General features: G+C 37.4%; 13 protein-coding genes, 1 long non-coding RNA gene, 1 other non-coding gene and 3 pseudogenes across 18 annotated transcripts in view; 4 read left to right on the top strand and 14 right to left on the bottom strand.

Annotated features, from left to right (window-relative positions):
• Positions 1-1,005: 1,005 nt before the first annotated feature.
• On the bottom strand, positions 1,006-8,996 carry LOC136282308 (uncharacterized). Its single transcript, XM_066169814.1, has 7 exons — positions 8,875-8,996; positions 7,477-7,754; positions 7,151-7,265; positions 4,884-5,009; positions 4,388-4,421; positions 1,695-1,821; positions 1,006-1,610 (listed from the first exon to the last, which is right to left on the bottom strand). The coding sequence occupies exons 1-7, from the start codon at positions 8,945-8,947 to the stop codon at positions 1,092-1,094; spliced, it is 1,272 nt and encodes a 423-aa protein (XP_066025911.1). The 5' UTR covers positions 8,948-8,996; the 3' UTR covers positions 1,006-1,091.
• Positions 8,997-13,932: 4,936 nt separating this feature from the next.
• On the bottom strand, positions 13,933-19,883 carry LOC136282310 (uncharacterized; annotated as a pseudogene).
• Positions 19,884-21,183: 1,300 nt separating this feature from the next.
• LOC136282562 (uncharacterized) lies at positions 21,184-25,112 on the bottom strand (annotated as a pseudogene).
• A 3,226-nt stretch (positions 25,113-28,338) lies between these two features.
• On the bottom strand, positions 28,339-35,237 carry LOC131785773 (uncharacterized). The gene is made up of 9 exons (XM_066169801.1): positions 35,135-35,237; positions 33,724-34,001; positions 33,409-33,523; positions 33,018-33,140; positions 32,754-32,876; positions 32,261-32,386; positions 31,719-31,752; positions 29,035-29,161; positions 28,339-28,950 (listed from the first exon to the last, which is right to left on the bottom strand). Exons 1-9 carry the CDS (start codon positions 35,205-35,207, stop codon positions 28,432-28,434), a joined length of 1,518 nt encoding a protein of 505 aa, XP_066025898.1. The 5' UTR covers positions 35,208-35,237; the 3' UTR covers positions 28,339-28,431.
• Positions 35,238-40,369: 5,132 nt separating this feature from the next.
• Positions 40,370-41,774, bottom strand: LOC131768307 (uncharacterized skeletal organic matrix protein 5-like). Its single transcript, XM_066169827.1, has 4 exons — positions 41,411-41,774; positions 41,270-41,312; positions 41,006-41,132; positions 40,370-40,921 (listed from the first exon to the last, which is right to left on the bottom strand). The coding sequence occupies exons 1-4, from the start codon at positions 41,709-41,711 to the stop codon at positions 40,403-40,405; spliced, it is 990 nt and encodes a 329-aa protein (XP_066025924.1). The 5' UTR covers positions 41,712-41,774; the 3' UTR covers positions 40,370-40,402.
• A 3,417-nt stretch (positions 41,775-45,191) lies between these two features.
• Positions 45,192-46,568, bottom strand: LOC131768306 (uncharacterized skeletal organic matrix protein 5-like; annotated as a pseudogene).
• Positions 46,569-47,342: 774 nt separating this feature from the next.
• LOC131785723 (uncharacterized) lies at positions 47,343-52,621 on the bottom strand. The gene is made up of 4 exons (XM_059102660.2): positions 50,932-52,621; positions 49,539-49,564; positions 49,226-49,363; positions 47,343-48,453 (listed from the first exon to the last, which is right to left on the bottom strand). The coding sequence occupies exons 1-4, from the start codon at positions 52,082-52,084 to the stop codon at positions 48,391-48,393; spliced, it is 1,380 nt and encodes a 459-aa protein (XP_058958643.2). The 5' UTR covers positions 52,085-52,621; the 3' UTR covers positions 47,343-48,390.
• Positions 52,622-52,761: 140 nt separating this feature from the next.
• On the bottom strand, positions 52,762-60,052 carry LOC131768313 (probable inactive tRNA-specific adenosine deaminase-like protein 3). Its single transcript, XM_059084043.2, has 8 exons — positions 59,973-60,052; positions 59,821-59,892; positions 59,690-59,744; positions 59,487-59,560; positions 58,844-59,048; positions 54,741-54,849; positions 53,754-54,157; positions 52,762-53,166 (listed from the first exon to the last, which is right to left on the bottom strand). Exons 1-8 carry the CDS (start codon positions 60,043-60,045, stop codon positions 52,980-52,982), a joined length of 1,179 nt encoding a protein of 392 aa, XP_058940026.2. The 5' UTR covers positions 60,046-60,052; the 3' UTR covers positions 52,762-52,979.
• On the bottom strand, positions 59,183-59,254 carry Trnae-uuc (transfer RNA glutamic acid (anticodon UUC)). Its single transcript has one exon. It is a non-coding gene; the product is annotated as a tRNA-Glu (tRNA).
• Positions 60,053-60,090: 38 nt separating the features above from the next.
• On the top strand, positions 60,091-74,501 carry LOC131768303 (uncharacterized). Its single transcript, XM_066170227.1, has 15 exons — positions 60,091-60,311; positions 61,316-61,495; positions 62,326-62,488; positions 63,210-63,350; positions 63,833-63,900; positions 64,054-64,125; positions 64,736-64,850; positions 66,176-66,224; positions 66,509-66,746; positions 67,006-67,191; positions 67,807-67,969; positions 68,677-68,817; positions 68,901-68,968; positions 69,639-69,710; positions 70,652-74,501. The coding sequence occupies exons 1-15, from the start codon at positions 60,103-60,105 to the stop codon at positions 70,776-70,778; spliced, it is 1,992 nt and encodes a 663-aa protein (XP_066026324.1). The 5' UTR covers positions 60,091-60,102; the 3' UTR covers positions 70,779-74,501.
• Positions 74,502-75,431: 930 nt separating this feature from the next.
• Positions 75,432-79,588, bottom strand: LOC131768323 (mitochondrial amidoxime reducing component 2). Its single transcript, XM_059084054.2, has 7 exons — positions 79,308-79,588; positions 77,911-78,090; positions 77,615-77,777; positions 76,623-76,763; positions 76,242-76,312; positions 76,013-76,084; positions 75,432-75,771 (listed from the first exon to the last, which is right to left on the bottom strand). The coding sequence occupies exons 1-7, from the start codon at positions 79,514-79,516 to the stop codon at positions 75,645-75,647; spliced, it is 963 nt and encodes a 320-aa protein (XP_058940037.2). The 5' UTR covers positions 79,517-79,588; the 3' UTR covers positions 75,432-75,644.
• LOC136282337 (uncharacterized) lies at positions 76,740-79,328 on the top strand. The gene is made up of 3 exons (XR_010718218.1): positions 76,740-77,239; positions 77,826-77,852; positions 78,962-79,328. It is a non-coding gene; the product is annotated as an uncharacterized lncRNA (long non-coding RNA).
• A 940-nt stretch (positions 79,589-80,528) lies between the features above and the next one.
• Positions 80,529-85,701, top strand: LOC131768324 (mitochondrial amidoxime reducing component 2). Its single transcript, XM_059084055.2, has 7 exons — positions 80,529-80,785; positions 81,194-81,364; positions 81,634-81,796; positions 82,867-83,007; positions 83,707-83,774; positions 84,275-84,346; positions 84,870-85,701. Exons 1-7 carry the CDS (start codon positions 80,565-80,567, stop codon positions 84,988-84,990), a joined length of 957 nt encoding a protein of 318 aa, XP_058940038.1. The 5' UTR covers positions 80,529-80,564; the 3' UTR covers positions 84,991-85,701.
• Positions 85,702-86,099: 398 nt separating this feature from the next.
• On the bottom strand, positions 86,100-89,204 carry LOC131768321 (transmembrane emp24 domain-containing protein 10). Its single transcript, XM_059084053.2, has 5 exons — positions 88,909-89,204; positions 88,629-88,740; positions 87,984-88,060; positions 87,153-87,279; positions 86,100-86,664 (listed from the first exon to the last, which is right to left on the bottom strand). Exons 1-5 carry the CDS (start codon positions 89,095-89,097, stop codon positions 86,543-86,545), a joined length of 627 nt encoding a protein of 208 aa, XP_058940036.1. The 5' UTR covers positions 89,098-89,204; the 3' UTR covers positions 86,100-86,542.
• A 112-nt stretch (positions 89,205-89,316) lies between these two features.
• On the top strand, positions 89,317-95,943 carry LOC131768304 (V-type proton ATPase subunit D-like). The gene is made up of 10 exons (XM_059084036.2): positions 89,317-89,437; positions 89,525-89,642; positions 89,741-89,820; positions 90,981-91,048; positions 91,846-91,890; positions 92,200-92,303; positions 92,734-92,800; positions 92,918-92,996; positions 93,375-93,454; positions 94,007-95,943. The coding sequence occupies exons 1-10, from the start codon at positions 89,391-89,393 to the stop codon at positions 94,060-94,062; spliced, it is 744 nt and encodes a 247-aa protein (XP_058940019.1). The 5' UTR covers positions 89,317-89,390; the 3' UTR covers positions 94,063-95,943.
• A 128-nt stretch (positions 95,944-96,071) lies between these two features.
• On the bottom strand, positions 96,072-99,495 carry LOC131768305 (arpin-like). 2 transcript variants are annotated; one of them, XR_009338976.2, is made up of 6 exons: positions 99,335-99,495; positions 99,128-99,209; positions 98,866-99,001; positions 98,248-98,466; positions 97,318-97,581; positions 96,072-96,449 (listed from the first exon to the last, which is right to left on the bottom strand). XR_009338976.2 is itself a non-coding variant. In XM_059084038.2 (6 exons), the coding sequence occupies exons 1-6, from the start codon at positions 99,442-99,444 to the stop codon at positions 96,441-96,443; spliced, it is 714 nt and encodes a 237-aa protein (XP_058940021.2). In that variant the 5' UTR covers positions 99,445-99,495; the 3' UTR covers positions 96,072-96,440. The 2 variants fall into 2 exon arrangements, 1 of the variants encoding a protein (XP_058940021.2); XM_059084038.2 differs by having other exon boundaries at positions 97,318-97,475.
• Positions 99,496-100,675: 1,180 nt separating this feature from the next.
• On the bottom strand, positions 100,676-113,207 carry LOC131768314 (tumor necrosis factor receptor superfamily member 16). 3 transcript variants are annotated; one of them, XM_059084047.2, is made up of 6 exons: positions 113,082-113,207; positions 106,166-106,477; positions 104,754-105,015; positions 103,681-103,875; positions 103,204-103,305; positions 100,676-102,895 (listed from the first exon to the last, which is right to left on the bottom strand). In XM_059084047.2, exons 1-6 carry the CDS (start codon positions 113,139-113,141, stop codon positions 102,627-102,629), a joined length of 1,200 nt encoding a protein of 399 aa, XP_058940030.2. In that variant the 5' UTR covers positions 113,142-113,207; the 3' UTR covers positions 100,676-102,626. The 3 variants fall into 3 exon arrangements, with proteins under 3 accessions (XP_058940030.2, XP_058940027.2, XP_058940028.2); XM_059084044.2 differs by lacking the exon at positions 113,082-113,207 and adding an exon at positions 109,267-109,476; XM_059084045.2 differs by lacking the exon at positions 113,082-113,207 and adding an exon at positions 109,267-109,476 and having other exon boundaries at positions 103,204-103,302.
• A 3,888-nt stretch (positions 113,208-117,095) lies between these two features.
• Positions 117,096-121,896, bottom strand: part of LOC131768317 (fibronectin) — a 7,021-nt gene continuing 2,220 nt past the window's right edge. Inside the window, exons 3-8 of the mRNA XM_059084050.2 lie at positions 121,647-121,727; positions 120,345-120,791; positions 120,071-120,241; positions 118,885-119,016; positions 117,989-118,120; positions 117,096-117,509 (exon numbers count right to left, since the gene is read on the bottom strand). Of these exons, the coding sequence (XP_058940033.2) occupies positions 117,385-117,509; positions 117,989-118,120; positions 118,885-119,016; positions 120,071-120,241; positions 120,345-120,791; positions 121,647-121,727 (1,088 nt within the window). The 3' untranslated portion in view covers positions 117,096-117,384. The remainder of the gene's footprint in view (positions 117,510-117,988; positions 118,121-118,884; positions 119,017-120,070; positions 120,242-120,344; positions 120,792-121,646; positions 121,728-121,896) is intronic.

The raw sequence follows: 121,896 nt of genomic DNA, 5'->3' as shown, positions 1-121,896 counted from the left end.
AAGGGCACTATCGATAATTTTGCCCAGCATGAGCTACAACAAAGCCTGCGAAGTTTTGGGAATAACGCCAATAACCGAACTCCATAGTCAGCTATGCACTAAACTGTTTGAGGCCATAGTAGCCGACCCCAACCATAAGCTACATGGATTACTGCCACAGAAAAATAATGTTGCTTATAATTTCCGATACAATCGTCCCTTTGTTTTACCGCGCGTTCACACCAATAGGGCAAATAACACTTTCATACTCGCAATGTCCCGGCTATTCAACGCATCTTCTCATATTACATAGTTTATTTCTTAAATTTTAGTTCAAGGATGAAAATGTTTTAAAAATTTAAACATTTTTACCATTATATTTAACATAGATTTATCATAGATTATTATTGTTCTTTTAAAGTTGTAAAAGTTACTTAATTCAGCCTTCGGGCTGCGATGTGATTTAAATAAACCATCTATCCATCTATCTTGTTAATATTAGTATCGTATTTAACTTAGAGAATGACGTCTGGAACAAATGGTACACAAAAATTCGGCCATTCTGGTGAAAGCAAGAAAGGCAAGCAATACTTCGGGAGGGTATTACTTTTGCATTCTATTAGTTCTCATATCTGAGCTAATTATTTACTATAAAAATCCTTAACGCCCGAGGGTTCCTAGTTACTTTGTAAAACTGGCGGCATTTTTCATGTTTTTCACTCGAGCAGTAAGATGCACGAGGCGAGCGTAAAGAACAATACGCGCGGGAAAGAAAAACAAAAAGAACATAAAAGAAGTCACATTTTCTGTGCTTCTTCTTTTCTCTGTTACACTCCCTTGATTCGCTCACACTTAACGACGTGGACGTATCATAAACATCGAATATGGCTTCTTTGCCAAAATTTACTTGGTCAACAAATCCTCAATTGGCTTTGTACATATGAAATGCTTTGAATTTCATTGAAAAAATTATATTAGAGACAAAGCTAACCAGAGAAGAATATAAGGTTAAACTCATTTCTTTATTAGCCTTTAAGGTTTAAGGAAACTACATTTTCTTCTTCATGATGGCTTCTCGGCTTAAAATTTGGGAAGTTGGACTGGGTTTCCTGTCACTGTACCAGGATGTAACCCATGGCTTTGATGTGCTTGTCTCCATTATCTGGCGCGTGCGTTGCCTGATTTCCACACGTGTTGGAATCATCAAATAGACCTCCTGTGCCAAAACCAATTCGGGAGTCACAGGAACCACAGTCATTCTGCTGATTAGCCGTGATGCCGATTCTTGCTTTGGAATGACGAGGGCTGTCTCCCACTGCATTGAATCCTTCCTTACTGCAGCTGGGCTGCAAGGAGGCCCGTGAACCAATCAGCGACTTCCACGTGTTACGACCCAGTGAGGTGGCACGGTATTTCCCATCAGCGATCAGTGAGAACAGTGAGTTGGCGCGCCTTTTGATGACAATGAACCTGAGCTGACGATTAATCTTCATACCAAGGCAGATCTTGGAGAAGGATGTGTTCCAGTATGTTGGTAACTTGGTCTCTTGGGAATCAAAGCCAGTCTTGCCTCCAGCAAAGTTATAGGCACTTCTGTTGCTCCAGAATTGGGAATCGTAATGGAAAGTTCTCTGAAAGACAAGAATTGCATTTTTTATTTGCTTATGTTCATTTCAATAATATCGAGAGTTTCGCAAAAGAGATAGGGAGTTAACCTGCGTGCCGGCAATCTTCATGGCCAGTGTCCATCCTCCATCCCCACATCCAAAGTTTCCCATGTGACAGAAAACAGGAATCGTTTGTGAACCAAACATCAGCGGGTATACTTGGCTTCGTCGCGACCTTCAAGAAAAAGGGGAATTTAAAAAAATTGGATCAGCAACAAACTCAATTGTTAGTGCTAAAATATCAATCTCTAGTGATAAACTCAATTATTCGTGCTAAAATATCAATCGCTAGTGATAAAACTCAATCGTTAGTGCTAGAATCGACTTGTCATCGATTTTAACTTGAACCAGTCTCCCGCTTGTTAAGCAAAGATGAATCAATCAAACCTTGCTTACTTTCTTGAAATCTAATAAGGGATAGAGAGACCGGCATGGACTCCCCATGTGGCTTTTGTAGTCGCGTCGCATAATCGCCTTCAAATTTGGTTTTTGCTTTCACAAGCGCGTCCTTAAGGGATGTTCCCTTTCTTTAAGAGATGATTGAATGTTTTAAAAACTTGTTTTCAGCAAGAGCTGATTGGGTATTAGACTCCAATGCTCCATCAGTATTTGTTTTAAGTTTTTAACTACCAGGTGGTACGTTGTGACAAAAGACAATTAAGTGGAGGAGGGGGGGAGGCAGGGGGGGTCAGAGTCTCCCGCTTCCCCTACAACGTTCTGCCACCTCCCATACTTTTATGCCCTTTTATCTCCCGACTCTCACCCTTCATTGTGTTGCCCCCGTCTTCAGGTTAATCAAGAAGATCAAAAACCCGGGTTTAATTTTTAAACTGTGCCAAAACTTAACATTCTTGTTCATTTTCTGGCCTTTGGTGGATATCAAATGGAAATTTTCAAAACTTTAATATATGAGTGTTTTTGACTAAATAATACCCAGTAATAAACAACAAACTATCGCTATCTTTATTTCTTCTCCCGCTTCCCGCCCTCATATAGCTCCCGCTTCCCGCCCCCTATTCTCCCGCCTCCTGCCCTCTCCCGCCCCCCTGTCCCCCTCCGCAATAAACGCTAGTGACCTTTTAGCTTTTGTTTATGTGCAAGAAACGATTGTCTAGAGGCAAAGCTGACCCCTGAGAGAGACGATTCTATGATGTTTTCTGGGTACTCTCTTGCTTTGAGGCGTTGTTTAAATTTCAAAAGGTGCTCCTCAAATGTTTCTTTCGAAGAATTAGTTCCAGGCCATGTTATTGTTTTGCCTTTCTTGATACCATATTTTACGTCTGGTCGGTGGCCCGAGGCAAAGTGCGCAAATTAAAAAAGGTCTCGGTCAGCGAGAGAAAGAGAAAACAAAACGTCATCTATACAACATTTCCATTCTCTCTGCTTAGTTTCGCTTTGTTGGATTAATTTCGTTTCAATTAACGCCATGAAAATATTAGCAAATGACACTGCCATTTTCGTACTTATAACACTGCCATTTTCGTACCTATAGCAATACCAAGTGTTTCGAGGAAGTTCTCTTCATTGAATTAAACCGAATTTTCTCTAAGTATTAAGCCAAACATTTCCCTGAGGTAGTGCGTTGGGATCGGTGCGTTATGGTCGTGGAACTTTTCGTATGCTTCACACACTATGTCCGTTCCTTCTTCTTGAGGTATATTTGTTTACAAACCAGAAAAGTCCATTGATACTAGAATTGGTAAATCTTTCCGTTTGGATTTTTCCTTACACCCAATGTCACGCAACCAGTTTTCCATATTTGGGTTTGACCATGTGGTTGAAGTTTTTGGCAGATCTTGTCTGACTAATATTGTCTTGTTTTCTGGACCTTGGACTAATACATCAAAGCTGGCGACGAGAATGGGATCTTTTTTTGGCCAAGCACAAGCGGTAAACACGAATCACGTCAGAAGTTGACGAAGGCACGGCAGGAAAAGCCGAACGAAGCGTCGAACGTCAACACGAGTCAAGCCATCGGAAAAGTGACAAAGTAGGTTGTGGGAACGGACTGGGAGTTATACACCGAACAGGTGGGTTTTTATTTTCTCGCAAATGGAATCACAGAGACTAAAAAGAAGAAGGCCGTACTTTTAACAAATCTTTCAGTAGAAACTTACCAGCTTGCGAAGAATTTAGTGGCCCCAACACAGCTAAAGGATGGCGCCATTACATATACTGTAATAGAGGAGCTAATGCAGAAGCAATTCAAACCTGAAAGCTCAGCGACTCTTGACGACCGTTGACGCTTTTCAGGGAAACAGCCGCAGATTTTGCTAATCCCCTTTGTCGTTTATCTCCACTGTCCTGTATCAACAGTGAATTCCTTTGCAGATAAATTGCTACCTTACTGCGACTAGTCATCACGATCGGCGTCCGTCCTCCATTTCCGCATCCAAAGTCTCCCGTGTGAGAGAAAACAGACTTTGGCTTTGAATCTGAGTGCAGGGTAACCTCGCCACTCTTTTTCGATCTACTAAATAAAGAATCTTCCTAAATAGAAAGATTCAGTTGAAACTTGATGAGGGACATGGCTTCCATATATTTAGTAAATGACACAAAGTCCTTTTCGATGAGGCGAAAGTTTTCAAGATGGAAGCTAGTGTGCAAGTTTATTATCAAGGTTGCTATGCTTAGCACAAGCGGTAACATTTTCAGAATTTTCTTTATTAGTACTACTGTTATTTTCATATTCTCTCATTAAATTCCGCGCTAGCTTTGTTCTTAGTGAATAACTGACTTACACATTCCGGTCGAAAATGTCCTTACACGTCGAAGCTGAAAAAAAGAAAAGGCATATCAACAGCAATAAACCCTTAAAAAAAAAAAGATGGGATGGAGTTTAAAATGGTCTCAAAGGGAAAATTTACATGCGGAATAGGAAATACATAACGTTTTTTGTCACTCGTATTTTCGTAACTTGCATTGTTAGCGGTTTGTAATGCGCTAGATAAGAATAAAAGCAGCGGAGCCGCGAATTTAAGCAGCATCCCAAACCTCTCGCAGCCTCGCCGTTTTTACCCATCAAGAAGTTAGCTTGTTTTTAGTTCAGTTTAGTTTGATTTAAGTTTGAATTCTCAGTAGTTTTTAACAAGGTTATTATCAAAGTTTTTATCGATTTACTATATCTCCATATCTCGATATACATAGTTATTATAGACGAACGTCTTATTACAGTAGTCTAAACAGAAAGAAAGAGTACAAAAACTGGCTTAAAAAATACAGCAGGAGAAATGTTACCCGAACGGCAGATATTTCCATCTCCATAGTATCCGTGTTTGCATGTACAGTTGTACGATCCCTTAGTGTTGTTGCACACAGCATCAGCACTGCAGTTCGTTTTTCCTGCAGCACACTCGTCGATATCTGAAAAGACTCTCCTTTAGCTAGAACGTCAACGCTGCAATTAATTTTAAACTAATGTAGATTTAAAACCAAAGTGTAAACAACAAATAGAGACCCAAATTGGATCTGATTTCTTGAGAGTCTTGCAATTTTCCGACAGTTCTCTTGGCCATGCAGGAGTACCATCAACCCATTTGGGTATAGATTATCGAGCGCGATGATAATATACCGGATCTAAACTTATACATGTAGTTTCAGAAGTTGTCTCTCTTTCAAATTCACCCTTTTTTAACTCGTGAATTGCGCGCATGCGCAAGAGCGAGTTGTAGATATGATTTAGAGAATGGCACTCGCTCGCTCGCTCGCTCGCTCATTCGATTGGTCGATTCCTGTAAACTTTTTTTAGATTTTAGGCTTTTGAGTGCATTTGATAGTTTTTGGCGAGTAATAAACAAACGAAATGGCGACCTTTGTTGCTAAGAATAGTGGTGGGGTGAAAAAGAAGCCAATGATAATAAGAGTTTTTTTTTTTTCGTTTTAGTTTCAACAAGCAGCGCCAGCGACTGGCAAGCATGCAAGGATCCACACTGAAATAACAGAACAAACTTCGTTTTTCATAAAATTTTAATTTACAATCCTTGAACTTGAAAACAATCCGAAGATTCATTGAAAATATCACTTACTGCGAAGCGCTCGGAGTTTACAGATGTTCAAAAGCTTTTTCTGTTATAGCGTGAGATTGAGGACAAAATCGATCATTACGTTTCGTCGCGTGTGTTTTTCCTGTGTGAAGCAACAAAAGATGCCGGCGACTGACGAAATTACATGTTATCACGAAAATCAAGTAACACCTAAAAAAAAGCAAACAATTTTAGCTACCGATTTTCAGTGAATTTTTAGAGCACAATTTTCTTTCAAGTTTCAAGACAATTTGAAGATTCAAAATAAATGTTATGTACTAAAATGTGAAAGTTATACACCGCAAAATTGATAAATAGGCATGAATAGGTTCTTGATTATACGTTGCCTAGCACGTGACTAAAATCTACCCAGGCGGAGATCCAAAAGGACGGTGGCAGTCTTGGCTTAGTTATATCACTCAAAACTCGTTCCCGTTTGTCTCATTTGATAAAGAAGAAATCGTTAATGTTTTCATTAAGACAGTATTGCCTTGATTTTCTAATATTTGCAATGATAGACAGTAAATTTCACTTTTCACCCACATTTACTTCCAACCTTTTCTTTTGAACCAGAAACAAAATGATGTACGTTTAAAACACATGACATCATCCACCTTGTCAAATTTAATAGCATGATCATTTCAATTGTAATGCCTTCTTATCCCAACGTTACTTTGTTTCTTTGCTGCGAACACTGAACTACTACTCGTACTCTAGATATGACAATCAACCACAAAATTTCCTGAACCAGATAAAATTAAACATAATCCAAAAAATCATGTGTCAATTCCCGAGTTTGCTCACAGAGCACTTTGATTATAAAGTTTATTACTTTTAAAAGTACAAAGTTTTCAGCCGCTTTGTTTGATGATACCAATAAGAAACAAAATATATTTACATTCATCAGTTTCTAGTTAATTATCATTAGCAGGATGTTCCTTCAGCGCACTCGTTTATATCTGTAAAATTCATGGCAACCGATTCAATAGGGAAAATCCCTAAACACATGACCAATTTGATCATTTTAAGGGTTGAAATGTGTCTTTAGTTTCCATTCCCTTGTTCGTTAAAATTAAATCAGGGCTTTGGTCACTTTTACCTTTGCAAACATCTCTAAAATATCCAGGTTTATTTGGAGTGTTATAGGAACCTTTAACATTGTTGCAAACAGCATTTTTACTGCAGTCTTGTGTTCCTGAAGCACGCTAATCGGTATCTGAAAAGACTCTTCTTTTATTAGAACGTCACCATTGCAGATGTGAAAATAAGATGTGAAAAACAAATTGAGACCTACGTGAGATCCGACGTCATAGTCCTACAATTTTGAAGCAGCTCTCTAATCAAGAGTTAGTTAAGAGCTGCATGGTTATGGTGTGAGTTTATGAAAAAACCGAACCTTAACTTTTACAGGTCCCTTTAGAAAATGTGTATAAAACTGTAGTGAACACGAGCTTACGACCGCTTCAATATGACAGGGATTACCTTTCTCGCACCTTGGACCTTTGAATCCAGTGGTACACAAACAGCGATATCCTTTGTCAGTAAAACCGCTTTGACAAGTAGAATTGTTATCGCAAGGGTTATCAACACAAGCGCTCTGAAGCAGAATGAAGCAGAAATAATATCATACATTGAAATATTAATAAAATGGAAAATGAGCAGCATTTAAACCAACAATAATGATAATGCTAAAGATAGAAATATTGACAGTGATATTAGAATTTAAGCAACAATTGCAACGATTATGACCGGAAAACTAGTTTTTTCTTTCACTTGAAATTAGTATTTGCTAATGATGCAACACCTACCTCAGCTGCATAATAAAAATAATCGTCTTTCTTCTCCAGGTCGTGTTCGTGTCTTTCGTGAGTAACATCATTCAGTTCACATTTGTAGCCTCCATGACCGCTCACTTGTTTATGAACATTAATGCTGACACAGTCAGGTTCCATATAACATATGTTGTCACAAAAACTCATTGTCAGAACTTCAACGATGCGAATGACGTGGTTTATAAGACGTTTGCCGTCAAATGCTTTTTCAGGGGTAAACTCCAACACGCGGCATTGGTCTGCGTCACAAAAGCCTTTATAAAAAAAAAACATGAAAGAAGGAAAACACTAGAAAAAGAGATGGCCATAAGGGAAGTCAAAATGATGATAACAATTGAGAATTTACTGATAGTTTCTCCGTTTGAATATATTGATTTAAATTCATCCATCCATTTGCTTCCCTTTCTTATCATCTATTTTAGTTTCTAGATGAATACCTTTCTAGATAAATTACAGACAATTATCCGTACTGCCATCCGCAGGAAACTTGCAGATGGCAATTAATTTCCACAAAAAATGCACATATTTAAGTAAGTAGATTTTCCATTCGAAAATTCCCCAAAATAAAAAAAAATAAATTTTCTCAGTAAAGACAAAGTTCGCCGATTTGAATTTGTAAAGTGGACTGAATCGTTGAAGAAATCCATGAATGAACCAGATCAATGATCAAAGAACGTTTGCAAAGAGCTTGTCATTGCAGAAGATCTTTATTGCAAAACGTCTTCTACCTCCGAATAAATTATTCCTCAAAAGCTACATATCTAGCAGGAATCGCAAATTTCTCGATATACTCCCTGACGTTGAGAGTTATTTACTGGAGAAAGATTAGATCACAACTGGGGCAAAAATTCAACTTTACCAGCGCAATAAACACGAAAGCAACTCCAGCCGACACAAATAAGAAGACTGAGCGGCATAACAAAAGACTAAGAAGACAATAAAATTTACGAGTGTGAACTTTTTACATGTTCGAATATAAAATACAAAAAAATTAATAAATTGATAAAGAAGTGATAGAGAGGTAGGAAATATTACAATATATCAACTTGGATGACGAGCTCGATAAAAAAAGAATTAATCAAGAAAAAAACCACAACAAAACAAAAAGGAGAAATGAAAACCATTTGCAATTAAATTCACATAAAGGTACTCAAACAAACTATCTGCGAAAGTATCTTTTCATCACCAGTAAATTATTTGGTTAAGAAGTTTAAGAAGTGTTAAGCTATCTTTAAACATTTTTGCTATTGTGGAGATGAATAACAAAACTTCCTTTAAACATATAACATGCAGGTTTTAAACAATAACTATGATTATGAAGGACTAATGTCCCTTCTCTATTCCCGGTCCTAAATGAGTAATGGTGAGGCTAACCTTGTGATGAGACATAAGCAAATATCATGAAGAACAAAAGTAACAGAAAAAAGATAAAAATCGACTTCTTCATCGCGCGGATCGCCAGGTTTCCGCGACTGACTTCTGGAATTATGCACACATTGATGCGGAAAAACTTATTTGAATTGTTTTTGTTATGGTAAAAAATTTCGGTTTTTTTTTTTTTTTAACAATGAGACTTGGGTGTTTCCTTACTGTTTTTCGTTTTAATTTGATATCTTTGGCCCTTATTCCAGCACGAAAACAATTCACTGGATGAAAATAAATTAATTTTTACGAAGCCTATCGACAGGTCACCTAAACAGAGAAACTAAACAGAAACTAAACAGAAAATATAAATGCTTCTGATGCTTTACTTGGCTTTCATTGGTAGAAATAGGAGTGAGTAATTTTGCCCTTATGAGGCCCAAAATCGTCTTCCTCCCTGAAATAAATTGTTGAAAACTAGAGTACCCGGAGCACTTAACGACAAATCGTTATGAATACTTCAGAAACTTTTTTCCACTTGAAATGAGTATTTGCTAATGATGCAACACCTATGTCAGCTGGATGATCAAAATAATGGTCCTTTTTATTCGTCTTTCTTCACTCATTTATCAAGATTAATGCTGACACAGTCAGGTTCCACAAACACATGCTGTCACAAAAATCCATTAACATGACTTCAAAGATGCGAATCATGTAGTTTATAAGACGTCTTCCGTCAAATGCTTTCCCAGGCGTAAAATTTCAACATTTAATCGACATTGGTCTGCGTCAAAAGAGTCTTAGAAATTTAGAAGGAAAAAAGAAAAAAAATTTATATATATAGGAAGTCTAGGTATTGATTTTTCCGTTTACAGTGCTTGATACGTAGAAGTAGAGCGCGATATATGTTGCGATAGTGGAAAAAAACCGAGAGACTATACTTTCATCCCTACAAGCCTGTTTCGGGATTGCTCACTAATCAGGGGATTTTATTGTTAAGAATATTCGTACCATCGTTTATATACTCTATAAATTTGCCTAAAGATGATACTTGAATTGTTACGCAGTGACGTTTTGTTTCTGTGGCGGCATGAGAAGATTGTCCATACTGGTCTCTATATATTTCCTGAAGTGCTGACAAGGAGGATATGTTTAACAACCAAGAGCTTCTTTAGTTGGTGATTATTTCCTTTATTCTCATGACCTTGATGTGTGATACAGGGGTGATATCGCGAGGAGAAATTAGATGCTAATCACTCTAAGGGGTTAAAGGGTTAAGCTTCAAGCATTTGCCCTTCAACAAAGTTGTCTCAACTTCTGAGATTTTTAACTTTTCATTCTAACATGAAAAACAAATCCATCTTTCCTGAAGATAAAATTTTTTAACCAAAATACCAAAAGAAAATGTAAGCTGGTTCTCTGAATTAATTAACACTTTGCACCTAAACATAAATACTCATGTTCTCCAAACTTTTCTGTTTACATTTCCTAGTGTTCTAATAATCCATATTTCGTCCAAGAGGCATCAAAACGGTAAAGAGAAGTTGAAAAAGTCGAAATTGAAAGACCAGACCATAATTGAGGCATTCAGAAGGGAAGGAAATTAAAAAGATAGCACGTTGCCCGTGGAAGAATGTGCCTACAGACTCGAAGTTGTTAGTGAGTTTTTGAAGGCGGGTATCCCAATCGGTAAAATAGACATGCTACGGTCTCTGTTGGAGAAGAACAGCTATCGACTCACTGGAAACTCCTATCTAGGACAGCATGTTTCCATGACTTTGAAACAGGAAATTGAACGGATTCAACAAAATCAGAAATGCCTGGTCAAGTTGGCATGATAAGGGACCTTTCAATCATTCTTGACGGCAACACCAGACAAGGGGAAGCAATTGCTATAATAGTTCGTTTTGTGGACAATAACTGGAACATTATCCAACGGCTTGTGAGAATTGATGTTTGCTCTAAGTCAGTTAATGCCAACGAACTAGCACAAGTTCTTAATCAGTACCTGTCTGTTGATTATGGGGTTAGAGCAAATTCCTTGCTAGCAGCCATGAGAGACGGTGCAAGCGTTAACCAAGCAGCACTGGACAGAATGGCATTTATATTCTCTAAGATGCTGAATGTCGTGTGCTTCTCTCATACACTGGTAGAGTTCGGAAGCCTTTGGCTTAAAATGTTTCGCCATAGTTGTAAAGCCAAACTGTTATAGAAGGATCTAACAGATGGTGGTCCAAATGGGAGGTGTATTATCAGTCGATGTTTGCAAACATTTTGTGAAAGCCACGTATTTTTTGGAAGGGGATGGTCCTTCGGTTTTTTCTTGTTACGAGAAACTAAGCGCCGTTTCCCAATTTTGTCAAACTCCTTGTTTCCCAAACGTCCGCGCAATTGCAACTGCAATTGCCGAGGAAGACCCATGTCAGAACGTAACAGCACTTAAACGGAGTGCGAAGGCTTGTGTTGAGCCGGCAATTACGTGGTTTCTGAGAAAGTTTAATGTCGATCTTTATGATGTAGTGGTAGTATTCAAGGCTGCCAGACTATTCTGCCCCGTTAGGATCCAGTGGTTTAAGCCCACAAATGCATTAGTAAAGTCCCTGAGAGCATTTCCTTTCCTGGATAGTGATACTACTATCGACGGTCTCAAAGCTGAGCTTCCGCCTATTTGGCTGCCACTGAAGATGTTGTTATCCCGACAGAAGAGAAGAAAGTGGAATGGTGGTGTGGGCACGAGGAGCAACTTCCTCGTTGGGCATCCGCGGTGAAGCAAGTTCTCCTTGTCCAACCATCGTCTGCTACGGCAGAAAGAATATTTTCAATACTGAAGGCGTCCTTCAACGAGCAACAGAATTGTGCTCTTGTTGACTACCTCAAAGCCAGCGTCATGTCACAGTACAACAAGCGCTAGGGACTTCGAACATTAATTAACTATTTATCATTGGACAAGTTTTGACTGTATCACAAGTTTTATAAACAAACAATTAAACACTGTTCACTTTATTCAGTTGCTGATACACACATGATGCCTGAGTTTCTACGTTTTGCTTGAAATTAAACAAAGCATTTTCTGAAACCAAAATAGCATTATTTTGAGAATCGAGCATAATTTGAGCATATTTTTTGGCGTAAAGCGGAATTTCTAGGAGCATAAATGCCAGTTTTAGTAGCATAATCAGGAAAGGCCTATTCATGTGTAAATTCTGATGAATCATATTGTAAAAACTAGAACACTGCATCCAAACCTTCTACATCATCATCATTATCATTTCGGTTTTGATTGCTGTTAAATCAAATAAATGTTGCAAAAGAGAGCTTAAACGGTTCAACCATTTCAAAGCCATTTTACTAAGAAAATTTCTTTCTATAGGTAGTATTTGATTGACAAAACTGTTATTGTAATAAGAATCTGTAGTCAGCATCCTGCGTTTATTAAGATTAAGCCCTCTGTGATCCAAAGACTGAATCAAACCAACACTTCCAGAGGTTTTATAATACATTCCATTGCAGTCGTAATCAAAAGTGCAGAACGATACGATCAAGTGAAAATCAAAACAAAGAAACGGAAGAAAAATATCGTTACATCACGACTCCGTCGCTTACGTTCCAGTGAAATCCAATCGACTTGTCGGGGTCGTAACCGGGAGACTGTTAGGAAGGGCCTGAGAACTGGCATTGGAGTTTACCCCAGAAAGGAAAGAAAAGAAAGAGCAATAGTTTTCAATCATGTTTTCATAATATATCGATTGATGAATTGAAAATTTTCCAGATGAGTTCTTTCATTCAATTGCTACAGTTCCCAAAAGACTGAAGAAAGGCAAAAATGGTTGTACGGGATCAAATAGGTTGTGATAGATAAAATTACCATCCTTTTGAAACAAGGTCACGAAATTGCCAAATTTGGTGGCCTGTCGATGATAAGGATACCAATGGCTAACTTACATCAAGCTAGTTCTATGATGAAATAGTGCAATTTTGGATTTTCGTTCCCATTTTTTTTTTCAGCACACGTGTGCGTCTGCGAAAAGAGACAAGAAAAAGGCGTGAGGAGACACCATCCCATGAACAGTTGGGCTTAACAGTGGTGTTAGTGTAACCTTTGTTTCCCCTATATACATAAAATCCAAAAATCGCGAGTTAAACGTGTAATTAAAGACAGAAAAAGGTAGTTTTATGTGGCACTCTTCTTCATCGTCTTTTTAAAATGTCCGTTACTTCCTGACTTTATCTCTTCCTATCTGAACTTCAAACCAATAAGGACTGATTTACGCGGCTCGAGTAGAGAAGCCGATGACATCACGAGATGCGATCGTGCTGATCTTTTTAAGCCAATTTTTAGAATTTAACGGAGGATATCTGAAATTTTGGTGAGGGAAGTCATGACCTCTAGAAATACTCAGGAAAGAAATCCGTTCGAATCGTGAGCTAATAATCATCTTGTTGATATTAGTATCATATTTAACTCAGAGACTCGCGTCTCGAACAAATGATACATAAAAATTATGTCATTCTGGTGAAAGCGAGAAAGACAAGCAATACTTCGGGAGAGCATTACTTTGCATTCTGTTTGCATTCTCATATCATGAGCTAATTATTTTCTATAAAAATCGTTAAAGCCCGTGGACTCCTGGTTACTTTTAACTGGCGACATTTTTCATGTTTTTCACTAGAGCAGCCAACTGGATGCGTGAGGTGAGCGTAAAGAACAATACGAACGGTAAAAAAAAAAAAAAAAAAAGAAAAGAAAAAAAAAACATTAAAGAAGTCACATTTTCCGTGCTCCTTCTTTTCTATGTTACGATGTTACGCTCACTCTTAAGGACGTAGACGTATTACAAACATCGAATATGACCTCTTTGCCGATATTTACTTCGTTAACAAAACCTGAATTTTTGCTCAAATGAAATGCTTTGAATTTCATTGAAAAAATTTTACTTGAGACAAAGCTAACCAGAGAAGAATATGAGGTTAAACTCATTTCTTTATTAGCCTTTAAGCTTTAGGACACTACATTTTCTTCTTCATGATGGCTTCTCGGCTCAAAATTTGGGAAGTTAACTGTGTCCCCTGTCAATGTACCAGGATGTAACCCATGGCTTTGATGTGCTTGTTTCCATTATCTGGCGAGTACATTGCCTCATTTCCACACGTGCTAGAATCATCATATAGACCTCCTGTGCCAAAACCAATTCGGGAGTCACAGGAACCACAGTCATTCTGCTCGTTAGCCGTGATGCCGATTCTTGCTTTGGAATGACGAGGATTGTCTCCCACTGCATTGAATCCTTCCTTATTGCAGTTGGGCTGCAGGGAGGCCCGAGCACCAATCAGCAACTTCCACGTGTTACGACCCAATGAGGTGGCGCGGTATTTCCCATCAGCGATCAGTGAGAACAGTGAGTTGGCGTGCCTGTTGATGACAATGAACCTGAGCTGATGACTAATATTCATACCGAGGCAGATCTTGGAGAAGGGTGTGCTCCAGTCAGGGTTGGTAACTTGGTCTCTTGTGAGTCAAAGCCAGTCTTGCCTCCAGCAAAGTTATAACCATTTCTGTTGCTCCAGAATTGGGAATCGTAATGGAAAGTTCTCTGAAAGACAAGAATTACATTTTTGATTTGCCCATGTTCATTTCAATAATATCGGGAGTTTCGCAGAGGAGACAGGGAGTTAACCTACGTGCTGGCAATCTTCATGGCTAGCGTCCATCCTCCATCCCCACATCCAAAGTTTCCCATGTGACAGAAAACAGGAATCGTTTGTGAACCAAACATCAGCGGGTATACTTGGCTTCGTCGCGACCTTAAAGAAAAAGAGGAATTAAAAAAGATTGCATCAACCTATGGGTAGCCATTTGTGCCAAAATATCCATCGCTAATAACAAACTCAATTGTTAGTGCTAAAATATCAATCTTTTGTGATAAACTCAATTATTCGTGCTAAATTATCAATCGCTAGTGATAAAACTCAATCGTTAGTGCTAGAATCGACTTGTCATCGATTTTAACTTGAACCAGTCTCCCGCTTGTTAAGCATAGATGAATCAATTAAATCTTGCTTAATTTCGTGAAATCTGTAGCTTTTGTAGTCGCGTCGCATAATCGCCTTCAAATTTGGTTTTTGCTTTCACAAGCGTGTCCTTAAGGGATTTTCCCTTTTTGCAAGAGATGATTGGATGTTTTGAAAACTTGTTTTCAGCAAGAGCTGATTGCGTATTAGACACCGATGCTCCATCAGTATTTGTTTTAAGTTTTTAACTGCCAGGTGGTACGTTGTGACAAAAGACAGTTAAGTGGAGGAGGGGGGGGGGGGACAAGGGGGTCAGAGTCTCCCGCTTCCCCTACAATGTTCTCCCACCTCCCGTACTTTTATGCCCTTTTATCTCCCGACTCTCACCCTTCATTGTGTTGCTCCCGTCTTCAGGTTAATCAAGAGGATCAAAAACCCGGGTTTAATTTTTAAACTGTGCCAAAACTTAACGTTCTTGTTCATTTCCTGGCCTTTGGTGGATATGAAATGGAAATTTCAAAACTTTAATATATGAGTGTTTTTGACTAAATAATACCCAGTAATAAAGAACAAACTATCGCTTTCTTTATTTCAACTCCCGCTTCCCGCAACCTGTTCTCACGCTTCCTGCCCTCTCCTACCCCCCTGCCCCCCTCCGCAATAAATGTTGGTGACCTTTTAGCTTTTGTGTATGTGCAAGAAACGATTGTCTAGAGGTAAAGCTGACCCCTAGAGAGACTATTCTATAATGTTTTCTGGGTACCCTCTTGCTTTGAGGCGTTGTTTAAATTTCCAAAGGTCCTCCTCAAATGTTTCTTTCGAAGAATTAGTTCCAGGCCATGTTATTGTTTCGCCTTTCTTGATACCATATTTTACGTCTGGTCGGTGGCACGAGGCAAAGTGCGCAAATTAAAAAAGGTCTCGGTCAGCGAGAGAAAGAGAAAAGAAAACGTCATCTATACAACCTTTCCATTCTCTATGCTTAGTTTCGCTTTGTTGGATTAATTTCGTTTCAATTAACGCCATGAAAATATTAGCAAATGACACTGCCATTTTCGTACCTATAACACTGCCATTTTCGTACCTATAGCAATGCCATGTGTTTCGAGGAAGTTCCCCTCATTGAATTAAACCGAATTTTCTCTAAGTATTAAGCCAAACATTTCCCTGAGGTAGTGCGTTGGGATCGTTGCGTTATGGTTGTGGAACTTTTCGTATGCTTCACATACTATGTTCGTTCCTTCTTCTTGAGATATATTTGTTTACAAACCAGAAAAGTCCATTGATACTAGAATTGGTAAATCTTTCCGTTTGGATTTTTCCCTATACCCAATGTCACGCGACCAGTTTTCCATATTTGGATTGACCATGTGGTTGAAGTTTTTGGCAGATCTTGTCTGACTAATATTGTCTTGTTTTCTGGACCTTGGACTAATACATCAAAGCTGGCGACGTGGATGGGATCTTTTTTTGGCCAAGCACAAGCGGTAAACACGAATCACTTCTGAAGTTGACGAAGGCACGGCAGGAAATGCCGAACGAAGCGTCGAATGTCAACACGAGTCAAGCCAACGGAAAAGTGACAAAATAGGTTGTGGGAGCGGACTGGGAGTTATACACCGATCAGTTGGGTTTTTATTTTCTCTTATTTAGTAAGTGACACAAAGTACTTTTCGATGAGGCGAAAGTTTTCAAGATGGAAGCTAGTGTGCAAGTTTATCATCAAGGTTGCTATACTTAGCGGAGTATCATTTTCAGAATTATCATTATTAGAACTACTGTTATTTTCATATTCTCTTATTAAATTCCGCGCTCGCTTTGTTGTTAGTGAATAATTGACTTACACATTCCGGTCGAAAATTTCCTTACACGTCGAAGCTGAAAAAAAGGAAAGGCATATCAACAGCAATAAACCCTTTAAAAAAGATGGGATAGAGGTTTAAAATGTTCTCAAAGGGAAAATTTACATGTGGAATAGGAAATACATAACGTTCTTGGTCACTCGTGTTTTCTAACTTGCATTGTTAGCGGTGTCGAATGCGCTAGATAAGAATAAAAGCAGCGGAGCCGCGAATTTAAGCAGCATCCCAAACCCCTCGCGACCTCGCCGTTTTTACTCAAGCCGCACGACGCTTTAAATACACACCATGAGACTGCTATCTACGCAGGCAAGCATTTTCACGTCCATCAATAAGTTAACTTGTTAGTATTGTTGCACACAGCATCAGCACTGCAGTTGGTTTTTCCTGTAGCACACTCGTCGATATCTAAAAAGACTCTCCTTTAATTAGAACATCATCACTGCTATTTAATTTAAAACTAATGCAGTTTTAAAAATAAAGTGTAGACAGCAACTGGAGACTCCAGTTGGATCCGAGTCTTGCAATTTTTCTGCAGTTCTCTTGGCCATGCAAGAGTAACATCATCCCATTTGGGTATGGATTATTGAGCAACAGAAGTTGCCCATCTTTCACATTCACTATTTTTATAAAGTACATTACTTTTAAAAATACAAAATTGTCCGCCGCTTTGCTTGATGATACTAATAAGAAACAACATATATTTACATTTCTCCGTATCTAATTGATTAACATTAGACTCAGAAACTATAGGCTCTGTTTTACCTTTTCAGGTCCGTCCATCCCCAGTAGATCCAGTTTTGCATTTGCAGCGATATGATCCTTTGGTATTGATACACATAGCATCAGCACTGCAGTTGGATGTTCCGTCACCACACTCGTTTACATCTGCAAAATTTGTGGCAACCAATTCAATAGGGAAGTCCCCTGAACACATGACCAATTTTACCATTTTAAGGGTTGAAATTTGCGTTTTCAGTTTCCATTCTTTTGTTCGTTAAATAAAATTAGGGCTTTGGTCACGTTTACCTTCGCAAGTCCGTCCATCTCCAGAATATCCAGGTTTACATGAACAGTTATAGGAACCATTGGTATTGTTACAAACAGCATTTTCACTGCAGTCTTGTGTTCCTAAAGCACACTCATCGATATCTGAAAAAGATCTTCCATAATTAGAACGTCATCATTGCAGATGTGAAAATAAGATGTGAAAAACAAATTGAGACCTACGTGAGATTCGACATGATAGTCCTGCAATTTTGAAGCAGCTCTCTAGGCAAGGGTTAGTTAACAGCTGCATGGTTATTGCGTGAGTTTATAAAAAAAAAACGGACCTTTTAACTTTTACAGGTGCCTTTAGAAGTTGTGTATAAAACTGTAGTGAACACGAGCTTACGGCTGGTTTGACATGACAGGAGTTACCTTTCTTACACCTTGGACCTTTGAATCCAGTGGTACACAAACAGAGATCTCCTTTGTCAGTAAAACCGCTCTGACAAGTAGAATTGTTATCAACACAAGCGCTCTGAAGAGAAAATAATATCATACATTGAAATATGAATAAAAAGGAAAACAAGCAGCATTTAAACCAACAATAATGATAATGCTAAAGATAGAAATATTGACAGTGATATTAGAATTCAAGAAACAATTACAACGATTATGACCGGAAAACTAGTTTTTTCTTTCACTTGAAATGAGTATTTGCTAGTGATGCAACACCTACCTCAGCTGCATGATAAAAATAATCGTCTTTCTTCTCCAAGTCGTGTTCGTGTCTTTCGTGAGTAACATTATTCAGTTCACATTTGTAGCCTCCGTGACCACTCACTTGTTTATGAACATTACTGCTGACACAGTCAGGTTCCATATAACACATGTTGTCACAAAAACTCATTGTCAGAACTTCAACGATGCGAATGACGTGGTTTATGAGACGTTTACCGTCAAATGCTTTTTCAGGGGTAAACTCCAACACGCGGCATTGGTCTGCGTCACAAAAGCCTTTAAGATTTATAAAAAAAACATGAAAGAAGGAAAGCACTAGAAAAAGAGATGGCCATCAGGGACGTCAAAATGATGATAACAATTGAGGATTTACTGATAGTTTCTCCGTTGGAATATATTCATTTCAATTCATCCATCCATTTGCTTCCCTTTTTCATCTCGATGAATACCTTTCTAGATAAATTACAGACAATTATCCGTACTGCCATCCGCAGGAAACTTGCAGATGGCAATTAATTTCCACAAAAAATGCACAAATTTAAGTAAGAAGATTTTCCATTCAAAAATTCCCCAAAAATAAACAGCAGTAGATTTTCTCAGTAACGACGAAGTTCGCCGGTTTTGATTTTTATAGCGGACTAAATTGTTGAAGAAATCCATGAATGAACCAGATCAATGAATAAAGAACGTTTGCAAAGAGCTTGTCATTGCAGAAGATCTTTATTGCAAAACGTGTTCTTCTTCCGAATAAATTACTCCTCAAAAGCTACATATCTAACAGGAATCGCAAGTTTCTTGATCTTCCCTGACGTTGGGAGTTATTCGCTAGAGAAAAATTTAATCACAACTGAGGCAAAAATCCAACTTTACCAGCGCAATAAACACAAAAACAACTCCAGCCGACACAAATAAGAAGACTGAGTGGCATAACAAAAGACTAGGAAGACAATAAAATTTACGAGTGTGAACTTTTTACATGTTCGAAAACAAAATACAAAAAAAATCATAAATTGATAAAGAAGTGATAGAGAGGTAAGAAATATTACAATATATCAACTTGGATGACGAGCTCGATAAAAGAAAGAATTAATTAAGAAAAAAGCCACAACAAAACAAAAAGGAGAAAAGAAAACCATTCGCAATTAAATTCACATAAAGGTACTCAAACAAACTATCTGCGAAAGTATCTTTTCATCACCAATAATTTATTTGGTTAAGAAGTTTAAGAAAGTGTTAAGCTATCTTTAAACATTTTTGCTATTGTGGAGATGAATAACAAAACTTCCTTAAAACATACAACATGCAGGTGTTAAACGGTTACGGTGACTATGAAGGACTAATGTCTCTTCTCTACATAAATGAGTAATGGTGAGGCTCACCTTGTGATGAGACATAAGCAAGTATCATGAAGCACAAAAGTAACAGAACAAAGATAAAAATCGACTTCTTCATCGCGTAGATCGCCAGGTTTCCGCGACCGACTTCTGGAATTCTGCGCAAATTGATGCGGAAAAACTTATTTGAATTGTTTTTGTTATGGTAAAAATTTTTTTTTTTTTTTTTTTTTTAACAATGAGACTCGGGTGTTTCCTTACTGTTTTTCGTTTTAATTTGATATCTTTGACCCTTGTTCCTGCACGAAAACAATTCACTGTATGAAAACAAATTAACTTTCACGAAGCCTCTCGACGGGTCATCTAATAATCAATCGTTCGGACGTGACAGCGGTTTAAGTCTAAAAATCGGTATTCATATTCTTAGCAAGAAGCTAAACAGAAAATATAAATGCTTCTGATGCTTTACTTGGCTTCATTGGTAGAAATAGGAGTGAGTAATTTTGCCCTTATTAGGCCCAAAATCGTCTTCGTCCCTGCAACAAATTGTTGAAAACTAGAGTACCTGGAGCATTTTACAACAAATAGTAATGAATATTTCAGAAACTTTTTTCCACTTTTTCCACAAATGAGTATTTGCTAATGAAGCAACACCTATGTCAGCTGGATGATCAAAATAATGGTCCTTCTTATTCGTCTTTCTTCACTCATTTATCAAGATTAATGCTGACACAGTCAGGTTCCACAAAACACATGCTGTCACAAAAATCCATTGACATGACTTCAAAGATGCGAATCACGTAGTTTATAAAACGTCTTCCATCAAATGCTTTTTTTCAGGCGTAAAATTTCAACAATTTATCAACCTTGGTCTGCGTGAAAAGAGTCTTGGAAATTTAGAAGGGAAAAAAAATATACATATATATATATAGGAAGTCTGTGTATTGATTTTTCCGTTTACAGTGCTTGATACGTAGAAGTAGTGCGGGATATATGTTGCGATAGTGGAAAAAAACAGAGAGACTATACTTTAATCCCTACAAGCCTGTTTCGTGATTGCGCACTAATCAGGGGATTTTATTGTTAAGAATGTTCGTACCATCGTTTATATACTCTATAACTTTGCCTAAAGACGATACTTCAATTGTTACGCAGTAACGTTTTGTTTCTGTGGCGGCATGAGAATATTGTCCATACTGTTCTCTATATATTTCCTAAAGTGCTGACAAGGAGAATGTGTTTAACAATCAAGAGCTTCTTTAGTTGGTGATTAGTTCCTATACTGTCATGACCTTGATGTGTGATACAGGGGTATCAGTTTAACAGATTGAAAAGGTCATAGACAGGCCTACACAGACTCCCCTGTGTGGTTTTACGTTTGCGACGCAAAAGCCTTTAATTAAAGCTTCGCTCTCACGATTATGTCTTTGAGCGATTTAACTCTTTTGTATGATATAATCGGAGGCGTTTTGTAAATTGTTTTCAGCAGTGGCTGATTTTGGATGAGGTTCCATTCTTGCATCAGTATTTGTTTTAAATTTTGTAAAAAATATTGCCTGTAAAAAAATTCAGGCAATATTTTGCCTGTAGTTTTTTTGGTTTGTTTTTTAAGTGTCGACTGCCTTGCGGCAAACGAGACCTCAGATAACGTTTTTTCAATTAGGCTTTTTGGGTAACCACGTGCTTCAATTCCTGTTTTGAAGTTACACATGGCCTCCTGGAAATTTCTTTCCGAGGAGTTTGTTCTTAGAAGTCTGATAGCTTCTCCTTTAATAAAGCCTTTCTTAACACCTGGCGGGTGGCAAAATGAATATTGTGTATATTGAAAGGTCTCGGTCGGTTTGTAGTGAGTTTTGACGTCGAGGATAGCTTCGTTTTGGAATCTTTCACCTTTGTAGACAACCGTGTCTAAGAATGTGATCTCAGTCTCTGAGATTTCAGCCGTGAACTTTATAGTTGGATGGAACGTGTTAGCTTGTTCTATGAATAGACCAATGTCTTGTTTACGAACATCCCACAGGGAGAAAACGTCGTCAATGTAACGCTTCCATACTCTCGGGAGTTACTACATCACGGGCGACGAGCGGCGAAGGAAGAAATGACCGAAATACGAGTGGTCAGCGGGGAAACAAATTTAATACTTCATATAGAGACATATCAGTTGTAGTTGCAGAAAACAATCGTGATGAAAAGCCGAAATGTTAACAGTTTACTTCGCTCAATAAGATGTGAAGCAATTTTTCAAAAGTGTTGATGGCACATATATCTTTCACTGCTGTATTAAACAATAGAGGTATCGGGAAAGGCATCGGTGGCATTCGGAAAAGCACTAAGAAGAATTATATTTACGTTTTGTAACTTGCCAAAAACAATCGTGTTGTAAAGCCAAAATATTACCAGGTTATACTTCGCTAATTCAAAAGATAAGCAATTATCCGAACGCTTTGACTGGAACAATATTTTTACTGCTATATTAACCAACGGAGGCATCGGGAAAGGCATCGCTGACACCGGGAAAGGCATCAAGAAGAATGATATTTACGATATGTAGCTTGTTGTATGACGAAAAAAAGTTTTATTTCATAGGTACTGAGATTTACCCACAAAAATCGTAGTGACTAAAATTCGTACTGATTCTAAATGTAGCCAATCAGGAGTACGAACGACAAAATTTCACCGTGAAAAATTATCGCTTTGTACGATTTTCATTCACTCGTTGATACTACACAACTCGTGAATAAAAATCGTACGCGCGCATTTTCCATGAAGTAATCTCTATATCTTGACTTGTTTGAGGCGTTAATCATAGTCGGCTTGCTTTTCACTTGACCTTTGCAATCTTGACTTTTGATTCCGGAAAAATGAAAATCTAAGCAACGCTAAAAAAATTGCGTTCTAGATTTTTATATTTTTAGAGTCATTATTAAGTTTGTATCCACAGCCTTTAGATAAGAAATTTTAAATTTCCATCAGCTGTAGTTCTTTTAGTGTTTATTATATATATTCAATCGTGGGAGAATTCATTTGGGGACCACGGTTTTGGTTTTCTTTTTTCGTCACGCAGCAAGTTACAAACCGTAAATATAATTCTTCTTAGTGTCTTTCCGGATCAGTGCCACCAATGCCTTTTCCGATACCTCTATTGTTTATTACAGCAGTAAAAGATATATGTGCCATCAACACTTTTGAAAAATTGCTTAACATTTTATTTAGCGAAGTATACTGTTGATAGTTCGGCTTTACAACAGTATTGTTTTCCGCAACTATAACTGATAAGTATTAAATTTGTTTCCCCGCTGACCACTCGTATGTCGGTCTTTTCTTCTTCCCCCACTCGTCGCCCGTGATGTAGTAACTCCCCATACTCTCGGCTTGATACTGCTTTGGTGAAGCAGTTTTGTTTCAATTTCGGCCATAAAGAGATTGGCGAAAGCAACCGCCATTCGTGTTCCCATGGCAGTTCCAAAACATTGGAGATAGTTTACTCCGTTGAACTGGAACGAATTTTCTTTCAGTATAAGCCCGAGCATTTGTTTTAAGTAGTGGGACGGAATGGGAGGGCTGTTATTGTGGTATTTTTCGTATGCTTGGCATACTATTGTGATACCCTCTTCTTGTGGGATGTTTGTGTACAAGCTTGTTAAATCCATTGATACTAAAATAGTATCATTTGACACTTGCGTTTTCTCTATAAAGTTGATGAAATCAGTCGTATCTTTGAGATACGATTTTCGCTTTTGAGCAATAGGCTGTAATAAATGATCCACAGAGGATAATATCCTTTCAGTTGGTCCTTCGCAGCCCGATATAATCGGTCTACCCACTGGCAAAGGTTTGTGGATTTTTGTTAAAGTGTAGAAAATCGGTATTCTGGGCGGATTGGGAGTCTGTGAAAGCCACTTTTTTGTCATATCGTCTATATGTTTGCCATTGTGCAGTTGAGCAATAAGCTCATTAACTTTTTTAATGTGTCAGTGACCATGGGGTTTTCAAGAGGTCGGTAGTGGTCTCTGTTGTCGAGCTGAACCTGGGCCTCTTGAATTTTGTCCCTCTTGTTGAGAATCACTGTTGTGGTGCCTTTGTCAGCACGTTTAAGGTTGATGGCAGTATTGTTTTGCAGTTCTTTGACTGCTTTGTGTTCGTTGTATGACAGATTGTGTTTTGGCTTTGTTATTTCTATTTCAGCAAGGCTTAACTTGATATTTTCGAAGTAGCGTTCAAGGGCAATAGAAGGTTGTACTGGTGGTATCCAGTTTGATTTGACGTGGAAAGGATGTGGTTCCTTGTCATTCTCGTGGAATATATATCATATATATTATATATAAGTCTCATTCGCCTAGCGAATTGTTCGAAGTCACGCAACAATTGTTGCCTGATCTTATTTTCATTTGTCACGGGTGTTTCAATAAATTTAAGCCCTTTTGCTAACACGCTGACTTGGTGATCAGTTAATGTATTGTCTGAAAGGTTTTTAACGTATTTTTCATTTTTCTCCCTTTCTGTAGTCACTCGCTTGTGTAGTGTATTTTTTCTACGCTTTTTGCGTTTATTATTCTTGGATAGCCTTTTTGCTGCAGTGGGTTTGGCGACTGATTTTTCAGAGGTGACACTGTTGTACTTTTCAACATGTTTATTATCACTCTGAAAGCGTGTACATATAAGATCTTTCAGCTCTGAAAGCTGATTTTCTATTTTGTCTATCCTGTCGGCATCAGTATTTACAGTGTTCCTCAAGGGCGAACGTGATCTTTCACGTGTATTTACATTGTATTGTGATCGAGACTTGGCAATATTAGCCTTTTCAAGTTTGTTCTTGTGACTAACAAGTCTACGCTGATGAAAGCGCACTAGGGCGCTAACGTATTGTTCTTCGGCGTGACTTTTAATAGCGCTTATTTCCTGTCGAAAGGTTTCGTCAGGCGTGACGTTTGCCTTCACGTTGTATTGAAGCGACTTAGGGCAAGTCTTTTGTTGTAAGTGTCTCTCCAGTTTTAAAATGGAGGTTTCAGTTTTTTGCTTCTTGAACTGGATAGCGCTGATGGTGTCTTCATGTTTCCTCTTCCTTGGCTGCCGCGTGGATCGGCTATTCCTCGGAAGGTTTTCTTTTTGACGGCTTTCCTTTTTGAAGGCGTAGACCTTCGTTGCTGCGTTGCTTGGCTAATTCAGCTTTATGCCTTGGCTCGAGTTGTGATGCTGGAGGGCTATCCTCTGGGTCCGATTCTAGGTTCGGATCAGTGTACGTTAATTCCATCTCCTCGTCCAGATTTGGACGGTAGTCTGGCGTTTTTGGTGGCCGCAATGGTGTTTCAAAAGCTGACATCTTTTTCAGGTAAAACTGAAACTGAAGTATATCGTCTAGCAGGACCGGCGGTTTCGATTCTTAAAGAATCTCTTCAGCTGCTTTGTTAAGTCAGGCTGTGTTAATCAGGGACAGGCAGAGAAATTCTCAATTCCAATCCCCAGGGGTATCAGTTTAACATAACATCAGCGTCTATTTTTTCAAAGCTTTCAACAGATCTTTTGTGAGTCTCGCTGCTCGATAACCTATCCAGTACCTTTTCATGCTTTAAACAACTTCCACGATTTGTTTATCGCGACTGCCTGCATCGTCGAAGCATATAATGAATTAATTTTGTTGACAAGGAATGTTGCTTTTAAAACAGGATAGAAATTAACCTTTTACACCCCAACATCGGTATTAATATTCTCCAAACTGTTCTCTATATATTTCCTAAAGTGCTGACAAGGAGAATTTGTTTAACAATCAAGAGCTTCTTTAGTTGGTGATTATTTCCTTTATTCTCATAACCTTGATGTGTGATACAGGGGTGATATCGTGAGGAGAAATTAGATGCTAATCACTCTAAGGAGTTAAAGGGTTAAGATTCAAGCATTTGCCCCTCAACAAAGTTGTCTCAAGTTCTGAGATTTTCAACTTTTCATTCTAACATGGAAAACAAATCCATCTTTCCTGTAGATAAAATTTCTTAACCAAAATACCAAAAGAAAAAGCAAACTGGTTCTCTGAATTAATTAACAATTTGCACCCAAACATAAATACTCATGTTCTCCAAACCTTTCCTATGGAGCTGATGAGGAGAATTTAACATTTAAGATTTTCTTAAGTTGTTTGTTATAATGTTTGATTCAGGGGAAATAATTTTAGGAGAAATTTTGTTTGTCTCTCTTAACGGTAAAGGGTTTAATGTATTAATCGGTTGAAGCCTGTTAAAATCTATATTTCAATGTTTTTAAGAGTAAATTCAGTTTGCATCTTTTTTGTATGATCTCCTTTCCGCGTATATGAGGATCTCGCTCCATTCTAAGTTCGCCCCGCTACTAACTTTCCGAGTTCAGACAGATCTTGGAATTTTCTGCAAACAGCATATAATAATGTCCATCCAGATAAAAATTAGAATGATGTAGCGGCCTAGTATCGCTATCCTGTTCCAAGCGTTCTGCCAGTAAAACGAAGCCGGGCTATACTAAGCCTCTGCGCCGCAGCAGAGGAGCGAAAAAAAATGCGAGGGAGGTTTTGGGTCGAGTGCGTAATGACCCGACCCGACCCAAGCCTCCCTCGCTTACTATAGCGCCGTTTACCATTTCGCTCGGTTTACCAACTGAAGGCCTGTAACTGGCTAAGCATGACTCGTGCGCTAGTCTTACATTAAGTAACATGCCTAAGAAATTGCAGGTTGATGAACACTTTTCTCGAGATAACTCAATTGTAAACTAATTATTTCAAATATGTTAATTTTACGGTTAAATACGGTTCAACCAGCAAAAAAAATTGTTATACATGTGTAAATTTTGATGAATCATATTGTAAAAACTGGAACACTGCATCAATACCTTCAACATCATCATCATTATCATTTCGATTTTAATTGCTCTTAAATCAAATAAATGTTGCAAAAGAGAGCTTAAACGGTTCAACCATTTCAAAGCCATTTTACTACCAAAATCTATTTTTATGGGTAGTGTTTAATTGACAGTTACTGTTATTGTAATACGAATCTGTAGTCAGCAACCTGCGTTTATTAAGATTGAGCCCTCTGTGATCCAAAGGCTGTATCAAGCCAACACTTCTAGAGGTTTTATTATACATTCGATTGCAGTCGTAATCAAAAGTGCAGAGCGATACGATCAAATGAAAATCAAAACAAAGAAACGGAAAAAAACTATCGTTACCTCTCTCCGTCGCCAGTGAAATCCGATCGAATTGCCGGAGTCGTAACCGGGAGATTGTTAGGAAGGGCCTGAGAACTGGCATTAGAGCTTACCCCAGAAAGGATAGAAAACAAAGAGTAATAGTTTTCAATCATGCTTTCATAATATATCGATTAATGAATTGAAAATTTTCCAGATGAGTTTGTTCATTTAATTGCTACAGTTCCCAATGGACTGAAGAAAGGCAAAAAATGGTTGTACGGGATCAAATAGGTTGCGATGGATAAAATTACCATCCTTTTGAACCAAGGTCACGAAATTTCCAAATTTGGTGGCCTGTCGAGGATAAGGATACCAATGGCTAACTTCATCAAGCTAGTTGTATGATGAAATATTGCAATTTTGGATTTCCTTTTCTTTTTTGTTTCAGCATACGTGTGCGTCTGCGAAAAGAGGCAACTGAAAAGGTGTGAGGAGACACCATCCCAAGAACAGTTTGGCTTAAGAGTGGTGTCAGGACTAGTGCAACCTTTGTTTCCCTGGAATCGTAAAATCCAAAAATCGCGAGCTAAAAATGTAACATTAAAAGATAGTTTGGCGGGGCACTCTTCTTCATCGTGTTTTTAAAATGGTCGTTACTTCCTGATTTTATCTTTTCCTATCTGAGCCTTAAACCAAATAGGACCGATTTACGAGGCTCGAGTAGAAAAGCCAATGGCATCACGAGATGAGATCGTACCAAGCCTTTTAGGCCAATTTTTCGAATTTAACGAAGAATATCTGTCATGACTTCCGGAAATATTCCGGAAAGAAATCTGTTCGAATGGTGAGCTAAAAATCATCTTTTTAATAGTAGTATCGTATTTAACTTAGAGAATGACGTCCGGAACAAATGGTACACAAAAATTCGGTCATTCTGGTGAAAGCGAGAAAGGCAAGCAATACTTCGGGAGGGTATTACTTTTGCATTCTGTTAGTTCTCATACTCTGAGCTAATTATTTACTATAAAAATCGTTAACGCCCGTGGGTTCCTAGTTACTTTGTAAAAACTGGCGTCATTTTTCATGTTTTTCACTCGAGCAGAAAGATGCGCGAGGCGAGCGTAAAGAACAATATGCGCGGGAAAGAAAAAACAAAAAGAACATAAAGGAAGTCACATTTTCTGTACTTCTTCTTTTCTGTGTTACACTCCCTTGACTCGCTCACACTTAACGACGTGGATGTATCGTAAACATCGAATATGGCCTCTTTGCCAATATTTACTTCGTCAACAAATCCTGAATTGGCTTTGCGCAAATGAAATGTTTTGAATTTCATTGAAAAAATTATACTAGATACAAAGCTAACCAGAAGAAAATATAAGGTTAAACTCATTTCTTTATTAGCCTTTAAGGTTTTAGGACACTACATTTTCTTCTTCATGATGGCTTCTCGGCTTAAAATTTGGGAAGTTGGACTGGGTTTCCTGTCACTGTACCAGGATGTAACCCATGGCTTTGATGTGCTGGTTTCCATTATCTGGCAAGTACGTTGCCTCATTTCCACACGTGTTGGAATCATCAGGTCGACCTCCTGTGCCAAAACCAATTCGGGAGTCACAGGAACCACAGTCATTCTGCTCGTTAGCCGTGATGCCGATTCTTGCTTTTGAACTACTAAGGCTGTCTCCCACTGCATTGAATCCTTCCTTATTGCAGTTGAGCTGCAAGGAAGCCCGTGGACCAACCAGTGACTTCCACGTGTTACGACCCAGTGAGGTGGCACGGTATTTCCCATCAGCGATCAGTGAGAACAGTGAGTTGGCGTGCCTGTTGATGACAATGAACCTGAGCGTATGATTAATCTTCATACCGAGGCAGATCTTGGAGAAGGATGTGTTCCAGTAGGTTGGTAACTTAGTCTCTTGGGAATCAAAGCCAGTCTTGCCTCCAGCAAAGTTATAGGCACTTCTGTTGCTCCAGAATTGGGAATCGTAATGGAAAGTTCTCTGAAAGACAAGAATTGCATTTTTGATTTGCTTATGTTCATTTCAGTAATATCAAGAGTTTCGCAAAGGAGACAGGGAGTTAACCTGCGTGCCGGCAATCTTCATGGCCAGCGTCCATCCTCCATCCCCACATCCAAAGTTTCCCATGTGACAGAAAACAGGAATCGTTTGTGAACCAAACATCAGCGGGTATACTTGGCTTCGTTGCGACCTTAAAAAAAAAGAGGAATTAAAAACAATTGAATCAACCTATGGGTAGCCATTTGTGCCAAAATATCCATCACCAATAACAAACTCAATTGTTAATGCTAAAATATCAATCTCTAGTGATAAACTCAATTATTCGTGCTAAAATATCAATCGCTAGTGATGAAACTCAATCGTTAGTGCTAGAATCGACTTGTCATCGATTTTAACTTGAACCAGTCTCCCGCTTGTTAAGCAAAGATGAATCAATCAAATCTTGCTTACTTTCTTGAAATCTGATAAGGGATAGAGAGACCGGCACGGACTCCCCATGTGGCTTTTGTAGTCGCGTCGCATAATCGCCTTCAAATTATGTTTTTACTTTCACAAGCGTGTCCTTTAGGGATGCTCCCTTTTTGTAAGAGATGATTGGATGTTTTGAAAACCTGTTTTCAGCAAAAGCTGATTGCGTATTAGATTCCAATGCTCCATCAGTATTTGTTTTAAGTTTTTAACTGCCGGGTGTTACGTTGTGACAAAAGACAATTTAGTGGAGGAGGGGGGGGGGGGACAGGGGGGTCAGAGTCTCCCGCTTCCCGTACCATGTTCTCCCACCTTCCGTACTTTTACGCCCCTTTATCTCCCGACTCTTACCCTTCATTGTGTTGCTCCCATCTTCAGGTTAATCAAGAGGATCAAAAACCCGGGTTTAATTTTCAAACTGTGCCAAAACTTAACATTCTTGTTCATTTTCTAGCCTTTGGTGGATATGAAATGGAAATTTCAAAACTTTAATATATGAGTGTTTTTGACTGAGTAATACCAAGTAATAAACAACAAACTATCGCTTTCTTTATTTCTGCTCCCGCTTCCCGCCCCCTGTTCTCCCGCGTCCTGCCCTCTCCCGCCCCCCTGTCCCCCTCCGCAATAAATGTTGGTAACCTTTTAGCTTTTGTGTATGTGCAAGAAACGATTGTCTAGAGGCAAAGCTGACCCCTGAGAGAGACTATTCTATGATGTTTTCTGGGTACCCTCTTGCTTTGAGGCGTTGTTTAAATTTCCAAAGGTCCTCCTCAAATGTTTCTCTCGAAGAATTAGTTCCAGGCCATGTTATTGTTTCGCCTTTCTTCATACCATATTTTACGTCTGGTCGGTGGCACGAGGCAAAGTGCGCAAATTAAAAAAGGTCTCGGTCAGCGAGAGAGAGAGAAAACAAAACGTCATCTATACAACCTTTCCATTCTCTATGCTTAGTTTCGCTTTGTTGGATTAATTTCGTTTCAATTAACGCCATGAAAATATTAGCAAATGACACTGCCATTTTCGTACCTATAGCAATACCATGTGTTTCGAGGAAGTTCTTCTCATTTAATTAAACCGAATTTTCTCTAAGTATTAAGCCAAACATTTCCCTGAGGTAGTGCGTTGGGATCGGTGCGTTATGGTTGTGGAACTTTTCGTATGCTTCACACACTATGTTCGTTCCTTCTTCTTGAGGTATATTTGTTTACAAGCTAGAAAAGTCCATTGATACTAGAATTTTTAAATTTTTCCGTTTGGATTTTTCCTTATGATACCCAATGTCACGCGACCAGTTTTCTATATTTGGATTTGACCATGTGGTTGAAGTTTTTGGCAGATCTTGTCTCACTAATATTGTCTTATTTTCTGGACCTTGGACTAATACATCAAAGCTGGCGACGTGGATGGGGTCTTTTTTTGGCCAAGCACAAGCGGTAAACACGAATCACGTCTGAAGTTGACGAAGGCACGACAGGAAATGCCGAACGAAGCGTCGAACGTCAACACGAGTCAAGCCATCGGAAAGTGACAAAGTAGGTGGTGGGAAGGGACTGGGAGTTATACACCGAACAGTTGGGTTTTTATTTTCTCGTAAATGGAATCACGGAGGCTAAAACGAAGAAGGCCGTACTTTTAACAAATCTTTCAGCAGAAAATTACCAGCTTGCGAAGAATTTAGTGGCCCCAACGCAGCTAAAGGATGACGCCATTACGTATACTGTCATAGAGGAGCGGATGTAGAAGCAACTCAAACCTGAAAGGTCAGCGACTCTTGACGACCGTTGACGTTTTTCAGGGAAACAGCCGCAGATTTTGCTAATCCCCTTTGTCGTTTATCTCCAGTGTTCTGTATCAACAGTGAATTCATTCGCAGATAAATTGTTACCTTATTGCAATTAGTCTTCATGATCAGCGTCCGTCCTTCATTTCCGCATCCAAAGTCTCCCGTGTGAGAGAAAACAGACATTGGCTTTGAGTCTAAGTGCAGGGTAACCTCGCCACTATTTTTCGATCTACTAAATAAAGAATCTTCCTAAATAGAGAGATTCAGTTGAAACTTGATGAGGGCCATGGCTTCCATATATTTAGTAAGTGACACAAAGTTCTTTTCGATGAGGCGAAAGTTTTCAAGATGGAAGCTAGTGTGCAAGTTTATTATCAAGGTTGCTATGCTTAACGGAGTATCATTTTCAGAATTATCATTATTAGTACTACTGTTATTTTCATATTCTCTCATTAAATTCCGCGCTAGCTTTGTTCTTAGTGAATAATTGACTTACACATTCCGGTCGAAAATTTCCTTACACGTCGAAGCTGAAAAAAAGGAAAGGCATATAAACAGCAATAAACCCTTTAAAAAAAAAGATGGGATGGAGGTTTAAAATGGTCTCAAAGGGAAAATTGACATGTGGAATAGGAAATACATAACGTTTTTTGTCACTCGTATTTTCGTAACTTGCATTGTTAGCGGTGTCTAATGCGCTAAATAAGAATAAAAGCAGCGGAGCCGCGAATTTAAGCAGCATCCCAAACCCCTCGCAGCCTCGCCGTTTTTACTTAAGCCGCTCGACGCTTTAAATACACACCATGAGACTGCTATCTACGCAGGCAAGCATTTTCACGTCCATCAATAAGTTAGCTTGTTTTTAGTTTGAATTCTCAATAATTTCTAACGAGGCATTTATCGAAGTTTTTATCGATTTACTATATATCTATATCTCGATATAAATAATTATTATAAACAAAATTCTCGTTGCAGTAGTCTAAACAAACAGAAACAGTGCAAAAACTAGCTTAAAAAATACAGCCGGAGAAATGTTACCCAAACAGCAGATATTTCCATCTCCATAGTATCCTTTTTTGCATGTACAGTTGTACGATCCCTTAGTATTGTTGCATACAGCATCAGTACTGCAGTTGGTTTTTCCTGTAGCACACTCGTCGATATCTAAAAAGACTCTCCTTTAATTAGAACATCATCACTGTTATTTATTTTAAAACTAACGCAGTTTTAAAAATAAAGTGTAGACAGCAACTGGAGACTCCAGTTGGATCCGATGTCTTAAGAGTCTTGCAATTTTTCTGCAGTTCTCTTGGCCATGCAAGAGTAACATCATCCCATTTGGGTATGGATTATTGAGCAACAGAAGTTGTCCGTCTTTCAAACTCACTATTTTTATAAAGTACATTACTTTTAAAAATACAAAATTGTCCGCCGCTTTGCTTGATGATATCAATAAGAAACAACATATATTTACATTTCTCAGTATCTAATTGATTAACATTAGACTCAGAAACTACAGGCTCTGTTTTACCTTTGCAAGTCCGTCCATCCCCGGTAGATCCAGTTTTGCATTTGCAGCGATATGATCCTTTGGTATTGATACACACAGCATCAGGACTGCAATTGGATGTTCCGTCAGCACACTCGTTTACATCTGTAAAATTTGTGGCAACCAATTCAATAGGGAAATCCCCTAAACACATGACCAATTTCATCATTTTAAGGATTGAAATTTGTGTTTTCAGTTTCCATTCCCTTGTTCGTTAAATAAAATTAGGGCTTTGGTCACGTTTACCTTGGCAAGTCCGTCCATCTCCAGAATATCCAGGTTTACATGAACAGTTATAGGAACCTTTGGTATTGTTGCAAACAGCATTTTCACTGCAGTCTTGTGTTCCTAAAGCACACTCATCGATATCTGAAAATGATCTTCCTTAATTAGAACGTCATCATTGCAGATGTGAAAATAAGATGTGAAGAACAAATTGAGACCTACGTGAGATCCGACATGATAGTCCTGCAATTTTGAAGCAGCTCTCTAGGCAAGGGTTAGTTAACAGCTGCATGGTTATTGTGTGAGTTTATAAAAAAAATGGACCTTTTAACTTTTACAGGTGCCTTTAGAAGTTGTGTATAAAACTGTAGTGAACACGAGCTTACGACCGGTTTGACATGACAGGAGTTACCTTTCTTACACCTTGGACCTTTGAATCCAGTGGTACACAAACAGCGATATCCTTTGTTAGTAAAACCGCTTTGACAAGTAGAATTGTTATCGCAAGGGTTATCAACACAAGCGCTCTGAAGAGAAAATAATATCATACATTGAAATATGAATAAAAAGGAAAACGAGCAGCATTTAAACCAACAATAATGATAATGCTAAAGATAGAAATATTGACAGTGATATTAGAATTCAAGCAACAATTGCAACGATTACGACCGGAAACTAGTTTTTTCTTTCACTTGAAATGAGTATTTGCTAGTGATGCAACACCCACCTCAGCTGCATGATAAAAATAATCGTCTTTCTTCTCCAAGTCGTGTTCGTGTCTTTCGTGAGTAACATTATTCAGTTCACATTTGTAGCGTCCATGACTACTCACTCGTTTATTAACATTAATGCTGACACAGTCAGGTTCCATATAACATATGTTGTCACAAAAACTCATTGTCAGAACTTCAACGATGCGAATGACGTGGTTTATGAGACGTTTACCGTCAAATGCTTTTTCAGGGGTAAACTCCAACACGCGGCATTGGTCTGCGTCACAAAACCCTTTAAGATTTATAAAAAAAAACATGAAAGAAGGAAAACACAAGTAAAAGAGATGGTCACGAGGGACGTCAAAATGATGATAACAATTGAGGAATTATTGATAGTTTCTCCGTTGGAATATATTCATTTCAATTCATCCATCCATTTGCTTCCCTTTTTTATCATCTATTTTAGTTTCTAGATGAATACCTTTCTAGATAAATTACAGACAATTATCCGTACTGCCATCCGCAGGAAACTTGCAGATGGCAATTAATTTCCACAAAAAATGCACATATTTAAGTAAGTAGATTTTCCATTCGAAAATTCCCCAAAAATAAAAAAAAGTAAATTTTCTCAGTAAAGACAAAGTTAGCCGATTTGAATTTGTAAAGTGGACTGAATCGTTGAAGAAATTCATGAATGAACCAGATCAATGAACAAAGAACGTTTGCAAAGAGCTCGTCATTGCAGAAGATCTTTATTGCAAAACGTCTTCTACCTCCGAATAAATTATTCCTCAAAAGCTACATATCTAGCAGGAATCGCAAATTTATCGATATACTCCCTGACGTTGAGAGTTATTTACTGGTCAGGAGAAAGATTAGATCACAACTGGGGCAAAAATCCAACTTTATCAGCGCAATAAACACAAAAGCAACTCCAGCCGACACAAATAAGAAGACTGAGCGGCATAACAAAAGACCAGGAAAACAATAAAATTTACGAGTGTGAACTTTTTACATGTTCGAATACAAAATACAAAAAAATTAATAAATTGATAAAGAAGTGATAGAGAGGTAGGAAATATTACAATATATCAACTTGGATGATGAGCTCGATAAAAAAAGAATTAATTAAGAAAAAAACCACAACAAAACAAAAAGGAGAAATGAAAACCATTCGCAATTAAATTCACATAAAGGTACTCAAACAAACTATCTGCGCAAGTATCTTTTCATCACCAGAAAATTATTTGGTTAAGAAGTTTAAGAAAGTGTTAAGCTATCTTTAAACATTTTTGCTATTGTGGAGATGAATAATAAAACTTCCTTTAAACATATAACATGCAGGTGTTAAACGGTTACTATGATTATGAAGGACTAATGTCCCTTCTCTATTCCCGATCATAAATGAGTAATGGTGAGGCTAACCTTGTGATGAGACATAAGCAAGTATCTTGAAGAACAAAAGTAATAGAAAAAAGAAAAAAATCGACTTCTTCATCGCGCGGATCGCCAGGTTTCCGCGACTGACTTCTGGAAGTATGTGCAAATTGATGCGGAAAAACTTATTTGAATTGTTTTTGTTATGGTAAAAAATTTCGGTTTTTTTTTTTTTTTTTAACAATGAGACTTGGGTGTTTCCTTATTGTTTTTCGTTTTAATTTGATATCTTTGGCCCTTATTCCAGCACGAAAACAATTCACTGGATGAAAATAAATTAATTTTTACGAAGCCTATCGACAGGTCACCTAATTATCAATCGTTTGGACGTAACAGTGGTTTAAGTCTAAAAATCTGTATTCATATTCTTAGCAAGAAACTAAACAGAAAATATAAATGCTTCTGATGCTTTACTTGGCTTTCATTGGTAGAAATAGGAGTGAGTAATTTTGCCCTTATGAGGCCCAAAATCGTCTTCCTCCCTGAAATAAATTGTTGAAAACTAGAGTACCCGGAGCACTTAACGACAAATCGTTATGAATACTTCAGAAACTTTTTTCCACTTGAAATGAGTATTTGCTATTGATGCAACACCTATGTCAGCTGGATGATAAAAATAATGGTCCTTCTTATTCGTCTTTCTTCACTCATTTATCAAGATTAATGCTGACACAGTCAGGTTCCACAAACACATGCTGTCACAAATATCCATTGACATGACTTCAAAGATGCGAATCATGTAGTTTATAAGACGTCTTCCGTAAATTGCTTTGCCAGGCGTAAAATTTCAACATTTAATCGACATTGGTCTGCGTCAAAAGAGTCTTAGAAATTTAGAAGGAAAAAAAAAGAAAAAAAAATATATATAGGAAGTCTAGGTATTGATTTTTCCCTTTACAGTGCTTGATACGTAGAAGTAGAGCGCGATATATGTTGCGATAGTGGAAAAAAACCGAGAGACTATACTTTTATCCCTACAAGCCTGTTTCGTGATTGCTCACTAATCAGGGGATTTTATTGTTAAGAATATTCGTACCATCGTTTATATACTCTATAAATTTGCCTAAAGATAATACTTGAATTGTCACGCAGTGACGTTTTGTTCCTGTGGCGGCATGAGAATATTGTCCATACTGTTCTCTACATATTTCCTGAAGTGCTGACAAGGAGAATATGTTTAACAATCAAGAGTTTCTTTAGTTGGTTATTATTTCCTTTATTCTCATGACCTTGATGTGTGATACAGGGGTGATATCGTCAGGAGAAATTAGATGCTAATCACTCTAAGGGGTTGAAGGGTTAAGATTCAAGCATTTGCCCTTCAACAAAGTTGTCTCAAGTTCTGAGATTTTCAACTTTTCATTCTAACATGGAAAACAAATCCATCCTTCCTGAAGATAAAATTTCTTAACCAAAATACCAAAAGAAAAAGTAAACTGATTCTCTGAATTAATTAACACTTTGCACCCAAACATAAATACTCATGTTCTCCAAACTTTTCTGTTTACATTTCCTATGGAGATGTCGGGGAAATTTTAACAATTAAGATTTTCTTAAGTTGTTTGTTACAAAGTTTGATTCAGGGTTAATAATGTTAGGAGAAATGTTGTTTTTCACTCTTAGCGGCAAAGGGTTTAGTGTATTAATCGATTGAAGCCTGTTTAAATCTACATTTCAGTGTTTTTAAGAGTAAATTCAGTTTGCATCTTTTTTGTATGATCTCCTTTCCGCTTACCTGAGGGTCTCGCTCCATTCTAAGTTCGCCTTGCTACTAACTTTCCGAGTTCAGACAGATCTTGGAATTTTCTGCAAACAGCATACAACACTGTCCATTCAGATAAAAATCAGAATAATGTAGCGGCCTAGTATCGCTATCCTGTTCCAAGCGTTCTGCCGGTAAAACAAAGGGCTATACTAAGTCTCAGTGCGGTGTTAGAGGAGCGAAAACAACACGAGGGAGGTTTTGGGTCGAGTGGGTAATGACCAGACCCGACCCAAACCTCCCCCGCTACCATAACGCCGTTTGCCATTTCGCTCGGTTTTACCAACTGAAGGCCTGGAACTGGCTAAGCATGACTCATGCGGTAGTCGTACATTAAGTAACACGCCTAAAAATTTGCAGGTTGATCAACACTTTTATCGAGATTACTCAATTGTAAATCAGTTATTTCAAATATGTTTATTTTACGGTTAAATACGGTTCAACCAGCAAAAATAAAATTGCTATACATGTGTAGGCCCTTCCCGATTATGCTTGCATTTTTTTTTTGGCATCATGTGGTTAAAGAAGCCTTTTTTTTCACACTTTTTCTTTAAAAAGAATTGGTAGCATTATTTATTATTTTGCATAACTTTGATCTAGATTTCAGCTCTCAAAAGAGTTTAGATGCTAAATTTTAGAATTCAAAAGCATTGCGATGATTTGCTTTTGTGTTTTAGAGAAGGATTTCTGTAACTGTATGGACTGAGTGCAGCTGGTCAGCGGTTAACTTTCAGAGGCCGTTCTCGCGCATGTATCATAGAAGGAAATTCTGAAGGAGAACATAGACCAGTCCCTTCAACGATAGCTCGAGATCGATCTTTAGAGTCAACCAGTTGAAATTACGAGCAGAGAGGAAACAGCGATACAACGAAAGTCCCGTTATATGAGCGAGTTAAGCAGTTCCCAGGCGAGAATTTGATTGTCAGAGAAGGAAAGTTGTTTTTCAGTGGATGTAGAGAAATCATTTCCTCCAAGGAAAGTGTTCTAAAAATCCATATTTCGTCCAAGAAGCATTTGAAGCAAATAGAAAGACCAGACCATAATCGAGGTATTCAGAAGAGAAAGTCGCCATAGTTGTAAAGCCAAACTGTTATGGAAGGATCTAACAGGTCAAACACCAAGATCGTACAGCGAGACTAGATGGTGGTCCAAATGGGAGGTGTATCATCAGTTGATGGTGCAGTTTGGAGATGTCGCAAGGTTCATAGAAGAGGCAAAGGACGCAAAAGTTTGCCCACAGCTACTGTCACAACTTCAAGCAATACTTTCTGACCCACAGCGACTAATGAACTTGAAGCTTGAGCTTGCCGCTACTATTGATGTTGGCAAACATTTTGTGAAAGCCACGTATTTTTTGGAAGGGGATGGTCCTTTGGTTTTTTCTTGTTACGAGAAACTAAGCGCCGTTTCCCAATTTTGTCAAACTCCTTGTTTCCCTAACGTCCGTGCAATTGCAACTGCAATTGCGGAGGAAGACCCATGTCAGAACGTAACCGAGCACTTGAACGGAGTGCGAAGGCTTGTGTTGAGCCGGCAATTACGTGGTTACTGAGAAAGTTCAATGTCGATCTTTATGATGTAATGGTAGTATTCAAGGCTGCCAGACTATTCTGCCCCGTTAGGATCCAGTGGTTTGAGCCCACAAATGCATTAGTAGAGTCTCTGAGAGCATTTCCGGCTTTCCTGAATAGTGATACTACTATCGACGGTCTCAAAGCTGAGCTTCCTGCTTATTTGGCTGCCGCTGAAGATGTTGTTATCCCGACAGAAGAGAACAAAGTCGAATGGTGGTGTGGGAACGAGGAGCAACTTCCTCGTTGGGCTTCCACAGTGAAGCAAGTTCTCCTTGTCCAACCATCGTCTGCTACGGCAGAAAGGGTATTTTCAATACTAAAGGCGTCCTTCAACGAACAACGGAATTGTGCTCTTGTTGACTACCTCCAAGCCAGCGTCATGTCACAGTACAACAAGCGCTAAGGACTTCGAACATTAATTAACTGTTTATTATTGGACAAGTTTTTACTGTATCAGAAGTTTTTTAAACAAACGATTTAACACTGTTCACTTTATTCAGTTGCTGATACACACATGATGCCTGAGTTTCTGCGTTTTGCTTGAAATTAAACAAAGCATTTTCTGAAACCGAAGTAGCATTATTTTGAGAATCGAGCATAATTTGAGCATTTTTTTTGGCGAAGAGCGGAATTTCTAGGAGCATACAATGCCAGTTTTAGTAGCATAATCAGGAAAGGCCTATACATGGGTAAATTCTGATGAATCATATTGTAAAAACAGGAACACTGCATCCAAACCTTCCACATCATCATCATCATCATTTCGGTTTTGATTGCTATTAAATCAAATGTTGCAACGGAGAGCTTAAACGGTTCAACCATTTCAAAGCCATTTTACTGACAAAATTTGTTTTTATAGGTAGTGTTTATTGCAATTTTGGATTTCCGTTTCTTTTTTGTATCAGCAGACGTCTGCGTCTGCGAAAAGAGACAACTGAAAAGGTGTGAGGAGACACCATCCCATGAACAGTTTGGCCTAAGAGTGGTGTTAATGTAACCTTTGTTTCCCCAGGATCGTAAAATCCAAAAGTCGCGAGCTAAAAGTGTAATTAAAGACATAAAAAGATAGTTTGGTGGGGCACTCTTCTTCATCGTGCTTTAAAATGGTCGTTACTTCCTGTTATATCTTCCAATCTGAACTTTAAACCAAATGGGACCGATTTACGAGGCTCGAGTAGAAAAGTCAATGACATCACGAGATGAGATCGTACCAATCCCTTTCGGCCAATTTTTCGAATTTAACGAAGAATATCTGTCATGACTTCCGGAAATATTTCGGAAAGAAGTCCGTTCGAATGGTGAGCTAATAATCATCTTGTTAATATTAGTATCGTATTTAACTTAGAGAATGACGACTGGAACAAATGGTACCCAAAAATTCGGTCATTCTGGTGAAAGCGAGAAAGGCAAGCAACACTTCGGGAGGGTATTACTTTTGCATTCTGTTAGTTCTCATATCTGAGCTAATTATTGACTACAAAAATCGTTAACGCCCGTGGGTTCCTAGTTACTTTGTAGACCTGGCTTTCTTTTTCATGTTTTTCACTCGAGCGGAAAGATGCGCGAGGCGAGCGTAAAGAACAATACGTGCGGGAAAGAAAAAACAAAAAGAACATAAAAGAAGTCACATTTTCTGTGCTTCTTCTTTTCTATGTTACACTCCATCGACTCGCTCGCACTTAACGACGTGGTCGTATCATAAACATCGAATATGGCTTCGTCAACAAATCCTGAATTGTCTTTGCGCAAATGAAATGCTTTGAATTTCATTGAAAAAATTATACTAGAGACAAACCTTAACAAAGAAGAATATAGGGTTAAACTCAGTGCTTTATTAGCCTTTAAGTTTTAGGACACGACATTTTCTTCTTCATGATAGCTTCTCGGCTTAAAATTTGGGAAGTTGGATTGTGTCCTCTGTCACTGTACCAGGATGTACCCCATGGCTTTGATGTGCTTGTTTCCATTATCTGGCGAGTGCGTTGCCTCATTTCCGCAGGTGTTGGAATCATCTTGTAGACCTCCTGTGCCAAAACCAATTCGGGAGTCACAGGAACCACAGTGATTCTGCTGGTTAGCGGTGATGCCGATTCTTGCTTTGGATAGACGAGGGTCGCTTCCCACTGCATTGAATCCTTCCTTATTGCAGTTGGGCTGCAAGGAGGCCCGTGAACCAATCAGCCACTTCCACGTGTTACGACCCAGTGAGGTAGCGCGGTATTTCCCATCAGCGATCAGTGAGAACAGTGAGTTGGCGTGCCTGTTGATGACAATGAACCTGAGCTGATGACCAATCTTCATACCGAGGCAGATCTTGGAGAAGGGTGTGTTCCAGTAGGTCGGTAACTTGGTCTCTTGTGAGTCAAAGCCAGTCTTGCCTCCAGCAAAGTTATAACCATTTCTGTTGCTCCAGAAATGGGAATCGTAATGGAAGGTTCTCTGAAAAAAAAGAATTGCATTTTTTATTTGCCCTCGTTAATTTCAGCGATATGGAGAGTTTTATAAAAGAAGGAGGTAGTTAACCTTCACACCATCAATCTTCATGGCCATCGTCCATCCCCCATCCCCACATCCAAAGTTTCCCATGTGACAGAAAACAGGGATCTTTTGGAAACCAAACATTAGCGGGTATACTTGGCTTCGTCTCGACCTTATGTAAAAAGAGGAAGTCAAAAAAACTGAGTCAGCCTGTATGCAAACGCAGGGTCCTCATATCTACCACAATGGAATGTAAATATGCATGAAGTTAGTTATTTGGAATCTTGCAATTGATTGCTCTATACTTACTTTCCCGTGTCGAACTGTTCCTTGCAAGAGGAGAAGTGACCGGCTGTGAGAAAAATAAAACCGCCATTTTCAGATCTGAGCGCGTTGAGAATACTTGAAATATGAAAACATTAATATATCCCAATACCATCGAAAATGTACCTGAAGGCTTTCGAGGCAAAGCGTCCTTAACCAGCGCAATAAGATTGTCCACTTTCGTTTCAAGCGTCTTAATGGCGGTACATGAATGTTGTCTGGCGTCGCTTAAAACAGGCAACACCGCAAGATATTTGCGATGAAATGAACTGCAAATAGCAAGCGCATTTTGAGAATTGATTGACTTTGGAAAATATTTTCTGTGCTGCTCAACCTGTGAATAACTGATTATGATGATTTTGCTTCGTAATTGTAAGTTATCATCGTCAAACACAACTTGAATTTTCTTGCTCGCATTCAGCGACATCTAATAGACAGGTTCCAAGTTGAAGATTATTTTTAACTTAATTCACTGTGCTTTGAAATAGACTTTGAAAATCTGCTCACAATATAGCTGTCTATCTAATGAAAAATCGTTGAACGGCCGATTTGTGAGCGGTGATAATGCAATTTAATAAATTCAAACTAATTTTCTGTTTATCTTAACGAATTGACTACATGATTGTTTTGTCTTTGGTCCATATATTTTGATATAAATGAGTAAAACGGTAAAGACGGTGATGGGTTTATCGAGGGCTGCGCTTTTGGCAACCAGAATGTTACATTCACTAGTTTCGCATTTTCCCGGTCAATGAATAAAGTGAGATATTGCCAGTTAACGGAGTCGTATAAAGACATAAAGTGGCTAGGTTTCCAGAGATGCTGGAGTTTTGCGTCGGTGGGATATTACACGATAGTTTGGTTCTTTCAGTTAAGTTGATAATCTAGTTTGGCAACTGTAAACATCTAAAGTTAATATTTCGATTGTTAGCCCTTGTTCAGAGCGAAAGCTCGAAAGCTCTGATCAAGGGCTACGCTCGAACATTATCAATTCAGTAAACAAAACCAAATTATCTCGTATAAATTAAAGCTTACCACAAAATCAAAAAGATATCAGATCACGCTATGTTGACATTCTGCCTTGGTTCAACACAAAACATTTGTTGGGCTAATACAGATTTAAAACGGGAAACTGAAACCTTAATTCCGGGACCAACTTGAGGACCAGCTTCAACCCTCTCAGGCCTTATAAACTTAATTTACAAATGTTGATAATACAAACTTAGGCAGCATCTAAATAAAGTGACCGGGGCTGTTTAACATGACTATAACTTCTGTTCATTTATAGCCTTTATGGCCTTCAATACTTCGTTTGTGATTCGTGCTGCTCGATAAGCGTTACATTTGCTTTCCATGTTTGAAACAACTTGTGCGAGATCATTTGTCTGTCATGACTGTCTGCACTCTCAGAGCACAATAAAATAATTATGTTGTCAAAGAATGTCAGTTTTAACGCAAAATAATAATTTACCCTTCAACAAAGTTGCCCCAAACTCTGAAGATTTTTTTAACTTTTTACTCTAACATAGGAAACAAATTCTCCTTCCCTAAAAATTTAATCTGTTCAAGATTAGGCCAAAGTACAGAAAGAACACGTAAACAGTTTCTCTGAATTCATTAAGTGAAATGTCAATCAAATAAGTGTTTCCTACTTGAAACCGATTGAAAGTGTTTCCAAAGTGTTTCAGAGTAAATTCAGTTTACATCCGATTTTGCTAATTGAGTGGTCTCCTTTTCGCGTATCTGGAGGTTTCGCCCCACTACTACCGGTAACTTTCCGAGTTCAAGCAGACCTTGGAATTTGCTGCAAACGGCATAAATTATAATAGTGTCAAAGCAGATAAAGATCAGAATTATGTAGCGGCCTAGCATCACCATCCTGTTTCAGGCGTTCTGTCAGGAAAACGAAGTCCTATACAAAACCACCCTACAGTGGTGGAGGAGTGAAAAAAATACGAGGGAGATTTTGGGTCGAGTGTGTAATGGCCCGACCCAAGCTTCCCTCGCTCCTATAGCGCCGTTTGCCATTTCGCTCGGTTTTACTGACTAAAGGCCTGGAACTGGCTAAGTATGACTCATGCGGTAGTCGTGCGTCAAGTAACACGTCTAAGAATTTGTAGGCACATCAACACTTTTATTGAGATTACTCAATTGTAAATAAATTATTTCAAATATGTTAATTTTACAGTTAAATACGGTTCAACCAGCAAGAATAAAGTTGTTGTACAAGTATAAATTCTGATGAAAACTTTCCGCATCATCATCATTATCATTTCGGTTTTAATTGCTGTTAAATTAAATAAATGTTGCAAAAGAGAGCTTAAACGGTTCAATCATTTCAAAGCCATTTTACGTACAAAATTTATTTTGTGGTCAGCACCCCGCGTTTATTAAGATTGAACCCTCTGTGATCCAAAGGCTGCATCAAGCCAACGCTTCCAGAGGTGTTGTTATTCATTCGATTGCAGTCGTAATCAAAAGAGCAGAGCGATATGATCGGGTGAAAATCAAAACAAAGAAACGGAAGAAAAATATCGTTATCTCTCACAACTCCGTCGCTTAGGTTCTGGTGAAATCCTATCGAATTGTCGGAGTCGTAACCGGGAGACTGTTAGGAAGGGCCTGAGAACTGCCATTGGAGTTTACCCCAGATAGGAAAGGAAAGAAAGAGTAATTGTTTTCAATCATGCTTTCATAATATATCGATTGATTAATTGAAAATTTTCCAGATAAGTTTGTTCATTTAATTGCTACAGTTCCCAAAAGACTGAAGAAAGGCAAAAAATGGTTGTACGGGATCTAATAGGTTGTGATAGATAAAATTACCATCCTTTTGAAACAAGGTCATGAAATTGCCAAATTTGGTGGCCTGCCGAGGATAAGGATACCAATGGTTAACTTTCATCATGCTAGTTATACGATGAAATAGTGCAATTTTGGATTTTCGTTTCCTTTTTTTTCAGCACACGTGTGCGTCTGCAAAAAAGAGACAACTGACACCATCCCATGAACAGTTTGGCTTAAGAGTGGTGTTAGTGTAACTTTTGTTTCCCTAGAATCATAAAATCCGAAAATCGCGAGCTAAACGTGTAATTACAGACAGAAAAAGATAGTTTTGTATGGCATTCTTCTTCATCGTTTTTTTTAAATGTCCGTTACTTCCTGATTTTATCTCTTCCCCATGATCTGAACTTTAAACCAATCAGGACTGATTTATGCGGCTCGAGTAGAAAAGCCAGTGACATCACGAGATAAGATCGTACAGATCTTTTTAGGCCAATTTTTCGAATTTAACAGAAGATATGTGAAATTGTGGTTTAGGACGTCATGACCTCGGGAAATATCCCGGCAAGAGCTCCGTTCGAATGGTGAGCTAATAATCATCTTGTTAATATGTACGTTCATATTTAACACAAAGACTGACGTCTCGAACTAATAATACATAAAAATTCTGTCATTCTGGTGAAAGCGAGAAAGGTAAGCAATACTTTGGGAAGGTATTACTTTTGTATTCTGTTAATTCTCATATCTGAGCTAATTATTTTCTATAAAAATCGTTAACGCCCGTGGGCTCGTAGTTACTTTGAACCGGCGACATTTCTCATGTTTTTCGCTAAAGCAGAACGACGCGCGAGGTGAGCGTAAAGAACAACAACAAAAAAAAACAAAAAAACAAAAAAAAAATGGAAGTCACATTTTCTGTGCTTCTTCTTTTCTGTGTTACACTCCCTTGATTCGCTCACACTAAACGACGTGAACGTATCATAAACATCCAATATGGCTTTTTTGCCAATATTTACTTCGTGAAAAAATCCTGAATTAGCCTTGCGCAAATGGAATGCTTTGAATTTCATTGCAAAAAATTATACTAGAGACAAAGCTAACCAGAGAAGAATATAAGGTTAAACTCATTGCTTTATTAGCCTTTAAGGTTTTAGGACACTACATTTTCTTCTTCGATTCATTATGGCTTCTCGGCTCAAAATTTGGGAAGTTAACTGTGTCCCCTGTCACTGTACCAGGATGTAACCCATAGCTTTGATGTGCTTGTGTCCATTATCTGGCGAGTGCGTTGCCTCATTTCCACACGTGTTAGAATCATCAAATAGACCTCCTGTGCCAAAACCAATTCGGGAGTCACAGGAACCACAGTGATTCTGCTGGTTAGCAGTGATGCCGATTCTTGCTTTGGAATGACGAGGGTTGCTTCCCACTGCATTGAATCCTTCCTTATTGCAGTTGGGCTGCAGGGAGGCCCGGGAACCAATCAGCCACTTCCACGTGTTACGACCCAATGAGGTGGCGCGGTATTTCCCATCAGCGATCAGTGAGAACAGTGAGTTGGCGTGCCTGTTGATGACAATGAACCTGAGCTGATGACCAATCTTCATACCGAGGCAGATCTTGGAGAAGGGTGTGTTCCAGTAGGTCGGTAACTTGGTCTCTTGTGAGTCAAAGCCAGTCTTGCCTCCAGCAAAGTTATAACCATTTCTGTTGCTCCAGAAATGGGAATCGTAATGGAAAGTTCTCTGAAAGACAAGAATTACATCTTTGATTTGCCTGTGTTCAATTCAGTGATATCGAGAGTTTCTTAAAGGAGGCAAGGAATTAACCTGGGTGCCATCAATCTTCATGGCCAGCGTCCATCCTCCATCCCCACATCCAAAGTTTCCCATGTGACAGAAAACAGGAATCTTTTGTGAACCAAACATTAGCGAGTATACTTGGCTTCGTCTCGACCTTATGTAAAAAGAGGAAGTCAAAAAAATTGAGTCAGCCTGAAAAACCTAGGGTCCTCATATCTACCGCAATAGAATGTGTATACGCATCAAGTTAGTGATTTGGAATCTTGCAATTAAAACAGATTGCTCTACACTTACTTTCCCGTGTCGAACTGTTCCTTGCAAGAGGAGAAGTGACCGGCTGTGAGAAAAATAAGACCGCCATTTTAAGATCTGAGCGTGTTGAGAATACTTGAAATTTGAAAACATTAAATACCATATCCCAATATCATCGAAAATGTACCTGAAGACTTTCGAGGCAAAGCGTCCTTAACCAGTGCAATAAGATTGTCCACTTTCGTTTCAAGCGTCTTAATGGCGGAACATGAATGTTGTCTGGCGTCGCTTAAAACAGGGAACACCGCAAGGATATTTGCGATGAAATGAACTGCAAATAGCAAGCGCATTTTGAGAATTGATTGACTTTGGAAAATATTTTCTGTGCTGCTCAACCTGTGAATAACTGATTATGTTGATTTTGCTTCGTAATTGTAAGTTATCATCGTCAAACACAACTCGAATTTTCTTGCTCGCACTCAGCGACATCCAATAGACAAGTTCCAAGTTGAAGATTACTTTTAACTTAATTCACTGTGCTTTTAAATGGACTTTGAAAATCTGCTCACAATATAGCTGTCTATCTGATGAAAAATCGTTGAACGGCCGATTTGTGAGCGGTGATTAATAATAAATTCAAACTAATTTTCTGTTTATCTTAACGAATTGACTACATGATTTTTGCATGCATGCATGCCCACATATTCAACGAAGACACTGATTGTTTTGTCTTTGGTCCATATATTTTGATATAAATGAGTAAAACGGTAAAGACAGTGATGGGCTTATCGAGGGCTGTGCTTTTGGCAACCGGAATGTTACATTCACTAGTTTCGCATTTTCCCGGTCAATGAATAAAGTGAGATATTGCCAGTTAACAGAGTCGTATAAAGACATAAAGTGGCTAGGTTTCCAGGGATACTGGGGTTTTGCGTCGGTGGGATATTACACGATAGTTTGGTTCTTTCGGCTGAGTTGATAATCTAATTTGGCAACTGTAAACATCATCTAAAGTTAATATTTCGATTGTTAGCCCTTGTTCAGAGCGAAAGCTCGAAAGCTCTGATCAAGGGCTACGCTCGAACATTTTCAACTCAGTAAACAAAACCAAATTATCTCGTATAAATTAAAGCTTTACACATAAAGTCAACAAGATATCAGATCTCGCTATGTCGCCATTGTGCCTTGGTTCAACACAAAACATTTGTTGGGCTGATACAGAATTAAAACGTAAAACTGAAACCTTTATTCCGGGACTAACTTGAGGAACAGCTTCAACCCTTAACTCTTCATAAACATAATTTTTACTGACTGAAGGCCTGGAACTAGCTAAGCATGACTCGTGCTCTAACGAAGGGTTAACGCTTCCCCTTTACGGTGGCCAATTTACGTTTTCAACTCAGTCGTTAACACTAAATTACCTGCTATACTCTCCTACAGACACAGCACTACAGTTTCTTTAGAAACTTACCCCCTTTAAGAATTTGCAGGTTGATCAACACTTTAATCAAGATTACTCCATTGTAATTTAATTATTTCAAATATGTTTATTTTACAGTTAAATATGGTTCAATCAACAAGAATAAAATTGTTATACACGTATAAATACTGATGAATCATATTGTGAAAACTGGAACACTGCATCAAAACCTTCCTCATCATCATTATTTCGATTTAAATTGCTGTTAAATCAAATAAATGTTGCAAAAGAGAGCTTAAACGGTTCAATTATTTCAAAGCCATTTAACTTACAAAATCTATTTTCATAGGTGGCGGTTGATTGACAATTATTGTTCACTCACTGCAGTATAAAAACGTACTAGCTCAATTACAAGTGTTCTCTTGTACCAAACACATCATGGAATATTAGCCAGAATTCTTGGTATATGCTATTGTGCTTCTGCTAACAAGCAATAAGTTAGCTTAAAAGATTCTTTAGTCTTAACCAAACTGTTCCTGTCGATAAAGGCTGGCAAGAATCACTGACTTCCACTTTATTAACCTCCTGAGATTTCCATGCATATAATTTAATGCATAACCTTGACAACCCTGGGTAAACTTTGATGGACTGAGGAAGCTTCCAGTTTGTCAAAAACTCTGCTTCACTAAAACTTCTTTCCAAAAGAATTGTACTGGAAAAAATTTACATCCAGTGTAGCCATTATAAAATTGTACAGTCAAGCTGGACTTTGATCTGCTCTAGATTTTAGTGAAGGTGGATTTTCTGAAAATAGGTAAATTATGGAGAAGGACCCAAGAGGAACTTAATCACTCTTCATCACTGGAATGTGAAAGCAAATTCAACTCATCCATGTTAACATGTCCTGGAGCCTGTAAAGACATAAAATGAAAAAGACACTTAAGGTACATTTACAAAAATGTTTCACCTTACACAGATTCTTGATTCTCCTTTCTGGAAATGATAAACTAAACCATACCCAGAGAGACAGATTAATTTGAGATGGTAACAGCTTGCATGCTTAATCTCCACAATAATAAATCATTTATACCATAAACACTCTGAAATAATTCAGGTGTAAGTGTTTTCTACTATTTAAAGTCCCACAAAACAGCCACAACTGGTTATGTTTTCTTTACCTATTACAGACACTCTCTAGGAGGAAAGTTCCTCTAAACTCACAGACAAACTCTGGGATTCCACATTCAGCCAACTCTATTTTAAGACACTAATGCTGTGCCAGTACTCTAACTTTCAAAGTGAGCTCAAAATGCTTTGAAAAATATTTCACAGCTTCTTCCCTTCTCTGAATCAGAGGATAGTCAATCACAGGTTACAGGCACCTCTCAACCAATCATTAATTCAAGACAGCACTAATTTAAAACAGCTTCTTGTGAAAACACCACACAAGTGACAAGGAATGAAGGATTCCATGTTGAAATGCTCTAAAGACACCTTGCAGAAAAATGTTCAGGCTAAGATGAAACATTATGGCCACACCTCAACCAACTTTGAAAGGCTAGCCCAGGACAGGACAGGGTGGAGAAGGGAGATCATTGATGGTCTTTGCTCCAGGAGGAGCTATGGACATAACCATTTAACATTTTGAAACCCATTAAAAACTTAAGTTTGGAAATGAATTACCTTTCCAAAGTAGCGCACTTTCTTTAGCTTTCGTCGACGGCAACATCTGCACAGCACAACCAGGAATGCAATGAGCAGTGCTGCACAGGCTCCTGCACCAATTGGGGTGAGCACATTAACATAGAAAAATTGCACACTCTGTAAAGAAATTATTGAAAATGATTAGTCAATTTAAGAAGCTACTTAAGAAATTATGTCAAGCTAGCTTAAGAGGAAAAAGAATACAACAACTCCTATTAATATTGGCTAAGGTAATTAATTATTCAATTACAATAAATACTGAATATTACATAGAAATTATCACTGAAAATACCTTTTCATCATCCAAAGGAGATGGCACTGAAAAAGAAAATAACATAAACATTTTATCAATGATTAAGAAAAAAACAAATTAGAGGGAATGAAGTAATAAGCAACATTAAAAAAGGCAGATGACAACTGTATTGAAACGTCACCACTGAGTCTGTGCCAAAATATAATTGCAGAAACATAGTACATGCACTCTTGTTAATGCAACTAACTCATGTTAAAGTTAAAGTGATCAAATTAGTTCTATAAAGGACTGACTAAAATACTGAACAAACTATCAACATTTTATTACCACAATTGACATTACTGTACATTAAATAAAGGGGGTAAGTTTCTAAAGAAACTGTGGTGCTGTGTCAATGGGAGAGTATAGCAGGTAATTTAGTGTTATATAGCTGACATTTCGAGTGTTAGCCCTTCATCTTGAAATGTTGAAACTTCAGCTTTTTTTTCTCTTTACATTTTCATTTATGTTTTCAACTCAGTTGTTAACACTAAATTACCTGCTATTAATGTACATTGATAAGCTATTTACAAACAACTAAGTTCATTATTTCAACTGCTCTTGTTACTGTGAATATTACCATTACAAATATTATAAATACTATTGTTATTGTTTTCATTTCTATTATTTATTATCATCTCCACCATTACAATCATTCTTACAAGTTATATCTGTTTGAATTTCTTCCCTTTTAATTGGTTTAGTTTAAATGTATTTGGACAGCTAACATTGCTTAAAAAAATTAATTCATACCAATTACATGGACATGCTGTTGTGGTAGCAACCAAAAAACTTTGGCTGCATATTTAGTGAATCAGACTTCTTGTGAATTGCTACAATCCTTCTGTTAGGGCTAACATTTCAGTAGCAATATGCACAGTTTTTCACTCAAGGGTGGAAATGTAACATATATATTCCTGCATGCAGTGCTTATTTGAAATGAATTCAACTTTTATACCTTGTTAGTGTTTGTGTGGTTATCACAACTTAAGTAAACCTCCGAGAGACCAAAGGCTAAAAACGTCTCCAAAACCACATTTTGCTATCTTCCTACTCCTCCACTTGACTATTTTTTACTGATATTGACACTTATACCATTGATATCTGCATTCTGTAGAAAATGCAGTGCAACTCAATATCACAACGAAAATTGTTTGCTTCTACTGTAGATTTCCATTGTAAATGTACTGCATAAACCCGCACTTAAATGTAAAATGAGTTGCAGGTGTCTGCAAAGCTGTCATACAAATTAACATAACTTTTAACCATCATATTTGACAGTCGTTATTTTAGGTAATTCTCCTGTTGTCGTCAATTTTGAAAGATCTGGTGTTCTTGAAACGTTTTCTCATTTAACAACCTCTGAATTAAAAAAAGGAAATTAAAAACTTACACGAATGCTGTTGATCATCTTTCGAAGAAGTTGTTCTTTGCAAGGATTCTTGTGTTGTCGTAGTAGTCTGGACTGTTTTCACTGTTTCCTTGGTTGTGGTGGTCTGAGTTGTGCTTTCTTTTGTGGTAGTTTCCTTAGCGCTTGGAGGAGACGAGGCTTCCTGAGTGGTGATAGATGCTGTCGATCTCTCGGTCGTTGTCTCCTCGGCTGTAGTACTTGGAGTAGTCGATTTTTCGGTAGTTGTCTCTTTCGCTGTAGTGCTTGGAGTAGTTGATTTTTCGGTAGTTGTCTCCTTCGCTGTGGTACTTGGAGTAGTTGATTTTTCGGTAGTTGTCTCTTCCGCTTTAGTTACCGTAGTTGTCGATTGCTGAGTTGCTGTACTCGATATTTCGTTGCCTTCTTGTGCCTTAGTTGTCGGAGATTCCGTTGCGTTTGAGATTGCACCCTCCAAATTTGTTGTAGTTGGTGCAGCAACGGTAGCATTAGCGGAAGCGTTAACGGAGATCGAGCTTGAAGTTGTGGTGACATTCCCTTCTGTGGCGTTTTGCGAAGAGGTGCCATTAACTAGCGATCCATTTGTTAAAGTCCCATTTGGAGTTTGAATCGATGGCGTCGCTGTAGTGGCGTTAATCGAGGATGTTATATTTTCGATAGTGCGATTTCCAGAATTAATTGTGTTGTTTGATGTGATGGAAGATTTTGTTGCATTAGAAACCAGATCAGCGATAAAGGAACTATTTATGACACTTCCATTTCTGCAAACAAGCGATAAATTACCAGCTTTAGCAATCTCACAGTGTTTTGTGAGATTTAACGCTGTCCCGTTGCATGGTAAGAGACGCTGAGTTCTATTTGACTCGCATACATTTGTCAAATTAACTTGGACATAGACCACAGTTCCGTTGCCCTGCAAAGTAGAATTCTGCGTCGTGCAGTTGGAAATTGTGGCATTACACGTAGTCATCGAGTTAGCAGCTGTTGAATTCTGCAGCGAAGAATTATTATTTCTAGATGTCGTGTTCACAGATGAAAAATTCCCTGTAATATTGGTTCCATTCAAAGGAACAGCGTTCGTGTGCGAAGTCCACAGAGAAATCAGAACTGTAATTGCCGCTGAAATGGCCAACACGTAGTGTCCGTAGTTCTTGTACATATTTTCGTTGAAAATATAAAAATGTTTCACCACAAAATGGCACTTAACAATACCTCACAAGTTCCTCGAGTGACTGAGATTCTTTACAATATCTCCCGAATCGTTTACAAGACGATAAAGAACTTTGAACCGGGTAAATTATCTTTAACAGCCCGATAACCTACCGTGTAATGCAGTAGAGACTCGGAATGTATGACGTCACATTATTGCCAGTTCCCTCAATGGCTTTTGTCCGATATTGACACAATTAATAATTCATACTCGAAAGTAATTAAAGCTGCGAATATAGGCTAAGTACTCTATTTGTGTAGTAAAAAGATGTCTGAGCAGCGTAGGCTTTTCTTTCCTTCTTCTCCTTCAACTGCTTCCTTTTTTTTTTTTTACATGGGTACTATCCACAGAAGGCAATTTTTAAGATGAAAAAGATTGAGACACTTTTCAATAGTATGACTACCGGACAAAATGAAATTTTAGTACAGTTTTGACAATTAAACATCACATGAATGCATGAATGTCCCTTCTGCTTAATAATTTCACTTTGCTTTCATGAATTTGGAATTTTTCATTTTGATATGTTATCATTCAAAAAGAAATTCTAACTATTTTTTTGTTTTTGGAGACAAAGAAAAAAAATAAAGAAAAAAAAAGAAAAGAACAATTTTTTGTGTTGACAAATGTATGGCAAAATTTTAAATTTTTATCTTAAGACCAAGTTTTTGTTCCAGTAGCAGATAAAATCACTTAAGTGGTAACTTTCATCTTCTCAATTAACAAAAACTTTTAACTGTTAAAACTCAATAAAACTCAACTAAGTTAAAACTCAGCAAAGCATGGGACATGACTCTAAGGAGTCCTGGGGTGTCACAGCTTCTGTCACTTGCATGCGACTGATTTGCTAAGAAGGAGTTCTCTCAAATAAAGCTCTACACTCATCCTCCAGCACTCCACAGAACACCTCATAATGATGGTTAAGTCCAGTTTGAGTGTGAATCTTATATCTGCTGCCTAGAGCACCAGTTTTATTGTCACTACAACCATAGAAAACCCGTCTGATTCTTGAGTGCACCAATGCCATTGCACACCTTGGAAAGGAATAGACAAATAAGATTCTAACAAACTGTGGGTCATGTAACAAAATAGAGACAGAAACATTTAAGTTTTACCTGTTCAATTCACGCCCAAGATCTTTTATCTGTCTACCTTATAATTCTTGTAAAGTTAAGTGAGATGATTGGGCATTGAATCAACTAATTTAATTTATATTCTTCTTCATTCTCATCACTTGTCTGCTTTATATTATTTGACATTGTAGGGAGAAACTGTGTCTTGGTCACTCATGGAAGTCAGGGTGAAATAACTCACAATTTTTAGGCAAATAAATTTTCCCAAAGTTCACAAGAGGGTTGTGAAATATGGAGTGCATAGGTACATTTACACCTGAAAGAGGTTGCTTTGTACAATTTTTTTTCTCTTTTATATATATATATATATATATATATATACATATATATTTATAAGTGAAAGAATCAAAGAGGACGCATAGATTCTCTGTTACTCAGAGTTTCGTGCCTAAGCGCTTGTCAGACAGAACGGTCTGCTTTGAGTTCTCTCTTAGGATTTGCATGTCTTTATTTAAGTTGAATATCTCTAAAGAATGTCAGATACTTACATAGCACAAGGTTCCCTTGTAACATAAAGATCATATCCAGTACATAGATAAGGCAATGACTTGCATTTGTTGTCAGCATTTTTCAGCGAGTTGCACAGCTCACCATAATGAGTAAATCTCTCACCCACTGAACCTTTTTCCATTGGGCTGCAGTCTTTAGAATCATTTTTAGAACAAAAGCAGCAAGTTCTTTGCTGTAATTGTGATCCTTTTTCTTCCAATTTCCATGTTTCATTTACCTCTTGGCAGTCAAGTTTCCAAGCACCTGATGACTGACTGTGTGCCACTAGATCCAGGCAAACCATGACAGCATGTTGGAGTGGGTGTCCTGCACATCTTAAGTCATGACACACAGCTATGGGCTGGTTCTTCTGTGGATCAACAATCACAGCTCCAATAGGAAACTGTAAATAAAAGGTTCAGAGATTTTTGTTAGCTTGTTTGTATGAGGATAATAAAAAAGAAAGTTTACACAATGAAATTCTGATACTAGCCACTATACAGGATTCCTGAGAAACTCACAAAACCCATGAGCACTAAAAGTACTTCCAGAATGACTAGATAAAAAAGGTGATGTGATCAGGAGCCAATATCTAAAATTTACATTAGTCATGTCTCTCCTAGTCCCAATACTATGATGACAAAGAAGAGGCTATCTGCAAAATCAAAGCAGCCACTCCAACACAACTTCTGGATTAACATCTCAAAGTTGTTGAATGTCTGACTAATTTATTGAACAAGGGCAAACAAGTAAGCAAGAGAGAGCTGGTTTAGAGGCATTGACTGAACAATAATTTGATTAAGTCATTAATTGAAGGAACATCCTGGGACTGGAGCTGGAAGATATCTGAACAAGGAACTGAGTTTTAGATGGATAAATAAACAAACACTTTGATCCTCAGCTGAGATACTAATGTCTTGATCCTCACCTGAGATAATGATGTATCGCTGGTAATGAAAATGACTCATGTTCTCTTTTAATCTTACCTTTCTGGATGTCATATTCTGTCCTTCCACTATTGCCATTCTCATGAACTTTTCAATCAATGACAATTCATCTTTGTCAAATAATTCCCCTCTTAATACTCTTGAAACACTAAATAACATTTTCAAAGTAAATGAAGAAGATCAACACTAAATGCAGTTTACATAGGGATATATTTTACCAAGCCACAGCTGTGCACTGAATTATAGGATCTTATTAACAGCATCTAAGGTGCCCAGAAATTCACTGCTTTTATATCAAACCATAAATAGAAGACAAATGCATTGGGTCTCTAAAAGGGCACAGTAATTGCCCATCTAAAATCTTAATTGTTTCTCTAAGCAATAAAGGACACTTGGTCTTGGTTTACCAGCAAAACAACTCTCACAGGAAATTTAACCTTTTACACCCTAACATTAGCATGCATATTCTCTATACTGTTCTTTATACATTCCTGAGGTGCTGACAAGGAGAACTTGTTTAACAATCAAGAGCTTCCTCAGTTGGTGATATTTCTTTTATTCTTGTGACCTTGATATTTGATTCAGGGGTGATATTGTCAGAAGGAATAATATGCTAGTCATTTTTAGTGGTCAAAGTGTTACTTAACACATACAAAGTTTACACGCTTGCATGATCTCAAATCATATGTAACTATAAAAACCAGACAAAAAACTCAGAAGTTTAATAATGTACTATTCTAAAATACAGAAAAAATTTGCCACAAAATATTCTTATATTTTTATCTGATGAATAAGAAATAGAATAGGGGTTTCTAAAATATAGGCCATTCCATGATTTTAAATAACCAAACCCTGGTGAAAAACCTCACAGGATCTTTGAGGATCTTCAAGGATTGACAAAGACCTGCCAAAGATCCTTAAGGACAAGGATCTTTAAAAGATCTTTAAAGGATCTGTAAAAGATCCTCAAAGATCTTTGTAAGCAAAAACGTTTGTTAAGATCCTCAAGGATTTGATAAAGATCCTCAAAGGATATTACAAAGATCCTCATAAGGATCCTCTCAAAGTTCTTTTCAAGGATCCTTCAAGATCCTCAAGGATTTAGCAAGGATCTTTCAAAGACCCTCAAAAGATCCTTTCAAGGATCCTTTCAAGATCTTTGTAAGGATCCTTAAGGATTTAATCAGGATCTTGCAAGGATCCTAGTCAAGATCCTTGCAGGATCTTTTTGAGGATCTTTCAAGATCCTCAAGGATTTAATGAGGATCTTTTAAAGACCTTCCAAAGATCCTTTCAAGGATCCTATTAAGATCTTTGCAAGGATCCTTAAGGATTTGATCAGGATCTTACAAGGATCCTACTCAAGATCTTTGCAAGATCTTTTCAAGGATCCTTCAAGATCCTCAAGGATTTAATGAGGATCTTTTAAAGACCTACAAAAGATCCTTTCAAGGATCCTGTAAAGATCTTTGCCAGGATCCTTAGGAATTTGATCAGGATCTTACAAGGATCCTTAAGTCAAGATCTTTGCAGGATCTTTTCAAGGATCCTTCAGGATCCTCAAGGATTTAATGAGGATCTTTTAAAGATCTTCAAAAGAACCTTTTAGGGATCCTGCTAAAATCATCATCTTTGCTAAGATCCTTAAGAATTTGATTAGGAGTTACAAGGATCCTAGTCAAGATCTTTGCATGATCTGTTCTACAATCCTTTAAGATCCTCAAGGAATTGAAAAGGATCTTCCAAATATCTTTAAAAGATTCATTTCATGATTTTGTACAGCTCTTTGTAAGGATCCTTTTTGAATTTGATGTGGATCTCAAAGGCAACTTTGTCAAGATCTCTACCACATCTCTGCATTATGACTTAGGTTCCTTTGAAATCCTCAAGTAATTTCAAACATAACAAAATTGTAAATTGAGGGCTCACTGTTTTATAATTCAAACACAACAAGGAATTTTCGCAGAAAATTATTGTGCAATGAGTGTAATGAAGGTTACCGCATAGCAACGCCATTCTCGAGGCTTTCGGGAAACTTTGTGACTACTTACATGAATACAAATAGGGTTTTGCATTATGGGATAGGAATTTATACGCGCTGAGATTTTTAACGGTCGCATAAAAACATAAGAAGCTCGTTTTTACGGCAAATATCATCGACAATGGTCGGAACTAAAGGGAAAATGTACACAGAAATAAAGGTAAAGGAAAGGCGTTTTCTGGAGTTCAGAAACAAGCGAAAAGAGAGACAGAAACAACCGAAATCGTCAATCAAACAAAGAATTCATTGGTACTTCTGGAAAGAAAATGAAGATGCCATCCTCGCCTAATGATTCTTACTCTGAGCTCTTGGAGAGTGAGGATGCAAATGATGTGTTACAGGGACAAGGATACAGGCTTATCGATCTAGAGAGATTCTCCTCGACGCTCACTGAAGGACATGTTTCTGAAGAAGGTGTGAATTTACTTGGTTCTGTGTAACCAACTTAAAAAGCTCTTTTAGAGGTTGTCATATGAATTCCCGAAAACACTTATTTTGTACCTCAGGATGTATTAGTTCAATTAATCTGAAGTTTTCAGGGCTGTATCCTCTTACTGAGTTGAGTTGGATAAGCTGACAGTTTCTCTATAAGCTGAATTTTAAGTAAGATGTTGTGGAATAACTCACCTAATAATCTCGGTGAACTTTGAACGGGCATTGTGCCCATAATATAAACGACTCAAAAAGTTCCTCAGCTCATCCAAAAGAACGACCCTAGTACTTTGTTTTGACACTAAAAACACTTGATTTCATGCAATCTTTGTGCAGTTATCTTTTCTTAAGTTTACCTAGGTTTTTCACACCATGTGGTGGACAAATTGATCTGATGTCAAATAACAAATTAGTTTAGGGCAACATATTAGTTATATTCAGTATGTGTGATTCCTAAGCTTTCCTTTGGTATATAGGTTAATATGGTTCAGAAATATAGTCATTGAAGTACTCTTGTTTGCCTTTTTTTCATGTTTACCCCCTCTGTAAGAGTAGTCTGATTCTGGTCATAAGTCTAGTCTTAGACAAGTTTAACACATATATTTAGGTCTTCTTATCTTTGAGCTGGACTGTTGCCAGATTTTTTGGAAAATGAAAATCTTAGTACTAACCTAAAGTCTGAACAGAAATAGTGTAGAAGTAGTCCTACTAGAAGAGGATGGGTAATTCTCGTTTAGCAATAAAAAAAAGTTTTATCTTCATTTTTTTATGTTTGGTTCAATTTTTCTTTTTAACTTAGTATGAGGATTTAAGTATGCTTATTTTATTGTCAAAATTTCGAAGGTTCTATAACATTCTTGCTAAGATCTTCAACGATCTTCCATTTCCTTGCCAGGATCTTCAAGGTTCACTGACATTCTTGTCAAGATCTTTAAGGATCTTCAAATCTCTTGCAAAGATCTTTAATTTGGCTGTCAAAATCTTCAAGGATCTTTCTTTTTTATGCCAAGATCTTCAAAGATCTTTCAATTTATTGCCAAGATCTTTAAGGGTCTTTTATTTTCTTTCCAAGATCTTTAAGGATCTTCAAAATTTTCAAAAAGATCCTTGAAGATCTTGTCAAGAAAATGAGAGATCCTCAAAGATCTTAACAAGAATTTGGAAGATCCTCAAATAATTTTCAAAGATCTTTAAAGGATCTTCAAAGTTCATGTAAAGATCTTCAAGGATCTTGACAGGAAAATGAAAGATCCTTAAAGATCTTGTCAAGAAAGTCAAAGATCCTCAAAGATCTTGGCAAGAAAATCAAAGATCCTTGAAGATCTTGGCAAGAAAATGAAAGATCCTTGAGGATCTTGGCAAGAAAATGAAAGATCCTTGAAGATCTTGGCAAGAAAATGAAAGATCCTTGAAGATCTTGGCAAGAAAATGAAAGATCCTTGAGGATCTTGGCAAGAAAATGAAAGATCCTTGAAGATCTTGGCAAGAAAATGAAAGATCCTTGAAGATCTTGGCAAGAAAATGAAGGATCCTTGAAGATCTTAACAAGAATTTTGAAGATCCTCATGAAGATCCTCAAGAGGATCCTCAAAGGTCCTCATGAAGATCTTGTAAGATCCTTAAAGATCCTTGAAAGATTTTCACCAGGGAATATTAATTAATAACTTACTATTTGTCTTCATGAAAATTGACAGGCCAAAGGAGAGATGCTTGGTTAAACTGCTCTCTAGTCAAAGGTGGATGTTTTGCCACATTAGCCACAAAGGGCTCCCCAAGAAAATTTGCTGCTGTCTTGTTTTGTTGTATAAGTTGAGTAAATGAATTGTCTGCTGCTACCTCATTCCTTACACATAAGATTATTTGTAGAAGTGATTCTGAAATTTGAAAAAAGGTTGATAAGAAAACGTAATTTTCATAATAAAATTTCGAAAAAAAAATTTAAAAGAATTGGTGAAATAGAAGAAATACATATTTAAAAAAAGTCATGCGAAATGAAAAAGATATCGCGTTCCCATACCGGGAGTCGAACCCGGGCCGCCTGGGTGAAAGCCAGGAATCCTAACCGCTAGACCATATGGGAGATCACATACCATATACAAGAAATTCATCATAGAAATCCCTTTTGTGTATGTTAATGTCATTCACACATAGAATGATATGGCCGTTTTTCAAAAAATGGCTCCTTCTATACTTTCTATAAACGTAGGAAACATTTTGAGTCATAAATATCTAATTCAATTTGAAATCTTAATCTACTTATATTACAAAGTGAGTGGGAATTTCACGGCTGCCTCATTAAAGTCATAACTTACCGTCGTTGACTTTGCGGCATCGCACTCGTCTTAAATGTCCTAATTCCTTCAATGGCAATATTTCATTTAAATCTCTGAGACATAAAAATTTTGTCTATTAACGTAACAAAATCAAATAATGGAGGAAAATCGCAAGAAATCGAAAAATCCGCGCGGAAATTTAGCACTCGTATGTTTTTTTTAAATTCGTTTTTTATTTTTACCTTATCAGTTGCGATGTTTGTGTTTTGTCCGTTACATCAGCTGCGTAAACTTGCACTGAAAATTTCCAAATACATGAATTTAGTCAACGAAGCAGATGAGGCAAAGAATCGAGAGCAGTTCCGCTTCATACCTGTTTGAAAATCGCGCGTGTACTCATTTGCCAGAACAGGTCGAGGAAATGTTACTCCTTCTTTCATCTTTGCTTCAATGGATGAGGACAGAAACTGATCAGTGTAAAATCGAAGGTGATATTTTACTGATATTTCACTTTGGAGTTCTTACCAAGTAATCCCTCACTTATATTATTCAATCTGGCTTTCTTTTCCGCAGGTTCCAGAGACAAATCCGACGCCATTATTGTTTTGAAGAGGTGCGCTTGGTTACTAAGCCAAAAGGTCAGAAAGTTGAAAATATGGCGGCTTTCTCAAAATATTTGTTGATCTCTGTGCCCGTGGTGGCCCTGGCGGGTATTGCAGCATTGTGGTGGCAACGGGAAAAGAGAGAGAGGTCTTATACAGAAGTGGGTCGTGTTTCTAGCCTGATCATTTATCCCGTGAAATCTTGCAAAGGAATTCGCGTGGATAATGCAAAGTGCTTCAAAGAAGGAATGGAATATGATAGGTAAGCCTGGCTTAGCTTGTGTCCAAAGTTACGATACAAAGAAAAAAAGCCAAAGAAACGGAACTGCGTGCGCAAAAATCATCTAAATGAGCACTGAAACAGCTCACAAGGACCAGAAAGAAAGAGACATAAGCTCAGAACGAGGTTATTTAGTTTTGGGTTGCGTGTGTTTTATGTCTTCGCGTGATTTTAGTTTGGGTTGCGTGATTTAGGGCACGTATTTCCAGTGTCAAATTTTCTTACGGAACATTTCAGTGGGGAAAAGACTGTATCAATTTGATTCGAATTCAGTGGATTACTATCATGGTTGATCCTGTTTTTCGCCTATTTGCATCGCAATTTTTTCTAAATGAAATCCTTGGGCTACGCACAGGGATGTTTTCAATTAATCCTTCAGTCTGGGGGACCAAAAAATATAGAAGCATCTGTCTGGCATTTGGGACATACTACGTAAACCAGAGACTTAGCTTAAGGGGAACCGAGGTACCCATTATCTACCTTTTTGAGCAAATACATTTTTTCCCCTTATAAGTGAACAACGTACAAATCCCTTAATTCAGGTGAAAATTCGTGACTCCAGAGAATCTGCACAAGATAAATATTCTCCAATGCTCCCAAGCTAGATACTCAATTTGGAAGTCCTTCTCATCACAAATACCAGCCTTCCTTCACCCAAGGCAGAGCATTGGGGGAAGCTATGTTATAAAAGTGCATGATAGTGATTTATGGCTGTGACCCTCCTCCCCCACCTCTCCCCCCCACCACCACCACCTTTTGAAAACTCCTAGTTATGCCACATTACAATGATAATATTTTTGTGAACCACTTTTTCTTGACCATTTACTCTAGCTCTAGGCCCCTATTCTCCCAAGGCTTTGAAGATACATCCTTGCACTCTTGGAAGCAGCTTAAGTAAAGCATCAATTTACAAACTGTAATGGTTTCTTGTCACATGACTGTGACTGCTGCATATGTTGATTTGATTTGATTATTTTTTTTTATAGGCGTTGGATTCTTTTGGATGAGAATGATATTTTTATTTCTCAACGGGTAGATCCAAAGCTGGCTTTGGTTGTTCCCCATTTTGAAGGTGGAAAATATCTTTGTCTTGATGCCCCTGGAATGAAAACCTTGAAGCTGAATATAGACTTACCAGAAAATCAACAGGAGTCCAAAAGGATACGGTGAGTCATCTAGCATGCGCAGTTTTTAGTTTAAGTTGAACATTCCTTTTTACATAGATAATAGGATAGTCTTTGCAGTTAAGTTGTACAGTTTCATTACTAGTTAATACTTAGCAGAAATAAACACTCTTAATCTCAATTTGACTTAGAAACTGTAGTCCAAGAGAAGTGTCAGTTGTAAAATTCTAATTGAGAGTACCAAACATTCTGTATATAAGCAGAAGGAAAACAATTCTTATGAAAGAGAGTCAACAATATTTAATTTGCAAAACATGTTTCCATGACTGGAAAATGGCAAAGAAATTTCAAAAGGTGTTTGCAGACTACAAAATGCTGTCTCTTCTATACCAGTTTAGATTAGAATTTTAATGGTCATGTATACTTCATCTCCTGGATAACCTGCATGTTGCCTCAATCAAAAGCCAGTCTTCCTATCACCTTGACAATTTTCTTGAAATTTACCATGTAAATTAAAGTAAATATGGATATTTAGAGACGAGGTAATTTAAAAATAAAATAGATTTGAAGTTATCCCTATCAAAAAACTACATCTTTGTCCAAGGATGGTGGGACTTTGTTTGTTTTTGGACTGGATACGAAAACAATTAATTTTCTTTTTCGGGAAGAGATTGGCATAGAGCAATCAAGAATTAGAATTGTGGGGGTTAGGTGAGAATAGGGATGTGTTCCAATATTGACTCTATCGGCAGATTCCAGGTTCATAAAGGTTGGCAGATCAGATAAATATACTAACCTGTTAGAAAAGACTCAAATGTGGTGTCTGTGCAGGTAGTATCCAAGCCAATTTTTACATTTCTGTAATTTTTCAGGGTGTATAGGGTTTATGGAGGAGGTCAGTATGTTGGAGATGAAGCTGCTGAATGGTTCTCAAGTTATTTGAAAAGACCTGGATGCAAGTTGTATAAACTCTCTCAGCCTAAGTTAATCTGTGAGGATGAAAAGTGGGGTGATGTTGCTTTGCCAGGAGACAAGGTAATTTTAACATTATGTGTAATGTTACACCCTAAGTTTAAAATCAGGTGGTCTTAAGTCAGAAAACTCTGATTTAATCTTTACAGCCTCAAGCAAACTATTTTCTATTCATTCTTTTAGCATATCCTCCTGTTACTTTTTTTTTTTTTTTTTAAAGTGAAAACCCATGCAGGGGGGGGAAGGAGGGGGAGGGAGATTTTAGCCCTGGCCCAGCTACCGTATTGATATTACTCTTTATTAAGAGGACATGTTACTCTGGCGAGGCTTCTTTTCATCCAAGAGTGTAAATTTGCAAATAATGGTGCCAGTAAACTTTTAGGCACACTTGGGAAATAACTGGGATGGACTGAATTACAGCTGCACTGATTATTCTGTTCATGTGAAAGGGAAATAACAAGACTTCACATCACTTCAAGATACATAAATAACAGTCAGTCAGAGTAAAGTTTATTAGTAGGCTTTCAAGGTCACAGGGCCAAGAAGACTTAAGATGATAATATTCTTTGGGTTTGATGTATATCTATTATAAAATTATGCTTAAGAAGAAGTCAGTTATGGCATTGGATCACTGTCAAAAGGAAAGTAAAAACTTTTACCTCTTTCATAATTCATATCAGCAAATGAATGTCATGCAAACATGGAGGAATTTTAGAGTTGTGAGAAGTTTCAATTGTCAATGTATTCCTCATTTTGTTTTCTCTTCCTTTTTTCCTTAACCAAGGCATCATTTGGAAATTTTTCTCCTTTCATGATTACAACTGAACAATCACTTGTAGCTTTGAATGGAGTACTTCTATCACCAGTTACTATGGAAAGATTCCGTCCAAATGTTGTGGTTGACGGTTTGAAGGCATACGATGAGGTCTGTGTTCCATCTCATATTTCTTGTGAAAGAAATTAATGCTACCACTGTAGCGCCTTGAGCACTTATTAAATCTATAGAGCTTGAGATCCAGAGTGGGTGCCTATTTAAGTTGGGAGCTTATTGGAGGCTGGGTGCTTATAAAAAATTCTCACCATTTTCAGCAAGTGGTAAATTATTTTGCAATGAAACGACGAGTAATAACAAAATTTTAAGATGTACAACAAACTTGTGACGTGTAACCCAGTCTCTCATGCACTTCAGCTTTTTTTTGTTTTTTTTTTTGGGAGGTGGGGGGGAGAGTTGGGGGATAGGGGGATAGGGAGTTTGGCATTTATTTGAGGCTGGGCACCCATAAAATTTCACTACTGAGAGGGTGGGTGCTTATTCAATGTCGGCACTTACCCAAGGTTGGGCTCTTATTTAAATAAATACAGTAAATATATTAAAAGGTGATCCATGTTCTATTTTTCTTTCCACAGGATAAGTGGACAAAAAAGATAATTAAGATAGGGGATGTAGAATTCAGATTTCTGAAGAACTGTGGAAGGTGAGTGGGTGATGTCTCCAAGAAGTAGTCCTGATCCATTGACATCCAGATTTTGCAGTCTGAGAGTTTCCAGTCTTTTAATCAATGGCATAATTTGAAAGCTTAGAGATTTGATTAAAATGTTAAAATGTTTAAAATGATTTTTTTTCCCAGATGTTCATTGACAACTGTAAACCCTGCAACAGGAGAAAAAGAAGGAAATGAACCCTTGGCTACTCTGCAAAGGTAATTTCTTACTTGTTAATAAAGGTATGCTTGTCCTCTACTTTGTTGACTGCTATTTAACAGTTACCCATGGCCAGAGAGTCAGCAAAATTTCTTTTGCTGAGAGAAAATTTTTTATTGTATTTAGAAAAAAGTTTCTTGAGGATGCATCAGAAAAAAAGCTCAGTGAGCTCATCTTAGGAAAATTGATTTTCTATTTTAGTTTTACCGATTGGCTTCTTGTAAAAGCCAATTTCATATTGGGAAAATTGTCAAAAGCCATTGGCCACAGCTTGATAGCATGACTATGAAAAGTAGATAGCAGTTCTGGGTACAAGTTGACAAAGGGGGTAAGTTTCTAAAGAAACTGTGGGAGAGTATAACAATTAGTTTGGTATTATGAACCAAATTGATAACTTAAATTGGCCACTGTAAAAAGTATCCAAGCTAATGTTTTGAGTGTTAAGCCCTTCATCAGAGCAAAGGATGAAGGAGGAAGGGCTAATGCTCAAAATGTGGCCAATTTATGTTTACCTGCTTGATAATATCAAATTACATTGAAACAAGTTAAATAACAAATTATGAGGGGATCATGGCAAGTAACTGCTTTAATCAATGTGTCTTTTCACAGGATAAGGCTCCCTGAGGACAGAGATCCCAGGCAGGGACAAGCTCCTCTTTTTGGAGTGCAGTTTGCCCTTGATGGAGATAGGATAGGGGTTGTAAGGATAGGAGATAAAGTGATGGTCTCTGCATGACTGGAAAATTAAGTAGTGTTGGCAGCTCAGCATGCCTTGAACTAATTAAAAAAGTAGTTTGTGGTAATATAATGCTGGACCATATATTTCATGCATACTATTTTTTTTTAGTAGATTCTTCCTCAGGGAACACTGAGAGCTCACTAGAAAGTTGCCTAATTCTCCATGTGTAGCTATGTAGGTCAGCTGATAGTAGAACCCCACTATAATTATGATTTTCAGTTGGGTGAGGTGGGGTAATAATCTGCTGACAAGGTTTTAACCTTAAAATAATTGTATTGTCATGGGGAAGTTTTTATTGTTTTTATTTATTGTTCATCAAACTTGAAATCTTGCCAAAAGAGATCAAAAAACATGTTACCACTGGAAACAGAGCCAGTTACGTGAGTTTGCTCACATCAAAACATACTGGTTGCCAAAATTTCACTGCACCTCACTCAACTAAGATTATCATAGGGTAATTTTAATTAGTATTATCAACTTAGTTACAAATGTAAATTGGCTACTGCAAAGAGTTTAAAAGCTGACATTTTGAGCGTTAGCCCTCACTCTCTACTAGCCAATTAACTTGAGAGCTCTGTGAAGAAATAACTTATACTGTATTTACTTTATCATTGGTACGGGTTGGGAGTATCAACTGACAGCAGATTCAGAGAAAACATTGACCTTAGGATGATTGTCTCTGTTGAAGGAAAAAGACAGCTGAAATTTCTGCAACTTCTAAAAACACACATGGTATTAAATCCTCAATCATAACCATTACAATTTTCTCAAATGTGATTGGTGCATTAGCTGACTTATTTTTTTAATTAATTTTTTTGGGGGGCGGGGGGAGGGAAGGGATTTTAAAGGTTAAGATTAATTGGTAACAGTACTTTGTGCCATCCAATTCTGTCTGTAATCATATTGGAAATTATCAAATTATACTCTCGCCCTGTGGTCATCTATTTTGTTAAACATTTTTATGATTACTTTCTGAATTGGAGTCCACTCAGTCCTACAAAAGGACTGAGTAGAGTTTACCATTATTAATTTTACTAGGTCCCATGCAGTTTCCTATACATACATACTGATAGTGTATGCAAAACACTTTTAAAAATCAATTCAATTATAATCACAGATTTATTTGATTTACAAATTAAATAATTTTATGGCTAGTCTAAGAGTTTTTGGATCAATTACATGATAATGTAGATTATTATACGTGGAAAGTTTCAATTAGTAGTAAATAATAGATCATTAATAATAATAATAAAGCTGTTCTTCAGCAATATGTATTCAAATTGCCATTTTTGGTCTTTTTCCTCTTATAGTTAGCCCTTGTTATTGGGAAAATAGTTTGTCCTTTTACATCAAACAGTGGTTTGTGACAGGAATACCAGTTTTGTTACTCATGCACACTCATCTCCCCTCATTTTTCACCTTCACCCTCCACCTTTCAACACCCACCATCACCTGTAATTAGTCTCCTCTGACGCATTTCACTTCACACACACCCTCCCTCCATCCCCCTGGCTCAATTTCTGCCGTTATATCGGATTCAATCTTCGAACCTCTCTCGTTAGTTCGAGGGAGATCAACTCTGCTGACCGCGCCCGTTGCAGTGCCTTTTGGGTCTGGGGTAGGGTAAGTGTTCGGTTACCAAGTCAGTCGAAGGATTCTAAAGATGGTGGCGCAGATTTCGTACTCAAAATATCTGCTGATCGCTTTACCTGCTGTCGCTTTGGTGGGTTTTGCTGCGCTATGGTGGCAGAGAAAGGAGAAAAAACGGTCCTATCATGAAGTGGGGCGGGTTTCTAGCCTGATCATTTATCCCGTGAAATCTTGCAAAGGAATTCCTGTGGATGATGTTAAGTGTTACAAAATAGGAATGGAATATGACAGGTTAGACAGGAGAGATTTCACCATGAACCAGGGAACAAAAATGCTCTGACATTGCTGTGAAAAGGCTCCTTTCAGTCAGTAAGATCGTGAGAATAAAGGAAATAACAGCCATATATCAAAGATGCTAATGGAACAACAATATCATTGGAAATGTATAGAGAACAATGTGGAGACTATATATTCATTCAGATTTTAGAATGTAAAACTTTTAAACTTTGTTAAATAATGAATCACATTGTTCTTCCCATGACTTTGACAGGCGTTGGATTCTAGTGGATGCCAATGATACCTTTGTGTCCCAGCGTAAAGATCCAAAGCTAGCACTGATTGTTCCTCGGTTTGAGGATGGAAAATATCTTTGTCTTGATGCTCCAGGAATGGAAACTTTGAAACTGGACATAGGATTACATGTAGCTGCAGATGAACAAGAATACAAGAGGATAAAGTAAAACATGTTCATTGTGTACAGGTTATCGTTAGCAAATGTTATAGGTATATGATGTATACAAGCAAGATGTGTTGCTTTGGAGCATGTCCTTCTAGGGTGGCCCTGGGACAAGCTCTCTCTTTCCCCCCCCCCCCCCCACCCCAGAAAAATTTGAAACTTCAAACTCTCTGATACATGATTTCCAGCATACTATGACCGATTTTAGTGCTTTATTTTAATTCTTTTCTGTCACTGATCACAATTTTCAAAGTATAACACAAAATAGTCTGACAGATGACAGTTTTCCACTGCCTACACATTTCTAATTACAACCTGTATTTCAGCTCATGCAATTATGCAATTTATTTAAGGAAATAATTTCTGTGCACTGTACACAAACCTGGTGGTCTATTCTTGGTTTTCTTTAGGTTTCAAGTTTTATTTAATATGTATTTTTTTTTTATTATGGTGAGCAGTGAAAATTTAGCAGGTTTCAAGTTTGTGGGATTTTGTAGATTATCCTCTATATGCAAAATATGGTAAAAAAGCTAGTTAAATGTTATTTCAATTTCTTTTTATTTACATTTGCATTTAACTCTGATTTGTTTTTTTTTTTTGTTTTAACTAATCCAGGGTTTGGAGGGTTTATGGAGAAGGTCTCTATTGTGGAGATGAAGCAGCAGAGTGGGTATCTACTTTTTTAAATAAACCTGGATATAAGATGTATAAACTTTCCAAACCAAGAGTGATATGTGAAGATGACAAGTGGGGTGATGTTGCTCTTCCAGGTGACAAGGTAAATATAACATAACAAAAGGGATCAGATGTGTATAGAACAGTCTTGTTGGCTGCGTGTGGAAGATGCAGTAGCCTACAAGTAAAAACACCCTCCCCCCCACAAAGGTAAAATGGAGGCGAGGGAGCCCCTGTGCCACTTTTGGGGAGGGTGTGGCTACACCTAGGCTAAAGACGCAGTGTTCTACTTGTCAGTGCACTGAATTCTGAGTCAAGAGGTCTGGGTCCAAGACCTGGTTAGGTGAATGTGTGATGTTCTTGGGCAAAAGTCTCTCTCTCTCCACCCAGGAGTATAAATGGGTCCTGGCAAATTATCAGGGAAGTCTGATGAAATGTAGGGGCTAACCTTGCAATGGATTTGCACCCCATCCAGGGGAGGGCCAAAGGGCTTGTGTACAGACTTTCCTTTTACCTTTTGTTGGCCATGTTGGACCACATAATGGATGCTCTCAAAGTCCAGAGCCATCTGACATTTTTGATTAAGGAAGAAAAATGGCAAGGCTAAGAATGGAAATGATTGCAATGCTACATAAAGATGTAACTAAAGTATATTTATTTATTTCTATTCTGTTCCTGAATCATAATCGTTTAGTGTCCCAAGGATGTTGCAGGATCATTAGTAAAAGCTGTTTAACTCTTAAGAGTAAGACTTACCTCATTTATTTTTCTTCTTTACATCTTATATATCTTGTTTGTTGTTCAATCCAGGCAGCATTTGGAGATTTTGCTCCATACTTGATTGCAACTGAGGCCTCATTAGAAGCTGTGAATACTGAACTTTCATCTCCTGTGACGATGGAAAGATTCCGTCCCAATGTTGTGGTTGAGGGTATGAAGGCATTTGATGAGGTCAGTGTGTCAATCCATTCTGTGATATCGCATAAAAATTGATTAGACTTTCATTATGGTCATACTTTTTCCCTTTTTTACAGGACAAGTGGGCAGCTAAGATAATAAAAGTTGGAGATGTTGAATTTAGATTCCTAAAACGATGTGGAAGGTTAGTCAGTCATAAAATACATTGAAAAATAGCATCAAAAGTGTCAGTGGCTATCTTGAAAGTTAGTTTTGGTCAGAGTAGGGTTTTAATAAAAGTTGATTATCAGTAGTCTATACTGCTGCCTGTAAGACTTGTGAGGAGGATCTCGTGTTTGGGTTTTGCTTTACAGCCCTTTTCTAGGCACAGCTGCCTAGTGCGCCATTGGCAGCATCATATGGAAAAGGTGTTTGAAACCCATGTCAAGGGTAGAAAACACAAGAATTGGGAGAGAAACTTTAATCCAGCTAACAATGATGTGAATCAGCAAGAAACGCAGGCTACATGTGAAGCTAGAACTGGAATTTTATTTGGGTCCATCACAGTTTATCAATCCATACCTTTTTCTCTCTATGAAATCTCCCTTTTTACCAGTTATGCCCCTGGGCCATGAATATTACAAAGACGAACCTCTTACAAGCTGACTTAAACATTCAAGAATCTACATGCACTTCCTGGCTTATATTGTATAAACTAACATTTTATTTAACAGTTGCCTTGTAATGTTGGTTGCATAAAACTCAATTGCAGTTTGTGTGAATGTTGGCTAAAAATTTTGCATAGCTTATTTGTCATTTTTCAATATAAAGTTACCCAGTATTTCTGATTTCCAGTTTCTGAATTGTTTACAAAGGTGTCAGTTAACAACAGTGAATCCTGACACAGGCGAAAAAGAAGGAGATGAACCTTTGGCAACTTTAAGAAGGTAATTGTTTCTCTATCCCATCACCAACAATTTTTTGACACAGGTTAACAAAGATTAGAGTCAGCAGAATTTCAAATTGACAGTTTACCTTGCAAGGGTTTAGCCCTTATTCTACAATACAGAAATGAATGCATACCATACTCCACTGGCGGTTCATGTAAGCACTGAAATCCAACTGAGGATAAAAATGATTTTCATATTAAATTGATTGACCAAATTGCAAAATTTCACTTTGTAGCGTCATTTGGACTGTGCTCTTTTCAACAATATGGCTTTTAACCACAATCTGGCAGGAACTGATGAAAAGGCATCAGAGAATTGGATACTTTCCAGCTACTTATTGAGAATTTTCTGGCTAATTTTTAAGATTGGAGAGCTTTTTTTGTTAATTTTGAGACATGGAGAAAAATTAGTATGCTGCTACATTTATCAAACTTATTTTCCCTCCCAAGAGTAAACAAGACATAACTTCTCCCTCCACATTTAATACATAATCAAAGGAACAATGTCAGCACAAAATCTGCACACCTACCCCTCCCCTTACCCAACATTAACCTTAACTTAGGCCTGGGGATGGGTTATTGGGGAGTTGTTCAGATACAGGCATTGATCCATATCATACAGACATTGATCCATAACATTCACATAACTGATAAGAAGACAGTAGGTATCGACTAAGGGACTATATTTTATCCAACACCAAATTCTCAGTGCTAAAATTATAAGGAATGTATGTCAGACGGTAAGGAGAATTACTATGAATTGAAAACAGATTGAGATCTTGGTATTGGAAGGTTTAATCATTTCATGTAATGTGCAATCTTAAGATGAAATCATTGCTTTGGATTGGTTGCTTTCTAGTCGACCCCTTGTTGATGAGTTGATGCCTATTAGAATACATTTAATTCTGCTAACAAATGCAACTTTTAATTTATTTTCAGAATAAGGCTTCCGGAAGACAGAGACCCAAGACAAGGAAATGCCCCTCTTTTTGGAGTTCTTGTTGCCCCTCATGGCAATACAGTGGGAGTTATAAAGATTGGAGATGTTGTCATGGTTTCAGAATAACTGCAATTATTATAACAATAAATATTTAATTGTGTTGCTTAATATTTAATTTTGCAAGTGTAGATAAAGCATTGCTCTGAATAGAAGCATTACAGTGTGGCAGATTTGGGGTATTACAATGTCCCTTTTTATTTTTTTATTTATTTATTTATTTTTTTTTTTTTACAGTAAGCCAAAATTATTTTACAGCTTTTTACCTGATAATATCCTTCAGTAGGAATGCAAATTTGGGCTGAAAGGTTTATCATTAACATATTGTATTTACATTTTGTTCCAATCAGACTGTTTTCGCTCAGACAATAACTCACCTATTATTTAGAACTGTTTTTTTGTTTGTTTTGTTTTGTTTGTTTCATATTCTCAGATTTCATGAGCATGTCACTGAATGAACACCACCTCTGCACTCACTATTTTTCCCTTTGAGGAAATGGAAACAAAATCTTAATTTAATAGATTGATTTATTCACTGATTTTTGTGTCTGCTGCATTTATAATGCATGCAGACACTTAGATAAGCTGTAAAACGCGCGACCAGCTACTTCATATACGACAAGATCTCGGATTTACTCTTGACGTTTCACTGCGGATTCCATTTGGTGATGAGATACATGATGTATGCACGGAGGGGTAATACTTTCGGCCTGTAATACTTTCGGCCTGTAATACTTTCGGGTGCAAACTTCGTTCCTCAGGGGAATAATCTATCCAATCGGATACGAGGAAAGGACAAAGGAAAGAGGTCGTGGCAAACTACCGATTTCCGGGAAGACTCGGAACCAATCAAATCTGAGAAAAGGACAAAGTCAAATCCGTCAAACTATGTGCTTTCGAAAAACGTTTGGGTTGCGTCGTATCGTCCTGATTTCGTTCGTCAAGCCAGGGTGTATTATTGCTTGCAAGGTGAGTGATCTTTTCGCTTTTCATATTTGTAATGGATTTCTTAAAAGGTGTTTTCTCATTTGGCCACAGCATTCGCACTGGGTTTCATTCCGGCCGAGTGAAAGGTTTTGAAAGATGCTTTGAATTTGTAAATCGACTGAAGCTTTCTCGGCGCCAACACGATCACCGCCCCGCCATTTTGCAAGTGCTCAGGACGCAAAATAAGCTTTATGAGTCCCATTTGGGGAATGCAAAGTCCCTTCGGGGAACAATTGAGCTCCATTTGGGGAATGAAAAGCCCGTTAAGGGAATTATTAAGTCTCACTTGGGGATTACAAAGCCCAATGCGGGATATAATATGCCCTGTTTACGAAATGGATTTGGCAGAAGATACATGTATTTCACTACACACATGAAAACATCTATCACTAGACAAACATGTGCGAAAGCTGTGGCGATTTTATACAGAGGAGAGAAACCTAGAACTAGTATTCTTATGATAATTACTATCTAAGCATCGCTATGAACAGATCTTTGCATACAGTTGTAAGGTATCAATGCTTTCAAAAATTGGAATCCTTCATCAAGATGAATCAAGCGCTCAATTGCTCCTTCACATTTCAACTGTCCAGCATTTGAAGATTTGCTATTTCCTTTGCACTTCCTAAGTGCAACTTGTGATTTTCTTAAGAGAATTTTCATTTGAAGCTTTTTTGTTTTGAAGAATATATTTTCAACACACATAGCAGCTCTCCTATCTGATCGTCTTAGTTCAGATTTAAAAATGTCGCTATAATGAACATTAGCTAGTCTATCTTTATTTTCTGGTCGACTTTGACCAAGGAATATACCAGGATATGCTAACTCTTCAGAATATTGATCTCTGAATATACTTAAGGGTTTGTTTCCCTCTCCTGGTGCAACATTTAAAATACGTTGAGGCAGACTGTCTTCAAAATAATGTGTGTTGGTCAACATGGTGTCAGTAACACCAGCAGGTGTTTCTGCTTCATCTTCAGTCCACTGATCATCATTATCATTACTGTCATTTCCATCTTGCTTATTGGAACCACTGCTCTTTTCTATTTCTTGTTCACTTTGATTTTCAGTATTAGTATCATCTAATAAACAGTTTGCAGTATACTGCACTCCTCAACCTTCATTTAGTGTTATTCCTGCTGTTGTTGATTGATTTATAATAAATAAGTAAACAAATAAAAAATTATAATTCACCTAGGTAAGTTTTTTTTTTTGGCATTTTGTTGTTATAGTTAAATTTGTAGTAGTAGTCGTAGTCGTCGTCGTCTTTTGATGCAGTGCTCCCTATGTTATTAGAAATTTTGAAATACATTATATTGCTATGAAACAAACTCAAAAGGTTCTTTTTCACTTGCAGTCAATGGAAGAACAAAAAGAAGAGATTGTTGGTTTCTTACACAATGTGTCTCCAACTAAAAAAAGTAGCAAGACATCTTACTTTGACATGTCCATACAAACCACCGATGGCTTAGTAAGAGGAGTCTGCGTCTCCGGAAGTAAACAGGAACACTTTGATCAAATGAGCAAAAAGAAATCTCCAATAAAACTTCGAAATTTTAGAATTGAAAGAGCAGGAGAAGCAACCACAGTACTGATGAATAACAATGTACTGTTAGAGCCTACAAAAGAAATACCTTTTTCAAGAATTGAGTTGCCAAGTGCCAACAATATCCAATCAATTTCAGCTGCAAACACAAATCAAAGTATCACCATCAAAGCCAAACTTATTCAGATGTCATCAACAAAAAAAGTGAAGACAGAGTATGGTGAAAAAAAAAAGTTGTTTGCCTATCTTGTGGACCCACATGGAGCCATTAAGGTGACACTTTGGGAACAATTCTGTGGATCTCATTAATCCTGCTGAGCTACCTCAGAACTTTACCAATACAACAGCAGCAGCAGAAATACTTGGAGTGTGAAGTGTCACGGCATATCAAGCCTGCTGCAACTGTAACAAAAAGCTGGTAATAGAGATGTCTCCCATACTAACCTGTTCAACTTGTGGGCTCAAGCAGAATATGAAGTCCACCATTCAACAATGTTATGGACAACTACTGGTACAAATTAAAGAATCGAAGATCACAGTGACCCTGTTCAACGACATCCTGCATGATATGCTAGCGTCACAAGGAAAGAGCACTCTTCCGATCACTGAAGAAACCATAACTACCTTTCTTCTAGAGTTACCAACTATAACCAGCATAACATTCAACAACAAACAAAAATAGTGGAGTCAGTGCAAATCTGAATAAAATGAACAATTTCCTGTCACACATCAGTGGAAATTACTACTGAATACCAAACGTTAATAATACCTGTTTTGTTACAGTTTGCAACAAACATTTTGTAGACACTGGTTTTAAGTGAAATGATTGTTTCTCTGACTGATAAACATTATTTACAAGTACACGTGCTGCTTTTTTTGGGATAATATTTCTGTTGCATTACATTTCTGATACATTTCATTTCAATTAAAAGACAAACACTTCAAAATACTTTTAAAAGTATATTCACCTATTGGTTACTTGAACACAACAATGTAAATATACTAACTTTGTTTTACCTATGTTTTGTTCCAAATTGATTGCATATTACCATTAAATGAAAAACATAATGATTTCTTAGGAATTATTACAACCAGAGACTTTTTCTTGCTTTGCAAAACTGCTACTGCTTTGCATTACAGTTGTCTTGTGTTACAAAGACTTCTGATACTATTCAATTTTGTTAAAAACTATTGGCTGTTGTATTTCAATTCTTTGATTTAAATATTCTGCTACAAAATAAAAGAAACGTTCACTTTAATGTTAGATTCTTTGCAGTACCATAACACAATAAAAGTTATTTAAACAGTGATGAAGATGTAATCACCATCATGATATTGATGATTGATATTGATGATCCCTTACCTCCAACTGGAGCATTGGACATTCACCACTTCAGTTCCCCATCTTTGTGATGCCTTGAGCATTCCATGGCACTGCCTTTCGGGAGATGTTTCTAGCCAGTTTAACAGTATTCAAAAAAATAGGTGCCTACAGCAGATTCCATTCCACTACAGCAGACACAAGTACCCATTGGGTACCTATTTTTGTTACAGGGGAGGGAATAGTGTATTTGCTATAAGAGGTTCTTATTTAATATTTCAGCCATGGTTGAAGTGGGTCTACTAATTAAAATGAAGGGTTCAGTTCTTATTTAAATCTGATGGATTAATTATGCAAACATGTTAAATGTGAAGTATCTTAATGGTGTTTGGGTCTGTAATAACTTGGGGATAAGAGAAAAAAGGGCAGGTAGCTTAATTGTATTGTGGAATAGTCCAGCTTCTCATGAAAATATGGAGTGAGGTTGGTTATACTTCCTCATGCAGAAAGTAAAGTTATGGGGACTACCGATAAATAAACATTGTATTTGCCAATATTGTTTGTTTTGCATTGACAGGTATAAACTTACTGAGGTCTTGGTAAAGATGTCCAAAATTGAAACTGCCACAAAATGAATTAATTCTTTGACAAACTGGACCTTCTGTTTCCTTCTTTCAAACTAAATGTTTCGTTGCCTGTATTTTGACTGCAAAAGCCTTGCAGGCTTGTTAAAATACAGCACAACTCTTAAAAATACTCAGCAGTACTACACACCAAACTGTCTAATAAGATAAATTTACTGTATTCACAGCTTAGGGTCCAAGGGTCTGTATTGCTCTGCTACAAAAATTACCACCAGACAAGAAAGAACAGTTTTCAACTGATTTTAATGTGTGTTATGGAGAGGTAGACAACTACATGATTTTGCACACCCAGAGGAAGTTACAATATAATCAATACAACCTTAGACTTGAGTTGCTGTCTTTACTTTTTAAAAGCTATGCATTTTTTGCAGCTCTTTCTGCAATCAAACTTTTTATAGAACATAAGGATGATAAGGAATGTTTCCTTCCCTGATGGCTCAAGACCAAATCATGACAGCGTCTCCCTGGTGTATGACCCCCATGCCATCTGTGTCTGGAGCAGCATTGATCCCAAACAGAGGGGATCTGTCATATCGTGGATCTCTATCCTCAGGAAGCCTTATTCTGGAATAAGTTGAAAAAAAAAAATTAAATATGCCCTAAGGTTTAGTTGATTTTGATATTCCATGTAGTGATCACCTCATGTCAAAAGAAAGAGTGAAAAACTGTCAGGAATTGTCACCCACATATCTGTTCTACCAATCACCTTTCTTTATTAAGAAAATTTAGAAGAGGAAAACAAAACATTGAATTGAGTACCATGCTTTTTTTAAGAGCATAGCTGGATTTTGAATTTCAATTGTACCTTCGCAAAGTTTTCAAAGGCTCTTCTCCTTTTTTCTCTCCTGTTTTTGGATTAACAATTGGCAGACTGCACCTTTTAAAGAAAGATAGTTGTGATCAATCAATATTGTAATGTCAATAATTTCTAGTTTTGTAGCAAGTACAAGTTCAGTGTTTAGGAAATTATCACCTATTGAGCATTAGCTTTGAATATAAAAAATATGGCTCGTACAACATATTGAAAAGCTTACCTTGCACAGTTGTTTAGGTATCGAAACACCACATCCCCTATTTTGAATTTTCTTCCACCCTCCCATTTGTCCTGAAGAGGAATTAAAATTTTATTTTAGGTTTGACTAAAGATGGCAAAAATTTAATTACAGCTTACTAACAAGACATTTCATTTAAATGTCTGCAAACAGTTAAGAGCCATGTCAATTGAAATTTTTCTATGAGGTGTCACATTGTAGGTCAAAATAATCATAACGAATGAAAGCATACCCTGAGTTGATCGAGCTGCATTTTTAAGAATCAGGACATTGAAATTCAAAAATTGATGTAAATGTTCATGATGATTTTATGACCACAGCTATAAAGAGGTAAGGTGAAAATTGGTTTGTTGAAAAACTGACCTCCTCAAATGCATTTAAGCCATTGACCACAATGTTAGGCCTGAATCGTTCCATTTCCAAAGGTAATGAAAGTTCTTGATTCAGTGAAGCCAAGCAAGCTTCAGCAAGAATCATGTATGGAGCAAAATCCCCAAATGTTGCCTGTTAATTTAAGACAAAAAGTAAACTGATCTGGCAAAGATTTAATGTCAAAATATACATAACACATGCCATACTTAATTCTTTCCTCCCTGAACGCTTAAATTATCATCAAAACTTCAAGATCTGTTTTTTTCTTGAAAAAGCACCCATGCTCTAATAAGGGCCCTCCCTCGAATAAGCATCCTCCCTCAGCCATAATGTCAAACAAGTGCCCTGCAGCTCCTCCCTTACACCTCCCTCAATTTCTTAATAGTAGGGATACAAGGAAAACCTGTGTCTGTCACCACTTCATTTATAAACTTTTAGGCTTAATCTACAGCGGAATCAGCACAGAGGAATAACCACAGGCCACCCAGAGAAGAGAAGCTTCTCCTATGTACATAGTAAACCTTGAAATGGATAACATGCTAAAACGGGTTCTTTCCAACATGGTAAGCAGTCAGATAACAAGCAATGCACTGTGGAGGTCAGATGAGGTAATTTTATTAAGAATTTGGCTGTGTTTTTTTGTTCTTAAAAGCAGTCATAAATATTCCATACAAACTCTTATAATTTTGCAATGACTCCCATTTTGTAAGATGATCATCTGACCGCTGGAGCCTGGGCTTCCTGTGGTATGACAGGTGCCCCATTGATTAAGTACCCTCCTTCCAATGAGCACCTTTTACATATAAGCACCTGGCAATGATTTGAAGAAATTTGGAAGTATTTTTTAATCTCTTTAATAAGTCTTAAAAACTTTCCAAATCACCTAAAAAGTAACTGAACAATAGTAAGTTTGATTAATTAGATTCCAAAGAGATGACGTTAACTACTATCAGTAAAATAAAAAAGAAACTGTGTTTCATTACCTGGTCTCCAGCCTCTCCAATGTCACTCCATTCATCATGTGTCCTTATCACTCGAGTCCTGGACAACTTGTACATCTTATAACCAGGTTTATTCATGTATTTAGAAAACCACTCTGAGGCTTCATCTCCTACATACTGGCCCTCTCCTTCCATTCCAAATATTCTGTGTGGTTTGTGAAAATAATTATTTACTATAATACATTATTTTAAGGTGTTGGAAGAATGATGGGTAGATTAGGTAAGTACATAACCAATTTTAAATTAAGAATTATTACAAATATTTTAATTGCACTCACTTTATTCGTTTGAATTCCCTTTGATCCACTGGTAGCTGTATTTCCAGTTTCAACATTTCCATTCCAGGAGCATTCAGGCATAGATATCTGCCATCCTCAAAATGAGGAACAACAAGCGCTAATTTTGGATCTTTTCGCTGTGTAATGAAGTTCCCTTTTGCATCCAGAACGATCCAATGCCTTTGAAAATTTAGAACGTAGATAATTAAATAATAGAACTCTAATTCAGAGCTCTCGGCTTTTCTCTACCCTTCTCTCCCCCCCCCCCCCGCTTCTATCCCCCTCCGCTTCTATCCCCCTCCCTTCCTTCCCATGCTCCCCAACTACGCCATGTACGTAAACTTACAGCATGTCAATCAAATTACAAACTGGGCGTCTCTAGTTCAAACATTCATCATATGGGTGACTCAAGAATGCCGAGGTGTCACGCAAATGCAATCTTTGCTTGTCACGTTCCGATGCTGACCATACCGGTCGATATTAGACACCGATACATAGCTTTCTAAAATACCGCTTTCTTTTCTTTGTTGTTGTTTTGTTTTTGTCTTTGTTTGTTTGCTTGTTTGTTTTCTCGGAGAAAACGGATCAACTGATGGAGAAAGTTGCGTAATAACCGACCCTGTTGTGACATCATTTCAAAACAAACCTAGCGTTGAATTGGCACAATGCCAGTATTATAATCATTTTATTTTATTGATTTAAGTAACTAGGAAATTGAATGCGTACCATGTTAAAATAAATTAACAAGTTAAACGTTGTACTCTAAGCATGCAGCACCGGCAGCATTTGAGATCGAAGAGACGAAGTTGTTTTCATGAAACGAAATAATACCTTTCACGTCCCAAACGTCAGTGTAATTTGATCTCTCATTTTATTGGTTTATTTAATCCTTGCACACGAATTCCGAAGAGATTTAAGTCTTAAAATTTTCTTTTTCCAATGCTTTCATATACCACGTTTTCGATGCTTCCATTGCCATCTCCTATATTTGCTTCTATCTACCGTGTATCGATTACTGTATGCATGATCTCCTAATGTTATTTGATTGCAGGTTGTTGGTCACGCGATTCGAACAATCAATCTCTAGTGGACATATCGTCCGCCACGAACGTTTTAAAAGAACTAGTCGAGCCCTAGCAAACCGAGGAAGTTCTAATCTATCCATACGATGACTTTTTTTTTTTTTTAAGTAAGAGTAATCCCAGGCCAGTAGTTTTGTTTTGCGTGCAAAGTGCACGGTTGATCGAATAATTAGAACTAAGAACTACCTGAATTTGACGGCGCGTCGAATCAAATCAGTCGCACCTCGTAGATATTCCAGAAACGAATATAAAGAGGCACATGGCTTTGAGATAAACTTTCTGAGGTAAAGAAGAAATCAAGAACTTAAATTTCACCTGTCATACTCCATTCCTTCTTTGAAACATTTGACGCTGTCCATACGGATACCCTTGCAAGATTTCACCGGGTAGACGAACAGACCAGTAACACTCCCCACTTCCTTGAAGGAGCGGCTTTTCACATGCTGTTTCCACCAAAGTGCAGCGATGCCTGCTAAAGTTACAACAGGCAAACCAATCAACAGATATTTGGATTGTGGAACCATCTTGTATTGACCTCGAATTCAGACGCAAGCTCAGGGTAAAAGCACCGGCTGGTAGGGTGGTGAATCGGAGGGCATGGGCGAGATTGGATTTAATTTGTCTCGAGGTGGGTAGGAGGGGTGGGGAGAGGGTAAGTGGTAAATGGGCTGGCCTTGGTTTTGAGATTTCCCCTCAGAATTTTTTTGATTTAGAAGTGTTGACCGGTTACCGAGGTTTCCGTTACCCGTTTGAAACGTAATTGGGTACAGAGCGGGTGCTTTTGTTTTGTTTTATGATGGACAAAGTGCAATGTATGGTCTTACAATCCTACAGCAATTAATGAGCTCCTGTTTACAGATAAATCATTCAAGAAAACATTTAAAAAAAGTGAATAGTTGACGTTCATTTTGAAAATCTTTTAATTTCTTCAAAGGGGAACCCTAGAAGACCAAATATATGTAAATGTTTGCTTTTGGATCACGTCACCCCACCTACCTTTCCACCCCTTCCCGACTGGAGGAGACACGGATGCATGAACCCCATTACTTGCTTTCCATTTCCGGGAAACAAAAATTCCAAATTTTCTTGGTTCTGGGCGTAAGTTTGCATATGTGCACTATCAAGACAGCATGTTTATTGACTTGAAGCAATTCAGTACGAAGAAGGAAAAGTAAAATCACAACTATTTATCTATTCAATTTTCCTATTTACTCTTACACGGGGTAGACGATTGATTGTGTGAAGACGTGCTTGAGGATCTTGAGAAACACTGTTCTTGACGGCTTAAAATAAATCCTAAAGTATCTTATCTGTTTGTCTTTTATTTGACCGAGAGACAAAAGGAGAGAAGAGGCTGTTAACATTGATGTATGTCAGGTCTCAAGAATGCATGAAGCTCTGTCCAGGCTGCGTTTCGTTATGTTTACCCAGAACAAGAGAAAATAGTTAATTGATAATTAATAGTCATTTTCCCTTGTCCAGAAGTAACGATAGCGTCACGCAACTGTACCATATCGCCCGGACGTGACATAAACGTTACGCAATATTCACGCAAATCGACAACGTTACAATATGGGCTCATTTCATTCACGATTGTGGAAAATTGCTCTTCCCGTTTCGTTGCCTTTACTTGCATTTGCGTATCTTCGTTGGAGGCAAATGCAAGTGAAAAAGATCGAACTATTTAGGCAAGTAGGTTATGTGTCCGGGCTATTTATCTATCCCGTCAAATCATGCGCAGGAATTGAGCTGGAAAATGCTATGTGTTTTACAGAAGGCATACAATTTGACAGGTATATTGAATTCATTAGATCATCCCCATTGCACCGTGTTTATTTATGTTTGTTTTTGTGATATTGACTCTTACAAGTTGTTTTTCAATAACCACTTATTCCTTCATAAAGCGACTGATGACAATCGAAAACAATATCCCTCTAGTGAACATAGCTCACGCGCAAACAAGTTATCCAAAAGATCCTTGATTTAAAAAAAAATTACAATAAGAAGAAAACCAATGAAAGCAAATGGAAATCCACGAGATCCGAAAACCATACAACCCTGCGGCATTGGCTTTCAATGATCTCCAATCTCAATCGATTAATTGTTGAGACTATCGTTTGTTGTCATTGATTGTTATTGGTTACCATTGAAAACGCAAAGCAATCTGTAGTTAAATGGCAACTTTTGGCTCTCTCTCATAGGAATTGGGTGGTAGTTGACCGAAATGACAAGTACCTTACTTCGGTGGACAAACCAGTGTTGGCCCAAGTGGTTCCACACTTTGAAGATGGCAAACTTTGTCTCAATGCCCCTAGTATGGACACTCTGAGAATTCCTATTCAGCTGGACACCAAGGAGTTTAAAGACCTTAAGTATTAAACTTTACCTTTATTGTACAATATTCTTGCAGAGGTTCACATTTCTTGGATTTGTTAATGCACTGAAAATGGGCAATCTCTCTAAGATTCCTGAAGACCCCTGCATAATTAGTTCAGGATCAATATCAACCTTGTACATGCAATTGGCTCATTCATGGATGATGATGATGATAATGATGACAAATATTATAATTATCATCAGTATTATTATATTATCATCATTAAAATATGATCCTGAATGTATTATTCATGGTTAACTTTAGGGTACTGAGAATCTCATCCAAGAGTTGCTATGTTGGAGATGAAGCTTCTTTATGGTTTTCAACTTTGCTGAACAAACCAGGCTGCAAAATGTATCAAATTCATGAACCCCGAGATTCCACAAAAGATACAAAATGGGGCAATCTAGCATCACCTGGAGACAAGGTAGGTTCAGAAATTGTCCATTTTTGTTCTGGTTTGTCAAATTGTGAAATTCAGGTACCAACTTGATTTTTAGATACTTCAGTTGAAAGGGTATGTGGCAAACAAGCTGCCTGAAAGATCTCAGGTAGATTGTTATATTATTGGTTCAAATAGTCTATTCCTTGTGAAACACAGGAGATGGTCTCAACAAAGTGATAGCTTTCATGGCTTATGGTTAAAATTATGACCATTAACTTTCTCCCTTTTAAAAGAAAACAAAATTGTGGTATAATTTTTTTTCAACTGTTGGTTAAAATTTTTCAATTTTTACACCTAGTAGCTGAATTTTTTTGAGATAATAGTAACAGTGTATTTAAGGAGAGGGGGGTGGAAAGATGTTTTGAGGTAAGGGGTAAGAGGGGGTCAGAGGAGGGGAGGGGTTATTACATGAAGCTTTTTGAATGTGAACTTTATAAAATTTAATTGAACAGGTTCTTTAAACCCTTGCAAACTTTTAATAACCTGATAACTTTTACTTCTTATTTTCCCCTAAGTTTGTAGCTTTTCAATCAATAGAAGCATTTTAGTCACTGAGAACCTCACCCTTCAATCTTGCAAAATATAATTATCTCAATAATACTAGAGCTCAGTAAACTTTTCTATTGGCTTTTCTATCAACTTTTCTATCAGCTTATTTGCATTTTAATCTATGCCATGAGTTTTCAGCACTGACAATAACTTTTTCACCTAAAATCATTTACTGGTAATTATGATTAGATTATATCAAATTGACCAATATGTGTCTTATTTTGGCTATACAAGAGGTGTTCAGCACAGCGTTTTTTTCACCCAAGACCATTTATCTTTAATTGTAATTAAATTATACCAAATTAATGTTGTAGAATTTAGAGTTCAATATCAATATCTGAGCAAGTTCTGCACACCTACACCTCTCCTGGCCTAACAATAAAGCCAATTTGTTTTCAGTTGTCTGTTGTTGGATCAGGGGAGGGGTAGGTGTGTAGTCTCTGATACTGATATATTGATTGTAATTCAGTTTCACTCTCTCTTTAAATGTTCTTATTGGGTAGGTGGGTTATGCAAGTTTTGCAGCATATCATATGACTACAGAGTCATCACTAGTGGAACTGAATGGGATTTTGAAATCCCCCATTGGGATGGATAGATTCCGTGCTAATGTTATCATTGGGGGCACTGAGCCTTTTGCCGAGGTTTGTTACTTTAATGAATTTAAATTTCCTGTCTCAGATTTTTTCCTTTGTAACTATATTACAACAAAGTCAACTCTTTACAGTGAACATCAGTATGCACATTCTCCTTACTGTTCTCTATACATTACATAAGATTTGAACAAGGAGAATTTGTTTAACAATCAAGAGCTTCTGTAGGTGGTCATCATTTCCTTTATTCTCATAACCTTAATGTCTGATACAGTGGTGATAATTTGTAAGGAGAAATTAGATGCTTGTCACTCTTAGGAGTTAAAGGGTTAACCCTTTACACCCTAACATCAGTAAGCATATTCTCTATAATAATGTTTACCATACGTTTTCTAAGGTGCTGTCTAGGTGAATTAAATCCACAAATTTTGTGGAACGATCAAAAGCTTCTTTAGTTTGTGGTCAATTCCTTTATTCTTGTGACCTTATTGTTTGATTCAAGGGTGATACACCATGGAAAAATTGGTTACCAATTGCTCTTTGGGCTAAAAGGGTTAACCTGTTGACTGTCTTCTCGGGACATTATACCATATTTTATCCTAGAAGATCTGTATAAGATAAAAAATTGCATTTCAACAGTTTTGTAGAACTGCAGTGTAATGTTCAGTGCAAAACTTGTATGTTTTGGGATGTACAGCACTCAGGGTAAGTGCATCCATGTTAGCTAACTGTATTTTTACTCATTTTAAGGATCATTGGCACCAAAAATATCTCAAGATAGCAGATATTAGGTTTAGAACTCTCAAGGACTGTGGAAGGTAAATATTTGTTCAAGTTTTCAAGAAGTAGATGAGGTTGCATGAGCTTTGTTGCCTTGGGTAAGATGCCTATGACTTGGGCTCGAACTCAGAATCACTAAGCAGATATGGAGTTTGATGTTTAAAATGGAACAGTATGCCAGCATTTTCCTGGAGGCCATCACCAGTCTCACTTATTATAAACCAAATTTTGTCAAATAAACACCTGGGTGCAAAATTTCGGTTCATAAGGAGGGGTGCTTATTCTGAAGAAGGGCACTTAATGGAGGGGGGGGGGGCTTGTTGAGAAAGTATTAGCCTGTACTGATCCTGCTGTATTTGAAGCTTAAAATGTTAACTTAAATTGGCAATAGAAACAGGTCTCCTCTGTATCCCCACTGTTTAAGAAAGGTACTTGTACTTGGTACTCAATGGCTAAGGGGGGTTGGCACTTAAAAAGAGCAATGGAGGACAACCATATTCTGTATGTTCAATGAGTTATTCAACATTGTTTTCCAAAGATGTACCCAGATCACCATAGATCCTGAAACTGGGATAAAGAATGGACTTGAACCACTCTCAACTTTGAGAAGGTGAACCAAAAAATTACTTTCCTTTTAATCAATATCATTATTGTGAAACTTGTTACTTCATTGCACTTGACTAAGGGCATAGCACAGTTCCTTGAAGTGTTTAACATTCCTTGTGGAATTCAAGAGTTTTCAACTTTATGTTGATGTGTCAGCTGTGATCAATAGGGTTAAAATGTAATTATTTTTTCCTCTACCAATGTTTGCAAACAAGGACCATATTCCTTTGTCATTGTGGAATCAGAGAAAAATTGTGACCAACAACTCTAAAGTAATCCAGTGAAAGAAATTTAATCCAAATGAGAAAGTAATTTGATAATAAGTCAATCTGAATCAATGTCACCATATGAGCAATTAGGGACCTACCCCTCCCCTAACCCAACATCAACCCTGACATGTTATCAGTTGACTGGTGTTGGGTTAGGGGAGGGGTGAAAAATCCAGTTTTAATTCATTTTTTTATTGCTCTGGGTATAAAGATCATACTGAGGAAAAATGATTGAGGAAGCATCTTATTTCTTTCTAGGACAAGATTGCCTCAAGACAGAGACCCAAGACATGGTAATGCTCCTTTCTTTGGGATTCAGATGGCTCCAGATTGTGAAGGAAATATCAAGCTTGGAGACCCTGTGTTTATCTCCTGTTGATCAATCTTTAGAGGGGCAAGAGATTAGAGGGGAGAGGGGGTTTTGTTTATCAAATGTGAAATATGACTGGGGGGGGGGGGGGGGAGCAGTGAGAGCAGTGAGTGTCAGATGTGAAATATGCCACAAGAAGCTGTAAATGGGGAAGCCCAATCAGGGCAGTACTTCAACCAATTTTGTTTTGAATTCTTTTCTAATCTACAGAAAAACAGTCTTACTTTTCATGCACATTCAATATGCTATCGCGCAAGCTGGGAAAACTGGGTCATGTTGACTCTGCCACTCCAATAACCTTCCCAAAAATTATCAAAAACAGAATTCAGAGTTATTCTCTCCTGTCAAGTCCATCTCTTTCCTTTTTGTTCTTACATTTTGTTCTAAAATTTTTTATTTATTCAATGACTATTATGTATGATTAATGTCAAATCATATGACAATGGATCATTTTGATCAAATTGTTTTTAGCAAGAGACAATTAAGTTCTGCTGTTTCATGAAGATTCTGTGAAAATCAAAGTGGAACAAGTAAAATCCTATATTTTTATTTTTTAAGTCAACGAAAATTTGTATTTAACAGGGTACTCCCTAGTATTTAATCAATAGCACTTTACTGATCTGGAGCATATCTGAGTACAATGAAACTTTGTGAAAAGGTATGACATTGTATCAATAAATGTATCATATCTGATCACTATTATTAATACCCTTTTTCTTTTTTAACCCCTTACTCCTAGAAGTGATAAACATGTAACTTCTCCCTAAAAAATCCAAACATTACCCAGCAAACAGGTAATGAGAATACTCAAACTTATCAGTTAGAGGTTATCTTGATCTAACACCAAATTCTCATAACATATTTACAAATAGACGTGTTGTAGCTGAAGGGGGTTGATAACAAGCAGACCTTAGGAGTTAAAGGGTTACAGGGTTATTGGTTAGTACACACAAGCACCACCCAACAAAATCTGCTTACCTAACAGAGGAATAAACTTGCTTTAGACACCTGGAGAGTATTTTTCTCGTGTGCAATTGGTTGTTTGGGGTTAATTGCCAGCCACAAGAAATTTGGAATGGCAGTTTTCTGAGGATTGGTCCCTCTTTGAAGCAATTAGCCACATATAAATGGTTTATTCTCAAAATTTACTATCATGGTTAATCATTAATGACAGGTTATTGCTGTTTTTAATGCCTACTGGTGTAGGCCATCACTGCCTTAAATCAAATCAATGAGTAAATAAGCCATCTATTTCACCTCCTTCTAATTGCAAAACCACACACAGATCGAAACCAAAATGTGCAACCATCATGAATATTTAAGTTCAAATGGTACTGGCTCCATAGTAGTAGTTGCAGAGATCTTCAAACATATAACACACTTTGAAACAGTACTTTTTACTCAAGTTAGTCAAGTATAAAAAGGGGTTAACAAGAAACAACCCCTGAAAAACTGTTCCTTTCCAGACAACGAGTGGGATTTTCAAGATGGCACACAATATTAGGATCTTGCACAGAGGTAAACTTGGAAGTGGTATCAATTGTTAAAATCCTTTAAAAAGTTACTCTATAAGCTTCTTGGCGATAAAGAATCGTCGCAAGTAGAAAAGTTGCCATGTTGCTAGACCAAAGAGACACAAAATGGAGAAAATACTGAAGTATAACACTCTGGAATAAGTAGATTCTGCAAAGTAAAAACAAAAATACCTAATTAGAACTGAGTAAGAAGTAACTTCTCCCTATAACATAGAAGAAAGTTCTCGTAACTGATTAAGGAAATTTGTAGCCGTTAGAGGGATGAATGAACAATCAGATGTCTGCAGTAGGAAGGTTCAGTGTATTGTGATTTACCTTTTGACATGAGTCTATTTTTGTGTATGAACAGGAGCTTATTATATCACAAAAAAACTGAGACAGAAATTATCCAATACAAACTTCATAGACACTCCATAACAAAGAAAAACTAAATGTACAGGTATATCTGTTAGTAGAAGTATTAGTAGAGATATTTGCCTAAATTTAAATTGATCAACATTATTCGCCACTAAAGCTTAAACAATGAAGACAAAGAAAAAGAAACCATAAACAGAAAATACTGTATATCTGACTATAAAATAAAAGAAACACCTTTTAAGGTGTCCATACTTTAGAAAGCAAGTTCAAGTTCCTTACCATTGGTATCTCTCATCTCTTGTTCCCTTTGCCTCATGTAAGCAAAATCATTTACAATAGCATCACCTAAATCCTCCAGCCTCTTGAGTTCCACTTCCATGGGCTTGAGCTTTTCAGCCTTTGCCAACTATTTTTTGGGAAAAACAAGAAGTCAGCTAATGATTTACAATATCTACTTTATCCCAAAGAAGCATTTCCCACTGATGAGATAAAGTCAGCTTTGGTAGTTTTAGTACTGAATGCAGCATGATTCTAATTTCTTGTTGGTTTAAAACTTTGAACACAATTCAATTGTACTTACTTTTGTCTTGCATTCTTAACCAATAATAAATAAATCATGAGGGTGTTAGGAGAACATGGGAAAAGTTTGTAATCCTATCAGTCAGTAACAAGCAATTTACAAACTTTTCAAGTCAAAGAAGGATATAATGCCAGTTAACCAAGAGAAAGTGCCATCTAATGCTTTTAAAACATAAACTTCAATTTTCTATGCGTTAACGAATGCAATAAACAATAGTTCTTTTTAACCAATCAGTGCAGCAGAACCTCAGTTATTTCATGAAGTACCATACCGTAATTTGTATTATGAAACATCAACTTGTTTTCAAAAACCTGTTTTATGTGTACATCAAACTACTGCGAAGATTTCTTTCACAACTTTGGATCCAGTAGTCAGAATCAATCTTGAAATCAGATTTAGTAAAAGCAAAACACCCTTCCAGAGCATTTATTTGAAAGAAGGACCATTTTGTTCAAAGGAGGAGATTCATAATATTATCAAATAGAAACAAAAGGGAAGTCTACAAACATTTAACAGTAATAATAGCTTACATCTTCATAATTCTTTGCTTCTACTCCATGCTTCACACTCAAGAAAACCTCACGATCAATTCCTCCTCCGGCTGTCCCTGTAATTTAGTAGAAAAGAGACAAAAAAGGTGTATTACCATTTTTTTGAGTGAATTGCCATCACTTTTTATCTACATATACTTTTAACAGAGACTTAATGTAATATTTATTAATACATGTACCTGAGCAGACCACTAAGTAATCAAATTGCTCTGGGTTTGAGATCAAAGTTAAGGTTATTATTGATCAAGTTATAAATAATGTGCACATGTAAACCTCAACAGTGCTTTGGAGAGACACAAGTGCAACTGTTGAAATACATTAATGGCATCATCAAGTTCAAGGAATATGAAAATCTTGCTCTCAAAATTTTCTCTTTACATGTATATACTACTTTCTGTAGAAAAAATCTGTTTGTTCATTGTATCGCAGTTATAAGAATGAATGAACGTTTAATCATTTGTCTCATGATGAGCAGTCAACATCAATATTTAAGACTCGAGGCACTTGAAGAGAGTAACTCTTAATCAGAAGGGCAAGGAATTATCCTTCCCTTATGACATTTTCTCTCCCTTAGCATTTGCCTTATCTCGTGCAAAATTCAATGCCGTATCATTCATCGTGTACCTTCACTTTCTAGGCAAACTTTATACATATCATAGTCGTCCGTTGTAAAAGCAAATTTCCCCTTGCTTGCATCTTCTCTCTTGTATAAGACATGTCCAGTTGAATCACTCACCTACAAAAATTAAGGGGAACGTACATTCATGAAAACCCTTTAGCATCGATCTACCATGCACCTAGTGCACGAAATTAACCTGCGGAAATAATTTTAAAATAAAAGCACCACAGGCTCATAGATAGAGGCCATATGCAATGCAGAAATTTCTACGGTCTTCAAACCCACCGTCAAGTGCGTTTTCATGTGTGGAGCGTCCGATAACTTATATTCACCGGTCACTAAGACATCTTTGTGTACTTCCTCTCTCAGACACTTCTCTTGTCCGGGCGGCAAAGTGAACGAAATAGAGCTTACTAAGGCAAAATATTCCAACGAAACAAAAGGTAGAACTAAGAAGATTGATAACGGACTCATTTCAGAAACGTAGAGTATTTCAAGACTAAATAAAAGTCTTGATTTCGGGCATCAATACGACTTTCAAAATGGAGGGCGACGTGGCATAAAGAGAGAGAAAGAAGATCCGGGAATTCTTTTGTTTGATGCCGACCGCTGATCAAGCACGGGCAATTAGATGAGCAGGCCTGGTTTCTAAGGAAAATGCGATGTTTTGTGCCTACTTACACAACAAAGTTTCTTTAAAGGTGAGCTTCTCATGAGGGTGAAATTTTGCGATCGAGAGTCAGAATTGTCCTAATTTTTTTTTCAAGATGTCAGGAGGAGGAAAGGATAGGCTGAACATTTTCCCCTCAAGAATGTAAGAAGAACAATCGAACTTACATTTCACAGTCTTTTTTGGGAAAGAATTAGTAGAGAGAAGATGTTTGTTTCGTTATTTCTTTAGGGCCCTAACCTTGATGAAAGCTCGACTGAAAGGAGCTCAGAAAGGACACAGTCTTCTAAAAAAGAAATCCGACGCTTTGACGATGCGTTTCAGAAAAATTCTTAAAATGATCATAGAGGTAACTATTTAAAGCGATAATTGAGATGTTTGAGAATGTTGTTTAGAACAATATTTTTATGTTACTTATGACGCTTCCCTGTTTTACGCGTACCACAGACCAAAACTTTGATGGGTGATGTAATGCGAGAGGCTACTTTCTCTTTGGCCGAGGCAAATTTTGCTGCTGGGGATTTCAGGTAACAATTTCTAATGTGCCTTAATTCTTAGCAGGCTTAGGACTTCGTTACGTAATGAATTCAGGCTTTTTTGATAGTCGACTGTACCTTGATCATGTGATTCAGTTGCTATTTCGCCTTAACCCTTTAACCCTTTAACTCCCATGTTTGACCAAGACAGAATTTCTTCTTACAACATCAATACGGTATCAAGCAGGCAAGTGATGAGAATAAAGAAAAATATTGATAAGGGGATTATTAGTTGATCTAATACCAAATTCTTGCAACTAACATCATAAGAACTCTATGGCAGACAGTAAGGAGAATTACTAATTAGATCTTGGGAGTTAAAGAGTTAACAACCATGAGTGACCAAGAATTTCTCCCTATTATATATATACAATATCATGCAGAAAAGTGATGAGAGTGTGAAAGTATTAATTATGGGATTACTACTTGATCCAATACCAAATTGTCTAAACTAATGTAATGAGAATCCTTCGGCAGACAGTATGGGGAATTATGAAAGAGATCTTGGGAGTTATAGGGCTAATTGATTGGCATTAATTGTAATGCTTAGAGATGATTTCTTAGTTAGCTTCTCCCTTTATAACAATTCATTGTGCAGGAAACAATTGACAAGAATGAAATGACTTATCCACTACCTAGGTAGTATTATTTGTTTTGATATCATTAATCAGTGGATAAGATTTCCTTTAAACCTTGTACTTTATTAAACACACTGTACTTGAATGAAATAAAATATTTAAAAATTGGGAAAAAAGTAGATTACCTCTGGGACTACAGCTTTGATTTGGAATAGTTTGGGGTTATATGGAAGTCCTTCAGTCAACTTACCAAACTAATTTGTTTATAATTTAATCGTAAGAGCAAGGATTTATCCTTTCCTTATGACATCTCCTTTCCATGTGCCTAGAATCTTGTGCAAAATTCGATGCTATGTCTTGTAAGCATAGCTACTTTCACTTTGCAGACTTAATAATTTTGTCATTGATTGAAGTGAATTTTATCCTAAAATCCCATGTAATGCTTGTATTGGAACTCAGTCTACATATAGACTCATTTTGTGTCTTTTTTTTTTTTTTTTAAAGAATGAAAATTTTCTTGTACCCTTTTATAGTCTGTGATCCATGTTTTTAAATGCCATCTTACCATTTCAGCTATGTAGTTTTGGAGAATGTTGACAAGGCCCAAACTAAGATTCGCCTCAGAAAAGACAATGTTGCAGGTAAAGTTTTCAATCACGATTATGTTTTTCAACAGCATTACTTAAAAGCTCACTCGAGTTTTCTCATGAAACCTTACCTGAACCTCTCAGCTAATCTGCTGTGGTTCATGTTTTTCTCTTGTTTTACTCCTTTAAACCCTTAGTGTGACCAACATCTAATTTCTCCTTACAGCAATATTGCTGAATAATTCATTAAGATAAAGAGAACAAAGGAAATGATCACATCAGGAAGTAAATGGAGAATATCCTTACTGATGTGAGGGTATAAGGGATACATGTAACATACATTTTCTTCTGAAAATGAAAATGGGTAATTTAAATGCAATTTGTACTTTTCCTTTGCTCTTGTTAAATTACCACCACAATTCCTAAACAGGGAAAAGAAAAATTTAACAAATTTTCAGTGGTTTAGTGTGGTCTTTACTCATTTGTCAACAATGATATTTGTCATCACAATGGTCAAAATGTTGTGGACTCATGAGGCACAGCCAAGTGAGTCCACAACAAATGTTTATTTGTTTTTTTTACCACAATATTGAAGTAAAATAAAATGCTTTCATTATTGCATGACCAAGATTGTCACTGTTATCTGTAGTCTTGTCAACAATGGCAAATTGGCCAATTGGATTGCAACATTACTGCCAATTGTGGTGAAATAAATTGCATAATTCATATTAAATTCACATAATTATTTTTAATTGATGGTCCTAACTTTGAGATATGCACTGGTCATGTCCCAACTATTGTTAACTTTTATTGTTAGTGTTAGTAACTTTATTTTTTATTGTTAAATTTAGGTGTCCAGTTACCAATCTTTGAAACTTATGCAGATGGCGCCAATAGTAAGTTGGTCTCTACAGAAATCTACATTGCAGAATTCTCCAGTCATGTCTATAGGCCCTTTTTATTGCTGATTTCTCTCTTAAAATGTAGAATATGATGTACCTAATGCATTTTTGTGGCTCACTTAGAAGTATTTTGGTCAGATACCTTTTTTAACATACCCGTAATAAGTGAAATTCAATATAAATTTTAATCAGTGACAGAACTACTGTAACAGCATGCTGCCTTTTATGACTTGCATAGTTCTCAACCCACAGTGGTGTGTAGTATTGTCATCTTGAAAAATATTCCTGCATCTCTCCTCACAGGTTATGAGTTGACTGGCTTATCACGTGGTGGTCAACAAGTTTCAAAATGCCAGGAAGTCTATGCAAAAGCTGTTAAACTACTTGTTGAGCTGGCTTCTTTACAGGTAATGCCTCTCTTTAAGAATGTTCTAAAATCAATGTTATTTTGTCTCTTTTTGGTTATTCCTTTTTAATGTAGTATTGATATTAATAAATAATCAAAGGCAATTTTCCTTATGGAAGTCACTATTTTTCCTGACTTTTCCTTACCAGTTCTCCAGAATTATCTCTCAGAACTGGACACTCTTATAGTTGAATTTAGATTGATATAGACTTTTTTGGAAAAATGTACAAGTCATGTAACAGCTAATGCATTTGTGAAAGTGCTGTTACATTTGAGCAAGTTACCACTCCATTGAAGTAAGAGTTCCTGCTTTGTGTATGGATTGGTGTTAAAAAAGAAAGTACAAGACGCCCTAAACCCAATACAAAGCAAAATAATGAGTAAATTATGTCAGATGTCCAAAGTAACCCAATGTATTTCTTTTTTTTTAGACTGCTTTCATTACTCTAGATGAAGCAATCAAAATCACAAACAGAAGAGTGAATGCTATTGAGTATGGTAAGAATTTAATTTTCTCTCCATTAAGATCCTCAGCATTTCCTTTTTTCAAACCTCTTTGAATGATGTTTTTTTTTGTCTGGTAAAAGTCTTAACTTAATATCTAATCTTTTTCAGTTATCATACCCAAAATTGAAGCAACAATAACCTACATCATAGGGGAATTGGATGAAAGAGAGAGAGAAGAATTTTACAGGTATATACTTGCAAATGGTTTCTCTAACCAAAGCAACAAAGATAATGAAAGCCAGTTTGCGTCTATGAGAAATTCGTTAGTTGGCGACTGTATGGGAAATTTTGAGGAGCATTTTTCCAAGACTGAGACAGTTTTATATGGATTGGGTCTTTACTTTGGTTCTGTCAATGAAGAGCATGTGATAGAAGGTTCTATTTCAGCCTATCAATTTTTTAAGTATTTTAAATTGAATGTGTAATTTATTTTACTGTTGTTAATTACAGGTTGGTTCCAAATATTCATAATATGTGTTAAGCTGTCAGTAGCTTTGTTCTCCAGTGAAATATCTCACTTGTACTGTTATGTTCAATAAAATTCACATGCTTGTACTTTGTATAGGCTTAAGAAAATTCAGGAAAAGAAGAAGATTAATAAACAAAAGGCAGAAGCATTAAAGAAAGCTAAAGGAATAACTAATGGTGAGAACATTTACAACAATTCTCAAAACACCTCATGCAAAGTGCCTTTTGGTGCTACAGGCACCATACAAACAGCTTATTTACAAAATTTACACAAAAAACTAACATTACTGACAGATCAGAACTGGCCAATCATGACCAACCTCTACTTGAGTCTTACAGCCAGTAACATGACAGCAAAACTGACCAATTAGATTAACAAACCAAACCTATAACATTGGACCAACAATTGCTCTTTATTCAACTCTGTTAGGGTTTTCAAAACATCAGTCAAGACTCTCAACAAATATCCTTCTCGGAACTAATCTCACTGGGGGGACAACACAACAGGATCAAATGATAGTAGTCAGTGACAGAAGAATTGTATACTTATCTATAAGCAAAATCGACAACAATTTCTCTGATACCTGGAGGACATACTCCTAGTCCTTCACGAGGATCATCTTACAATCTGTTAACTGAAAAGAAAGAACAAGGGAACCTTGCTATGTGCACGAACTATATTTGAACCTCTACAATGTGTCATAAATTTTTTTTTTCTTTTTGTGGCAGATCAAACAGCAAATCTACTTGACGATGCAGAGGATGAAGACCTTCTTTTTAAGTAGTGTCTACGAAATGATTCACAGTGCCTAAGAACCTGAATTTTATTGCAGCTGTGATGAATTACAAGTTAATTATTACAAGTTTATTGTAAGTTGTACCTATATGTACACTGAACAGATGAGTGGAAGGGAAATCATCCTTCATTTTTATGATTGCATGAATCTTTGAAGAGGTAACTACATGTAATATAATTTTACAAGGTTGTGTAACTATGGTGTGAATACAAATTTATAGTTTGAAGGCAAACATGTAGGAGTATGTGTGCCTCTCTATCTGCAACTACATCAAGTTGAATATGTCTAAAAAAAAGTGGAGTGGTTTAACCCTGTATCTTACTGATAACAACTGAGTATGAACAACGTACCATTTTCTTTTAAGTTGAAATATATATGATATGTAATTAAAAAATATTGTTTCAATGTCAAAATAATTTAATTTTTTAATAGACACCATTTTGGATTGCATATATAGTAGAATCCCACTACTGTAACTGCAATGTGGTTAACCCACCCCCCTCCTGTTAACTCAAACAAGATCTGATTTCAGTTATGTACTATCACCTTACTGGAAACCCCATTAACTAGAACCATTTTTGTTCCCCTTGGGTGTTCAAATAAGCAGGTTCTACTTTACTTGGTCATTATATTTAGGTTGTCACCATACTTTCAAGCTGTAGACAAAGTTCTCTTTTTTCCTGATTGGTTTCCTAAGAAAATCAAAGACAATGTTGCATGATTCAAAATGGCCTTGTACACAAAATTCACCTTAACAAATTTCTAACATCTCTTTCAATTGTTTCTGATCCCAAATGCTTTTTTCTTCTTCACTCCCCAGAAAATTTCAATTTGATTTTGAAGACTAAGTCTTTTTCTCTTCTTTCTTTTTGTTTCGATATTTTACAACTTAACAACAGTGGAAGTTTCCTTTCAGCTCCATCCTTTAAAGGTTCTTCTCAGTGTAAGGAAGTGACAGTCTTGTTGAAATTTACAGCTAAGTCAACTGTCTAAAGATTTGAGCAGGAGAATTACTTTAATATTACTGGAATACACTATTAAGTTCAAAGCTTAAAAATCCCCCCCTCCCCCTTCCCACCCTGGCAAATTACAGGGGCAGGTGGGGATTTGAGTATGAAGTGTCAAGTCTTTCCAGCAGAATACAAGAGTGTTTAAGGTACATAGTTCACTTTTGTGAGTGAATAGCTCAGAAGTAAAGGTGCTAGGCATTTGAACACAGTTTTTGCCTTGGGGAAGGGAATTTGAATAAACCAATTTTAATGCCTGTGGAAGGAGGATGTTGAAGCTTCTAACTGATAAAGGGGATAAGTTTCTAAAGAAACTGTGGTGTTGTCTGTGGGAGAGTATAACAGGGTAATATAGTATTATCAACTGTGTTGATAACATAAACTGGCCACCATAACAAATTACAGAGCAGAAGTTTAGAGTGCAGGGCAAATGTTCAGCTAACCCTGAAAACATCAGCTCTGTAACTCTTTACAAGGGCCAATTTACTTTATCACCTGAGTTGGTAATACTAATTTTAAAAAAAATACCCTTCAAATTGATAGAGGCATAACTAATAACTTCAATACATCAATATCAAAGTAAGAATTATCTCTACAAGAATGAGTCAGAGAACTAGACTAAGTGTATTTTTCTCACTGTGTTTATTGAATTAAATGTAACACAATATCACTTGCTCTGTTTCAGTCATTACAAACCCATTTCATCGGATTTCAATTATTCCATTTTCCTGTTATGTTTAACTTAGTAATACAATGTACTTATTACATTGTTTCTTACCATTCTAAGGGTTAAATGTAAGAAATCTGATGACAAAAAAGTGTAATCAGAAATCTGTAAAATACAGCCAATGAATTCAAAATACATCTAGTTTCATCTCAAAAGACTTTGATTACAAAAAAGGACTGTGAGGAAGGTGATCAAGAACTTGTAAAAAAATAGAACAATGACACTTACATCATAATTTTTGTTGTTGTTGCATAACATATGCAACCCAGTGACATTCTTTGCCAAAATAGCTTCATCTGTAATTAGTAGTTATTGTATAATTCAGTAGCAAAGTGTTTTCATGGTTCTCTCGAGTTCCATAGCTGTTCGGAAGGATTTCAAGATAAGTTTAGGTTTAGATCCGATCCAAAAGGGTTTAAATAGTAGTTTAGTGTTTATTTTTTTGGTGTTTCATCCAACCATCAACACCCTTTAAACAAATTTGCAACAGGGTTTTCTTGAAGTACCTCATCTCTGTGACATCTTCATCTGATGCAAAAAAAAGCAGGTAGCTGACAGTACCTGCAATAACTGTAGTAACCTATCATGGCTAACATGACTTACAATGTAGCATTGATCCATCTCAGTAATACTCAGTCATCCTGAAAGATGAAATGTATAAGACACAAAATGTTTAATTGTATATTTCATGCTTTTGTCTTTTTCACGACTTTACTGACTAGTACAAGTAAAGGGAATGGCTTAATACCATAAAAAGTAAATAATAATAACAGCAAAAAGGGATATCATCAACAAACCAATGAGATCTGCTATACTTTTTTAACCTTAAGTTCAGAACTATCCACTGACCAATAACTACTAGGGACAGCTGTTCTTGAATCTTACAAAGAATAAAACTGCCAAAACTAACTGATAAGTATTTCACAAACAAGTCGTGTGCCATTTGACTCTGACAACTTTGACTCTGATGATGACTTCCAAGGATGACAAAAGTCCAGTCATTAGCACCAATCCTTTTCAGGGGAGGAAGAAGGAGGGGGGAATGGGGTACCTACATGCCACATGACCCACTACTGCTGCCATTAACTCTCTAACTCCCAAGATCTGATTGCTAATTCTCCCCACCAGCTGCTACACATTTCCCTGTAAATTGGTTACAAGAATTTGGTGTTCAATCAAGGTAATATCTTGTACCTGATAAAGTTAAGTATTCTCACTACCTGTTTGCTGGATAATGTATGGATATTACAGGGAGAAGTTACATGTTAATCACTTCTAAGAGTTAAAGGGTTAAGTTTGATCATCCCAAGATTCTCAATCATTAAAGCTGCTTGGGTCATGATCACTCCTTCTTAAAGGGAGACTAGTTCACACCAGGTAACCCTTGCATTTTTAATCCGCTCTTTCAGATTGATCAGCAATCCCCATTAGTACACCTGTCTTCCCTGAAGACACACACCATAATGAAGTAGCTAGGGCTCCAACCTTAACTTCCAATCTGATACTCACCCACTCATCATCCTCAGCACCATCTCCTTCATCTTGTGGAACATCTTGCTGTCCTTTGAAAGACATCACCTTGTCTGTCCAGGAGCTGCCTGCTCCTTCACCTCCAGTGTAATTTGCAGCTGTTGCGCTACCTGCATTGTCGAGTTTGACTATAAACTCTGTCACAAGGAAGGAGAATTGAGAATACTTTCATTTCTGTCATAAGTAACATTGTCATATTGTAAACCAATTTGGTTTGGTTATAAAAGACTTGGTGTGACAATGCTGAAAGAAAAAAAAAACAAAAAAAAAGGGGACATTGCTAAGGATAAGCTTTATACCATTTCTAAAGTATTTGTGGGTCTAATTTCTGATTGTGAACTTCAAGGTCACTATATACAACTTTTTTTCAGTTGTCTTAAATTCTTAAGTGATCTTCAGTTTGGTTGCACTGAATACATACAAAATGACAGTGATCTAAATTTTAAAGCATTAGACAATCCTTTGCCCAAATTGTGCAAAACAGCAGAAACAAAAGTGGGGAGTTCATTGAGAGCTTTATGATGAACTGAGAAACTGGATTAAGTCTTGAGAATAAAATTATTAGGCAACTTCAGGTTTATTAAAAACATGACAGTAGTGTGCCTCTTGCTTCTAGTGTTTCATGACTTTGTACTGTAATTTGCTTTACATATGTTACATTTATCATGTTAGTACTTTGTTTGGGTTTTGACTGACAGTCATGTATGTTGCTGTGGGCCACATGCACCCAGATTAGGTGAGTTTGGAGAAGTTGTTTGGCAAGTTTGTGTTGAAAAATAAATCTTTTTTCGTGAAGACAAGTGTAACTTGCAGACCAGCGAGTGATTTATTGTTGTGGGAGCAACAATAGTCAAAAAGACAAACCCAAACATAATCCATTCTGCAAATAATGTAAAATAGTGAGATTACCAATGAATGGACCTTCTCCTTTAGTCTTTAATCTGATGGGATCCCCTTGAAGTAGTTCCATTTTCTCAATGTCTTCCTCTGCACACCAGAATGCTTGACTGATCACATTTCCAGTCTCTGGAAGTTTGTTTTCTGTCAGTCTGGTCAACTCTGTCACTGTTATCATTCTTTTTGCCTCAGCTGCATCAATTTTATCAGAATCTGTGGATGCAGATGTCTCTGGAAAAAAAATTTCTCAAATTTAGAAAAATAAAGTGTTTTAGAATCAAAGTAAGGAGGGAAGACTGTGGACTAATTTCTGATGAAAACAACTGCAGGTTAACCAGCTTTTCAAGAAGTCTGGAGAGCACTCAAGGGAAGTTGTAAGTTATGCCTCAATCAACTCTTACACTTCTCTTGTGCTCTCCAAACCTCCCAAGTGCATCCATACCTCAATATACACACAGTGAGCATGAACCAATTCCTATGTGCAATATTGCATACCACAGAATCATTCCTGATCACAATACAAAAATTATCGATAGTGTCTTTGGATGAAGAGACAAACAACTGTACAAACCTCTAACTGTGTAGCTACAATAAACAAAACAGTTCTACTAAAAGTAAAAAAAAACTTACTGTAAGAAGACATTAGATAACCAGTGCTAACTTTCTTGTCCTTTCCATAGTTAGGGTCAATTTCCTTCCCGGTGAGGGAATCAAACTTCCTCTTCAGGGCTTTTGAGATCTCTATATGTAGCACTACATAGCGCCACTATATCGCAAATAAAAAGTTAGTTCATTGTGAAAATATATCGAATGCATTATTGGTAACCAATGGCTGAAGCAGAAATCAAAATTAAACATTAACAAAACGATACGGTGATTAAATAGAAAATACCTTCTGAGAACCCGAGAAGGGATCTGATACGGTAAATCTTAGTCGGCCATATACTTTACCCTCTACTATAATGCCGCCAGTCCTTTTACAGAGAGATAGAAGGGAAAGTTATTATGAGTAAATCCAAACAACCACTGAAAGAGTGCCATGCTATGCATTATATGTCGCTGAGTTGGTAGAATGTTGCAATCTTTAAATCAAACAAACCTTTGCCAGCGAAATAACTCTTCCGGTTCCCAACGTTTTTCCCATCTAATTGGAGTAACAGGAATCGATTCCAACGGTCTGTTGTCGTAGAGCATATGTGCACGAGTCATTCTAATGTCGGAAATTTCTAATGCAATATAAATTTCAAGGTCAATTTTCCACAGGCGTTCAACTTCCTCACGAGAGCCTGGAAAAATGTCCATTTGACGTCCGTCACGCCAGACCCTCCACGAAGGTCACGCAAAGGGAAAACACCGTTACGAAGGGCATTAATTAATGGCCAATTTACATTATCAACTCAGTAAATAAAAACTTTAAAAAAAATTTAAAAATTAAAAACTTTCAATCAAAAACAAATTTTGATTGGTTTTTACATGAGATCTATCAGATGATGTCACCACCGAAACCTTTTTTTTTTTTCTTTTTTATACCGTAGATATTTAGCAAGAAGACCATATGTTGCTGGGCGTCTATTCAGAGTGATAAATCACAGTTGACGTCAAAATGTGGTCAGTCACGCACTTGTCACGCACTCGGCTGCGAAAATGTTTTTAGACTTCTGGCAACCAATGGTCAACCGCGGGAGGTCAAGTAGATACAGAAATGCTCGATATCGGCATTGGAATGAAGAGACTACAGTGCACGAGGCACTGTCAGTTTGCAGAACAAGCGTGACTTCTACGATCTGTTATCACTGTTGTTCCTGTAATAAAGGAGTGCACTCTCGTGTAACACGAGTACAAAGTTGTAACACGAATGCAAATTACAAAAAGCGCGCGTGCGCTGCCAAAATTTCGTCTGTCTTGGACTATCTGTGCTGTTTTTCATGTAAATTATTAACAGATACAAACATAATTGCGAGTGCAATTTAGTGTAATAAACACTAGTAAATTTTTCAAAATTATAAATAGCGCGCGCTGCCAATATGTCGTCTGTCTTCATTTTCTAAGATGTTTTTTCATGCAAATTTTTATCAAGTAATAACATGAGTTCGAGTGCGATTTCTCTGTCTCCTGAAGGAGAAACAGCTCTCCTCTTTATGTAGACTAAGGAACTTACGAAGCCCTAAACCACACACGCCGTCAAAAAGCGTATTTTTAGATAGCAAATAGAGAAGCTTGACTGCGAGATGTTCATCAATAAAGCCAATTTCTCAATTTATTACAAACAGGTCACAAAAATAATTATACATTCCCTTCTAGAAGAAGCTTAAAATAATAACGAGACAGAAGAATAAATTATACATTAAATAGGATCTCTCTCCCCCCCCCCTTAAATACGATCCCTTGTCCTAACTCATATGTATTGAAAGTAATAAACTTGGAGCATGAAGGAAGCGCATTACCAAAATTAATAATTTTAATAGTTCAGTATGATTACCCGTATCTCAGCTTTACTATTGGCTAAAAAAAGTGCAGTTTTTTCGCTACATAGCCAGTACTTATTTAATAATAATTTGACACATGCATATTTAGGCCAACAGTTTACTGGCGCAACAAGCTTGACCACAGCATCCATTTCTCTACTGAGTACCTTTGACAAAACAAATTGTTTAAACTTCATCCAGGAATATCCCTTAGTAAGTCGTCGACCATTAATAACGATAAGATTACACATACTCTTCATCCCATTTGCGGGATTTAACTAAAGATAATAATGTCTTCATTAACTGATCCTTCCTAAAATTAGTAGCAACATATATAACCTGTCAATCAATAAGAAACATTATTTTCAATTGTTTCGGGTCCTAAAGTACGCGAGGTTTGTCTGATGTTGAATAAAAACAACTCCCCGACTTACCAAACTTGCCTTTACCAAACATCAAAATGTCTCTTTCATTCAAAAAGAATTAAAGTAAAAAGCTTCGATCTTATGTCAAATTCCTTAATATGATCACGTACTTTAAGGCCGTCAAGCATTAGAATAATTATCTTTTAATTGTTGTATGAAATTGTCCATAAATTAAATACCATTTCATTCAATACAAAACAATGCCAAGATGCAATTGTCAAAATATTGCCCATGAACTCGAGCGATTATAAATTTGTGCTCAGTTATTTTAAATTTTTACTCGAGAGTACAAAATTATTTTCAAACTAAGTTTAGCTTATCTCTCAGCAAAGTAAGAAAATATTCATCTTAATTTTTGCGTTAAAAAATATATTTTCAAACAAATGATTCCGTTAACAGCTGTATACAAAAATATACACTCTATGAGAAACCCCATATGGTTTCTACGTTTTGTACGATTCATAAATTATTGTGAAAATTTCCAAATAATTCTTCAAAAAAAAAAAGTGCGGATTATTGACTGAAGACGCCAAAATTAAAAAAAAAATTAAAAATTACGCAGAGTTTCTTTCAGAAATAGTATTGATCTGCGGCCTGAAAGAAAATCGCAGCGTGTCTCTTACTCGGCGACAAATATTTGCGTAAATCATCAAAACAAAAAGACATTTTGTGGTTTGATTCAATTTCACCAAATTCAGAACAAACGCACTTAAAATGTTGAAAACTTTACTTTTAGCAAAATAAAGCGAAAGTGTTTCATTGCGTTATATTTAACATTGCACATTAATTCCGTCAACTACGTGACTACTAAATGGCATAAAATACCAAATTCATTTCTCTATATCGCCAAAAGCGTGTTCAGTTGATAAGCACCTCTTGACGAATAAAAGGTCAATTTTGTAATGGTTCACTGGTTTTTAAAATCCAGTTATTTTCACTTTTTCCTCTTTCACTCACGAACGCCCCACCTCTCTGTTTCTCTCCCCTTAGGATCGTTGGATCTAATATTCCACGATAATAAATTAATGGAATGATAACAATTTAAAATACCAAACCGAAAAAATTAGCCATCGTAAACATTTCTTAACATCATTTTAAGAGAATCTCGTCAAAATAATTCTAAATGATTGAAAGGGTCATAAACGCGGTTTGACCTCATTTTATGAATTAAATAGTCTTAAAACATACTAAATTTGTCAACCTAATAACCTAAAAATTCACTAGTATAGCATAACCCCTCTCAAAACTACAGAACGAAGGACTTCGATGTAAGAGCACCCACGTCTTCGAGATTGGGCTGTAGATTTCCGGCTTAAAATTTTATAAATTATTTCACTACCACAGGATTCCTCAAACTAGATTCGTGGCAAATTGACGCTAGATATTAAGTTTCTCCGAGAAAATGTCATACTTCAGCTCAAAGATGGCTGCAGTACTTACACTAGAATCTTACTTACAATATTTACGAACAAATTACCAACTTTGGTCACGGAAAAAATTGCTACACATACATTGCGGTGATTTTCGCTTCTTTCGACCATTTCATGGCCCTGAAAATGTCTCTGAGCGCTGCAACAGTGGAAGTGTCTCTCTGGCCCCATTCCACAAGCATAGCCTCAGTTGCTGTTCTCCTATCCAAAGCAAAATTATTGATCTGGGTGCTGTTGAATTTGAGTCGTCCCCCAAACTGTTTCCATCTGTCTCCGGGATTTAAATATTGCGATAGATCCGTAATAAGGGTGTAAGGAGCTTCTCGTAGCAATTTATCACCTGAATTGACAAAGAAATGAAAGTGGTATTACAATCAAGATAGTGAATTTGAAACCGACAAAGAAAGGCAATTCTCATGAGGGCATAAAAAGGTCTCCTTTTACCACAAAATCCCACATGAAAAATTTCTTTGTGGCTCAAGATTGAATAAAATAAGCTCCCACGCCCTCTGGTTGGAGGAGAAGTAGAAGGGGACGATCTTAGAGTTAAGTGAAGAAAGGCTTACATCCGCAAAAAAAATACGAATGATTAAAAACAAAGCTGTATAAAAAAAAGCAACAACAATAAAAACAAACGATGCCACAAACCTTGTCGTCCTCCAATACAGGGTAAAGAGGTGTAAGGATTTTCTACAGCTCCTACGACTTCACTTGAGTTTGATCTCGTACTGGGTTCCTCGCAAGAATCTACTGAGATAAAACGCATATATAACCTTGATGACACGACTCTTTCACTTTACCAAAACGTTGAATAAACAATTGCGACCTTCAGTGCACTTCTCTACGCAGCCTAGACTACGAGCAGTCTCTCTCATTAGGCAAATTATGTAACGCAAGTAAAAAAGCTTAACTGGAACTTTCGGAAAACTAGTTGTGTGACTCACTCACAGAGTTCCGCGCGCTGCGCTAACATCAATAATTTTCCAATGATCCTTTTTATAAATTTTTTTTTTTTTGCTTACACGACGGACTTCGCCGAAAAGTAGGAACTGCTCGTGGCTTAGCGCAGCGGGTTACCGATTTATACCTTAAACATCGTTAAACAGCAAGAAAAGTTAATCATACCCGACTTGCCCCTGTTCTTTGTGCGTTTTCTGTTATTCCGCCTCCTGTGCAGGACAACAATGGTCCCAACAATTATAAGTACAACCAGCAATGCGACCAGAGAGTACAAGACAGCCTGATAGTTAGTTTCTTCCTCTTCCAAAGATTCATATTCTTTCTTCTTCCCCGTTACAGCCGTCGTAGACGATATAATCGCTGAAACAGAATTAGTAAGACGTGAGGATGGCGTCCAAGTTGCCTGAACCGCACCTTCTTCCCAGAGTCTCTCTTGTGTACCCACCCACTGAAACGTTTCAGGGGGAGGGGGAGGGGAAAGGGAAGGGAGGGGACCCCAGTGACGAGGTTGTCCTTAGCCAGAGGGCACACAGTCACAAGGACTACCTTTAAGAAATTTTCACTACAATTTAGGGATTGCCTATACCTTACGGTGTGCCTTTTCATCATTCCATTTTAAAATGTCACACATTTCATTAAAAATCTCTAAAACTTTCTTATATTTTGGCGGTAAAATCGCATTCTCGACCACTGATGATAAATTTTTTTCCTTAAGTAACTCCCATGAGTGATCAAGACAGAATTTCTCCTCACAATATCAATATAATATCATCCAGATAAGTGATGAGAATAAAGAAAAATATTAATTTGAGGATAATTAGTTGATCCAATACTAAATTCTCTGAACTAACATTATAAGAATTGTATGGTTGACAGTGAGAAGAATTACAAATTCGATCTGAGAGTTAAAGGGTTAAAGCACTGCACCTCACAGGTGAACTGCAATTTAAGCAATCACACAAAAAAAGCCTGAAAGAAATTCAGGCTTCGACGGGATTCAAACCCATGCCTCCTCCCAGATACTAGTTGGGAGTTGGGGGCTACTACATGTCAACTAAGCTGCGAAGCCGCACTTTGCGAGCAGGGTTCATTTCGTGGGTGTTCTTCTTTCCAGTGGAGGAATCTGATCAAAATTTTTGAGTGGTATTTATTTTATTAAAAATTATGCACCTAAGCGATTATCTATAATTTTTTAAAGCAACCTATATCCAAAAAAAAATTGATAAAGAGAGACTTACTGGAAAGAGTTGAAAAAGATTCAGATCCTGATGAAGATTTTGACGGCTCTTCCTTCGCTATCCGTGTATCACCATTAGTTCGTGGCTTTGATTTGGTGGGTACAAGTAAAAAAGGTTTCTGTTTCGAATTATTAAAATCTTTTTCCGGTGTGCACTTTGTGTCTCTTCTTCGTATGCAGGTTTCTTTAACAACCTCTCCCTTCTGACACTTGCTACATGGTTTACAAGCATCAAAGCCCTTGCCAACTGAGAATGTTTTTCCCTGACAAGAAAGAAAAGACAATTAACAAACTTGATTTGAAATCAGTAAAATAGGGCTGTAAGTATCTTTTTACCATGAATAAAAATAATTTTGAATTTCATCTATGGGGAATTCTCTTAACAAAAACTTTGTCTTTTCTCGTCACAATGTTACTGAATAAGGTATCGATATTTGGAGGAGAAATTAGCAAAGGGCTCCGTATGAAACCTCAATGGCCGTATTTATTTGATATTGATCATTTCTAGTATCGCGTTTCACTGATCACTGAGGTCATCTGTATCGGACGTTTGTCTGTTTCATGGTTCTCGAATCTACTTTGACGTACTGCTTTTGAGACACGTGTCATTAAATATATTCGTCGTCCGCATATTTTGGTCGTCTAATTCTAATGCCGTCTTATTCTTCGTATCGGTAGAGTGTTTTTTTTCATCGAGCGTCTCAAAGCCAAAAACTAAAGGAATCGCGCCGGCTAATATATTAGAGCGAAGGAAAACGCCCTTAAGTGCCATAAAGAGCTCAAATTAATAACAGGCAGAAAAATGCGGTTGAATAAGACGTCATTAGTTTCTGTTTTGAAAATGATTGGTTAAGTTTTTGAACCAATCATTGTGTGAAGTAGAGCAAAACCTAAGCGATAACTAATTATTTTTGACACTTGATTAAAGACGCGCTATCGTCTGGGTAGTAATCAGGTTAGCGTAATAAAATTTTTCTTTTAATTGGAATATAAGCTTTAAATAATCATTTCCTTGGATGAAAAAACATCAAAGAGGTAAGATTAAGCCTTTAACACCTGGGACTGATTGGCAGCTAATTTCTCCTCACAGCATCACAGCTGAATTAAACATTAGGGTCGTGAGAATAAAAAAATGATCGTGAACTGAAGAAGCTATTGACCGTTAAACAAATTCTCTTTCTCGCTATCATAGGAAGTTGAGAGAGAACGGTGTGGAGAATATACGCACTGATCCAGTAGTGTAAAGGGTTAAACCAAAACGAAACAAGGATGGCTATGAATAGGGATGATTGCCAACGATTGCACTTGAAAAAACTTGAAAAACTCAAAAGTTTCGTTATTCAAGATGAAAATATGGTAGCATCGGTCATTTAGGAAGAAGTTACAGGTAGATCAGAGTATTTTAGGACTTACCCTCTCACACCGTTCACAAACTGTGTTCGTCGTTGCTGTGCAATTTTTCACAAATCCATATCCTCGTTTACATGGCTGGCACTTGAGACAAATCAGAAATCCGTTAAAGTAGTGACCAGGTAGGCACTCGCACTTCGTGTCCGAGGTAGGGGTACATGCTTTGACCATCACGTTGTTCCTACCCATACACCTTTTACACGTCGAACACATTCGTGCATTTTCGTGAGCCGAAAATGTACCATTTGGACACTTCTGACAAACCAAAGCAGTTGAATTAAGAAAGGTTCCTGGACCGCATCCCACGGCGATTGTCTGCGAAGAGAAAGTGAAATCAGTTCTTTCTTTTTTTTTTTTTTGAGGTTTTGCTGTTCCAGTCCTTGTAAGTTGGTTTATCATGATAGTATTGATAAAAAGGAATCCTCATAAAGCTATTTTTAATTTCATTCGATAGTGAAAATTTGACAATAAATACAAGCGACCAAGCCGTTTTTATGACCAAACAGGCCCCCTTTGACATCAAAATCCCCACAACCCCTCCCTACTCAAACACATTTTCCGTTTCGTTAAGGGGAGGAGGAAAACTTGCTCAGGCCAGCTTTTGAGCCCGGTATTGTTGAGTTTCAGTTCAATTTGCGAGAGCCACCTAAGCAAGACATACAAGACAATGCGTCTTAACTTTCCCCTCTCACAACACCGGCTGTCATGTAATTCGCGACAACACCAAACCGTGACTCATGGTGACTAAGTTCCGTGATGCATGCAAATCCGGATCATGGGCAAATACAAAGGGGGCCCCATGTCAAAACAGTCTTTGACACTAACCGAAAATTTGGCAGAAATAAGTAAAGACAGTAAAAATTAAGGATTATTCCAAATTATGTTTTGACTTGCTACGCTTATCATGCGATTACTTTGTCCATTGCTTAGCGTTCGTACTAAGTCTCGTCACGTTGTTAACGCACGTTCGACATTTATTTCTGCTAAAAGTGTCATTGTTCAATCAAAATTTAAGGTCAGGAGAAAATGATAGAAGCCTTTTTATTGTGAATTAAAAATTTTAGGGAAACAGTAAATTTTTCTTCCTCTTCTTCACGTTTTTACATGATAATGTATTTAATATTGTAAGGAGAAATCACTCATTTGTCAAGGAAGCTGCACCATACTGCCCGTTTTTTGTTTTTATGTTTTTTTGTTTCTTTCTTTGGGTCTCTATTCGTTTGTGTTTTGTTCTGTGTTTTTTTGCATTTTTTCTTCTTTGCAGGAGGAATAAGGAAATTTTTTTTATCTTCGCGTCACAATCAATCTTCAGACAACATCTAAAAGAACTCGCCGTTTACATCCCTCATGTTTACCGCAGTGAAGCACCACTCCAAGCAAGCCCACATTAATCGCAAATAATGAACCCTGAACGCCGCTTCTCACGTCAGATTTCAATGAAAAATTTAGTAAAAACTTTACAACTAAAAGGCAAAAAATGGTGCTTTTCTTTTGAAACCCCTCTAATTTCCATGTAATTGTCATGATACTGAAAACATCTTAATTGAAGTCAGAAAAACACTGCACAGGGTCACGTCTTGGGGGTTTAAAGCAACTTTTCATTTGACCGCTCAGTTATGTTTTCTAATTTTGTTTACAGGGTTCATGTGACATGTACTCTTCGACCTAGGAGGTAAAAAAAGTTCTAATAAAATATTTCACACCGAAGTGAAAGGTAAATTGCCCTTTACAGCGTTGCGTGCTTGACTTCATGCACGGGTAATTTACACAGACATCTCGGTAAATAACACACGCGAATAATATCAGACTGCAAACAAACTAACCACTTCACGGTCTACGAAAGAGCAAAATTAACCGTCCAAAAAGGGTGATTTATACTTAAATTAAGACGAAGTTTCAACGGAAGTCCACAAAACAGAACACAGTTAAAATCCTCCCCGCTGAAATGAGCCCTAACATAGCGTGAGCTAGCACGAAAAGCCAATTAATCGAGCTTGGCTTTATGTGGTTTCCGCCAACACTTAAGTCGGTTTACATTCTAATGTTTGGCGGAAAAAGGTACGAAAAAAGGTCCTCTCAACCGTTTTAACATGTGAAATAGACAACCAGTAAAATAATTAACATATCAGTGGAATAAAAAAAGTTGATTTCGCTTTCCATTGTAAAAATAACGCCACAAATTCAAATGTTAGACAATGATATTTCCGTCGTCGAAAAGGCGCTGACTTGGCAAAAAGATTTTGGCTGGTCACGAAATGTTTATCAAGCGCTGGATTCGAACGGGTGCACCTCCTTTAAGCACAAAATACTTCTACATTTTAAACATGACCTGCAACAAAGTGAGAGGATAGAATGGTTTATCGCCTTGTACAGTGATAACATAAATCTCCACTTGAAATGCCAATTTCCCGCAGGACGAGCATGGTGAAGCAACACCAAGCCACAAACTTTACCTTTAAACTGAAAAAATGTTTCCTTGGCGATTTCCTTAACAAGAGTGGTTTCGTAATCTTAAATTATCTACAAACGCAAACAATATCTTCTGTTTACGATGAAAATTCACCAACACCTTGTTAACGTGCGGATTCATTCAAAACCACTCGCATTAATAACTTGAACAAACATATCATGGCTGCTTTGGCGCCTGCGTCGAAATAACCAAATTTCGCGAAGCAAGTTATGTACCACGGAAATTCGGAGTTTGAAAGTTCTTCGCAGATTACCTCATAAGGAGAAACATTTAACTAAAACGCATCTGATAAGCTGAGCTTAACCTTAAATTTTCAGTTCAGATTTCTCCCTCGCTCACACTTGATATTTTTTTTAAAAGAACATGTGTAGGCGTATGACTTGTGCAATTTGACCATACACACAATATTAGTAATACTGACCAAATTTTCTCGTTGGTCACCGCGATTGCGAACTAAATTCCTGTAGGAATAATTCTAAATTTCGCTTAAAAAATGCAATTCTGAAGAAAGCCCGACATATCGCGCACGGATGAACATTTTATCAGTCGATTGAAAGTAAATATGTTTACTACAAACGATGTCTTCTGTCGACATCATAATAAACACAAACAAATATAAAAAACGATCTCCAACCTGTACGCTGTGAAAACGTGAAAACGGCATTCCCTGTGATAATAAAACTACGCACCAAAGATACTCAAAGCTTCCAAAACCCATTTTGGGCTTTTTAACGACGGTGCAGAAGAAACGCAACTTTCCTGCTAGGCAATGTATGAGTTAATGTCAAGTTCGCCGGGCGTAATATGGGGCTATTGTTCCAGCACTGCCAATCATTTACTTAAAATGCGTCTTGACTTTCAATGTCGTGCTCAGGCATATTTGAAAAGACCACTGATAGAATTGTGCTGTAAAAAAGGTTTTAACTTTCTTTAAATCTATGTTCCATTTTTATCGCATCATTTTCCGCCAAGAGTGTGTGTTAAAAATAGCATTATGTAAAGCAAGAACAATTTCCCATATTCACGTACCAAATACACAATTAGGAGCAAATTTAGCTCTCAATGAAAAAAGTTTCATTTCTTTTCCTTTCCACCGAAAATGTCTCAAGCCGAAATGACAAGCCATTTTTCCACACATGTGTAGACAAACGCATCAAACAATTAGCTTAAAAGATAACAAATATTCGAGGGACGAAGTCCATTTTCTATGTAATTTATATTAAGCGACATTCAATTACAGAAAGAGACAGTTAGTCGCAACAATTCAAATGTTTACCATCTAAATTTCCGATTCTACCCACGAAGGTTTGAAAAAATGCACTAAAAGGCAATACAGAAACGCCTTTTCCTTACTAGGAGCGATTCATGCACGAGTGACGCCCTTTACTAACTTAAATATGGATATATTTTATTATTGAGAATGAAAACTTCTGTTCTCAAAGATTCAAGACGATCCATACTTTTAACATAACATTTGCGACAAGAACAATAACGCATCATTATAGGAAAAACGAATATGTAAAAATTTGGCTATAGAACATGTCGCCTTGAGTTCACATTTAAGTCACGTGCAATAAATTTCAGTAGAATTCAATTATTGTAAGTGAACATAATTTGTCTTCTGTTCTCGAGTTAATACCCCTCAGTTGCCATCAGACCTCTTCGTAGAAAACAGAACTTATATTAATACTTATATCTTTAAGGAAAGTGCCAAAGGTAAAATATTTTCTTTGGCTACGAGCAATAATTAAAACCTATGAGCTATTTAAGATAAAATGTGACCCTTGTTCAGATAATAGCCTGCCAGAAATAGGTCACGCAAGCATGTATCATTGCAAAATCTTACTTGAAATATTTTTAAGTGAGAAACATGGCATCTGGACCGAAAAAAATCAAGTGCACTATCCACTAAATAATCTTCAAAGAAGTTCGTTTATTAGAAACAGAAAGCATTCTAATCGCAGCGCTGTAGACCGCGCGAAACACTATGGCGCTAGCTTTGTCTAGCAGATCACGACATATTATTCAATCTGTTTGCTTTATATTGCTTTGGTATGAATTCGCGTTCAAGTAGTTAAAACATCATGCTAATTTTCTCCGTTTTCCTGTTTTGTTTTACAACAGTAAGCATTACCTCCCCTATAAAGTGTTTATTTTCTTGTATTTGTGTCCGACAAAGCGTTAAGCAAGAAAGGAAATGTGTATAGTACGTGATTTGTTCATGTGAGCTAAACAATATTACACTTGAAAGCGCTGTATGCGTCGTTTTACACGTACAACAAAGAGTTCTGTGAAGTGGTAAAACAGGCGACGAAAAACTGTGCGGGAGAAGAGTATTTAACCAAAATGCCGTTCCGATGGGAAATAGAGTTCCAGCTGTGTAAAACAAATCGAACGGTTTCCGGTCCTGAAATCAGACCCGTCAAACACGCAACCCAATGAAGCTTTTATCTATATTGTATGCAGGGCTTTTTAATGAAAAAGCGCATTAAACAATTTTGAGTGGAAAATTGGTTTTAAAAAAATCTGTAAATTTGAAAGTACACATCGTTTCCTAGATTGCGATAGAACGATAGATCCGTAAGACTGAGCGATATTTCCGGCGAAAGGAAACAGTTTGGAATTTTAATACATTCGCGATGGAATTTCCTTGACATCTTGTATTTAATCCATATCGACAACGATGCGTCTTTACTGAAGTAATGAATTACTAGATTACGACGCGATTTAGTTTGTTTTGCCACTTCACCACTTGACAACATGGGAGCATCTTGCAAAAACGAAAGAGTTGTTTTCCTCGACGAAATTATCCCCCGAGGACTTAAGCCACCTTGGCTTTTGCAAATATTTTTGTCCATTTCAAAGAGCTGTTTTCGCCGACGAAAATGAATAACTCTAAGGCACCATTCCACAAGTACGCCTTACAGGTGAATTATTTCAACTATGCTGGTGCTGTTTTGTTGTAAATAAGGGTCGATTAGACCTTTCGATCTTTAGTAGCTCTCCCATCGCGATTTCCACAGTCAAAATAATTGCGGTCTGCAATTTAGCTCATTTTGCCACGGGCATTGAACGCATGATGTTTTGTTTTATAACATATTTGCCAACATTAGACTTACGACTGGCGCCCCGCAATACACGAGACTCACAGCAAGCTATATCTTCGTAAAAGAAAAAAAAAGGTAAACACGACACGCTCAATGCTCTGCTTTGTGCAATTTTCACTCGACTGACACCGCAAAGTGCAGCAATGAAAAGAATCTTAAATTTAATTGTGGTCTCTATTTATTGCGTATTGTTTTCGTGAGGCAAGTTTGAACAGATGCAGGGAGGAGGGTCAGTTTACAAGTCGCCCGAGCATACAGGCCGGCTAACACGAGCCGACAAAGAATGCTACTTACCATCATTTTAGATGTTTAATTTGCCGAAAAGATGCGAGAAAAAGAAAACACTCTTGAAATGGATTAAGAAACTCTAGCGAAGCCAAAAGTGCCGCCAACATTTAAGACGGCGTAATGCTAGCTAATGTGAATCAAGCGAAGTAAAGCGATTTGTTGAAATTTTGTCCGCAGGGCAAAGGCCCCAAATGAAGCGTTGTCAAACGCCTTTTCCTTTTCTGCTTTCCAGTAACGAGTATTGGGTTGCTTTGCCCGAGTGTTTTAGTCGCTGTTATGTTTTGCAGTCCAAACAAGTCGGATATTTGTATCTCGCAGTTGCTTTCAAACCACACAGCAATTAGTTGTACATTGATGGAACCGCGTTGAAAGTTAATTATTGCAAAACCCAAATCAAAACATATCTTTCAAAATAAACAACGAATCTACTCAACACGAAAGAGAACTAGGAATTATATCCTAATTTAGCACAAATATCGAGTTCAAGACGGCTAGTCGCCTGACGATAGCAGCTGTATTCGATTTTCGCATTCACATGGTGGTCTCCAGAACATATGATACGTGATACTTTGTTAAAAGCATGTGCTTGTGCGATCTCTGAAGACACGAAAACTTCTCAGCGAAAGGAATAGGTGTAGAACCCACAGCTGAAACGACAACAGCGCAAGAATGAAGAATAAATCCCTCGTGAAAAGCTAGAGTGAGATGTGAATCGTGTCAATTTCCATTTGTATTGGAACTGTGTGTTGTCACGAGCATAAATAGCAACCAAAGGGAGATTTTATCATAACTGCTTTCAAAAACATCCTATGATTATTCGCATCAAACAACCCCGTGAAAACATAATTTTTTGTGTCATTCATAGAACTAATCTGAACGCTAATGGCCCTGAAACGTTTCGAAAGCGACTCGGTCGTCCAACGCCAAGACGATGAAATAAGCAAGGTAATCAAAACCATTCTAGATTTCATAGTGCGGACGCCTCGAAGCCAATATGATACGAAGAAATTGCTATGTTTTGTAGAAAACAACTTAAAAAAGATGAAGGACCTACCGTAATCAGCAAAGAGCTCCCGAAAATAGTCGCCAGAAGCGCGAGAGAGCGCGCTACCATCTTTGGTCCCTCCTCGATCCGCGAAAATGCTAAGCTCGGCAATCTTTTTTGAAGGTCGACCCCACGTGAGTGTGTTCGGGTTTTTTCCCTTCCATGTGACGTCACTGTTTATTTTTGTCATGCCTTGATTCCCATGGGTTCCCGCGACATTCTTGAAAGTCTTGTACATTAGAGGGATTTGGAAAAGAAACTTATTAATTGGATTAACTTTATTTTAAGAGAGTAAACACCTCAAAGAATCATAGCAACGTATTGTTTTAGAGCCAGAGAATTATTTGAATTAATTTGTGACTGAAATGACAGGGAAAGGAAAAATCAAAAGTGGTTTTATTCGAGAATGGAGCAGATGTCATCGACCAGAGGCCCATCGCCGCCAATACTGCTCAATTGATAAGACCTACATTCAGGCAGACTCTTTTGAAAGAAAAAAAAGAACAAAATTATTCTTCTTCCAAGATCGGTTGAAAAAAAATAATGAATAACTGTTTATGTTTAGTGACCACCAAGGTTTTGAAGGTACAAGATTACCGTCACAGAAAGTGGGGCCAAGGTAATCAAATGGATCGACAAGATACTTTAAGTGCCATATGCGGAAATAATTTAACTGGCAGAGAGTGATAAGCGCGTGATGGCCTCTTTACAGGCGCGCGAGATTGAAACGCCCTCCCAATCCTTTGATCAGTTCTTATTATACTGTTATATTCGCCCGATTACTTTCCACAATTGACGAGCGGGTTTCGGAAATCATCTGACGTCATAAGCTTTAGCTCATCTAATTGTAAAAGTGTATATATACTTCAAGTTTACTTCCCACAAAATACCTCTACAGTCTGGGAGTCTAGAAATGTAACAAAGCATGTTGTTATTCTGATGTATCAAACAAGCTAGGCATCTTTTTCATTTCTGTCAGTAATTCTTATAAATGGTATATCGAATACCCCAGGTCAAAGAGGTCATAATCTCTCTTTTGATTTATTCCTGCCGCTTGGTTCATTCAAACTTGATCCGAAGAACAACAAGGACGAAGGGGTTGGAAATTTTTGCACTCAAATATTGACGTCGTCTCTCAACAGTAAAGAAAAGAGTTCCTTATGATTAGATATCGAGGAAAGTTGTCGCAAAAAGAGGAATTTTGTCATCGACTTCTTAAATTTCAATATGTTTAAATCCCCTTTATCATTTCCAGAGCGCTGTACGTAATTTGCCCTTTATGGGAGTGGCCGACTCAGTGCTTTGGGAATGTCAGTGAACCAGTATCAGATCGTTAAAGGAATGTGTTTATATTACCATGGTCAGACCAATTGACGACTCGTCGCAATTTCGAACTCAAAACAATTCATTTGTTTGGTAACATAACTCCAAAATTAGCAAGTTTCGACTTTGGTGTGACTCCCAGTTTAAAAAGGTTTTCTCTCTGAGCTGAAAATAGAACGAAATCAATCTACGAATCATTTGCCGCCCACAGGTGAAAACCCCAAGTCTCTTAAAAAAACATTGCATGCTTATAAAAGCACGAGTCTTTTCCAATTTAAGATCTTCTTTCATTTTGGGGTAATGTGATGTAAAATAATCTCTTCGGCGCCTATTCGAAACGATTATTTTAATAGCTCGGCTTTTTTTCTTCTCTACTTCCGGCGACTGCCCAAATTGAACACAACCAGGCTAATAACGGCATCAGGCGAATTGCTCAAAGAAAAATTAATAATTTTCGCAAAAGTTCTGATTCGACGCCGCTTCATCAATCAGTTCTTAAAGTTCGATTTGAGTCCCTGGAGGCTGGGAAAGCGCAAGGATGTTCGATGAAAAAGTCAAGGAGGAAGTGATAAACCATGATCAATCGCAGCGGGATGTTTGAGAACGAGACGATTCAATGACATTTAGACGGCTTGATGATTATGACAAAGCTTTCACGAACACTTATTTTGTCGTTTCACCTTAAACGAGACCTTGGTTTTTATAGACATCGGACCTACGTTCTGTTAAAAAAAAAAAAAAAGGGTAAATGGCATGCTTTTGAATAAGTGTGTCATCCTGTTGGAGCTTTTCACGGTTTCTAGGGCACGAGGCGACAACGGGTATTGATATGCTAATCCCCTTGAATGGCATGATAATCTTATATCAGCGCAATTTCATCCAACAATGGCTTTAAGTGTCTCTGACAGTTTGCCATCACTTGCATATTTGTACTGCCACGTCTTCTTTGTCCAGATGCAAAATATGTCAGGAAGAAATATTCAACGCACTGTGCAAAAAATTCTCTCTGTTGAGCAAGATAAATATTTTTCCAATAGTCGACAAATCAAAGCACACACGCGACGAATGGAAAATAATTCTAACCCTTTTTTCTCAAGTGCTCTTTGCCCCGATTTCATGTGCAAGTGTTCACAACTTTGATCAATATCGACCTAGTAACAGCTTAGCTCTCTTACTGCTCTCTGTAGCTCAAGGTAGAGCATCGGAGCGCGGTATACGTCGAACAAAGGTCTGAAGTTCGATTTCTCAATGAGGACTTTAATAATTTTATTTGTTCTACGCTCGTGACGAGATGAATAACACTTTCTTTGACAAGATCACAATTAGACTCGGTGATCAGCTCACTGAGTGATTCAAGTTATTAAACGTGCAGTGATATAAGAAGATCCTTTATCAACCTTTTACATCCTAGCATCAGTATGCATATTCTCCACACTGTTCTCTATACATTTCCCTAGGTGCTCGCCCGGAGAATTCATTTAACAATCAAGAGCTTCTTTAGGGAGAAATTAGATGCTAGATACTCTCAGGGGTCAAGGGAAATGTATTTTACTGATAGGAGGGCATCACGTCAAGGAGTCAGAGTATCTGTGAACACTTCTTGCATTGGTCAATTTATGATTCATAAACAAGATTTAAGCATCGCTTTGACCTTTACTAATTAAAAAAAATATGGATCGAAGGCACAAATACTCGAGTTCTTGGTAGAATCGAATAGCATACAAGGCCATAACTGCTTCTTCACTCGCCTTCTAAGGCTGCTAATAGCATATCTCTCTGCATGATTCATAAACAATTTTATGCGTTTGGGACGCGTTGAATCCGTGGCTTAAAATATTTGTGTTCACATACAGTAAAATATTAACTCTTTTTATCATTTCTACCCATTATCAGATAAAAAATATTGCTTGGGTATTCAAATGCAAGCGCTGTTTAAATGATTTCGAGTTCCCAAATGATGTCAACAGCTTATTCTAAACAAACACACAGCATTCGCTTTCTATCCTTAGAGGAGAAAAAAAGTAACCTAACTTTTTTAGTAACGGGGCAGTACACCGTTGTCAAAGATGTAATTATCGACCTTAAAAGCGGAAATAAGTTATGCGAAAATTCCATATATATTGGGCTCAGCGGTAATGAAGAGACGGTTACATTAACCGAAAAGGCGCCTCACCTTTAGGCGACGGCGGCCTCTTAGATGCAGCGTTTACTCCGGAGCGAAGCCGATAAGAATGAATACACTGCTTAAGGCTTTATGCGGCCAATTGCATCTCATAGAAGTGGAGAAAAAACTACAATCTAAGGCCGTGTTCTAATTAGGATGAACCGTTTCAACCGCAACCGATAAAGGTTGAAGTGGTTGTTATCTCGAAATATAAATCCATTGACCATCTACGTTTTCGGTTGAAAATAGCTTGTGGTAAAAGTCATTATCAAACAAAAAATTCTAATCATTATTCTTCTTGTGGCACGATTCCTACTCCTTCTTCGCTAATTTGCACACTTTTGAATTTCCTTTAATTCCGAATTTCTTTCAGTTTTACTCGTTACTTGTTTTCACGATAACAAAACTTTTTTTTTCTTTTTTTTCCCCTCACGTTCATAGCGAGCGGGGAAGCCGCCAAATAAAGCCTGCGGTCACCATTATATAAGCATGAGACGACAACGGTTGCTATCCATTTTATTTCAACCTGGTTGACCGATTGAAAGAGTTGATCAACCAAATCCACTTAAAACGGTTTTTCCCTGTTGGAAAATTGAAAACCAAAATGAGGGAACCATCCGAAAGACCATAAAACGGCTAATATCGATAGAATACGACCTAAGTTACTGTAAGCCAGCTCTCCGGTTCCCAGGTCTCCCGCAGTAAAGAGACTGATACCTAAGAAATATTGTAGACAAGCAAAAGGGATTGGCTTTTAACCACACGCACTGTTTTAAATTACTTTTTGGCCTTTTGGAGCAGCTTTTGACATAATTTCTGTACATTTTAAGAACACCATCCGCAGCTGTATTTGCAGTATTTTCTCATAATACCCATAGCACTTCGGCTTTTGCAAAGTCCTTCTCTAGCTAAGTTATGGCAATCTGCCACCTCATCTAAGCACATGCGTCCTGAAAATGATCATAAACACATAACTGAATCAATGATCTGAAACAAAATATAGAAATTTTCGCCTGAAGAAGACCAGCAGTATGCAGTCGAAACGTCGCGATCTACATTCGAAGTGACCGCATCGTCAGACAAACGATTATATTTCTTTTTTGAAGTAGAAATTTTCAAACGAGTGTCAAAAGTAACCCGGAATTGCTTTGGTGGTTATCCTTCCCTTGATTTTGCTCTATGATTGGTTCAGATAACTCGCGAAATTTTCTCAACCAATCATATTAAAAACTGAAACTAATCTTAACTTTTTCATTTGCGTCTTCTTGCTTCAAATATTTTTTAGTTCTGTGTGGTTTCGGTTTGACGTCACTCTGCACTCTTCTCTAACAAGTAGACAGTGATTGTCGTGAGGAGCCGCGCACTTTTTTTCGAGGAAGCGCAAGTTACTTACTGGACTATAACGTGAATTTGTTCTTGGTTTACTTACCGTTTTTATATCCCCCTGCCATACAAGACTCCCTACAGTTTTGCAACATAAACTCTTGGTGAAGGTAACAATCACCATTCCGCACCCACGATCTGCATCCTCTTGGCATTCTATCACGTGCTGTCTTCTCAACTAAAAATAGTATTCATACATTATTTAGTAAGAGAAACCGAAGTTGCGTCACTCTAACGCAGGTTCGACTATTCAACTAATAGTCCTATGAAAAGCTGAATCATACATCTATGTGGTCTGGTTCCTACTTATGACTAACAGACGCATAGATGACGTCACCATTAACGATATTTTGTATTTTATCTTCTGAAGTATCAGTGACACACTGAGCGCGCCGCGTGTACCTTTTCTTTGATAGAACAGGCCATCAGGGTCACCAGCTGGCTATTTGTTAAAAGTAATTAATCTCACTTAAATTCTGCTATCTTTCCTTTCTGTGTAACCTCTACCTTGGGACCTTGAGACTTTTTCCAACTAACAGTTGTAACTTTGAAGGCTTATAGCGATGTTACACGAAAAATATCTAGATGACAAAAGTAAAAAAAAAGAAGAGAAAAAGAAATCCTCCCTTCAAAAAGGATCGTTCGGTCCATCACATTTCAGTTTTTTCTCTCTTTCAGTCCTCTTTCAGTCCTTTCACGAAGGGGGAACCATCGTCGCTAGCAGAGTATAAAGGGGGACGCGCCCGGGAGTATAGAAATATGACTGCAAACTGGAGGGGGGTCATTAGATTACTAAAAGGCCTTGGGGGAGGGGAGAATCAGATCAGGTAAATTTCATTGTGACACAATCAAAATCCTCAGACCCCACCCCCCTCCCCCTCCCCCCCCCCCCCCTTCTAGCGATAAATAATGACCGGCTCTTATTTTAAAAATGATGCCTACTTGTTGATTTGGCGCATTGTTTACAAGACCAACGACAGAAGGCAAACATGAACACCGTGTTATCTTCACAATCTCCTCTTCTGGCCCATTCTGCACACGATGAGCTGTAATCTTGGCATCCTTTCAGGGTTACTGGGATGGAATGAGGTATAGGCATTTCATGAGCCTGAGTTTCATTAAATTAATAAATATACGATAAATGTTACCGCTAGGTTTGGCTTCGAGAAATGACCCAAGGCTGGCGTCTGGAATAGCGCTGAGCCCAAAAAATTAGGTCTCTGTAGAGCTGTTGGTATTAAGAAAAGGCTTAAAAAGTATTCCACGATCGCATTAGGCTTGCTCTTAAACGCCTCCGTTTTCGTCCAGAGAACATGCGCAGTCCTCGCTACCAGTCAGATGCAAAACTAAAAAAACCAATCGCAGCTGGGTCACCTGCCTTTCCCGTTAGCCATTGTGATAGAGCAGGAGATTATAATTTCATGTAGTTTATCAATGAAAACCCACTGTAGAAACAGGTAAACTACCAAAACCACGGGAAACACGGGTAACCAAGCCACGATTTACACTCGTTTTGACTCTCTCTGGTTGAGAGGATGATGCGAGTTTTCAGGACCAATTGGAATCAAAGTAAAGCAAAAAATGATCCCGGATAACTTTCGCCACTGGATTGATAAATCCTCTATTTACCTGCGGAAGTTTTTTTCGATTTTCGGATACTGTTAATAAGTTGATAGGGGATGCCCTTGCAAGTTCAGATTAAAGGCACAATTTTTCAAGGCTTTCTTCAGACTCATGATTAAATTGATAAGTTGACGCACCAAGACACAAAAGTGTAAATCAAATTGAATTTCATTTTCAGTGACACAGCAGATTATATAAACTCAATCTGGTCCCAATGCCGATTCCCATATAGAGTTGTTTCAGTTAAGTTTCGAAAACGGAAACCAAAATAGTCACAGCAGTCAATCGGAGCGAAGGCCGACATCATCGTTAGCCAATGAATATTTAAAGTTTAAGTTGCATGAAGCGCAGAACAATGTAAGTGATAAAATCACGATTGGTTTTGGTTTTGAATCTGATTGGATGAGAAGGTGGCGTAAGTTTTCGGGACCAATCATGAAACGAAATTAAGCAAAACCAAAGGAAGGAGAGCCCCTGAGAAAGCCCCCTACAGCCTCGTACTTACCTAACTTCATAGGCGCACACTTGTGGCAACTCCATGGACACGTTTCTTTCATTTCTTCAGGATCCTTTTGACATAATCCTTGCTTTGCCCATTGTCGACAATCATCATTTAGATCGTCACACTCTCCCCAATGAAAAAATTTCTCGTTCACTTCTCTTATATCACGATATACTAAAAAATCAATTTTATGTATCTATCATTTAGGGTATGGGTAAAGTTAAAGATAATTGCAATTCATTTCTCGATAAAATGCGTCTTATTTTTCAAAACTTACATTTAGGAAAACAGTAGCCCCATCTCTTGTCCTTGTTGTAGTCAGTTGTTGTCGCACACCATGTTTTTTTATTAAAGCGTAGACAGTTATACACGAGTCTGTTTTTAAAGAAAAACGGAAATTTGCAAGGTTTTCCTCGCCCATTTCCTCCATGGGTGCACAAGCCGCAAGATCGTGGGCACTTTTTACACATGTACGGGGCATTGACTACACATTCACCATCCATCGCCCAAGTTCCGCAACGATTGTGAAGGTCAATGCAATCGGTTACGTCCTTGTCTGTCTGACAGTGACCCCACTTCTTATCTCTGTCGTAGTTGTTGGTTGTTGCGCACCAAGGCAGGTTATGTTTGCAGTCCTTGTAGGTGCATGATGTGTAGTTCTTACCGTCGTAGTAAAATGGAAAAACGCAAGGGGCGTTGTGGTCGTTTCCTGATAATGTGTAAACTGGAAAAAGCGAGAAAAATAGTGTTATTTGGTACAGATTTGTTATCTTTTGAAGCAGCTGAATACTTTCCAATGTCTCGTTTGCAAAGAATAAAGAAAGTCTCACAAACGAGGAAAATGGTTCACAATGCCAAAGTCTATCCCACTTTGACTGACGTAGTGTTACTAGAAATCTTTAATTTCTTCTCCCCGGATAAAATGTTGAGCTCTTCAGCACTTTCTCAAGTTTTCCCGAGTTTTGCACCTTCCCAATCTTGACTCAAAAAGGATGAGTAAATTGTTTTGCTCAAGAACAGCCCGACAACCCTGACTAGCGTTCAAACCCGAACATTTTGATGCGAAGTCTAGCGCACCAACAACTGGTTTCTAACGTTTACCCTCAATTGTAACTTGGAAGCGGGTAGCCCCTTCCTTTCTGGATAAACCAACTTTGGGTTAAAACTGTAGACTTACTCCGCATCCCTTCCAAAATTACAAACCAGACTTTAAAATGATCGAGCGCTTTCAAAGAGCTAATCAGAACATGCTTAAATGTCACACTGAGCTGATCAGAACTCAGAGTAAACTACCTTAAGCGCAGTGCAGCTACCTTAAGCGCAGTGAAGCTACCTTAAGCGCAATGCAGCTACCTTAAGCGCAAGAGTTACCTGCTGGTTTCCATTTGATTGGCTGAAAGTTTGGCGCAAGTAATTGAGGACAATCGTAAAAGCCAATGAAGCGAGACTAAAACAACCCTAGAACATCTTCGACATTCAATTAAAAACTTCTTACACCTTTCACAAGACTGAGTCAAATAATATGATAATGATATGATGATGTTATGCAATATTTAATATTTAATTAATCTGATCTTACCTACACTTGTCCGACCTTCTTGATAAAGAACTGAGCCGGAAGTATCGTGACGAGACACTCGGTGTTCACTTGAACGATGCACTACATCATGTACGGATTTCAAAGACATAATTATATGATTCAGAATGCAGGAACTTGAAAAAGTATCCAACAATTGTCGTAACTGCTTGAAAAGTGGTGAACCATACATGGAGTACTGAATAAATGGGGCAAGTTTCTAAAGAAACTGTGGTGCTACGTCGGTAGGAAA

The sequence above is a fragment of the Pocillopora verrucosa genome, chromosome 7, assembly GCF_036669915.1.
Source record: "Pocillopora verrucosa isolate sample1 chromosome 7, ASM3666991v2, whole genome shotgun sequence".
NCBI lineage: Eukaryota > Metazoa > Cnidaria > Anthozoa > Scleractinia > Pocilloporidae > Pocillopora > Pocillopora verrucosa.
Note: the sequence above shows the minus strand (reverse complement) of the source record. Positions and strands in the feature narration are given on the sequence as shown.

What these genes read in the sequence shown, in the direction of transcription:
- LOC136282308 (XM_066169814.1), bottom strand. Translation starts at nt 8,947, where the DNA reads ATGAAGAAGTCGATTTTTATCTTTTTTCTGTTACTTTTGTTCTTCATG. An exon ending in ATTTTTATTATGCAGCTGAG is followed by an intron (nt 7,266 to 7,476) that starts GTAGGTGTTGCA and finishes ATTCTGCTTCAG; the next exon opens with AGCGCTTGTGTTGATAACCC. An exon ending in GACATTTTCGACCGGAATGT is followed by an intron (nt 1,822 to 4,387) that starts GTAAGTCAGTTA and finishes TTTTTCTTGAAG; the next exon opens with GTCGCGACGAAGCCAAGTAT.
- LOC131785773 (XM_066169801.1), bottom strand. Translation starts at nt 35,207, where the DNA reads ATGAAGAAGTCGATTTTTTTCTTTTTTCTATTACTTTTGTTCTTCAAG. An exon ending in GGATGGACGGACTTGCAAAG is followed by an intron (nt 32,387 to 32,753) that starts GTAAAACAGAGC and finishes GAGTCTTTTTAG; the next exon opens with ATATCGACGAGTGTGCTACA. An exon ending in TGAAGATTGCCGGCACGCAG is followed by an intron (nt 28,951 to 29,034) that starts GTTAACTCCCTG and finishes CTTGTCTTTCAG; the next exon opens with AGAACTTTCCATTACGATTC.
- LOC131768307 (XM_066169827.1), bottom strand. Translation starts at nt 41,711, where the DNA reads ATGTCGCTGAATGCGAGCAAGAAAATTCAAGTTGTGTTTGACGATGAT. An exon ending in TTTGCCTCGAAAGCCTTCAG is followed by an intron (nt 41,313 to 41,410) that starts GTACATTTTCGA and finishes TTTTTCTCACAG; the next exon opens with CCGGTCACTTCTCCTCTTGC. An exon ending in TGAAGATTGATGGTGTGAAG is followed by an intron (nt 40,922 to 41,005) that starts GTTAACTACCTC and finishes CTTTTTTTTCAG; the next exon opens with AGAACCTTCCATTACGATTC.
- LOC131785723 (XM_059102660.2), bottom strand. Translation starts at nt 52,084, where the DNA reads ATGTACAAGAACTACGGACACTACGTGTTGGCCATTTCAGCGGCAATT. An exon ending in AGATGATCAACAGCATTCGT is followed by an intron (nt 49,565 to 50,931) that starts GTAAGTTTTTAA and finishes TTTCTTTTTCAG; the next exon opens with TGCCATCTCCTTTGGATGAT. An exon ending in AAGTGCGCTACTTTGGAAAG is followed by an intron (nt 48,454 to 49,225) that starts GTAATTCATTTC and finishes ATGTCTTTACAG; the next exon opens with GCTCCAGGACATGTTAACAT.
- LOC131768313 (XM_059084043.2), bottom strand. Translation starts at nt 60,045, where the DNA reads ATGGCGTCGGATTTGTCTCTGGAACCTGCGGAAAAGAAAGCCAGATTG. An exon ending in AATTTTCATGAAGACAAATA is followed by an intron (nt 54,850 to 58,843) that starts GTAAGTTATTAA and finishes AATGTTATTTAG; the next exon opens with TGTTTCAAGAGTATTAAGAG. An exon ending in AGAATATGACATCCAGAAAG is followed by an intron (nt 54,158 to 54,740) that starts GTAAGATTAAAA and finishes TTTTATTTACAG; the next exon opens with TTTCCTATTGGAGCTGTGAT.
- LOC131768303 (XM_066170227.1), top strand. Translation starts at nt 60,103, where the DNA reads ATGGCGGCTTTCTCAAAATATTTGTTGATCTCTGTGCCCGTGGTGGCC. An exon ending in TTTCTGAAGAACTGTGGAAG is followed by an intron (nt 63,901 to 64,053) that starts GTGAGTGGGTGA and finishes TTTTTTTCCCAG; the next exon opens with ATGTTCATTGACAACTGTAA. An exon ending in ATAGGAATGGAATATGACAG is followed by an intron (nt 66,747 to 67,005) that starts GTTAGACAGGAG and finishes TGACTTTGACAG; the next exon opens with GCGTTGGATTCTAGTGGATG.
- LOC131768323 (XM_059084054.2), bottom strand. Translation starts at nt 79,516, where the DNA reads ATGGTTCCACAATCCAAATATCTGTTGATTGGTTTGCCTGTTGTAACT. An exon ending in AGGGAATTCAAACGAATAAA is followed by an intron (nt 77,778 to 77,910) that starts GTGAGTGCAATT and finishes CAAACCACACAG; the next exon opens with AATATTTGGAATGGAAGGAG. An exon ending in TACCTAAACAACTGTGCAAG is followed by an intron (nt 76,085 to 76,241) that starts GTAAGCTTTTCA and finishes TTTCTTTAAAAG; the next exon opens with GTGCAGTCTGCCAATTGTTA.
- LOC131768324 (XM_059084055.2), top strand. Translation starts at nt 80,565, where the DNA reads ATGGGCTCATTTCATTCACGATTGTGGAAAATTGCTCTTCCCGTTTCG. An exon ending in GCACTGAGCCTTTTGCCGAG is followed by an intron (nt 83,008 to 83,706) that starts GTTTGTTACTTT and finishes ACTCATTTTAAG; the next exon opens with GATCATTGGCACCAAAAATA. An exon ending in ACTCTCAAGGACTGTGGAAG is followed by an intron (nt 83,775 to 84,274) that starts GTAAATATTTGT and finishes TGTTTTCCAAAG; the next exon opens with ATGTACCCAGATCACCATAG.
- LOC131768321 (XM_059084053.2), bottom strand. Translation starts at nt 89,097, where the DNA reads ATGAGTCCGTTATCAATCTTCTTAGTTCTACCTTTTGTTTCGTTGGAA. An exon ending in AGTTTGCCTAGAAAGTGAAG is followed by an intron (nt 88,061 to 88,628) that starts GTACACGATGAA and finishes ACTAAATTACAG; the next exon opens with GGACAGCCGGAGGAGGAATT. An exon ending in AAGCAAAGAATTATGAAGAT is followed by an intron (nt 87,280 to 87,983) that starts GTAAGCTATTAT and finishes CCCAAAAAATAG; the next exon opens with TTGGCAAAGGCTGAAAAGCT.
- LOC131768304 (XM_059084036.2), top strand. Translation starts at nt 89,391, where the DNA reads ATGTCAGGAGGAGGAAAGGATAGGCTGAACATTTTCCCCTCAAGAAT. An exon ending in TTCTTAAAATGATCATAGAG is followed by an intron (nt 89,643 to 89,740) that starts GTAACTATTTAA and finishes CGCGTACCACAG; the next exon opens with ACCAAAACTTTGATGGGTGA. An exon ending in TTATGCAGATGGCGCCAATA is followed by an intron (nt 91,891 to 92,199) that starts GTAAGTTGGTCT and finishes CTCTCCTCACAG; the next exon opens with GTTATGAGTTGACTGGCTTA.
- LOC131768305 (XM_059084038.2), bottom strand. Translation starts at nt 99,444, where the DNA reads ATGACTCGTGCACATATGCTCTACGACAACAGACCGTTGGAATCGATT. An exon ending in CCTTCTCGGGTTCTCAGAAG is followed by an intron (nt 99,002 to 99,127) that starts GTATTTTCTATT and finishes TTTGCGATATAG; the next exon opens with TGGCGCTATGTAGTGCTACA. An exon ending in TTATCTAATGTCTTCTTACA is followed by an intron (nt 98,467 to 98,865) that starts GTAAGTTTTTTT and finishes TTTTTTTTCCAG; the next exon opens with AGACATCTGCATCCACAGAT.
- LOC131768314 (XM_059084044.2), bottom strand. Translation starts at nt 109,350, where the DNA reads ATGGGTTTTGGAAGCTTTGAGTATCTTTGGTGCGTAGTTTTATTATCA. An exon ending in TTTGTGAACGGTGTGAGAGG is followed by an intron (nt 105,016 to 106,165) that starts GTAAGTCCTAAA and finishes CTTTCTTGTCAG; the next exon opens with GGAAAAACATTCTCAGTTGG. An exon ending in CTGTATTGGAGGACGACAAG is followed by an intron (nt 102,896 to 103,203) that starts GTTTGTGGCATC and finishes TTGTCAATTCAG; the next exon opens with GTGATAAATTGCTACGAGAA.